The sequence below is a fragment of the Alosa sapidissima genome, chromosome 2 (assembly GCF_018492685.1).
Source record: "Alosa sapidissima isolate fAloSap1 chromosome 2, fAloSap1.pri, whole genome shotgun sequence".
Taxonomy (NCBI): Eukaryota; Metazoa; Chordata; class Actinopteri; order Clupeiformes; family Clupeidae; genus Alosa; species Alosa sapidissima.
The window spans coordinates 4,649,003-4,751,837 of NC_055958.1; the positions used below are offsets into that span (position 1 = coordinate 4,649,003).

Sequence of the window (102,835 nt, forward strand, 5' to 3'; positions counted from 1 at the left end):
ATAAAAAATGAAGGGAAAAACGTATTTGCAGTGAAACATGACCAGCACAGGCCTAAGCCTATCAACAAAATCAATGTTTTATGTTTTGGTCTTGTCATGTGTCATGGCCTCAACAAAACAGAACAGCTTCCTCTCACGATTTAAGGATCAGTGATTCTAATGCAATAGGCCAACACTGTTAAATTTCAGATGAATCTGTCCTCCATTCAGTGTGATGCAAAACAGCTGAGGTATACAACACATTACTTTATAAGCACCAAAGGGAGAAAAGGGTATAATTGAAGTTCCAACTGAAATTACCCACCTTTCACCAGTCACAGACTACTCAACTTCTCATACGTCTTCCACTAGAGGGCGTCTTCCACTCTGGGAGGAGTGACATCAGAGAATGTCTAATAAGGCGACATTCATTTTTTCAAAATCGAAACTAGTCACACCCTTCAGTGCAGGAGTGCTGTGTGTGGCCAAATAGGACAGAAGAAGAGGACGATAAGTAAGGTGGGCAATTAAATGTATTTTCAGCGTTTTACATTCTGGTTTCATTTTGTTTAATGAGTTTGTGTTATTGTATATGTGATAATAAGCTACATGAGTGATTTACATAACATTTACATTGCATTTAATTCATTTATCAGATAACATGTTGTTGGTTTATGTTTTTTAAAGCTAACTGGAATTAAAGCTAACTGATACGGTAGAACAACAGGCATGAGTTATTCAGTGTTAGGCTGATATGAAGCTATTCAATTTCAATTTGTCTGACTCATCACATCAGAGGAAACATTCTTGAAGTATTTTGAGGAAAACGGACCATCTATAAAAACCCAAATGTCTAAGAAGAATTCTACCCCACTTGAAGAAATCAACCATCTTTCCCAGCATTATGAAGAAAAAGTGCGACCCTGCATTGACTTGGTGGACTCCCTAAGGTCCTTGGGAGTTGAGCAGGACCTGGCTCTACCTGCCATCGCGGTCATAGGGGACCAGAGCTCAGGAAAGAGCTCTGTGCTTGAAGCTCTCTCAGGAGTAGCATTGCCGAGGGGCACTGGTAAGCTAACAATGCCATATACGTTACTTGCTTGAGACAATTACACGCATGCATTGTAATCTTACCAGTTTTGCCATTTGTGCAGTAGAGCATTACAAAACGTTTTGAAGTTAAGATGTGTCTATCCCAGGGGTCGGCAACCTTTTTTTTTTTTTTTTTATCTCAGAAGAGCTACATAAAGACGGTTACAAGAAAAAGTTTGGATATTTAACATACAGTTAGGCTACTTTCATTCAACAGAGGATTTTTTAATACATTTTTTACTAGTTTTAAAAGTAATGTGCAAGTAACTTGAAATGTAAAGTGGAATGACAGAAGTAGGAGTCTGGCTAGCTCATATTCAGTGAGGTGAAGTTTCATGCAAGAATTGAGGCTGTCATCATTGTGTGTGTTGGGGGGATGACAAGGGAGATGGGATAGTGTGCTGTGTAGGGAGAGGGCAGTGTGCAATGTGTGTTGGAGAAGCTTCCTCATGAGACAATGTGCTGTGTATTGGGGGGGGGGGGCATTGTGCTGTAAGTATGTTGGGGATGTGTGTTGGAGAAGCTTCCTGATGAAATAATGTGCTTTGTATGTAGGGGGGGGGGGGGGGCAGTGTACTGCAAGTATGGTGAAGGGACTTACTATTGCAAGCAGAGTACTGTACTGTATGTATAATGTATGTGAGTGATGACCGTGAAGATGTGTGTGTGTGTGGGCGGGAGGGGAGTGGAGCAGTGTGTGTGTGTGTGTTGGGGATGGGGGTGGGGGGGGGGGGGCTTCTAAGTTATGCATCTATTTTATTTATATATATATATATATATATATATATATATATATATATATATATATATATATATATATATATACACACACACACACACACACACACACTTGACTGTGAATGTAGAAGATGTATTGGAACAGTGTGCTGTATGTATATTTACAAGTAGCCTACACCTACAGTTCACATTCGTCGTTGTTCATTATTCATGATCAGGCATTGTTACACGCTGCCCCTTGGTACTGAAGCTGAAGAGAGTCAAAAATGGCACTCAGTGGTATGGAATGCTTTCATACCAGAACCATATCAAAGTGGAGCTGAAAAACCCGGCTGAAGTGGAGGACGCTGTTACCAAAGGTCTGTGTACTCATTTGTTGCAGATCATATGCAGTATTTGTGTGTGTGTGTGTGCATGCGTGCATGTGTGTGCATGTGTGTGTGCACATGTGTGACACTGGGAGTGGGAGTGGTGAGAGGGTTTGGTGGCCTGATGGGTCCAAAACTTCTGATTGCATTCTGCCATGCATGACACACTTTTTATTGAACTTTTTTTTATTGTACTTTGCCTTTCTCACTAGAAGGCAGTAAAAGTTGAAAGTTAACCCACCTTGTCCCACACACAGGAAATAAATACAGGGGCTCCCCTGGGGTGTATAAGCTCCCCCATTTTCTTTACATTGTACATAGGCTACCAACATGCAAGCTAAACAAATATCAATTATCATTACTGCTATTTATCAAACTGCTCAACAATAAGAGATGAGAGTGTTTGTGGTGGGGGGAGGGGCGTTGGACAATATTTCAGTATATGGCAGTGCGATAAGCAATCATTTATGTATTTATGTATTGTGTGTGTGTGCTGTACGATGAACTGTGTAGAGTTGGATGTTACCATGTGTGTTTCGTAGCAACCTGGTTGTGATGTTACATGTGCGAAGCCTGTACTCTCGTGTGCTCCAGACAAATTTCTCTTAAGGGAGACAATAAAGATCAACTTAACTTACAACTTTCCCAAGACTTTATCTCCTTCCATGCTCTCTGACCAATGTTGTAACTGTACATAAGATTAAAGTTTCATTTCATTATTCATTTTCTGATGAGTTTCTTCTCTTATAGCTCAGAATGCTCTTGCTGGAGAAGGAAAAGACATAAGTCATGAGATGATTAACCTGGAGATCCATTCCACCAGTGTACCTGATCTGACTCTTATTGATCTGCCCGGCATTGCTAGAGTTGCCACAGGCAACCAGTCCCAAGACATTGAAGAACAGGTGAGACTAAATAATTAAAATTACTTCATGGCTAAACGTTAGTAGTGGTCCAACAAGAAAACAACATTTACACATTTATACAACCTGAGGGGTATTTCACAAAACCCAGATAAGGGATTAAGCTGGGATTTTTAGGTTATCCTGGATGAATTTAGCCTTGACTTGGTTTCACAAAAGAGATGGCACATAAGTTACCATGGGGATTTATTCTCTGCACCTAGCCTGGTCCCGACCAGGCTAACAGCCAAGCTAAGTTAATTCTAATGGTAATTATGTCGTCTTATTGGTTCAGCTAGCTGTCATTCACATCAGACCTCAGGCCTACTACCATATGGTTATTATTTTAATTGTGATAGCCTTATAATTATTAACATAGGCCTAGGTACTCATTGTTTGCTTATTTTATTGGTAGATGTTTGATGAATAGCTTACTGTAGTTGATTGGAAGTGGAGGGACAAGTTTTCGAAGGTATTTTCAACTATAATATTAGTATTAATATAATTATAAAGTATCATATGTGCATCTTTGCAGTGGCAAGCGCTTTCTTAACGACGTTGTGTGCCGAGACAAGGAAGCACTCACACGTGGATGCATACTGTACGTAAATTTGCATTCAGTTGGTCTACCACGCCTACTCTGCTGTTTTACAGAAATAGCCATGATTCCCCATTCCAAAAAGGACAACTTTACTTCATTGTTAGTCTATATCAAAAGTGGTTGTTCACTGTGAATGACTATTTTCCGCGTCTTTTTTTTATTCCAACCCTGGGCACTTTGGAGCAGAAACGAGAACGCGCACACATCCTGAATTACTTACACCTGGCTTGACATAGTCGCTCCTACTCATCCTGGATGGGCATTAGTGAAACGAGTTGAGTTAGGATGACCAGACAACGCTATGTCAAACCTCGCTTTATCACTTATCTTGGATGTCTTAATTCTGCCTTTGTGAAATACCCCTCAGACATATAGGTAATAATGTTGTATGTATACAAATAATGACTACACTTTGTTATATACTGTAATGCACTGCACAACACAGTCATCCTGCACATACCCCTGTGTTACAGATTAAGAGACTGATAGAAACATTCATTAAAAAGCAAGAGACGATAAATTTGGTTGTGGTACCTGCAAATGTTGACATCGCCACCACAGAGGCCCTGAAGATGGCTAAAACAGTGGATCCTCATGGGCAAAGGACTCTAGGTAATGCAGTTATTCTTTTGTTTCAGTGTTTTTTGTTTATAAAAAGAGGGAATGTGTCTTGTCATGTGTTGTTCGTCGTTCCTTATGTGATTTCTGAAAATTTTGAGATTGTGAAAAATGAATCAGTGACTTCTCTCTATCTCTTGTCCACGGTCTAAGATCAAAGTGCACACTCATATTGTCACCCCTTCAGGCATCCTGACAAAACCTGACTTAGTGGACAAAGGGGCAGAGGAGATTGTTGTCAATACTCTCAACAATCTGGTCATCCCACTCAAGAAAGGCTACATGGTGGTGAAGTGTCGAGGCCAGAAAGATATCAATGATAAAATGTCTCTGACCAAAGCATTAGACAGGGAGAAGAAGTTCTTTGAAAACCACACCCACCTCCGGTAAAGTCAAGCAGCAACACCAGTAAACTTGAATGGCTATAACGGACAAATCAATATAACCACAAATCCCTTCCAATGTCTCAACTTTTTTCTTATCCATAGCGCTTGTCTGGATGAAGGGAAAGCCACTATTCCTCACTTATCAGAAAGACTAACCAATGAACTGGTGTCTCACATCAAAGTGAGTATGTCGAGGATGGGTGTATTTTGGGATGTTCAGTATTTGAGTATAAATAACATTAATCGTTCACAACATTATCTATGTGTTGTAAGTAATACAATTATTAAAACACTGAATACACACCTTGCTCTATCTAACTATTGCTCTTACCTTAATTTATACCAGGCTAATAATACACCAGCTCGGATGACGACTAGAAATTACTTATTTTGTAGGATTACAACCATACAAGTGATTTAAATCAAACCACTCTTAAAGAAAAGTTTCACGAGTCAGAAAAAGCATAGTCTCTTTGTCATGCAACTACAGTAGACTTACAGTGCAGTAGAGTTACTTTTTGCAGCCTTGCTTAATTGTATAGTATATTGGTTTGTGGTAATAACAAATATTGTGTGTTTTCTACATTGCATCAGAGATCCCTCCCGCAGTTGGAGAAACAGATTAAAGAAAAACTGGAGAAGGCTTCTACAGACCTGAGAAGGCTGGGAGATGGAGTCCCTCAAGATGAAACTGAAAGGGCCAACTTCCTCATTGAGGTAAACTGAATAATATGTGAAAGTCTACAGTTGTTTCAGTGCATTGGTTTTGAACACTCTGATTTTGTATGTTACAGAAAATTAACAGCTTCAACCAGGTTCTCACAGACATGGTCAGGGCAGAGGAGTATGTTGGAGACTCCCAGACAAGAGTTTTTACAAACATTCGGATATTATTCAGTAAATGGAAGACAGAACTCGACAATAAAGCCATCCAATGTAAGCTCCATACCTTGGTTTGCTGGTCGACTATACCAAATTTGGTTTGGTATTTTTTTTTTTTTATATGGTGGACATCTTGGAAATGTGAGTGTAACTGGGAAAACAAACATGTGACATTTTCCAAACACTTTGTCTGTCTTTAGTAGAGGAGTATTTACGTGATGAGGTAGAGGATAGCAACACTCACAGAGGCAAAGAGCTGCCTGGCTTTGTAAACTACAGGACATTTGAAACCATTGTCAGAAGACATGTGGAAGACTTAGAAGAACCGGCGATGAATCTCCTACGAGCTACCACAGGTGAAGGAAAGAAAAATGAAAAGAATTGTCCATTTCTCTGTTTCATCTTTGTCTTAGAAAGGTCAGGATTGTGTTACCTTAGAAACTAGCCTCATGACTCAAGTCTTGACTCATATTCACTCACTGCTTTTACTCTACACTCTAAAAAATGCTGGGTTATTTCTGCACCCAATTACTGGGTTGTGGCAGTTTGACCATTTATTGGGTTATTTTAGCCCATGCTGGGTTATTTTCCATAACCCAGCCACAGGGTTGGTGGTTTGGAACTCAATCTCCAACAGATACATGGTAGCCTATTCTACCCACTGTCTGGGTCACTTAAAGGCTGTGTTGCAGGGTTCATTTTCCAACGAATTTGCACAAGTTGCTTGTTGGTAATAAACATTTAAACGGTTATCCATTGTATTTGATGTTGTTGGGTATCACAAAACGGAATATAATATGAAAAAGCAGGTACTATTTCACAGCGTTTGAAGCATAGATTGTATATATAGAACTCTCTCTATATATATATATATATATATATATATATAGAACTCTCTCTATATATATATATATATATATATATATATATATATATATATATATATATATATATATATATATATATATATATATTAGTTCTATATATACAGTCTATGGTTTGAAGTGATTCTCCTTTCCCCCACAATGCATTGCATTACGTCACCTTGGGGAGGCTACAGACCAAAGCCCACCTTGAGACCCTTGAGAGTAACGAGAGAGGAGTAAAGAGATACGAGTAAGGGATTGTTCAGCAGTAGATAGCGCAGATTATAGATAAATAGATAGCCTAGATATGTATATAGACAGATAGATAGCTAGATAGATCATGTCATATGCTGGTCACGGGGGGAGCTCCTCGACCAGTGGCCAAAATGCACTCGCTTCCCTAGTTACTGCAGCTCTCCACCACAGTTTCCATCGGGACTGCACAGCCCACACAAGCACCTGCAAAACTGCGACTTGCCCATATTATCTCCCTCTTTGGTAAGCCGTACCCTGACTATGTCAATGGCAATCAATCACGAGCAGTAGTTATCGAAAATATTCATGCTGAAGACACGACCAGCCTAATCGGCGGCGGAGAAGTTTGCAACAACTGGGGTGGCTCACAGGTGACTAAAAAGTTAGCCCATAGCTAGCTATCATGATGCTTTATATTCTGATCTTCTGACTAAGTTTGCACAGTAGCCTTGAACTAACGACATTATCACTATCACTAGATATAAAGAAAATGTTGACTTTCACTCGGTGCTGTTCACTGACAGTGTTAATTTTGTCACCTATTTTTAATTTAGTCTTAGTCTTGTGACGAAATGTCCTTTTTAGTCTTTGTCATATTTAGTCATTCAAACATCATTTTTGTTAGTCAAGTTTTAGTCGACTAAAAGTCTCATCATTTTAGTCTAGTTTTAGTCAAAAGAAAACTAAAGGTATCTTAGTCTTAGTCAGTTTTAGTCAACACATTTAGTCTTTTTTTATAACAAATTATTTCTGATTACCATTTGAGTCAAATAGTGTTTCACACCTCAATTTTCCAACAATATTGTGTGTCCACAGGGCTACTCGTCTGTTATAATTACTCATTCTGATTTTTTGTCAGTCAGTATGTTTACATGCACAGGTAAGTCGAGCTACAGTTATAGCTCGGCTGGGATTTGACCATAGACAGTAAAAGATTTGACTGGACCACTGTCATATTCGTAGACCAGTGTTTCTCAAAGTGTGGTCCGGGGATCACTGGTGGTCCGCAAGCTATCGCAAGTAGTCCACGAGCAGATGTGGTAAAATATAATATATATGAGTTGTTTGCAATATTAAACCAACTTGTATGTAAAAACAGTTCTGCAACACTGTCTATGTAAGATATGCCAATTTAAATCATACAGTATGAATCCACACAATAAGCAAGGTGGTTCAGTGAGTAGGCCTATTGTGTAGACTAATTATAGGCTACTGTTGAAGTAGGTCTAATCTTTTTTTTTTTTTTAGCTAGGGTTAGTTAAGTGGTCATGAAACTGAAAAAGTTTGAGAAACACTGTATTAATGTTTTACTCCGCCTCGCTAGATGGCGATATGCACCTAACACAACACATTCCCCAAACATACTCTCCATCTTAGCCATAGCTAACTTGCTAGCGAACTTTCCATATTAGCTTACTTGCTAGCAAACTTTGCATCATCAGTCTAACTAGTTAAATAGTTGACAGTACATGATGAACATTTTCGTATGGACATTCTGGGGGATGTTAATTTGTATGAGAGAAGCTTCAACTTCTGGGTATGTAGCATTGTGGCATAAAGCTTAGGTAGTTAGCTTGCTAACTCTGGCATAAATCTCCAGTGTTCTTGTTCCATGTAGTTTCGTGTTGCAGCCACAGGGTTGCAGCAACAGCACGTAGACTAGCCTACAGGAAAGCTGTTGCGTATGAACTCATTCGGAATATTTTGAAAACGTAACAGCTAGATATTCTGTCTTCTCATTTTGTAGACGAACATGAAGGGAGATTTTATCTTAGTTTTTATTTCATGCAAAACATTTTAGTCTCGTCTTTTTTCGTCAACAATAATGCATCTTAAGATAGTCTTAGTCAGTGTTTCAGGACATTACTGCCGTCTCGTCATCGTCTCGTCTTAGTCGTGAAAAAAAAGGTCGTTGACGAACATATTTCCTCTTGTCTAGTCTGACGAAATTAACACTACTGACAGTAACAAAAAAAAAGTGTCGTAACGTTATGCATTGAACATCATAACGAGGCCTCTCAAATTCAGAAAATTGCATTAAACTAAAATCGGAAGACATTGTTATCTTTGTTAGACCATAGGGTCGTTGTCATATAAATGCTGTAACGAAATTCGAAGTGTACATATACAAAATTTATGTAGAAAGTGTAACCGCAACCGTTATACCCATATGAATGAATGTAAAATATACCCTCCAAAACGAGACCTCCCGAAATTCAGAAAAAATTACTAAATTGATATCAGGCACCGTTATTACCATTGGTAGATCATAGGGTAGCTGTGATATAAATGCTGTGACGAAATTCGAAGTGTAAATATACAAACTTTATGTTGAAAGTGTAACCGTGATGTCCATTAAAATGCATTGAAATGAATTAAGCGCAGATCATGTAGTCCCCAAAATGACGTCATCACCGAATTGCGTAAAAAAATCCCGCTAATGCTAAAAAACAGGGCCCAGTTCCCCGAAAGCATCTTAAGCCTAAGAGCGTCGTAAAGTCCCTCTTACGAACGTTTTAAGATTAGCCGACTGTTTCCCGAAACCATCGTAGCTTAAGAGCGTTGTGAAAACACTCGTAGATCTACGAGTGCTCCAGAGTACTCGTTACCGGCTAAGAGCGTCTTAACAGTACTTCTCACTGAGGTCACCAACAGGACATACAGAGGAATTACAACTTAGAATACATAATCCATTTTACGTTCCCATTCTTTATTGTGTTTACCTGTGATGAATCAGATTTTAGCGTGCAAAATAGCCTACATTTAATGGTCATAATAATGTGATGAAAAGCGGACAAAAATGCAATCAAGTTATGAAACGAGACGTTGCCAGAATAGTTTGACATTATCTTTGCTAAGTGAATATTTTATTAGGCCTATGAGTTAAAAAGCAGAGAAAGCCACATGTGGTGTAGTCTGTAGCCTACTGCATCAAAATCTAAGCCTACACATTTCCTCTCTTTCTTACTCGACTTCTTTCTTATCTTCAAACGTGTTCTTAAGTGACACCACGAAAAAAAATATTGCATGGTGCAACAATCTAATCTTAAAATAATTACAATTATTTATGTCTCTGTGTGGTATATAACCTACTTGGGATGCTTACATGCAGATGTCAAAGTGTTTCTATTTTCGTATTGATGTGAATTAATGTGTAGATCCGAAGTTTAAATGGTAGACCTATAGCTGTGACGTGCAGTCACCTGACATCACCGTCAAATCAGAGGATATTTCAGAACTATTAACATGGACAGTTCCCCTTAGAGCATCTTAAGATCAGTGCACGCGCGTTCACGCTACGAGCATGTTCGGGAAACAGTCGGAAAAACCAAACGAACGATCGTAAGATGAATGTAGAAAATCCTCGTAAAAGCGTGTCTCCGTCGTTACAGGGCCCAGTTTACGAATTCTGGCACGTTGTGACGTGGGGTTCGAAGCGGTCACGCCCATTTAGGAGTCTAGCGGGAGGTCCAGTGTCTATGTATTCCTATGGGAGAAATGAACATTTTCACAGAATATGACCAATCCCTTAGCCCTACATTCAGCGATGTAAGTTTTGAACCCATTTTCTAGAAGCCACATGTCTCCCTAACATTCCGACATTGAAATTGTATTTTCCAACGACACAAATAAAGACAAAAATAGCTTTGTTCGTGATCTGTCACTGTCTCCTCAAAGTTCTGGTGCACAGCCACCTGTTCTCAGAGGCTCTAGAGATGGTTGATAAACTAACCTAACATATTTTTGCTAGAACTAGTAGACTACCACAAAGTTGCTGAACATATGTTATTTCAGGTTTGTTTGCAACAATATACAAGTTTAACCAAAGTTCTTAGCTGCTAGCTAGCTAGCGAACATTCCCATTCACTTTCCGTTTACTGTGCTAACGTTAGCTAGCTAGCTAGCTAGCTCGGTTAACGGGGAAAATGAAATTAATCATTTCGTGTCCGAAAGAGTGTTTCATTGGCATCACACACAAACAAGGACTGTAAAATAGTATACAAAATTATATGTTATTATTGCTTATTCAGATAAAGGTTAATGTTTTGACATGCCTATTTAGGAGTCCGAAACTACTGCCATTTCGTTCCATTGGTGAATCGTCTTATGATTCATCTTAGTTAACTATATAATCTTTGCTTTAACCCTCTGACAGCAATAGAGCTGCACAGTCCCGGTTGTAAGATTCCCATTCATTTGTCCCATCGACGTTTGGAAAAATCTAAATCTAAAGAGTTTTACAGCATGTCTTAGGCTAACCAGCTACGGCATAACTCATAAGCATACAACATATCATTTCGAGTGAAGAGAAAATCCAAAAAAAGTCAAAAGGTACAAGACTGTGTACATATTTTCATTTCCGAGCGAAGGAACTACTCATCCCATAAACCACCGTGCCTCACTGAATAATATAGGCAAAATCGGCGCGAATTATTTTGCCATTTCCAACCAGCACGCGAACCCTTTCCTCCAAACAGTGATTTTTATATAGTTAATGTGCAGTTAATAGCAGTTATTTCAGGAGTAATCGTGTAAATAATAGTGTTTTGATATTGAATTTTATATTTATCATCGTGTATTTTATATCGTGTGTGTGTGTGAAAGCGGTTAACGTGGCAGTGCTTCGTAACGTTACCTGACTCATCCTATGCTGTCATCACTGCTCAGTTGGGTTGATGCATGGACTGGTGCATGGTCTGCTCTTGGACCACCGTATTCAGTTCATTAATTTGCCGTGAATTATTGTATACACAAAATGTTCATTAAATGCACAAAGTATTCCTAGGTTAATGATTGATATGAATCATACAAGGCTACAGTAGCCTAGCTAATGTTAACTAGCACTGCTAGCAGCATTAACATTACCAACCTCCCTGCTTAACTCACCACAACTTTGTAGGTCTTGTCCTTCATGCTGGCCCTTACAAAACCCACAAACTGACTCTAGGACACACAACAGTCAATAATGTGACCCGATTTAAAGTGGCTTTCACCCTTTGGACACTCACTAAAACATAATATATTTCATACCTGTGTTGCAGCATGTAGGCTAATGTTAGCTGCATTATGTAATGACATACAATGTCGGAAATGCTAAAGGTTAGCCTGTCGGCTACCTGAAGAGGTTGAGTGTTTAAACTAACATTTACAGTGGTCTATTTGATAGTGTATTGGCCCTAACTAAGTTCGTGTGATGTATAAACCCCAATCCTTGTTGATACAAGTACCAATATTCGTCAAGAAAGTTTTTAATCACATTAAGATTTTCGCCATCTTTGTCAATATTTTTCGCTGAGAAAAAAGTTTCAAACTTTGACCATAACGGCCTTTCCACCAATCAGAGGCATCACTGTGGGATTGTTCAGGATTGTGGGTAATGAAGTACTTATCCAAGAGATCGCGAATAAAAGGCATTTATCTCAAAACAAGGTTAGTGCCCCATGAACTCTTGGTGTCTATAGGAGCATATACAATCGCTTAGTACAGCCGTAGCTGGTTTTAAGTCTACCACGTGCAGTTAAGTTTTTATGGCTTATACCCTCTGCTTATACCGCAATTGTCAATGGAGAAATTGCATTGATTTTTTACATCCGGCATCGGCTGTGGGCGGGACTGTGCAGCTCTATTTGAATTGCACTTGAACCACACAGCATTGTGGGGCGATTTTTAACGTCCATCTTCTGCCCTGCCCCCCCCCCCCCCACTAACTTTCAACTCCAACCATCCATCAGTGACTTCAACCATCACTTTTCTGCTTGTGTGAGCTGTACAAACTCTGCCATCATATCCAAGGTAAGAATTACAGTACTTCTGTATGCCAATTGAAAACGTGAATTTATTATAAATATATTGGTTTCATAATGTAATGTTAACAAAAACCGTTAGTCATGTTAATACTAGCTAGCACTGAGCTAACGTTAGCGAGCTAAGAATTGCTAACCTTGACTGAGTTAATGTTAACTTTTCCAATAGCTAACTTAACCTTTATGTTGAATATCCGGAATGGTAGTTAATGTCATATCCAACAATACATCTATGTGAAATGTCATTGTGAATGTCGTTTTAGTTTGAATGAAATATCAGGTGCAAGTAAGTTAACTGTTAGGTTATTTAAAGTGGCTCCATGCAAGCTAGCATTAACTTAGCTTTTACTTCTAATGTTACAGACAAAGATGAGAGTTGTTAACATTAGAGAATTTCCATGGGACATAGGCCTAGGTAGATAACATTATTTACGTTCAATATGCCTGTAGTGTTGATATTTAAATGGAAAGAGGACCAGCAAAACAAATTAATGTAGTAACTATGTATTATTATTTCCCACCCTCATTTAAGGAACTGCAGTGTAACGTTAGTGCTAGCCATTGTCATTAACAGACTTGTCATATAATGGATGTGAATGGGGGCAATTATACATTTGGCTAATAGGGAATACAGTGTTTCCCCTATAATTTTTTCCATTAGCGGTGCTGTTGATCGTAGGAAGACCCCCCCCCAAGAAAAGAGAAAATCTTGAAAAAATGACTCCTTAAATGGTGACTTCTGGTGGATTTTGTGAAAGAAATGGACAGATTGAGTTACAAATTATGACATAACCATCAACACAAGCATTTACAAAGCATTATTATTGCAGTACTTTTAACAGGATTATTCATGTTTTTCTTTCACCTTTTTCCATTTAGATTATTAGTATTAGCCACTGTACAACTGTACACTGTAGGCCACTGTACAAACTATTGCTATTTAGAATATACAGTGCTGTGCATAAGTTAAGACATTTATATAACATTTATTTATTTATTTATTTATTTATTTACAATACATGATACATTAAAAAATAACTGATGTCCTATTTTTTTTTTTTTTTAATTAAGGCATTAAGACAAAAGGCAAAATATGTTTTTTGTTCCTCCCTTTTAGGGTTGGGCGATGTCGCCTAAATTGGCATTTGACGATGTGTACAGTAAAACATTGTGATGGACGATGATATCGTGGGGGGGGGTTAGTGTGGTAAACACTAATTAATATAGCCTAGGTATGTCTGTACAGAAATACATTTATAATGTTCTACATACAAAAATAAAAAATATATTATATAGGCTATACGGCCTGATGAAAGTGGACAGCTAAGAGAGACATACTGACCAGGCTACCGAAGTTGTGTGGAAGATCTGCTCCAAGAAAATTGTTGTGAAAGACGGATAGACAATCAATCTGAACACTTGCGTGTGCACCAACCAGCGGAACATTACACATTGCCAGCAAAAAGCCCAGCAAAAAAGCTACTTAAGACTATATCGTGGTCACTCATTTAAAATCTTAGTACTATGCAGCATCCCACGTTATCAGGCTACCGTCTATGCTGATATGAGGGCGGCGGGAAGTGAAAGTAAAGGGCTGCGATCGCGCAGTCCAGGCTATTTATAGGACGGCGAAGTAAAAACACTTTTACAAATAACGAATCCCGATTACCACTCCGCTGCTGTCTGGGATTTTTGCTAAATGCATGAAATACAAGCCTTACAGTGAAAGACGAATAGGCTACCTTCTGATCCTATAATTAACGAAAGAAATGGTTTATTTTAACACAGAGGAGAAGGACACATTTGGCGCTCGCTGTAGCCTTGCAAAAATATTTGAGCGCTAGAATGTCCTAGTCGTAGCCTAACAATAATAAATCTATATTTTCTGCTAAAACATTAGGCTACCTATTATGTCCAATGTAGGCTATAGGCCTGCGAGACATGTAGGCTACAAAAAGACAATTAGGCTACACATTCACATCACAATCAGGAATTATTTTAATAAGAGGGTAGACTAATAAGTCTTTTATTTTACAAGATGGTAGACTAATACGTGATAACTGTTTGGTTGACAGCCTTTAAAGTAGGCTCAATTTCATTTTCAGGGAAAGGTTTTTTTATGTTTTAGCCGTACAGCAGGAATTAGTGACTGGCATGTGGGGGCGTGGCATCACGATGGTTGCTTTCCATCGTGATGCCTGTCAACCATCACGATGGACGATGATATCGTCCATCGGCACAACCCTACTCCCTTTAGTCAATTTCAGCATGGGTGTCTTAACTTTTGCACAGCACTGTATAAACTATAAACTTATCTTTCATGTCATTACACTGTATTGGTGCTGTGCAAGTCGAATTCACTTTAATGCCGTGACGGCCCCGCTTGCTTGATTCTCACGGTTTTAAGCTAACTTAGTAGCGTTGTTGTGCATGGTGCATAAGAATATGTGGATGAAATGAATTATGTTTCTCATGTCATTTGGTAAAATAAATGGTCAAAAACTCGAAGAAAATCTATCTTGGATTATAGCAGATAAGTGTCTTGTGTCATATCTATAATTTTGGTGAGCTCTACAGGAATTAGAAACTCTCAGATGTAAATGGTTGCGTATCCTATTACTCAAATTCAATTAAACCTACCAATAGGCTAGCTAGACCTTAGTTTCACAGTATGTTAGCAACACGGGGCTTGAAAGCATTGCCTGTATCACAAACAAAAACGAAACAATGCATGGAATTTATCTGGGAATAGGCTACTGAAGGTACGGGCAAGCTATATCGCTGGCGTGTTTAATTTGGTTCCTTGGTTAACATACTGTAGCCTACGTTTTTTTTTTTTTGGAACAAAATTGCGTCTGCTAATAAACTTAAAAATAAACACAAACAAGCGTGATCTCCTGTGGAATCCCTGACTGCGCCTTCAAAGTTAGCCTACTATTATTTGTTGACATGAAACCTGAACGAACGGCAGCTGTTCGTGAAGTTCAGTTATATCTTTTTTTTTTTTTTTTAGGCAACTTTTTTTGCAGTGGCGCTTGAATTCCAGGAGCGGCGCTGCGTCGCTGATGAATATATTGTAGGGAATATATTGTGGGAAACACTGGAATATGATGCACTTTAGGTTGTGAAGAGTAGTGTTTGGCTACATGTTCTTAATTTAATATTTGCCCCTTGTTTGATGTACCTGACTTGCACCAAACTATGTGTTCATTTAAGATGCGTGAGTGTAGTAGTGCTTCAGTGATGGTCTTTTTATGTTCTGTGTGTTTTGCAACTTATTAATTGTAGTCTCCCTCTGTTTGCAGGCATTGTGTTGTGAGGACTGCTGCCCTGAGAACGCTGAGTGCATTGTCGAATATTCAAATGTGTGCCACTTCCATATGGAAGAAGTTCCCAGCCTGCAAAAGAGTTCACTCACCAGGTAGACACACACACACACATACAGGGCCGGTTCTGGAGGGGTAGCAACGTAAGCAACTGCACCGGGCCCAGTCTGGAGGGGGGCCCAGAACATTTTTAAAAAATTACAAATGACACCTTGTGCGTGATGTTGCTCCCCCACCCAGAATCGCGGCCCTGCACACATACAAAAAATGCACAAGTAGAATCACATATAGCTTTATGATATGTGTGCATGTATTTGTGTCTGTAACTGTTTAGTTTATCGCCTCTTTTCATGTGTCTGTTTGATTGTGTAGTGGGCTCCACCAACCGTCCATGGCAAAGTCGGTCTGTCCTGATGGCACTACCTATGATGGCTATTACCGACAGGACCCCCGTCATGGCCCCCTCAGACCTGTGGCCACCTTTGCCTCGGAGATGAAGACAGTGTCTCAGGCATTTGTGATTTTGGTCGGAAAAGCCCTGGAAGAGTAGTCTCCTCCATGCTTTTGGTATTTTATGTTAATTTCCCCCACCCATGTTCCTCTATTTGAGAGTTGCTCCAAATGTGCCATCTATGAATTGGGTACAAAAGCCCCTCATGGTATTTGTCGTGGCCACTTTGGAGGCTGAAAAAGTTTCGTTTTTGCGTGTTTGGATTCAATAAGAAAGCAACTGGGAGAGAAAGACTTGGAAGGACTGTGCTGAAACTGAACTGGGTCCCTGGGTTTATGGTTCAGTTTAAAGGGGAACTTGGCAACTATTTCAACGTAATAAACCCGTTTAGAAATCATTTAGATGGTTAAATGACCTGTTCCGGTGAAAATGGTGACTTTCCCTGCTGCGCCTAGCGTCCTCAGGCGGAAAACCAACCTTGCAACATTGAGACTACCGTTCCGGAAAGAGAAGTGAGAAACAAGAAACTAGTTTTAAATCTTACCTTGTAACATCCACATAGTTCTGCCAAACTTATGCTAACCGTTCGCTAGCCTGTAAACAAATCCGTGTGCTTTATCGCTACCTTTTCCCACAGTTTGAAATAGCACAATGCACAATTTCTCCAGCAGAGGGGAAGTTTCCCTTTAGGGACCGTTCGTTATTTATAAACAGGGTCACCGGAGGAAAATAGGGGAGGGTCATCTCTTTTTATTCTCTGTTGAGGGGAGGGTCACTAACTTTTTTTTGTCTAGGAGGGGGGTCACCCATCTTTTGTATTAATGCAGGGGTCTCAAACACCCAGCCCGCGGGCCAAATCCGGTCTGCGTCCTGCCCAATTCCGGCCCGCGACGTATGACAAAATAATAATGTAATCCGGCCCTTGAGGCTATTAATTGCGACAAACAACGATACTGATTTAAATAGAAGATAGATCCAGGTACGGTGACAAATCTCATTTGTAGGCCTACTCTGCTCCACTATGTGCAAGACATCCAGAGCTTGATTCAAACCCAAAATCGCTGCGCAAAGTTTTCAGGAAATACTTGTATTACACGCGAGAAACACAAAGACGTGCATTTGTAATGACGCGGAAGCGATGCAGGCCATAGTGTTGCAGAAATTGAAGCAGAAATTAAGCAGAAATAGCCAGGCCTACACCAAATGTTGAAAAACGTTCACGTGTGATGAAGTCTTAGGTAAGCTATGTTATTCACCTATTCTAATTCTGAAGGAGAATATCCTTTTGGAGATTATGATCGATCGTCTATGACAGTGATAGTCACGGTGCGTCTGTGAATGGAGGTGCGTGTATACAACAGTGTCCACTAAGCATACCATGCTTGTTTCGACCCTCTGCCCAACATAGCTTGGAGGTTGCAGTGGTAATCGTGATGATAGTGTCCGTAATGGATGTGGTACAGACAAGCAGGGCTAGTAGAAATAGGGCTCTAAAGAACTACAAAGTCACCCGCAATATGATGCGAACTTCTGGGTACTGCAGATTACCCGCGATAGGAACTGTTTGACCAGAATACTTTATTGTAGGCCTATATTGTAGTAATCTATTACTAAACCACAACATCTTAGGTGTTGGTATACATCTTGGGTGTTTTTCTGTTAATTTGTTATGTGGGTAATATGAAAAAAGGAAAGTAAACCTGCTTACATATGTTCATCCAGTATTTACTGAAAGGTGCATAATTTGAGGTGCTTGCCATCCAGTGACAAATTAGATGGGTAAATTTACCCCCTTCATAAACTTTTGTTTTACTCAAAGATTTTTACATTTACAGTATAACTTTATCTCTGACCACTTTCAAGCCATGGCCTTTTAAATTTTGATATAAAAATCCAATGGTGTTGCTTTCTTAACCCTGATGCCTAGTTTGCCAGGTTTAAAAAAGTTATGAGAGGAAATATTTTTATTTGGTGTGAAACACACACACACATACCTGTTTTTTATGTTTTTCATTTATTTTATAATTTGTATTAATATTTATTTTATCATTATTTTATTTATAAGGTTGCTAGCACAGGTAGCTAAGGTTGCTAGCACAGGTGTCTAAAACTAGATAAAAACACTTGCACTTTCTGTTTGCAGTTTTGTGTGGTATTTGAAAAAAAGAACATTGCATTTTCAGAAATAGCCGGCCCTCCAATCAGATGACGTTGGCAGAATTGGCCTCCAGCTCATTTGAGTTTGAGACCCCTGTATTAATGAAAACAGCAAAAAATCAAAGTGGCTTGTTTGATTGTTGATTTCTGTCGCCATATAACGTTCTCTTTCGTTCCATAGCTCTGTCAACATTGAACAATGAAAATAAGGGAGATTTCCCGGGTTTCACGCAAAATACGGAAAATGTCAACATCCGTCCCCATTAACGTTGGAAGGGTTGGAGCAACAAAGTAGCCTACTTTATTCACGCCTAACAGCCTATATCCATTTGGTCAACTTTATCCAGCCCTAAAAAAGCTAAATTTAACTTTGGTTTACTTGTAGTTTACCGTGTAGCCTAGCCTAACTTTAAACAGTGTGCATGCTTATAAAGCATACTTGTGCTTCATTCATCCACACATCCAGCTCCTAACGTTTTGACAAGCATTTCTACCAATTGACCTTGTTCCTGCCCATCTCTAGCTTTGCTGTCTCCATCCTTTCTGTTTTTGTTGTTTGCAAAAAAATATGTAGTAGGCCCTATTTATTAGTAACCAGCAACAAGTGCAATTTGTTAAATCGCTGTCATTCTCTCTCCTGCCAACAAAAATGTGTTACGTTCCAAGAAGAAGTGCGTAATTCTGCTTCATAAAGTTGAACAAATACATTGGTCATATAAATAGCCAGTTTATGGTCTACAGTGTAGAGTTGGTAAGTTATGTGTAACCCCCTTCTTAACGGGTGTGTGCATAGGCACTAGTTACAATACATAACACAATATGGCGCAAACAGGATCCTGAAGGTCTTAGCGGTGGAATGGTGAGCTGGCTGAGATTCCTGAATACCAGTAGGCTAACAATTAAGTACAATCAAAGAATTAAATAGCGCGGTGCCTCCACTGTAAAAATACTACACTTACCGTATAGCTCGTGTATAGTGTATTCCTACAGAATTTAAATAATCAATGTGAAAATAATACTAGCGGTGAATGTAGTTAAATGAATTACCAATACACCCTGTAAATAATGTAATATAATAATCAAACATTTATTTAATAACTAGAAAATGTAATTCCAGGGAAATACGAGTGCATGAAAATGCAAAAATGGCTGCTGAATGAAATATTGTTGAATATTGTCTAAAATATAATCTAAGTAAAAAGATGGAGGTCAGATAGAGAAAAAAGCTGGCGGGGAGCCATAATTGATGACAGCTTACAGTTGGAATGGCCGAACAGTTAAATAGTTTAAATATTTAAATTATTTTATAGCAAATTATTGTATTGAGGACTTATTTTGAAGTTGAAGTTGTGGGCAGAGGAAACAGTTGGCGGGAGCCATAGTTGATGACAACTGACAGTTTGAAAGGCTGAACAGTTAAATAGTTGGATAGTTAAAATGGTTAAATTATTTAAAATGGAATTATTGTAGTGATGAGTTTTACTTTGAAACAGTTGTGGACAGAGGAAACAGTTGACGGGAGTCAAAGTTGATGACAACTGACTGTTGCTAGAGTAGTTATGGTGGTTGCTATGCTGGTTGCTAAGTTAATGTTGGTTGCTAGGTTTTAACTGTGAATGTGGTTGCTAGGCTGTTGCTAGGGTACTTGAAGTCGTTTCTAGGTTGTTGCTAGGGTGTCCATGGTAGCTACTATCAGAAAGGAGTTACTACAGTGGTTTGCTAGTATAATCATGTTGGTTGCTATGGAAACTGACATAGATGCTTAATTTCAATGGTTGCTAAATTGGTTGCTAGGTAGGTGGTGGTTTAATATAGTAGGCTAGAGGCATAGTTGATGATAACTGACAGTTGGAATAGTTGAAAAGTTAAATAGTTGGATAGTTTAAATGGTCAAATTATTTAATAGGGAATTATTGTAGTGGAGACTTTTATTTTGAAACAGTTGTGGGCAGAGGAAGCAGTTAAACAGGATCTGTAGTCTTAATAGAGCCAGATTGTATCAGAGAGGGTTAAAGCGGAGCGAGAGGCGCAAACGTTCGACAACTTCCGCGTTCGATTATTGCAAGGGGGAGGGGGGAAAATCCCCCTTTATGCAGACCAGAGTAAGCCCTCGCTGCACTAATGTCAATGGAGACGTGTGGAATTTTACCAATAAATTGGTCATTATGTCTTTCTGGATTTGTTGAGGGTTATTTGGAAAATTGTGTCGTCATCTGTAAGTGTTTGTGATCATTTCAAGCCTAATAATGTATTTTTTTAGTGTTCGGATTTGTAATAAAATAACTTAATATCAGACCATGCTGCTGCCAGTTACTGTCTGGTTGTTAGCATGCTAGCTAGCCTCTTAGCTAAGATAACATTTTAAACGGAGAATGTAATTTTTTTGAAATGACAACTAGCTGAATAACATTACTGACATTAGTTGAACTTGCAACAGTATATTAAGTTTAAGCGAAGTCCTTCAACTACTAGTCACTTGTTAGCGCATAGCTGTATTGCCATAGCTACTCCCATTCACTTGTATAGCGTTTTAAGCTAGCGTTAGCTAGCTAGCTAGCTCGGTTCACAGACTAATTAAATTATTCATTCCATGTCCTAAAAAACGATTCATTGGTATCATACATGATTATAGACAATAATACTGTGAACACAATTATGTTTATCTGCTCTTATTGCTTGTTAAGAGAGAAAGTTTATTTAGTGACGTAAGGTGAGACTCCCACTTATGCAGACCGGAACTGTCCCGTTTTGCTCCCATAGTAACGAATTACGTTGCTCTATCTTGCTAGTAATCAAGGATCTTTGATTGTATGTTTAAAGCCTGAGACAGACAGTTGCTGGAGGTGGCCGGAACACTTGGCATAGGATTCTAAGTGCCCTACTGTGATGTCATAATCGCCAATGTTAACCCTTAAAGGACGGGAATGTTGAGAAATGAACGTTCTAAAGAATATCTGGGTTCATTGAATTCAAAAAACCTACTCCTTTAAAGGAGAATTCCGGTGTGATATTGACCTAAAGTGTATCGAAACATGATACCGAGTGTGAACGTATGTCTCATAGCCCATCTCGGCTTGTCCCCTGCACTCCAAAATCTGGCGCTAGTTAGCCGATGCTACCAACATCTTTTTCAATAGTGGTGCTTCGGCATCGGGATAGCCATGCAAATAAATCACTGTTTTACACCCATTTACGAGGCTCAATGTATCTCCACACTTCATTGGTAGACTTCCGAGGGCCCTGACATTTAAAACGAGACATTGAGAACTTTGAAAAAGCACTGGTAGTTTACTTACAAGACGATTTATACAGACAGTATCTTCACGAAGTTTAGCGTTTGCAGCCATCTTGAATTTAGTCACGATAAGTCGAGCAACGAGTAAGAATGAACAGCTATGATAAGGGATCAGATTCCAAAAATAATTCAGTGGAAATGCATGGATTCCAGTTGCTGCTACTGGAAGAAACTGGAATCCATGCATTTCCACTGAATTATTTTTGGAATCTGATCCCTTATCATACCTGTTCATTCTTACTCGTTGCTCGACTTATCGTGACTAAATTCAAGATGGCTGCAAACGTTAAACTTCGTGAAGATACTGTCTGTATAAATCGTCTTGTAAGTAAACTACCAGTGCTTTTTCAAAGTTCTCAATGTCTCGTTTTAAATGTCAGGGCCCTAGGAAGTCTACCAATGAAGTGTGGAGATACATTGAGCCTCGTAAATGGGTGTAAAACAGTGATTTATTTGCATGGCTATCCCGATGCCGAAGCACCACTATTGAAAAAGATGTTGGTAGCATCGGCTAACTAGCGCCAGATTTTGGAGTGCAGGGGACAAGTCGAGATGGGCTATGAGACATACGTTCACACTCGGTATCATGTTTCAATACACTTTAGGTCAATATCACACCGGAATTCTCCTTTAAGGGTTAAGTCTATGGGGAAATTTTTAGTAGTTTTTAATTAATAGTTTAAAAAGTTGAAAAATACATAGCTGAAGTCACCTAAGTAAGACCTACGCAACACAGTTTGAACGAAGTTTCTACGTCAAATGGTTGAAGCTGAATTAAACGCACAAATACGTAGAAGAAAAATAACTAGAAATGCAATTCCAAGGAATTACCAGTTCATGAAAATGCAAAAGTTGTGATAATGCTAGGATAGACATAGCTTAATAAAAGTTAATAGTTTAAAAGTAGACCGTTTAAAAATTGAATGTAGATAGTTTAAAAGTTGTTGACTGAAAGTTTAATGAATGTTGATATTCAAATAGTTTAATGGCTGTGTATAGGTAGATATTTGACGATAACTAAATGTTTGAATGGCTTTAATGTTTGCTAGCAGTTATGCTAACAATTTTAACTATGCTAACAATACTAACCATGCTACTTAGCTAACTTAACTAATGTTTTCTAACAGTTATGCTAACCATGCTATTTAGCTAATGTTTTCTAGTAGTTTTGCTAAACATGCTAACTATGTTGCTATGTATGCTGAAATGTTAACTATGCTAACCATGCTACTTTGCTAACTTAGCTAATGTTTTCTAGTAGTTTTGTTAAAAATGCTAACTATGTTAACCATGCTACTGAGTTAACTTAGCTAATGTTTTCTAGCAGTTTTGCTAAAAAAAAAAAAAATGCTAGCAATGCTAACTTTGCTAACAATGCTAACTAGCTAGCCAGATTGTATGCTTAAAGATTGTCTGGCATCATGTTTTTGTTTGTATTTATGTAATGTTCGTAATTTTATGTAATGTTCTGTTAATTTTTTGTATTTATTTTTCTAGTTAAATGTAATCACTCTTTATTTATGTTATTTTCGATTGTGGACTTATTTTATTTTTAATTAATTTTATTTATTAATTTGTTTGTTGTATGTCTTGGTGTCACGGGTACGCTGGCGACTACGAAGCTCCGTCCGGCATCTTTTGTGTTTGTTATTTCTTAAATGTATGTCTTGGTGTCACGGGTACGCTGGCGACTACGCCGCTCCGTCCGGCATCTATTGTCTTTGTTAGTCTGTGTCAATGACAATGTCTTATATGTGGAGCGCTTTGGGTTGCACTCAAATAAATTTATTTACAAATAAATCTGACTTGACTTGACTTAACCCTCTAGGCGCCACAGTCGACTATAGTCGACAAGATGCGGTACTGAATAAAACGGCCGATTTAGTCAAATAGGGTGTCATATTTCGTTCGACTTCCACTCCACTAGATGGCAGACATGTCATACGTCATCCCCGAGTCGAAAAAAGGGCACGCTTTAAACAAAACTTTCTAGCTACAGCGCATTGAATCAGTGCGTGAAATACCGGAGCTAGTGTGCGTGTGAGCCACTTTGTCAGAGCGATATTGTCAACGTCAGCGAGTATTTGCATTAGATTATCGTCTAATGGCATGAAAAAAAGTTTACCTGAAATGAAGTGTTGGGTCTTCTATTCGCGGACCCTGATTCTGAAGGGGAATATCTGCCTTCAGAAAATGACGGTGATTCGTTTAGTGAGGCTTCAGATGCGTCCCTGCCTTGCAATGATGCAGCTGGACAAAGTGAGAGTTTACTCCATAGTTTAGCTTACACCAAGCACAAACGTTGAATCGTTTGCCTAATGTCACTGGTGGGAATAATGTTTCACGGGTTCGGAGTGTTCATCGGGAAGTTAGCAGGGTGATAGTGGTGTGGCGAACGAGGCTGGAGGTAGCATAATGGAGGTAGCATAATGTCCATAGCGCTAGCTTCTGTCTTCTGAACGTGTGCCTCTCCACAATCGCGGCGACAGTAACGTGGTGGAGCCTTTGTCTAATGCCACTGGGTATGTTAGACGAGGTTGAAGTGCTCATAGGACAGTTAGGGGGGAACGTAGTGGCAGTGTGGGGAGTCGCAATGAGAATGACAGTAGGCCTAGTCCGAGCTGCGCAAATTCTCTCCACGCGCGAGGCAGATCTGGCCATGCTGCTCGCATGGTGGAGGTGGTGACACGCGCTCTCCCTCACACACACACACACACACACACACACACACACACACACACACACACACACACACACACACATTAGGTCATGCATAGTCTATCACAAGATGATGGGAATGCCGGCCCTGTATGGATAGGGATATTCATTATCATCTCTACAGCAAAAGGCCTGCTACATAAAAAAAAAAAATGTCAGCCATTTAGTAATGATTTACACTGTTGATTTGCTATCTACTTCCCTGATCATTTAGGACATACAGTACACTATGTGTTACTTTTTGTGTGTTCATGTCCTTGTGATGTGTGTGTCTTTGTCAGCTAAGAAAAAAAACAAAAAAACATCAACAAAAAGAAAAAAAATACTAACATTGTCTCTTGTCTTGTCTCGTCATCTCACTCCTGATCTGTACCTTGCCGTGGCAAATGAGCTTTTGAACTAAACAGGTCTTGTCTACTTGTGTTTGTGTGTCATCTGAATAATCTATATGTGCCCCATACATGGAATCAGAGTGCCTACTGTATGTAGTAAATGGAAAATCTCTACAGCAAAAGGCCAGTCTACCGCTACATGCATTTGGTTTGTTTCTGCCATTTATTAGTAATGATTTACACAGTTTGTTCACTACTTACTATTTACCTGAGCATTCAGTATTGTGCAATATAGCATACAGAAGGTGAGGGACATTTTGGGGGGAAAGAAGTGGTGCATTTTATCATTCAAACATGCGACTTTTCATGAAAATTCTATAATCCAAGATGGCCGCCACCATATGACGTCATAATATGCAAATTAGATATAAACATTTAATCTCTACATAAACGTTGGGTCATCCTTAATATTTCTCTAATTTACAGAAAGTCTCTATCTCTTATCACTTTTAAGATATAGCCTTTTGAAATGAAGATGTCAAAATTGATCGTTTCGGAAAAAAACCTCTGGCGCCTAAAGGGTTAAAGCCTGAGACTGCAGGTGGCCTGAACACCTGGCATAGGATTCTAATTGCTTAATGGCCGTATTATGATGTCACAATCACAATGCTAACTATGCTAACCATGTGACTTAGTTAACCTAGCTAATCATTTTTAGTAGTTATGCTAAAAATGTTAACTAACATGTTAACATGCTAACTATTTTAACCATGTTACTTAGCTAACTTAGCTAATCATTTTTAGCAGTTTTGCTAAAAATGTAACAATGCTAGCAATGCTAACATGCTAACTAGCTACAGTAGGTAGGAGTCATAGTTGATGACAAGTAACAGTTACAATGGCTGAACAGTTAAAAAGTTCCGTAGTTTAAAGGGTTAAATTGTTTAACAGTGAAATGTTGTAGTGAGGACTTTTATTTTGAAACAGTTTTTGGCAGAGGAAGCAGTTGAACAGGATGTGTAGTCTTAATAGGGCCAGTTTGTATGCTTAAAGCCTGAGACTGGCAGTTGATCCAGGTGGCCTGAACACCTGCCATAGGATTCTAATTGCTCAATGGCCGTATTATGATGTCACAATCGGCAATGTTAAGTCTATGGGGATTTTTAAAAAGTTTTTCTTTAATAGTTTAAAAAGTATAAAAGTTTCAAAGTTGAAAAGACATAGCAGCTTGGTCCGTTTGAATACCTACGTTACAAAGTTTGAATGAAGTTTCTAAGTTAAACTGTTAAAGAGAAATAGCTTACGGAAAAAGTGGTAAGCAGAATAATAATAATAAGAAAAAGTTGTTGTTGCCTAGGAAGAACAGTACAGTGCATTTTCATGCACTGTAATAAGAAGAAATCGGATAACAGTATCGGATAACACGTCGTAAATGTGACAACCCAATAAGCTGACAACTGTCAGCGAGTGAACAATTCACTCGAACGTTAACGTTGAACATTTTCTTGCAGGCAGGGGAGGGTCGTGCAACTTTTGACTGAAGCACTCAAAATCCCTCCGGTGACCCCGTTAATAAATAACGAACGCTCCCTTAAATGTTCGCTCTTATCTATTTTTATCTATTTGTTCTTGTATGATGACTGCTTTTTCCTGGTTTTTAGCTTTTGATACATTTTAAATAAATGTAAGATTGAAGATTCAAGATTCTCTTCATTACATCTCATATTAGTAGAGAGTATTATATTAGTAGAGAGTAGGCTAAATGTGTAATGTATTGGCTCCTGGAAAGAAAAACGTAAAAATTAGTAAGCCTAGTGATAGATATACTACGTGAGTACTGATGATTAAGTACTAAGTGAGTAATTTGTTTAAAATGATCAGTATTATATTCTTTGAACTTGTTTGCTTCTTTAATTGGCTTGTATGTTTATAACCCACAAGCTAAAAAAAAGAGAATAACATAATTCAACAAAATTGATGGGTCAAATGAACCCAACTAAAGAGGTTAATGTAAACCATTATTGGATCAAAAGGACATACCCATTTTCTGGGTCACTGTAACCCAACATCCCTGTTAGAATAACCCAATATCTGGGTTGATTAAGCTACCCACAAGTTGGGTTAAATTACCAACCCATCTTGCTGGGTCATTCTAACCCAACATGTTTGCTGTCCCATAGTGACTTAGCACTTGGGTTAGAAACAACCCAATTTGGGTGGTTCTATGTTCTGTGTTTATGTCCATGTGCGAGTATTACTTTAACGGCACATCGGTACAGCCATACATTTAGCTTGAAGGGAGCTAAAAAATAATAATCATAATTAATAATTAATAATTCAATGGCTGCTTGCAATATCTCCAAAGCCGGGTCATTCCATGGCAAACAGTGCCTCCAACTTGACCCCCTCACATTTTTGCAAAGTTATACCTCCAAATTTGGAGTATTTCTATGAGAAATTCTCCTATATGTTTACGCAAAACTCATGTATTCATATGCAGAGGCGGCATACATACGCTGTCATGTTTTAAGGTGCATATAGCAAAGAAATACCTCTGCACCGGCCAGTACCTAAAGCCTGTGGTTTTGGTTTTGGTATTAAAACGTCAGATCGGTGCATTCCTGGAGAGGTGTGTGGTTAATATTTGTCTGTTCAAATTGAATTTGAACACTTTGGATGAGCTTGTTGTTGAGCTAGATTACTTTTATGACATGTCAGTTTCAAATTTCAACTTTCCTCTTCCTCTCCTGTTATCTTAATAAAAGAGACCATCACCACTGCTGTGAACCAAACCACCAGCACCTTTTTTGAAGCTTATCCCAGTCTGATGAGGGCTGCTAAGGATCCACTGGAGGACCTTAGAGAACAGGAGTTCGAAAGGGCCGAGGAGAGACTGAAGTCACAGTTTAAGATGGAGAGAATAGTTTATTCCCAAGATGGTCTCTACAGCCGCCAGTTAGAAGCTGTCAAAGCGAGACCTGAATCTACTAAGCCCTTTGTCTTTGTTAAGCCTATCAGTGCAGACATTCGCGAGATGGCTCAACATCTAAGCGCCTACTACATGGTACGTCACTGGCTTCCTCGTCTTCTTTTTGTACAGAACATTTACATACTTGTAGCGTACATTTACATACTTTCCCTGTGTCTGTTCATGCTTGCTTTTACATCTGGTTTCGTTCCCTCAGATCACCTCCGATAGACTGGCCAATCAAGTGCCCCTGATTGTGATGTACCACATGTTGGAGCAGTACATTGTTAATGTGAAGGCAGCCATGTCAGGCATGATAAGACACAAAGATGCAGACAGTTTTGTCCAGGAGAAAGGAGACATCGCCCGGAAGAGGAAGTATCTTTCAGAGCGAATTGAGAGATTGAAGAAGGCCCGTCAAGTTCTGGCCAAGTCTGTGCCAGATATATAGGCCAGATGTCAAAGGTGTTTGGAATGTCTTTTCCTGAGTTCTAGTTCAGAATACCTGCTGTTACATTCAGCATTCATTGCAATTGTTAACCTTATGTTTTCTTTGTAGTGACCCAAGAGTCTGTTGTGAAAAGCAGCTACTGAATATTCAGCCTTCATATACAGCAATATACAGCATTCAATATTGAGTCAAATTAGAGGAAAATAAGACAGATCTGTAGTGACCTAGCTTCTCTGTGTTGAAATATGATAGATGAAAAAAATATTTAAAAAAAAATGTTTTTGGGAACGTAAAAAGGTTTGTAGAACTATCCTGCTAACTTTAGAATTATTTTGTCATAGTTTTATTGGGCTTTAACCACGTCTCTCTCTTTCTCACTAACACACACACACACACACACATTAAGCTGGGAACAAATATTTATGATGTATGATTAACTTTTCATGCACTGTACTTCTGCCATGTCATCCCAGGTGAAAAATAAATCTATTAAAAATATACTTTTTAAAAGCGTACTAAGTACAGTTCGTACTTTTTTCGCCAAATCCAAGTGTATTTAAGTGTATTCAATTATGTATTAAATTCAACTTAAAATCAATTTGACCACACTTCAAGTGTAAATTGTATGCTAAAATGGAACAACTTTTTTCAAACTTTAAGTGTTCTTAAGTACATTATACAAAAAGAGATGAGCATTCGGAACACAGTCTCAGTACAATTTTGTAACATCCCAAGTGTATTGGAAATGTACTTAAAAGGCATTACAGTATAACTAATAATAGTGTAGTAGTGTATTTTGAATACACTCTTATCCTCATTTCTATTCATTTGGCATGCTTCTGTAATATTTTACATTAACTTCAAATGTACTTCCTGACTACAATAGGTGCCTTGAAAGTTTGCAGTTATGTTAATAAAAGTAGTCTTAAAGGAACCATATGTAAGATTGTGGCCAAAACTGGTACTGCAATCACTTTCAAAATACTGAAGAGCGGTGTATCCCCTCCCCCTCCCCCCTCACTCGAGGTTGCCAACCCGGATGGCGAAACACTACTGACTTTGTGATTAGTAGATAGGTGGAGGGTGGCGCATCAGGCCAAAACACAACATGACATGACAAAACACATCAACATCAGTTGAGGGCTGCAACTTCACTTTTTAAATGATAATATCCTGGCCGAACTACTGTTGTCAGTGATATAAGTATTTGAAATAAACACGATTTCTTAATGTCTAGTGACAGGGCCATTTTATGATTAATTGAAATATTTTTCTTACATACGGTTCCTTTAAGATACTTTAAGCATTATAAAGGAATGCAATTTAAGTATAATATTAGTGTGATTTAAAATTGTACCATTAGTACTCTCCTACCTATTCTGTTACATGACAAATTACACTTTGATTATGAGAAAAACATTTTATTGACATGAATGAAAACAAAACATAATTCATCCATAACAAAAGTAAAACTGAAAGTTATGAATCTCTTGAGCATATCTTTTCAAGTTGGATATGGTAACTTTGTCATTGTAGGCCTTCTATGGCGACACAATAGAGCCACAAAGCAGTCACGCGATAAAACATGCATTTGGGCGTATTATATTATTTCACACACATGGATATTAAATGCGAGCGCGCAAATTCTCTGTGTGCGCGCAGACTCAGAGGAAACTGCTCCCTGAGCAAGGAAAAAAATGCTGCGAGCGAGGAGGAATCTGACCAGTGAACCTGGTTCCCGCCCCCAAGTAGAGACCCACGAGAGCAGAAATTCACTTCCCGTGAGCAGAAATCAACTTTGAGAGAGCTGAGTGATTTTTCGAGTGGCTGTTTGGCAGAGGTGGAAAAAGTACGAAAATATTGAAATATTACTCAAGTACAAGTTAAAATACCGATCTGAAAATGTACTCAAGTAAAAGTAAAAAGTAGTTCATTTAAAATGTACTTTAAGTAAAAGTTACTTAGTTACTTTTTTTTTTGGAGGGGGGGGGGGGGAAACCAGAACAACCAGTTTTACCAGAGACTTTATAATGAGGAGATACAGCACTCAAAAAATCCTCCATAGTAATGCATGGGGTTAGTTTGTAACGCAGTTGTCTACACAGATCACAACCCTTCCGCGGCAAAACGTCAACATGTGAATACATTGAGCCAATCATGTGGTGTGCTGTGAAGACATCGTGCCAATCATCTGTTGTGATCTTGCCACTGGAGCAAGATTGGTGTCGTGAAGCCTTACGCACACACATTTCTGCCGAAATAGATGCCCGATTAGTGCCCAAAAAGCGTTGCAATATAGCTGCCGAGTGCAGGTACTTGCCTAAAAGGACTTTGGTCCTAGCACGAGTTGCTGCAGCCAGCAGCTAAGGCAGCCATGTTCATGCTCCCAGTGTGTAGCGCTGTAGCTGCAGCAACTCGAGCTAGGTAAAACCGATTGTTTCAGTTTTGTTCATACCGACAGTACTCGGTGACGTTGAGAAATGTCAAAAATGTGAAAAAAATGAGTTCTCCTTTAAGTTTGAGCAGTAGTTGATTTTCAAAGTTACTTGCACTCATCCTTGGTCAATTTGCAGTGAACAGTAATCCAGCACAACTGAAAAGCCCCTCACAGGCAGCTGAGGCAGGCAGGCTAATGTTGAGTTGCAGAGAGTTTTTTTTATATTTGGAAACGAGCAGAAGGTTCAGCAGATTAAAGGGCGTCGAACTGGGGGGGGGGGTGGGAAGTATAGGGCCCCAATGGAGGAGAGGGCCCTTGAAAAGTGGAATACGGGGGGCACAACATTTTCACCAGGCATTAGTAATAACTCAGGTAATCCACTCATAAAAAAATCCAAACAACTCCATAAGTAGAGTCATGTGTAATGAAGTGGAATAACACAGGGGAAAAGTATTGAACATGCTAAGAAAAAGCACTAGGGCAAGGAAAGGGAAAGAACGAACTGGAATCTGTAAGTAGTTAGAGAGTTGTTATCCTTTCTATGTGCAAATTAATATAAGCTTGGTTAGTAGCCTACATATTGATGGGCTATAAAAAAGGTTTTTCATTACCAAGGTGTCACACAAGAAACATTTCATGATGGATAAAAGCAAAAAGCTCTCCCAAGACCTTTGCAACCTTATTGTTGCAAAACATATCAATGAAACTGGTTACAGATGCATTTCAAAACTTCAGAATCTTCAGTAAGCAGCATGGGAGCCATTTTCTGCAAGTGGAAGGAACATCACTGCATCATCAACCGGCCATGCTCAGGATCTCCTCGCAATATTTCTGATCAGGGAGTCAGAAAGATAGTCAATTCCAAGAGCCAAGGACCACTCGGAGAAAGCTTCAGAAAGACTTGCTATAAAATTCAATTAGACAGTTCTGGAAGTAATTAAAGATCAGGATTCACAAGAGGGACCCCTGGAATCTGTTTAGAATAGGCCAAAATCTCACCTGATACTGCAACTAATAAGTTTTGTTATACAGGAAATGTCTTGAAGCTGTCATTACAAACAAAGGCTTTTCCACAAAGTATTGAAGAAATTTCAGTAGGCACGTTCAATACTTTTTTCCTGTGTCATTCCACTTTATTACACATAACTCTTATGTTTGGATTTTTTATATGTGTGTTAATATAATGTGTGGTGAAAATTTCGAATAGACCTCACTGGAAGTTTAGGCTAATTACTGAAAAAACATTTAAGCGTTCAATACTTATTTCCACCATATTTATTTTACCTGAATATTTTAACTTCCAAATTAAATGTCAAAATGTATGTCAGACGAAATGTAAAGTTTGACTGACTGGATTTTGTATACAACACTTTTTAAAAGTGTACTAAGTACAGTTCGTACTTTTTTCGCCAAATCCAAGTGTATTTAAGTGTATTCAATTATGTATTAAATTCAACTTAAAATCAATTTGACCACACTTCAAGTGTAAATTGTATTAGTACTCTCCTACCTATTCTGTTACATGACAAATTACACTTTGATTATGAGAAAAACATTTTGAACTGTCTAAGGTCACTCTCACTCTCCCTTGCTAAAGAGCTAAATGGTTTAGTCCGCCTGCATGATAGTCTATCTTCTGTTTATTTAGTTGAGCATCGCTAGTAGTGAACCGCTAATTGTTGTGCTGCTGGTGCAATGTCTTTCTCCCAGAAAGCCAAGTCAGGTTACCAAAAACAAAGGCCAAAACAGGAAAAAAAGAGAGACGTTAAAATGAGGGGAAACAACTGCTAATAAACTTCTTTCCAAAGAAAGGTGAGCACAAACGTCAAAACACAAAATCCCATGGTATTTGCTTGAATATCTCCGCATAGAGCTTAAACGAACTGAGACAACCCATTGAAATAGCGGAAAATACATACACATGTAATCTGATGCATCTTGTGATCCAGCTCCATCACTTTCAGAAAGACTGCATGGCGGCAGCTTAATTCATGTCCTGTTGTAGGCTACATGCTGATCATCATCACTAGGCTAGTGGTTTAGATTTTTTTTCCTCTCCCTTTCTGTTTTCGTTAGTCTTAACTTTTTTTTTTACTCAAGTAACGGATGGGATTTTTGATGTAGCGAAGTACAATACTTCACTCAAAATGTAATCAAGTAAAATTTAAAATACCGATTTTATAAACTACTTAATAAAATACAAAATTCACAGAAAAACTACTCAATACAATAACGTGAGTAAATGTATTTCGTTACTTTCCACCTCTGCTGTTTGGAGCGCTGGTCAGATTCCTCCTTGCTCGCAGCATTTTCTTCCATGCTCGGGGAGCAGTTTCCTCTGAGTGTGCACGCACAGAGAGAATTTGCACGCACGCATTTAATATCTACGTGTGTGAAATAATATATAATATAATACACCCGAAAGCATGTTTTATCGCGCCCTAATTTGCCCTCTAAGCTTGAAATGGTTTACTGGACACCCAGCCTACAAGCCAACAACTTAACAGTCTAACATGGCTAAATTTGTAATGCATGATCATTTATTGCTTATTTGTTTGCAAAGTCTTCTGGTCCTGAAAGAAAACCATGGTGGTTACGGATCATGGCTGAGGAGGAAAGGTACAGCTGGTAGAGTTGTGCAGTGAGTGAACTTCCCTCCCAACACTGAGATGTGGTGGCAAAAGCTGTGGTAGCTATCCTTACTAGCACACCATCTTCCAGTCCAAGATGCATAAAGTTTTGGACGGCAGTCAAATGCATTGACCTTGGTATTAGAGAATTTGTGTCTGTTGTCTGTGAACAGAAAGAAGATGGACAACATTTTACAAGATAAACAATATTTTACACAGAAATCCATTGGCAATGATGAGATTAATACAGATTATCTGTAGGCTACCTATTTGACATTTACTTTTTATGGGTCAAATTGGTACTTGACACCATCTGTTTGCCATCCTGGTATGGGTATTGTCCGATGAAAAGCGGACAAAAATGCAATCAAGTTATGAAACGAGACGTTGCCAGAATAGTTTGACATTATCTTTGGTAAGTGAATATGTTATTAGGCCTATGAGGTAAAAAGCAGAGAAAGCAACATGTGGTTTAGTCTGTAGCCTACTGCATCAAAATCTAAGCCTACACATTTCCTCTCTTTCTTACTCGACTTCTTTCTTATCTTCAAACGTGTTCTTAAGTGGCACCGTGAAAAATTATTGCATGGTGCAACAATCTAATCTTAAAATAATTACAATTATTTATGTCTCTGTGTGGTATATAACCTACTTGGGATGCTTACATGCAGATGTCAAAGTGTTTCTATTTTCGTATTGATGTGAATTAATGTGTAGATCCGAAGTTTAAATGGTAGGCCTATAGCTGTGACGTGCAGTCACCTGAAATCACCGTCAAATCAGAGGATACTTTCAGAACTATTAACATGGACAGCTCCCCTTAAGAGCATCTTAAGAGCAGTGCATGCGCGTTCACGCTACGAGCATGTTCGGGAAACAGTCGGAAAAACCAAACGAACGATCGTAAGATTAATCGTAGAAAACCCTCTTAAGAGCGTGTCTCCGTCGTTATCGGGGAAGTGGGCCCAGACCCACATTAAAATGTAGGGTCTGGGCATTCATCGTTCGCAGTGCTCAGTCCGAGGGGCGGGATAATCAGTTATCTTTCAAATTCCCTCTGCACGCAATAGGACAGCGGCAGCGCGGAGTCCATGCGTTTCCAACCAGCGGAGCTAGTTGGCTAGTTCAAACGTTTGCCAACTTAATAAAAGCTTAGCTCGTGTCACACTGTTCACCAACAGCAAAATCCATCTTATTTGTTTTCAAGTAGCAGGGAATTCAAGCCAACCCGTTGCAACTCTGCCATCAATCATTATGTTAAGCCCACCTAACGACCAGTAGCGGCTCCTGGGTTGACAAATAGGCGGGGCAGAGTCTGTTGATCAAGTTTAGAAAAAAAAAATTGGCATAGTTCCAGGTCACCGGCAGCTGGACGCACAAGGGCGGTCCACGGAGATTTTGTTCATTTTTACGACTCTTTCTTTCTATGGCTAGGCTATGAGCGAAATCTGGGGAATGGAATTCCATAATGTTACCACTTGCGGTAAAAATACCGTTTTGTTCATGCATTATTAACCTATGTTAGCCTAGCCTACTTAATGTTATTTTATTCATAAGAAGTGAAGTTTAAAATGTTGAGATTCCAGACAAATAAAAGCTACAATGTAGGTACCGGTAATCAGCTCATTAGCTCAGATCAGTGGAGAACTACTTTGGGGGAAAAACTCAAGAGGGAAACAAATAACCGAGAATTCGTTGCGAAATCAAAATTCCACTAGAGCTCCAAGTGTAGGCTTCACGCCGCCTTACACCACTCAGCTCTCATAGACAAGTTTAAGTTGTTTATTGTCATGTAGGCCTAGCCTACTCATAAAAGAAATTATAAGTAACGAAATTATTGTGTTCAAGAGCCAGCTCAACTTTAAAGAGTAAATTAAAAGTAGGCTATTCATTAAAAATGTAAATATTCTGTGTGTATGAATGAGTGCTTGCGTGTCCACCGTGGTTTGTATAGAAATTAATATTAAGTGACACATACACGTAAAAGGGCAGTTTTTTTCAAGAGCTCCTTGGGGAATGATTTGGAAAATTTGAGGAAGCTTGAACTATCAAATAGGATGGCGGCAGACAAATGGCCAGTGAATGAAAATCTGTCGGTGGCGGTAACTATTGTCACACACTTCATAGGCAATTTGCGCAAAGTTACAAGCGGTCCTGCGCTTATCCTGGACACCGGTATGTTTTGCACAAAGGCACGGGACATCACGTAGGCCTATCGTTCTCATGTTGGCCACAAACTTGTCTGTAACCCTGTGTGCCTCCACTGCATCGATTGCTCTTTTCTGCAGCTGTAAATAAAGCACATCTACACGGGGCATGATCTTAGAACAGGTCTAAGGAATAAAAACTCGGGATCTAAGAGCATTCGAGAAAACCCTTTAGCCTCTCTAACTGAGATTGTATTAAAATCTCCAGATGTTTCAATTATTTCGAAACACTCCAAAATAAGCTTTTAAATCTTTTCGGAGATCTTGAAAAAAGCGGAGAAGCTATAAAAATCCGAGAAGAAGACACGCACTGAGGAAGCTGCTGACGCAGCCTTTTCCATCACCAGGTTCAATTGATGTGCATAGCAGTTAGGGTAGGCTACACGTCTTGCACTTTCTTACGCACTCCACCAGATGCTCCTCCCATGACACTAGCCCCATCAAATGTCAGTGCAATCAGCCTTACTTTATCTGTGTCACTTTCCCAGATAGCAAATCATTTTGGCTTTGTTTTGGTATACATTTGGCCTCTTTGGGCTTGTTTTGGCACAGGAAAAGCTCCCTCTAAGTCTTTTGGGCGACCTGTGGCTTAATTATGATTTGCCATAATACATAAAGGGCGCCATGCAATTTTGGCTTAGTTATGGCCTATGTCTGGTTAACCAGCTGAAAAATTGATGAGCGTGACCGCATCACATGACTTACGGGCGCACTTTGGCATCTCTCTGGCTTGCCAAAAGGCTGTGCAAACGCCGGGAATTTTGAACATTCCATGCGTGCCCCCAGTCTCACATCAGTTTGCCGGCAGACAACGTAAGGTAAGTCGCGTTTATTCTCATTTTAAAAAGACATTGTCATTGCTAACATCAAGTTACTCAGAATATTCGTTTAATATGTTATAAACGCCAGTCATGCCCTCCACACCGTTACATGTAAATAGCCTGTATGCCATATAATTCAGTGAGCGATCATTGGCTACCTTTGTAGACTATAAAAACTGCATTTAACGTGCATTAAGGCATTTTAGATGTGAAGTATGGCAGGCTAAATGTATGTACGTTACCTTCGAAAACATCGAGAAATGCAAACGGGATCTGCTAGCAAGTTGTAGGAAATGAACATAGACAATAGGCTAGTAGACATAAACAGTAGGCTATAAGATATTTAGGGGCAGGCCTATCATAGGCTACCTGATAAACCGTTGGCCCAACTTGCTGCTAACTCCTGGTTGATTGAAGGATCTTGCTTTCTAAGCAGTCCACCAGTGTCTGTAAAGCCACCATACATTGCAGCGAACTACTTCACGAACTCACATTTTGATGACAGCCCTACGCTCCGTTGTAGGCGTGTTTTCAACCTTTGCTATTTTGTGGTTGAATCATAGATAGATAGATAGATAGATAGATAGACAGACAGACAGAGACAGATAGATAGATAGATAGATAATTGATTCCCAAGGGGAAATTCCATTCTGATATTCTTGTACTGTTTGGAATATCAGTAGGCTATGATTTATTCATTATTATTGCACTCGCCCTTAGAGGAGTGAATCACTCAATGTTTTATAAATAAGTACATGTAGAACTATTGCACTTGCCCATATAACCTAATGTCATTAAGTTTATTCACAAATATTACACAAGCCCATTTTTTAAATATGTAGAACTATTGCACTTGCCCATATAATTTAGTAACCTGATGTCATTATTCTTAAACACAGTCCTACTTCCTACAGGCTACAGATAGATATGTACATACATGCATTTAGGATTATTTAAAACTGCCTTTTAATGCTTAATGTTTTGTTTTTGTTTTTCAGCTCTTCTGCGTGATCTGTTGGTAAACCAACACATTCTGCTGGACCAGCAGAAGACCATGATCCGCATTCTTCAGGACCTCCACAAATCCATCCAGGGAGGTCAGATGTGCACCACCACCAGGCATACTGCTTATTTTCCCCTGGGGGATGAGGGGGCACTGGAGGTCTTGGAGCGCGACCTCGCAAGCACGGACCTTCACCAGGAATTGGTGAGCTTCTTTTTGATTTCTCTTAGAATGGTATGCTGAGTGATTTATCAAACAATACTTTTATTTTGAGTAAATAATACCACTGGTTCTTTTACAGGTCATCACTCTTGGATTGGCAGGGGGAGTGGATGTGAAGGACAGTGTCTGGCGCATACTGAAGCAGGCCATTAGGAACAATCTGGCCAAGAAAATGTCATGGCGGGGATTGAATGGGAAAATCCCATTTGAGAAATTACATCTCAAATCAGTTGTTATGGGTAAGCATTTAAACTGTTCATCACTGTTCACAAATATCCTGTTCTCGGCTCTGACATTTTTTCCCAAAGGCTCCTGTAGCTACAGTATAGGGATATCAGGCTGAAACCATCATTCAACTGTCAGCCAATTCTTAGTAGAATTTAACTGAACTCAAAGCATTTTTGCAATGTGGAAGACAACAGAACTTTCACACCTATCTTCCAGATGATTAGTTTGTTTGACAATGCTTACAGTTCGCATAGTGAAGAAGATTGTAGCATACATTATTGCTGTTTAGAATCTGTTAAATCACTGACACTGAAAACTTGTTTTGTGTATGTTCTCATTTACAGATGCAGTGAGGAGAAATCCATCCTGCTTAGGGACCGTTCGTTATTTATAAACGGGGTCACCGGAGGAAAATAGGGGAGGGTCATGTCTTTTTATTCTTTGTTAAGGGGAGGGTCACCTAACTTTTTTTTGTCTAGGAGGGAGGGTCACCCATCTTTTGTATTAATGAAAACAGCAAAAAATCAAAGTGGCTTGTTTGATTGTTGATTTCTGTCGCCATATAACGTTCTCTTTCGTTCCATAGCTCTGTCAACATTGAACAATGAAAATAAGGGAGATTTCCCGGGTTTTTCACGCAAAATGTCAACATTCGTCCCCATTAACGTTGGAAGGGTTGGAGCCACAAAGTAGCCTAGGCCTACTTTATTCACGCCTAACAGCCTATATCCATTTGGTCAACTTTATCCAGCCCTAAAAAGCTAAATTTAACTTTGGTTTAGGCTACTTGTAGTTTACCGTGTAGCCTAACTTTAAACAGTGTGCATGCTTAACATACTTGTGCTTCATTCATCCACACATCCAGCTCCTAACGTTTTGACAAGCATTTCTAATACCAATTGACCTCGTTCCTGCCCATCTCTAGCTTTGCTGTCTCCATCCTTTCTGTTTTTGTTGTTTGCAAAAAAATATATAGTAGGCCTATTTATTGGTAACCAGCAACAAGTGCAATTTGTTAATCGCTGTCATTCTCTCTCCTGCAAACACAACTGTGTCAGCCTACGTTTCAAGTAGCAGTGCGTAATTCTGCTTCATAAAGTTGAACAAATACATTTGGTCATATAAATAGCCAGTTTATGGTCTACAGTGTAGTTGGTAAGTTATGGTAGGCCAACTTGGAGTGAATATACGATTCTTTGTCTAGCTGAGTAGCCTGGCCATAGACTGTATATATAGAACTGGACAGTGTGGTTGCATTCAGCAGTGTTCTATGGAATTGAAGCCGCCGAGGCGACGCCATCTTGGAAAATTTGCAACCAATTTGAAGTGCGGCTGCGCAGCAGAAGTTGAAGCATGCGCAGTGAAGAGGAGTCGCGGTCAGGCACGCCCACTCAGTTGCCACTCAGCGAGTTAAACACGCCCCTTGTCAAGTGAAACCCGCCCCCTTCTCCTTTCCACAACGCAGGTCGACTCAGCGCCGAAGGCTAGCTGGCTGGATGAATTTTGCGGCTGTGAGTTAAACAGTACAAACAACAATCGGTTTGTTCTTGTCTGGTAAGTGTTGAGTATCAACTGAAAAGTTTTTTTTTGTCTATTGTTGTTCTTAAATACGTCTAAGAGAGCTTATTATGTTGATTATAGACTGTGACAATTTAGTATGGTGAATACTAATGAGCTAACAACAGAAATACAGACAGCGAATTACATGCTAACGTTAGCAGCTACATTACCGTCAACGGGAGGCTAAGTTAGTCGTTGAAGTGAAGATTAGCACACAGCTCCCGTAACAGTCGATGCATGATATACTTGGTTTTATTAGTTGTTGCTGTTTTCAAATATCTCAATCTTAATGTATGCCATCTCAACATGGAGTAACCATTGACTGTACATGGGGATTAATAACACTAGACAGTCAGTACAGTATATGATGTGATAAAGCAACGGTATGATGTGATAAAGCAACGCAAGTTAACGTTAACGTAATGTGAAGCATGGACCTCATCAACCCGTCATGTTAATGTAACTACTAGCCAGTTTGCCAGCGTTTCATTTTTTCTAACGTTAACGACAGACACCTCTGTTAGAGCTACTTCTGTGATGGTAGGTCGGTAGCATAGACTGTAAAAAATAGGTCGGTAGTTGTAGACCGCATAAGTGAATGATTGATAAATGAAACGCCTGCATTAAACACTACGCCAAGAACCAGTCACTTCCCAGGGATATCGGTGAACATTTGAGAAAGACCTTAGTTTGTCATCTAACGTCCATGATCAGTCATACTGATAACGTTATTTTTCAAGCTGACGCAAGTTAATAACATTCCCACCGCATATTTAAATGTGTAGTTAACATTAGGTAGGCTGTGAAGTTTATTGCACACATATATTTAATTAATTGGTATTACTAGTGGTGTTGAGTGCCTGATTAGATGCTTTGTAATGTTGTAAAATTGTCTGACTAACTTTATTGTAACTTTCCTTTTTGCAGGTAAGATGGCTGAATGTACTGGAGGTGGCGGCAAGGTGGTCTCCATGGTCTACATTAGTCTGCAAGCAAGGGGATGCCTACGTGAAGTGGTTTGGCTGGGGTGGTCTGAGGTGGCATGTCCTCCTTTCTCCAAGTCCCCTGACATCCATCTCCCTGACATCACCCACCGTCACTGGATCAACCTGAAGCCCCTTCTACATGGGACATGGCACAGCACCACTACGTTCTGAAAAACACATGACTTTCAATAACTTGCGTGGCACCAAGAAAGGTCTGCCGCTGCTCTGAACCTTCTGTTAATGTGACATCATTCATACTTGAGGCTGTACACATCCCTTTGTTTCTATTTTCTTTATTGATGTCACCCAAACTTCAACTTTCTGTATGCCCCTGAACTCACACAAATTGTAAATTGCAATGCGCCGTTTAACCAGTGGTGTAGTCTAGTTAGTTAGTTGCAGTGGTGGGTATACTGTGAGCAACCCCAAATGTTATTGAATACGTATCCTTGCCTTTTTTAAATGGGTATACTGAGATTATGCTTTTTAAATGGGTTTACTGTGTAGTCCTGTGTATCACGTAGACTGTACCATATTAAGGTATTTAAGTATTTATACTTAAATACCATATTGGTATTTAAGTCAGAGGCCATTGCTTAGTATTTAACTGTAGTCTACACAAAGATGTAGACGTTACAAGAATATTAATATCAGAATAATTATTGGTTGATACTAAATCAATATTGAATGTTTTTTTTTTATTTTATTTCTTTTGTGGGATATATCATTCAGAATGTTGCAACATGACTCGTCTTCAATCAGCCAAAGAGGACACATCGTAACTCCTCTCCTAGTTACTCTCCATTGGCTCCCTACAGTAGCCAGAATTAAATTTAAATCTCTCACTTTGGCCTATAGGACACTGACTGGATCTGCTCCTTGTTATTTTAATTCAATGATCAAGATATACATCCCCAACCGCCCACTGCGGTTTTCTGATGAGCGTCTGTTGTGTCGACCAGTCTTAAACGCTAGGTCAAATTCAAGACTCTCTTCCTCAGTGGTTCCATGTTGGTGGAATGAGTTGCCCAGTGCTCTTCATTCTTGTGATAGTTTTTGGTCTTTTAAGCACTTCTTATACATTATGGTTTGTATGCAGTAGTACCGTTTTATTTTCATTATAGGCTGTTGATTAATTTGACATTTGTTTATTATTGATATTCTCCTTAATGTAGTCTTACCATGTTATTGTTATTATATTATTGATTGAATGGGCATTATTTTTTATTATTGCTTTCCCCCCTCATTTTCATTGTTTATTTCATTAGGCTATTGATTGATCCCTGTTTTAAGTATTATATTGTTTTGTATTTGTTAAGGGTAACCATAACCATCATCATAATGTGGTATTTTCCTATGCACTTGAAACAAAGAATAAAAATGTTTCTTTAAACGTAGTACCACTTTAAACACATCACACACTGAACAGCAAAGTAGCTTCCTGATTATGTGTAAAATGTTTACAGAGTATCCTGATGTAGTAGGTCCATGTTCTCATATTTTTACAGCTGACATGAAGGCTGCAATATTACATTTTTGATTTATAATGGAGCACTCTCTCTGGTAATGGAGCACCCTCTCTGACTAGCAAGCCTGTGGTAGAGGCATACGATTACAGACATATTGAGAGAGCCTATCAATGAGTTGTCACAGTTTTCGATTTAGACGTATTATTTTCAAATGATGTACGTCTACGGGAGGATTACACATCATTAGCAAGACCTGATCAAATCATACCAATGCAAAATGCTTCTCCAGCAGTGCAATCGCAGGTAACAACGATACCTTAACGCATTTTCAGATACCGCTGTTCTGAGCATACTAAGCATGTGTAACTTTGAATCCCTCCTCACGTTAAGCTATGGTCCAATAATGTGTTCACTAAAACACAAGTAACGTTATTTATCGGGCTGATTCATAAATGGGCATACCGAGGTTGTCGACCTAGCAGGCTAGGTGGCGTTTATTGCCATTCGCAAAACTAAGCAAGAGTCAACGTTAATGAAACTTAACATCGCCTTCTCCAGTGACTTAAGTGTATTCAAATGAAGTTGCAACGATGATGGCGGCAATCACTGGTTACGTTAAACCATTTGAAACAAGTAGGACTGTAAATTATGGTGACTATGGCTAACGTATAAAGAGGAAAAAACGCACGCACATCCCGATCTAATCCTGGGTGCTGGACAAAACACTTACGATGAGAGAGAGGGGAAAAAAAGTCCGCAACACCAGTATATGCTCCAAAGTTATAGTTTAATTACCGTGACGTTTCGGGCCCACTCAAGCCCTTCATCAGACGTGAGTCAACAATCCAAAGACACCCATATATGTACAATTAAGTGATCACATGATCACACAGTGGTGTTACACAGGCAAGTAATTATCCAATCACAGCAATAGCCAATACATGTTCAGTAATGCAGTGCATACATACATCCATACACATATCTACATTTTCCAAAAACACCTACATACACTATATACAAAAATTACAGGAATCCAACAACTACAAACATGACCTCATTCTCTGTCCACAGGATACACAACGGTCAGATGTCAAAACAGACTGTGCAAAATTGTGCAAAATAGTGCAAAATGTGCAAATTGGCATCCATTGTCAAAATGTGCAAATTGGCATGTCGGCATTAAACTCATGTTCACTTATAGTAGCTGTCCATAGAATAAGCAAGTATACACAAACCCCATATCACCAGCTCGATGTCATACAAATAGTCTGTGCATAATTGTGCAAAATTGGCATCTCACCACATTGTGCAAATTATCATCTCTCATCAGGACTCATCTCATGTTCACTTACAGTACATATCCATAAAAATGTGCAAAATGGCGAGTCTTTATCACATTGTGCAAGTTCACGTCTGTATCAGAACTCATGTCATGTTCACTGATAGTACATATCCATAGACCAAGCATGTCTCCACATCTCATATGTCGAACAACAGCCAGCGGTAAGTATACATAAGCTAGATATCAAAAAACAGTCTGTGCAAAGTTGTGCAGCATGGCATATATTATCACATTGTGCAAATTCGCGTCTCTTGTCAGGACTGTGCAACATGGGGCCCATGCTACAGGAAAGGCCTAAGATCGAAGTCCTCATTGAGGCCGCGTGGTGACCGTGTGTCTAATGTATATATCCAATATGCCTCCCTCTTAAGAAGTAATGCATTAACATCCCCTCCCCGACTGGGTGGTTTGATCAGTTCAATTCCTGTATATCTTAAGGACGAGACATTGTGCGAGGCCTGTGTGAAATGAAGTGCTACTGGACTTCTAATGTCATGGAGACGGATATTGGATCTATGTTCAGAGATCCTCGTTTTCAGAGGTCTAGTGGTTTTTCCTATATAAGCCAATCCGCATGGGCATCGTAGCATATAGACAACATTGATGGATGTACACATTATAGTGCCTTTTATGTGGTAGATCTTTCCAGTGTGAGGATGGTTGAAGGTTTTGGTCTTGTGAGTGAAATTACATTGACTGCAGTTACCACACCTGTAGTTACCAGTGGGTATTTTGCGTAAGAAATGTTCTTGTTGTGGTGGGAGATGTGCTCTGACCAGCATGTTCCTCAAGTTGGGTGGTTTTTTAAAAACTCCCCTAGGAGGTGAGGTGAAGGTAACCAGTGTGGAATCAGACTCAACAATGTGCCAGTGTTTTTGTATGACTGCTTGGAACGCACGTCCTAGTGGCGAGTACTGTATGACAGTTTATTCTAGGTTCTGGTTGGTTTCTATTCTTTGTCTGTAAGACTTCTGTTTGTGTAGTCCCCTTGAAACGCTGACCGGCTCGAATTACCCACTCACGCTTGTATTGTCTTTGATGAAACCTCTGCTCTAAATCTCTGGCCTGCAACTCATAATCAGTGTCTTTGCTACAGATGCGGCGAATCCGATTGAACTGTGATATGGGAAGACTCTTTTTGAGTGGGACTGGATGGTACAAATGTCCATGGAGTATAGAGTTTCTGTCTGTCTTCTTACGGTAGAGAGTTGTACCCAATTTGTTGCCCTCCCTGAAAATAAGAATGTCCAAAAAGTTCATTTTGTGTGCATCCTTTTCCATGGTGAATTTCAGGTTGTAGCTATTGTCATTCATAAAGCAGTGAAACTCCATTAGTTTAGACTCTGGTCCCTTCCATATGAAAAAAATATCGTCGATATACCTTTTCCAGTTTGTTATGTAGGATAAATAAGGATTTTTGTTGCAGTCCCAGATGATTTCATTCTCAAATTGTCCACAGAATAGACAAGCAAAGCTAGGAGCCATCTTGGACCCCATGCTGGTTCCTGATACCTGCAGGTAGAAGTCAGAGGCAGAGAGGAAATAATTACACTTGAGCACCGTTTCAATCAGCCCCACAATGCACTGGGTGCTAGGGGTACACTCAGAACGCTAATTGAGGAAAAATTCTGATGCTTTTAATCCTCCTTCAAAGGGCACATTCGTATAAAGCGACTCAATGTCCATAGTCACTAGGAAAACATCCTCCTCAAGATTATTGATCAATTGGATCATTTTTATGAATTCAGTAGAGTCTCTGACGTAAGATGGTAAAGAGGCGACCAGTGGTTGGAGAAAGTAGTCCACAAAGGCTGATATTTTTTCTGTAACCGAGCCAATGGCAGCCACTATTGGCCGGCCTGGTGGTATGTCTGTATAGTCTTTGTGTATTTTTGGAAGAGTATATAGGACAGGTATAGTCGGGTACTCTACTAACATGAAGTCATATTCACGCTTAGTGATGTCTTTGCTGTGTAAATATGTATTCAGTTGATCCTTGATCCGTTGTTTAAACTCAGGTGTAGGGTTATGTTTCAGTTTTCTGTAGAATGTTGTATTGCTTAATTGTTTTTCGATCTCTGCTACATACGATGTTCTATCCATCACAACAATAGCCCCCCCCTTGTCTGCACTTTGGATGACTAAAGTTTTGTCCTTCACCAACAATTCAAGTTCATTTCTCTGAGCTTTTGAAAGGTTATCCGCTAATTTATAGTCACTTTTATTGGACAATAGTTTCGAGACATCGTTCTCCACAAGCCGACAGTACGTGTCTAATGAGGCATTCCTCTTTTTTGGAGGGATAAATGTACTTTTACCTCTAAAAGATGTTGTCCTCCGTGTTGCCGAAGTCACAGCACTCGCCCCAGGTGCATCAATCTGTTCCTTCTCTCCTGCCGTATAATCCGCATTCGTGCCTTGGACAGGAGTGGTGGAATGATTAAGAGAGGACGGATTGTTACTGAAAAACTCTTTCAGTCTAAGGGAACGAAAAAATTTGTGGAAGTCTACGACAGTCTCAAAATCCTTACAATGTGTTGTTGGCACAAACGATAATCCTTTGCTTAATGCGGTTATGCAATCATTCGATAAAGTCTGACTAGATAGGTTAATGACGTTATGTACCTGTTGTATTTCACCACAGTCCTGAGTTCGTCTTGGGGATTTTAGCGACCGCCTGCATTTGGTCCTTTTCTTTTTGGTCGTGGTGGTCGTCGTTGGAGTGTAGTCCTTTTGGTTTCGCCTAAAAAAGACCCGCTTGTTTGAGAGAAGTTGCTGGATTCCGACTCATATTCGCCATCTGTCGGCAGGAGATGTGATTGTTGGTTGATGGTCGGCGTATGTTGCATGCCATTTTTGGCCAAGTAGGGTGGCCGTCTTGTTGGAGTTGGGTTACGCCACTGATACACTCGTCCCCGCTCATAGTCAGCTGTGTCTCTTTCAAATGTATTTCTTTTAGACATCTTAATTTCTTTTCCTGCTTCTTTTTTTTTGTTTCTCAACTTCGTCTAAGCGTTGTTTAAGGACACCTGGCTCGTTGATTTCCGCGCCCAGCCGAATCTTGAGCTCAGAGATCTCGTTCCGCACGGTCGCGAGATTGGCTGTGGCCTCCTGAATTGTAAGTGCCATTAGATCAAACGAACACTTGTTAAGGATTGCCGTCCATTGATCACAAAATGTTGCATTGTCCTTGCCAATGATTGGTCCCTTGTTGACCCGCAATCCCCTTGGGATTCTTTTGGCCCGTATGTAATCACTTAAAGTGACAGCATGTAAAAACAAGCGTGTTTCCTTCTCTTCCAATCTTTGTAACATTTTAAAAGAGCCATTAGACCTGTCCCGTATGGTATTGCTGTCAAACAAAGAGTCCTGAAGGATAATCCGTGTGTAGTCTTGTTCGGAGAATTCAAAAGTCGCTGAAGCAGTCGTTGGATCCATAGTCAAAATGCTGTGATAGTTTTAAAGGGAAGGAGTCATATATTTTCTATATATACAGTCTATGGTTAAAACATAATGGACAAAGCGTCGTGTCTGCAGCCAGCCAGCTGTCAATCATAGGTGTAAACACGCCCTTTTTAAATTTGTTAATATAACATTAAAAAAAATAATTTCAGCGAGAAAAGAAAAATTGTGTGTATTGAAGCATCTTGAAAACTATTTTTTCGAATAAAAAGTTGTAGATACAAAAATAGTTTTAGGTGAGAAAAGTGACACGGAAAGTTGGCTACTTGGCCATTGAAATACATGGGGATGGGCGGAGTTACACATTGTACTGCAACCAGCCACCAGGGGGCTCTGGACTAGCGCTCGCATCACTCTTAACAGACGGCACACTGTCCAGTTCTATATATACAGTCTATGAGCCTGGCAGATGCGCACGTAGGCATAGCCTACGGCCGAACACTGCAAGCGCTAATGAATCGTGTTCTCACGACAACCACGTCGTTAACTTAAATAGGCCTAGGTTAACATCACACTGAGTTCGCATTCAAGCAAGCAAAACGATGATTTGAATACATCTGTTTCACTGGAGTTTTACTGGGCTGGGGAGGGTGTGAAGAGGTGGTTTTACTGGGCTGGGGATAGGGAGGCTGGGAGGAAAAACCGCCAGCTGCCTCCCAGGAGCAACAAGCAGAACAGCTAATAAAACATATATCATTTTAAAATATTTTGCTTCATTTAATTTTTTTTTGCATAACACACAGAACCTAGTTTAACCATATAACTTAATATGAGCCTAGAATACTAGGACATATAGGTTTAAATAAATAAATAGAAACACTTTGGGTCAGTTATGGCATCACTTTGGGTCATTTAAGGCCTCTTTTCGGCAAGGTTTTGGGGTTTTGGCAACTCTTTGGGATATGTCTGGCTACATTTTGGTATTCCAAAATTGGTTTTGGCCGCCTTTTGTTTTTCTTTTGGCACGCCTAATTTGGCCCAAATTTGGGCCGTACATCATCCCAAAGCTTTGCCAAAATGGCATGCCAGTTTTGGGCCAAAATGATTTTGCTATCTGGGTTCAGGTGAACAAACTCCTACACGATTTCGCACTTGTGTAGCCCTCATCGAGTTGTGCTGCAATATTAGCTTTCCCCAGCATGGCTAATTTGCACAACTCAGATGCTAGCCTCATGTTTTTTGCCTACTCCAAAAAATTTCATGTCACACACACCTACACTAGCCTACTCCAAACATCCCCTTGTCCCCAGAAGATCGGAAAAGCAGGCATGGAAAACAGAACATTTTATTGCGTTCAGGACAACCAGAGCTTCTTATCAGACATATGGCCTACCACGAACGTGAAAATGTCCGATTAAATGACCGACTCTTGTCCTTTGTTTGTTGGTATACGATGTTAATGTCGGGCTGATCAGGTCCTAGGTCTTTGATAGCTAAGTTAACTACAAACTCAAGTCTTTCGAATAAGTTCTTTAAAGGCATTATCCGGAGTAAAATGCACTTTAGATCGATTTACGTATGATTGGGAGTACATACGTTGAGTTAACATCCAAATCATGTAATTCGGATGTGTTTTGAGAAAGTTCGATGTTACCGTTTTTAGTCAAAGCTCGTTAGCGTGGAAGTGAGAAGGGCATTATTTCGCCGCTGCAAAACGCTATTTTTATACCTCTTCTACAGTTCCAAACAACATTGCACTTACGTGGTAGTGAGTAGAGGGTCCCTAAAGCCAAACCGAAGTATCCCGAGGTATTTATGTGGTCGGATAGAGAGTCCAGAATGAATTTCATCAAGCCAGTACCTTTCCGGAAATGTTGGCATCTTTGCTGCCATCTTAAGGGGAAAGTCCGTAGGAGTCGATTGCCAAGTGTGCTCTGGAAATTCACAATTTCGTCGCCGTTTAAAAAAAAAAAAAAAACATAGTCCAGTCCATACAACTTCATTTCAATTTCAAAAGAAATACTGGACTATGTTTTTTTTTTTTTAACGGCGAATCTAATCTACTGCAAGTAATCTGAGGTCTAAGTGCGATCAAAATTCCATAACCAACGATCTCATGTCTTTCTTTGCCATATGCATGATCAATATCAGAAGATTTTTGAGCCCACTTAAGAAAGTGAAAAAACGTATAGCTTACTTATTTCATAATATCTAAAAAAAAACACCAAGACCTACGATAGAACGATTGAAACATTCGTACAGGTGATCTAGTATATTTATTGTTCTCACCAATCTAATATTGACCATAAAAAGTCCAATTGCCCTCGTTTAGGAGAGGAAAAGTACATTTGTGCCAGAGATGTAGTGGTTAAATAAGAGGTGGGTGAACTATGAATTCTGCAATCTCGGTGAGGTGGACTGGTTGGGGACCGCTGCACTAGCCTAAAGGTTTGTTCATAGTGACCAACAAAATGATTACACCCACACTCTGACTAAATACATTAGGCTACATTAAAAAGGAAAAATATGTGTACTTTTGAATAGGCTACCTGGCCCATTACATGTGAAAATAAGTAGCCAAGGACGACCATGAAGATCAGTCTTGACAGTTAAGCAAGTGTCCCCATCTTGTGGCCTGAAAAATAACGATCGGCTTGGCTCGGTGACACTCACACGGATTGGAAGGGGAGACGGCACTAGTAAATGCTAGTGTAGGCCTATGTGTCCTACATTTTCACTCTAACGGTAAGTGCTGGGCGAAAACATTTATCAGATGAACGGTCACCCTTTAAGTTGGTTACACCATAGCATGTATGCAGATTTTATACGCGGGCCTAAGCAAAAGTTGAACAACTTTGACCTTGCGCGTGCAAAACCTGTGTTATTCTGTGTAGAGGTTAGCTTACGTTAACGTTAGCTTACAAAAATACGGTCACGTTAATTGTGTTAAGAGAGCCAGACTGCTGTAATTCTGTCTTATCGTTTCTCTGATAGAGAACTTGCTTGCTTGTAAATGAGAGTTAAGAATATATTTCAGGCCTTCTTTTACTTTTTTGATCGTGTACCTGTTATTTAAAATAACATGTTTTGTTTTTTTTGACGTCATCGAGTAAATCACATAGTCACGGTGGCCGAGAGGTTAAGGCGTTGGACTCGAAATCCAATGGGGTTTCCCCGCACAGGTTCGAATCCTGTTCGTGACGTGTTTTTTGGTCATCTGTGTTGCTACAGTCCGGCACTGAATCAAGACACTCGGGAGAAATGAGACACGTGGTTCGTAATGAATAGACTCACTCTACTAGTACAGAGTTGAAACGTAATGCTCAAACATTGCAGCAATGCCCTGCAAGTGTCTCTTCTGTAAGTCCGTACTACAGTGGACGTTGCTGGGGAAGTCTGCCAGTTGGTCATAGTGGTAATGCGATTTGCAGAATGCAGCATTCAATTTAAGCTTTGTACAGTCTATTTTAATAATGGCTCAATAAACTGTAACGACATCAAAAGAGTTGGTGTAGGCTAGCCTACTACTGGTCTATGGTTACCCTTCTGAATGATGCCCTGCATTTCATTCCACATATATTAGCATTAGTTTCAACAGTAAAAGACTTCCACTTAGTGTCGTGAAAATATGATCATATGTGCTCTAATAGATGTCGGCAATGGTTTTGTGGAAAAGATCATATATCGCCTTTTCCATGTAGACACATTCTTCTTCCTATCCAAAGGAGTGCTGATCTTATTGTAATTTGATCACCGTGAATACCATAAGGTGCATTCTCAGAATCGACCCTGCATGTTTTGCAACGTCGTCTTATCAAGGGATAGATAATTAACGTACGAAATATATCAAATGTAAAACACTGTTGTTTTTGTGTGGTATGTGAAATTACATGCGTGAATACTCTTTTCGATTCAAATGTATTCCTAAGTAACCCCCTCATGTAAGAGGAAATGGACTAGTCTGTTCCGTTTAAAAAAGGAAGCACACTCCGCGTTGGCGTTGTTCGGAGCATTGGGACAGGGGCAGGAGAGAGTTTGTAACAGTTTAAGATTTTCGAAATAATATAAATATGCAAAACATCTTGTAGAGACGCCTCACATGTCGAGGGACTTCTGAAAAAATAACGACTTTATACGAAAGGAGTAACAATTGGCAAACCACAAACGCCCTATACATTTGAGGCGTACAATGACAAAACTTATATCCGTCACAAAGACGCATTTGGATTTCTAACCGTCTTCGTCGTTTTATTCAATATAGCAGCTTTTATGTGTGACATTTCCTCTTATCATTTTAGCAGCGAAAAACGTAAATACGATTGTTGTGGAGTAACGTTAGCGTTAGTCTTTTTGATAGCCCACACAAGCTTTATACTGTTTGCATAGGGGCTCCCCAACCTAAATCAGAGCTAGTTAGCTAACTGCTAAGAAGCAACGTAGGATACAAAAGTGTCGGCCGGAAAATACTGGCTAACTCAAGATAGCAAGTTCGTCAGATTAGCAATACCAGAGAGGTTACCCGTATAGTTTCAAACCATTAACTACCAGAGCAAAATCATTCCAACATTGTACTTGGATTATTTCTAACCTTAAGTGCGACATGCCTCCGAGCATAGAGAAGGGGCTTGCGATGGCAAGCAAGGTTAAAGTAGTTAGTTAGCGTTAATAACCGTACAAGGTAGCGAAAGTACAGTCGATGTACTATTAGTGCTAGCAAACGTTGCCGGTGTAGTCGATTTCCCCTTGACTTGCAGTAGACAGGGTAGTATAGAAAGACTTCTAAGTTGGCTCACTTCAGCCACGACGACACGGGGAACATCCTGCACAACAGCAAATCAATTTATTTCTGTCTGGCAAACAATCATAGTTTATTCAATTGCTTCCAATACTTTGGTCGCCGACTCGTGCTAGCCAGTTTGCGATAGCTATTGAATGCTGCTTTGTGTTTCACAAAGTCGGCCATACAGACCGCTAGCAACGCTAGCTTTTCCCTAATTAATTTAAAAATGTCGACTGTACCTAACGAAGCTGTGTTACTGATAAAAGATGTTAAGCCTGGATCGAAAAATTTAAACATCGTCTTTATTGTTTTGGAGATAGGTAAGTTAATCACGACTCGAGCGTGTCCCTCATGACAAATTTACACGTTTCTTTTTTCTTAAAGGGGCAGTATCACCCGTCAATGGTCTCCTTTTTTATAGCTTCTAACTAGCATTATCTCGGGTTCCACCCTGTGGGCTTTTAAAATGTTCTGGATGTATTCAGTGTGTTTCATCTGTAAGGTTGTTGTTTTTTTTATGTCAAGTTTGCTGTTAACCTGTGGAGAGGTTGAACTGATGTTTGCTACTTTGATTCATTAGGACGGGTCACCAAGACAAAAGATGGACACGAAGTGCGCTCTTGCAAGGTGGCAGACAAGAGTGGCAGCATTGCCATTTCTGTGTGGGATGAACTAGGCAGCCTTATTCAACCCGGAGACATAATTCGCCTTACACGAGGGTTAGTGTCTTGACCCTTTTTTTTTTAAACCACTTCAGTGTAATTTATATTTCTTTGCCTTAGAGCCATAGGTCATTGCTATTTGATTCTTGTTACTGCGTATTGCCTGCTCACATGCCTTGAATTGAATAAGCTATACCTTTGGGCATCCATGTACGGTTATTAGTGAGGACGTTAAGGCTGCTAACTGAACAGAACTAACTTGATTATATTGTTTGTTCAGCTATGCCTCGATTTGGAAGGGATGCTTAACCCTATACACTGGAAGAGGTGGAGACCTACAGAAGATTGGAGAGTAAGTGGCTTCTATCATGCACAAGCTTTTTGATCACCATTAGAAGAATCCGTTAGACTTGTATGGCTTTTTTTTATTATTGTAAAATACTGTAGTTTGGACGGATTGATCTGTCATTAATTCAGGTCCAGTGAGTCTCGTGCATCAGACAAGTTTGCTCAGTCACATCCAGGACGACTCGTTAATAGGGATATTGAGGATTTGTGTTGAATGCCATTACTAGTTATGACTTTCCAAGGTTGTGTTGAGACTGATGTCTGCAGTGAGGTCACTGCAACTGCCCAAAGACTAATGGTCTACGTTCTGCTCTTTTCCTCCATAAACCTGATTCCTATTAATCCTTGATGTGCAGGTTTTGCATGGTATATTCAGAGGTGCCTAACTTCAGTGAGCCAAATCCAGAGCTGCTAGCCCAAACAAATATGCAAAATAAGACGGTATGTAGCACTTTTGAGAACAATCAGCAATCTGTGTTTAGTTCATGTCTGGATCTGTGTTTCACATTCATACAATGATAAAATGCTATATATATATATATATATATATATATATATATATATAATCACACACACACACACACACACACACACACACACACACACACACACACACTGCATGTCAGGAGGCAAAGGCAAAACTACCTTTCCTCTTCTGTATGCCCTGTCAGTAACAATGAGGTTACTATTTCTTAACAGGGTAAAGGGGAGCAGAGGGGGAACTCTCCGCCTAATCAGAATTCAGGTACACACGCACAAACAGGTGAGTATGGTCAAGAAGCAGTGTTCACTTCTAAGCAATTTGTAAATGGCATTTTGGGTCATTGATTCAATTGGAAGTAGTTTGAGTATGCCGAGATGTGAGCCGTTATGGAAATATCCAACCATGTACGTTTTTGTTGTATTCATTTTGCGCCGTCATGCCCCTTGTTCCCCAGGAAACGGTTCGATGCAGACCTACTCCAGTAACAATGCTGCTGTGTCTGGACCTCGTGATCCCGCTTTTGGTGGCCCGGGCCGTGCCAACGGCCGACCACCTGGCAACGGGCCTCCACCAGTGACCATAGGTGGTCCCCCTGCTCCTCCCAAGCCCTCTGTGACCATTAGCAATGGCAGGGACCCTCGACGAGCTTCGAAAAGATGAGGAGGAACCGCAGAAAATCTCTTGCGCACACATCCCCCCCCCCCTTCCACCACTCTCTTCTCCTCCCTGCCCCACTTGTCTTGCTGTCAGGCTCAATCCAGATCTGAGCCCCTCAGAAAACATCACATTACTGCCATTTTGAAAAGATGAGTCCATCTTGTCCTCAGTTGTCTTGTGCCATATAGTTTTCACTAGATTTGCCACATTCCTATTTTCCTCTGATGAAGCACTGCACTGAGAAGGCCAAATCATGGTATTGACTTGTTCATATAAGTTGCCTGTTCCTGACATTTTAACAGCTAACTAACCACACACCCCTCACAAAGTGTTTTGACCAATTCAGTGCCAGTTTTATGCCCGCCAATGTTTGCCCTCTCCCTTAAAGTGTTGAATGAGACTTTACACCCTACTTGAACACTTGATGCACTTTCTAAGTTATAGAGGAGGCATTACTGACTTGTGATAAAACAATGTTTTGCCAATGTTGAGACAAGGTCATCAAAAGTGTCCCTCTTTGGCCAAAGGACACATTTTAAAAGTAGGAGTGACTGTGTGAAAGAGGTGATAGTTTGGTTTTTAACATGTAGGCCTATTTAAGTAGAATAAAGACTTGTTCAGAAAGAATGAAGTGTTGTGGAGAAGAATAACTCCATGGTGGTTGTGTGTACATTTTCTTCCGTAAGAAAACCTTAAACTGAAATTCTTACATCACTCAATAGCATACGTATCGATACAATTCAGTCATGATCCTAGCATGAAGTGCCACAGTTGCAGTTAGTCCTTTTGGCGCTTCCCTCAGTCCATAAACTTATTTCTGTGGTCTCACCTGTAGCCATGACAACCCAGCAGTAGGTATAGTAAGGGCAATGGCCTTCTGAGTAATGCAAACGTTGAAAGTCTTATAATGACCATAATTTCCTCAGTTAAAAATGTTAATTTGCAAATATGCTCTGATCATTCCATGCCCTTGACATCAAGTTGCAAAGACTTCACTCTTTCCATCCCAGTAAGCAGCCAATGCAAATACAGAGGACAAACGAGCCTAGAGCGATTGTGCAATACCATGTCACAAGCACTGCCTCACACAACACGTCAGCATTCCCTCTCAACTTTAGGCTGACAAACTTTAAAACAGGATTTTGAAAAAAGTTTCAAATTTATTGAATTAACAGAGTTTATTGCTACAAAATCAAAAATGACAATAACATATCTTTTTAAGAACACAATGTTCAAGAACAAGTAGGAATTGCACAATCAGGGCCTTAGCCCAGACAAACAATATCTAAGATAACACTGATGCTTGGACCCAATCCAGCACTGTTCAAGTGGCAGGACTAGTGTCTCTGCACTGTCACTCCTCAACAGTCATAGCAAATGGAACACCCTGTTACGTTACAACATCAGTGCCTGGAAACACATGCCCTTAGTTACGTGTTGCCATGTTATTGCCATGCTTTCCTGGCTTTAAATAAGCCAATGTTTAAGAGCAAAATTATCCAGATAATGGAATTTAATTCACAGTTCTGACTGAACAACCACACCCTACTTATTTCAATACTTGGAAGTAAGATAAAATAATACTCAGAACAGAATCGTGATCATTTCATGTCCATTAAACCCCTTACGATACTGTCCTGTGTTTGAGCCTTATCCAAGCCTAAACAATACAGTTTGGCCTTGCAGAGATGGAGAGCCCTATTACTCATCACATGTGCAGTTTTCTCTGTTCCTTCCAGAATTCACCAATGCCGAGAGACAACGCCCGTTCTGCCAGGCTACGGCACTCACGTGGGGTAAAGCCCACCAGGGCCGTCCCCTTTGTGGCCACGCCATCACACCCTGCCAACTCTGCCACCCGCGTCGTGATGAGCGAGGCGGGCGCGTGACAGTACAGCTGCCCGTCAATGCTGAAAGAGGGCCAGGGATCTCCTCCAGCTGTCCCAAAGGAGGAGGGAGGTGCACCCTCAACACTCTCCACATTACAAGCGATCTCCACGTCCCCATCGTGGGGCAGGGCCAGGACCTGCACGCCTGGGATCCCGCTGGGGCTGGACTCGCGGAGAGCGGCTGCCACACGGCGGCCCACTGCCAGGTCCTGAGTGCCAATGGTCACGTTGCAGTTCATCACATAGGGGCTCACCCCAACACCTGCAACAGGGAACCCCAAAGGTTTTAATAGTTTTGAGAATTGGGCTTTTGTTTGTGTTTCACAGTCTTATTATGTGGCTCTTTGGTTTGGCATCCAGGCTACAGGCAGCCCATGTTGGCTACTGTGAAGGGCCTTACTGATCACCCCAAGTATAACGTATGATGCGTTTGCTAGTGCCACCAGCAAATTTTGTATTATTGTTATATTGTGTGATGTTAAATAGGCTTGGTTGTTGATCGGCGATTGTTGGCCACTCTTTACGGAACTACAACATGGAGCAAGATACATTTTTACTGCAAATAACCCTTTTTGAATACAGCAAGACCATTACTCTAACTCTCTAATTCACTGAAGGATTAAAGGAAACCCATGATGAGCTAACCTGTGAGGCCATATCGTTTTTGAGGTGATGGTCCTATGTCTGGATGGATGATTAACATGTCTGGATCCTTCTTAAACCAGCCCATCTCTTTCCTCCGTTGGGCCAGACTCCGCCTACGAGGCATGTCAGCATAGCCAAAGAAAAATGCGCTAGTCCCAACCACTCGCTGGGTCAATTCAGAGGCCAGGACTTCACACAGGGATTAAGGTATAAAAAAAGTAATACATGATTAACAATAATACGATTAAGATCACTGGTTTAATCTTAATTGTTTTTTACTGGCTGTGCAGTGAAGCCATTTGTGGTCAATGAGGTCAATTATGTGATGCATCCCATGCCATCCTAATGTCATCCAAGTCAGCGGTCATTTTTATGGTACACAAATTAGCAAATACATGATATAGTATAGTCTAATGTACACTCACTCTTGGCCTCTTTGACACAGTCTTCTAAGCCCACCTCCTCTCCAAGGGGATACAGTGGTACTAGATCAACCACACCCATGCATGGATGAGCTCCAGAGTGGGCACGCATATCGATAAGGCTACACGCCTGCTCACATGCAGACAGCACAGCCTCCCCTTAGGATGCAAACTTTTCATTAGTCTACTGAAGAAATGCCTCTAATAATATTAATAATTGGGAGTTGCCCAGAACATGGTAAATAGGTTATCATTATCTGGCATTCTTACAAAAGAAAAATATGTTATGTTACACTACTTGAATACATTTATTTCAGGTACAGGTATTATAATTTTTTTCCCCACTGGCTTGTGACTATTGATAGTTCAACACTCACTGATGTGGTCAACGCTCGCAACAATTGTAATGACTGAACGGTTGTAGTCAAAGTCATTGAAGATGTTAAGTACAGTGGTCCCCACTCGCCAACCTCCTATTTGGAAACAAAAGATTAATAAACACAGAAAACAGTGCTGTACATAAACAGTTGAGCTCTTCCGTACATATATATATAAATAATCACCACTGTTGTTTGTGATAGCCGCCTGGGCTACTTTAAAAACCAGGTCTTTTCTGCGGGCCTCCGACACATTCAGCAGACAAGCAACCAGACGCTTTCCCAACGTGGAAGCCATCCTGTGGTAAGAAGGTCACCATTAAGTTACCAAACACTGCATCAACATGAATGTAATGCTTTAAGTTAGAAATTATGCTCCAAATGAGGTGGTATCTTTCAATGTTTTGTATTGCCATGCTTTTCTTGAGAAGACAAATATTACTGCTGTGAAAAGCAAATATCATCAACTGAGTCCAAAGACTGGGGCGAAGATCAACAGGGATATTAATCGCCCTTCGAGGAAAAGTAACAACTTCTAAGTTGACCATTAGCAAAAACATGCCACATGACAACGGTGTTAGTGACGGACAGATACATACTTGCTTTTTTGATTATCCACTGATCTTAAGTGAAGCCACAGTTGCTGCAGTTTGCAGCTTATAAAAAAGATTCAGTCAACATGGTCGGTTGACGGGTCTAGTGAGCTGTAGTCAGCTACAGGGGGGAAATCAGCTTTTGAAACTATTTGCTCCGCCGATATGTAGAACATAGTCAATGTGAAGTTCTACTATATGGCCATTTCCTTGTACTACAGATCAGCGCATTGGATTTGACAAGTCGCTGTATTCTGAGTTTGCGCATTTGCACCAGAAGGTAGACAGCGCCACTTTGTGGTAGGATTTAGAAAATGAAGAGATGACAATTCTACCTGCTAAATATATGCGTCGTGTGTGCAGTAATTGTCCGTGGAACTACCGGATATCAGAGATACAACTTTTCACCAAAATTACAGTATTTGAGATTATATATTGCTGTAAGGAATAATACACGTATTGCATTACGTAGATTGTGCATGTCGTGAAACGTCAAACAGCTTGACCAAAGTGTACGTAGCGTTAATCCTGTTGTCGCCAAGTGCTCATGTTTAGCATCCGTGCAGTTAAAAGTGGGCTAACATTAATTGCAGTAGCAAAGGCTATGAGCGCTGCGGCAGGATCGTCGGAGCCTCCAGGACTCTGCCTATCAGGGAACACCGTCGGCGTACGCCCGGACAGTCCGTCTCGGCTGCTGAGACTGGCCGCCGTCCCGGGATATGAGCAGGACCGGGTGAATGATCTGTTACTGCATAGCCCCGTTGGATCTGTGCGTCGGCACGGCAGCTCCGAGATACCCGAGAGTGGCAATGCCCATGTTGTCTTTTTCCCGGGGGATATTCAGGTCAACAGCTGCATCTCTACCCATTCTAGCAAACAGTCAGGGGGACATCACAACAATGCGTGCTGTCGCGGACCGTGCATTTAACGTTAACACTATAACAGCATCTAATGTTTATTCGCACATTATCATTTAGCCATCTGCTAAACTGCTAACTTGTATCTAAAAGACGCATTTAATTTAATGTCTTTTGTTTTGAGATGAAAATTACTAGCGGACTTCTGATTGTGTGCGAACGAAGTTCCTGTTCTAGACAATCCACTCTTGGTACTTAGAATATTGTCTTGCTGGTACCAATGGACCTGTTGGTCGACATCTTGCATGGGTAACGCGTGCTAACGCTAGGCTACAGTTTTCTGAGCTCTACAACGTAGTGACGGTACTACATACAATTAGGAAAACTGTATTAAATAATCTGTTTGCAGTTCATAGCTACGTCACACGAATGAAGTTGATACGTTAGCTTGCTAACTGAATATAAATATGAAATGCTGTCGCCTTGGTGTCGCAAGTTACTATGACCTATTATCTTTTTGTAATGTTACGTAACATGTTAGCCTAGTTATTTTGTTTCCTAGTTGTGTAGTGTAGTGCCTTATGTGTCGTAAGGCGTACGCTATGTCAGCTAGCTGTCTTAACAAGTGTTAGGCCTAAGTGACCTGCGGCAAAAAATACTCTGCCCGGCTGCTGCATTCCATGACCTATCTAATTGCATGTTATATTTTGCCTTATTTCCTCCTGTAGTGATAACATCCCCACCTTTTCTGCCTTTCCACAGAATTTTCAGCAGGAAATGGCCCTGCACCCAGACGCTGCCCCATGGCAGCACTGGAGCCTTGAGAGGGTGGCCCTGATCTTGGGGCGCCGCTTTCTGAGCCACCATATCTGGATAATTCGAGCATCACGACTGTATCTCCACAAGTTCAGCAGCTACCAGAATTTTGTGGAAAGCAACTTATTTGGGGCGCCTGAGCATTCCTCTGACTATGGTGCTCTGCGCCATCTGAGAGCCTTACTTGCCCATGGAATGGAACGTGCCAACCTTCCAGACCCTCTGCCCATTCTGGGTAGTTCCTTGTCTCTTCCGCCCGGCTTCTCTCTCACCATCATGGGCTTCAGCAAGGGCTGTGTAGTGCTCAACCAGATGGTCTATGAACTGCCAGCAGCAAAGACAGACCCAGAGCTTGCACCCTTTTTGGAATGTGTGACTGATATGTACTGGTTGGATGGGGGTCACCCAGGTGGCAGTGAAACTTGGGTCACAGACAAAAGGGCACTGGCAGAGCTGGCAAGGAGCGGAGTGGCCCTTCATGCCCACGTCACACCCTATGAGGTGCACGATCCGATGCGGGCCTGGGTAGGCCATGAGCACAAGCGTTTTATACACACGCTTGAGGAGCTTGGCGCACAGCTTTCTCAGAAGTTGCACTTTGAGGATGAGCCAGCATCTATTGACAACCACTTCCGGGTCATCCAGGAATTCTGAGGCCTGGCCAGCCACTGACTGAAACTGTAGACCCTGGGTAAGATGTCGGAGTCATTGCCCTTCCTGATGCACAGTCAGATTGAAGTTTGACAGTCAGATTTGTAATCCGTTCGTGAAGCTAGGTGCAGCCTCTAGGCTCATTGGTCAGAGTATTTGGTTGTTCAGGAGTGTTGGCCTCAATTAACTGCTCCTCGCTGATCGCAAACAGCCCAAGCTACTCATTGGGAGGACTAGTAACAAGTTTGTGTTAGCAGCAAATGGAAGAAATGACCTCATTCCGTCAAATACAGTATAAGGGCTTCATAATTTGCACAAAGATATGGAAAGTAAGAGTAATGATGATTCTGACTTATGCACCCTTCTTATCCCTTGGAAAGTTCTTGTATATTCAGTTAGAATTATGCTTAAGAGCGAAGTGTATATTATTTTCCCTGCAGTCTGATATTCCTGTAATCTTTCCAAGTTGATGACATTCGTGAATGTAAATGGTCATTTCTCATGTCCGTATAGCAACATAATGCTTAAAAAATGTATCTGGAAGACTAAAGTCTTAATGTAAATGTACGATAAGTACATTAATAAGGTTATGTGATGAGAATTATTCTCATTGTTATAAAAGTGGCACTTACTGAGGGTTATCTAACCCTTAAACTGATAATACACAAAGCAACATTTTTAAGAATGCTGCATTTTGGCAACCACAGAGCAGGTTCCATCTGTTCTGATTGGCTGATGACAATTAAAGGCCTACTAGTGATTGAAGAACTCCAGAAAGAAAAATTGATGCCCAACATCAATAGAAATGTCCCCAAACAACAATAGTCAGGATCACTGCCCAGCAACATTGCTTAAAAATGACCTTGTGTTTCACCAGCTTTAGATATAATTGCATTGTAATGACTAATCTTCAATTCCAATGTAAAAGTTCTGATGAGGAAAAGTGATGTATTGCTCCCTCCTGATGTCTACATGTTAAGCGATTACTAATGAAACATTCATGAAAGTTATTTAGTGTCATCTGGCATGTCATTTATTACCAGTTACCCTCTGCTTTCTGCATGGTTCTAGTTCATCGTGTTTGTTTTGAAGTAGAATCTCTTGATTATTAAAGTTACCAGCTTAAAAGCTAACTGCACTAGATATTTAACACATATTGTGTGAATGACTCCAATACCTCTGAAAACCTATAAAATAGCCTGCATTGAATGTACCAAGCACTTCAGGTCCATTCCATGTTTTTCCTTTATGCTTTCTTATTCAATAAAGAATGTAAATCAGAATGCTACTATGCCACAAGTGTGAGATGTTCTATTTTAAATGAAATGTAAGTAAAATGTTCTGTGAACTTTACATATATAGGTAGGACCATGCACTGAACCATGCACTAAAACAGTAAAAACAGTATATTAACTATTGAACACGGTCTCCCTCTATAGATAACCACAGATAGTGGGAATGTGTCCAATTGACATAAATAACTGAAGACCCCAGTATTAGAAAGGATACTGACTGGGTTTATTTGTAAAGACATCAGTTTTGTTTTACATTGGAGTACATGTTAAACCATGGCACTTTATCTGTAAATCCACATCCATACATTTTGATTATAATCTACATTAGACTCATTCATTTGAGTAGGTCTGTGTAATCAATATTTTACAAATCAATTAAATATGTAAATCTCTTTGTATAATGTGTACAAGAATGACAAAAGCTATAACATTCAGGAAAGACAAAAACAAACAAACAAAAGAACACTGCACTGTGCAGTTTGCCAACTAACATCCAAGGGAAAGTTACACTGGCCACAAATCACTAAAACAGAAAACCAACCCTAAGCTTACACGTAAAATTACCAGATCTCCAGCGATGCACCAAGCTACAACAAAACACCACAGCAGTGCATCTCAGTGGGCTCAATGAATCCATACCGACGTTCTCCCTGGGTTTAAAATTTCACCCTCACACTCCACAGTCTGAGAGCCTTTCGCTGACGCCATCTCCCAGAGCATGGACACGGACTCTGGTTCCCTTAAAATGACAGCATACAGTGAGAGCATGGCCGTAACAGGAGACACCCGTCTTTGGGACAAAGGCTCCACTTGTGTGTAGCAGTCGGTGCCATCGCTAGGAGACCCTGGGAGCGACTACACAGAGCAAACAGTAAGCTCTTCACACCTCCCCTGAAGATAGAGAAACATTTGGCATATAGGCTTGCGCTTACAGTCTCATTTCCAATTCTGAAATGCAGTGCATCAGTGTGCAGTAACACATGCTGTGTTGTTTAAATGGAAACTCTACCTTACCTAACACTTTATTGGTCACCTGTTTTGACCAGTTTGTCCTCACTTCTAATGTGAAACTGAAACTGGTTAACTCCCTTTAATATTGGATAATTCCATTCCCATTTGGAATGTTACCTGATAAGTACTTTAGACCATTAACATCTTATTTTCCTCAACCTACCACCAACTTCATAACTTCATCACAACGTATCTCATCTCATCCCAGCAGCATTCTTTTCTTTTAATTTTCTTACAGAGTAACTTAACCATTTCTCATTTCGTACGCTCAATACACTCTTGCAGCAGTCCCTACAAATCTCAACCCGTCCTCACTGTCCATACTACCTAGATCCTCAGTTTCAAAAACTTTCTTGAGCCACATTGCCTTGGCAAATAACTTTACTTGCAAATGTATCCAAACGTACCTTCACAGACTACCTCTCTATGCAACTTGATTTTTTTCAACTCATAACATTCAATCTTATCAATCTTAACACAGTCCATCTAGTGCAAAGAGTGACCAGTTATACACCGTTCTTATTAAAGTAAATTATTGCATGATATACACACTTCTATCATGATAGAATGATACTATAATTCCCATATAGATATAAATATAAATTGCATAACTTATTGCGAGAAATCCCTAAGACTCAGAGCAAGCATAAAGAGGCACACAGCGGATTGGCAGGCAATAGATATCCATCCAGTCATTGGCTTACCCTGAGATGAGAAGGCTTGGAATGTATAAAGATAAAATAATATTACATTTTAAAACATTGATATATTCTATGCTATTAAATGTTTAAGAAAGTTCACTGATGCCCAAAATGCAGTATTGGGAGTAAATCCTGTTTTTGTACAGCATAAGGCAGTCATCACCTCATATTGTGTTACTTAACTGGGAGCCTTGGGGAATATTAATAGGCTAACTGGTAAGAGTTTCACTGTACAATGCTTCCCTTCCTGAGGTTTAAGCTTAATGGAAAATTTCAATACACCTTGCACTGTACTACTACCAATTCTTACGATGCACACAAAGAAACTGCAGTTTGCACACTGCAAGATACATTAGGTTCAGGACACCAATGGATTTTCCCTTTTGAAAACAAGGGACACTGAAGAGTTAAGTGCTTTCCGAGATTCTAAGTCACTGACTTAAAGGAAGTGGCATGCTGATCGCAAGAACATAATTGAGTAATCCTGGGAGTGGCGTTGAGTCATTCTTTTGTGAGGGGCCATCCAGTGTTTTAATTGCCCTGGGATGGGCTGGACATTTTTTGACATGAAACGTGCCTCGAATTGCAGGCTTTCACTTCTGCCAGGAGAACGTGTTCAGTTGAGTCAGAACTACAGACTCCTCCCAAGCTGAATGTTTCAAAGCCTCCTCGGCAGTGGAGACTGACTGATTTAAAACAAACAAACAAACAAACAAACAAACAAAAACAAAACGTCAGCAAGACCACCAAGCTGACTGTCACCTGCGACTGACTTTACATCTAGTCATAGTGCAGAAACAAAGGGAGGCTATTTGAAAGGACTGGCATGAGGCCCGAGAAAAAATGATCCTTTTACTCTTAGGCATTTATTGAGGACATACTTTTTGAGGACACACTTATGTGTTCTTGTCCTAATAAATCTTAAAACACAAAAAAATGAAATACTTCCATACAATATTTGTTTGGTTCATTTAAAGGGTAGTTTTAGGGTCCTTTTTAGTATAATTTAAGGAAACAAGGAAAACATGTCTTTAAAACGTGGTATATGCCTGGAAGAAACTGGTCTTAAAATACAATGAAAAATACAATTAACATCCCAAATTATTGGTAAAGATGTTATTACGTAGACAGTACTGCAAGGATACCCACGAAGACACATTTGGCCACTGATCTTTACCTAACAAATTCAATTTGAGATTTGAATTTAAAATGTACAGTTCCATTGTGACTTGAACGCAACAAAGCTTATTCAATCTTGAGACGAACAATGACTTCAGTGACATACAACACTGAATCACACAGCTGCAACTCATTGGACGCTATGCATAACCATTTTATGTCGCAACTCTAGATGGCTTTGCCGACAGCGCGGTGACTTAAAGCGCTGATGTTGGGTGAAAGTGGGGCCCAAACCTTGAGGTGGGAAATGAATAAAAGAGAAAGAGGGAAAGGCATTGACAAGGCCTCCTCACGCTGATCCCCTCAGTGGTCAGGTTCTCCAAAGGATGGCATGTCCTCCCCGAAGCGGAACCGTTTGGCATGGGGCGAGTTCTCCTTGTCCTCTGGGTCTTCGAGTGGTGCGGCCCACTTGCTGCCCCCACTCCTTTCCCGGGGAGTGCAGGGTGTGGGGGACAGGAGTTCTGTGCCGGGATAATGCTGCCACAGCCAGGGGTGGGTCATACAGTCGGCAGCACTGGGCCTGTCTCTGGAGAAGAAAGAGGAGGCAACAGAAGAGGTGAGAGCACACTCAGGCTTACCCATCATGGGCTCATCTACAGTTCCACAGATCTCTCTAAAAAAAGTCTTCAAAATGGAATGGTCTTCAATACAAGGATTAAGTAAAGTCCTGGGGTGAATTCCGCATTAAAGGAAATTTGTCCAGGACTGCACTTAATCCTTAGTGGAAAAACTAGCCCTATCAGTGGTGTCTAAATTTGATTCAAAATGACAGACTCTTCCTACTGTTCTTCACATTCCTTCCTTGCTTCATGTCAGGTTAATGTTGTAAACATTGGCATACAATTAATGATTGGGATTACAAGGCAAGTTATTTATGAAACCAAATGAGTATAATGATCAACAGTCAAGCTGTGGTCCCAGCGGTAATAGCATATTAGTGTACCTGTGAGTGCAGTGTGAATCAGATTAGCCAAGAAAACAAGTTTCAAAGTTTTAAAGAAGCCCTATGCAACAATTTTAGCAAAAATGACCTTAAATATGCAGGTTGAGAGTCGTTCTGATGGTTGTTTGGTGGGTGCTTCGTCTCCCTCTATCGCTTCTCCACGGAAAAACCGAATATGCAACTTTCTGAACCCGGACCGGGTAAATCCGGATGAAACTCAGCGGAAGTATCAAATCGCGCCTCGAAAATGTAGTCAGATTGTAGTTTCTAAGAAGACTGCAAAACGGACGCCGACTTGGCTTTGTTGCTGTTGAAATTGTAAGTACTAGCCTACCCTTGGGTGAACTTTGTCTTTGTAATGTGGCTTGATAGTCTCTTGAACAATGTGTTTGCTCGACCGTTTTATTGTGAGCCCTGTATGTGTTTAGCTTGGTTTCTTGATGGCTAGCTTGCTAGCTAGTGGGGGTTTAGCGTAGCAGTCACTTGCTACCGAAGCTGCAGGGGGAGCTATGTCGTGAAAATGTGAGCCCAAATCCGGCGAAAACCCAGAAACAGCGAAGGAATAACCACACCTGCATAGGGCTTCTTTAACACAGGCCAGGTGGCCTAATGTGAAAAACTCCATGTCTTGAGTGGGTGAGGTCATCCACTCCTCAAACATGGCTTTGAAGGCCTCCACCCATGCTGCAGTGAAAGAGCTGTGAAGGGGGAGTCTACAATGCTCTCTGCCAGAGTGGAAAGGCTCCAACTGTGGCCTTTGAGAGAGATAAACTCACTCGGGGGCTTTGACCAGCAGTTTGCGGATGAAGTCCACGGCCAGTTCGGACACCCTAGAGAAGGACTCCCGGCTGAAGTCCACGTTCACCTGCGACACATTCAGGAATGTCTCCTGCTTATTGTCCCCGGCGAAAGGAGACTCGCCCGTTACCAGCATGTAAGCGATGACTCCAACACTCCTAAGGTTGAGACACACACACACACACACACGCACACACACGCACACACACACACGCACATGCCGGTGTAAATGTAAACAGATAGAACAAAAGGGTCATGACTAGTCAGAAGTAATATAAACAGTTTGTGTTGAAATATAAACATGTGGCAGAGTTACAAAAATGTATATGCGATGAGCACAATGAGAGCTGATATTTACTTTCACTTGTGACACGAGCAACTCCTATGGGCAGGGACATTTGCCTGGCTGTAAACTTGTTACTGTCTGTGACTGTGAAACAAATGAAAACACTTACCAGAGGTCTGTGGCTGTTGTGATGGGCTCATAGTTCAGGATCTCTGGTGCTGTCAAAAGAGATAACCTGTTATCAGTGACTGTTTATAGTAATATAAATTCAACAGCCATCCTTGCCAAAGAATGGCTTAACCCTTTCATGTTTTGACACGACCAAATGCTAAATAAAAGAGGTTGGAAGAAAAATAGTATATTTGTTCATCCATTCGAACAGGTCTTACCAACATACTCGGGAGTGCCCAGTATCTCCCTCAGTTCGCCAGCTGTGCCAAGCCTGCGTGCCAGGCCAAAGTCCACAATCTTGACGTCACCTAGTGGGCTCAGGCTGGTCAGGAGAATGTTCTGGGGCTGCGAGAGAGAAAGCAAAACAAGATAAGCACTTTCAGATTTATACTCCAGGAAACAAGTAAAGATGAGCGTGCTCTGGGGTGTGGCCCTCATGTTACAATACATAAGTCGAATGTTCATGTGGAAAAGAAGACATTATCTATGGAAGAGCATCACATAAGTATGCTTGCCTCAAAAGAGTAGCTAGCTACTCAGCTAGAGTACTATACAGTGATTTCCTGTGTATTAGCCGCATTGTGTATAAACCGCAGGACAGTGTTTTATGCAAGTTGAAAGAAACAAAACCATATTACAGTGATACAGTATTAACTGCCCCTGTGTATTCCTCATAGCTGAAGACATTTTGCAAAATCAATGTATAAGCTGCGGCTAATAGTTAGGAATAGTAATAGTTAGGAAATTACAGTACGTGTCAGTTTTACACAGCAGAAGGCAAGATGAGGTTTGTATTTGGGTAAGAGGTAAGATGAGGTTTGTATTTGGGTAAGAGATAAGATGAGGTTTGTATTTGGGTAAGAGGCTTCTATTTCTGTTAGTGTGCTGTTTGAGTTTTGAGCTAACCTTGAGATCTAAGTGCACAACGCCGTTCTGGTGCAGGAAATGAAGCCCTTCCAGTGTCTGTCTGATGAGGCGAGTGATCTGACTCTCTGGTAGCAGCTCGTCAGACACGCAGTAGTCAAAGATCTCCCCACCCGCCGCACTTGGGTTAGAAGAGAAGACAGACATTGAGCACACACGGTCTCTAATTCTCCGATAGATTCGGCTTCACTAACATGCGTAGGCATGTCTCACACACAGCTTGAGAAAAAAAAAAACGCATCAACACTTGCGAGTAAACGAGAATTGAGTAGAACCAGTTCCAAAATTTCTATCCATCGGAATCATATTTTTCAGACCACTATCAACGGCTTTTACAGAGAGTGAACAGATATAGAATTTGAAACACACAATATAGTTCTACATAGTTCACCTTATTCTAAGCAGCTGTGATGACCACCACAGACTCCATTATTTATTATAAGCGTTTTTTCTGAAGCAGAATATGCCCAAACCTAAAGGTGTTGCAGTTAGGCTATATATTTGCTGAACCTTGGTTGATAACATCTGTGTTGCTGTTGAAAAGGGTTACTTTTTCCACACAGAAAATGTATAAGGAATTGATAAGAGAACTGATAAAGAATCAGACAATAAGCAGAATTGACAATCAATATTGATCAAATCCTATTAATTCTCACAAGGCTTTATAATGCACAGCAGGAACAATAGTGTTTAGGGTTACTGAGTTGACAGCAGCCTGATTGGGGAGTTTATTACAGAGCAAGACATTTAAACATCAGTTTCCTGAAGTTCTCCAGAGAGTGCTTCTGGGCTTCCTTCCTTCGTTGTCTGCGCCTGTTGTACTTACTACTCAAGCAGCAGGATGATGTCATGGTCCGTCTCGTGGGCAGCCTGCAGGTTGACCACGCGCGGGTTGTTGCGCGCCGCTTCGAGCACGGCCATCTCGTGCACCACCTCTGCCCTGCAGTCGCGCCCGCGCCGACGCTTCTTCAGGAACTTGGCGGCAAACACTTTGCCCGTGGACTTCTCCACACAATGCTTCACCACAGCAAACTTGCCCCTGATGCGCAGGGCAGAATAGGAGAAAAAGAAAAGGTACCAAAGAGGGGAAAAAAAAGACAGAAGAGAGAAAGAAAAAAAAAGAGGGATTTAAAGGTAGGGTTAGTGATGCTGGATGAAGTTGTGTTTGTTTCTTAGCAGACACCTTTGTCCAAAGCAACTTACATTATATTATAGAATAGAATAGCTTACTTTTTTTTTGTGTCGTATTATCGTATCACTCACCCTACCTTTAAAATGGGTGAACGTGCTAGAATCCCATTACCTTACTCACTGGACATGTGATTGGCCAATTGACTGTTTGCGCAGTGTGATTTTTGTTGCCCAGAGAAATGTTCTTATTATGTCCTCATAACATGCATTCTCTTGCAAGTGCTCTATGCTGTTTATCCTGTTTTAAATACTGATATCCTGGACACCTAATCTGCTTGTCCCCAGCACCTGCACTAGTGATTTGTCCTTCCTTGGAGGGATGCTTTTGCTTTGTTCCCATTTGAGCTACATCCAAACCACTCCGCCTTCTCCTGTTGCTGAGGCTTTGAACAGTGCTCTTTGAAGTAGACGATACATATTAATCAAGTAGTGTTTATGCAGATAGATGAGACCTGATACCTTTAAATTACACAGCCTCGAATTTTACTGAAGGGAGACTTCTCCCCAATGGAGGGAGGGGGAGGGGGAGGGGGAGAGAGAGAGAGAGAGAGAGAGAGAGGAATACAGACAAAGACAGTAGCCAATTCATTCAAGGACTGTCTCGGATACACAACTAAAGCAATAGGGCAAGGCTATAGCCTGAGTCACATTACCTCACAAATACTCCGCTACCTATGTGATTTTATCGTCAGTTGATGACTCATTCCAAGTGATTCGTACTCATGGCAGATAGTCTACATGCCCATGATAGATAGACGATAGACGCTCAAGTGCAATCCCTCAGCAGGGCTCTCCCTTCCACACCATTTTAAAGGAGAATTCCGGTGTGATATTGACCTAAAGTGTATTGAAACATGATACCGAGTGTGAACGTATGTCTCATAGCCCATCTCGACTTGTCCCCTGCACTCCAAAATCTGGCGCTAGTTAGCCGATGCTACCAACAACTTTTTCAGTAGTGGTGCTTCGGCATCGGGCTAGCCATGCAAATAAATCACTGTTTTACACCCATTTACGAGGCTCAATGTATCTCCACACTTCATTGGTAGACTTCCTAGGGCCCTGACATTTAAAACGAGACATTGAGAACTTTGAAAAAGCACTGGTAGTTTACTTACAAGACGATTTATACAGACAGTATCTTCACGAAGTTTAACGTTTGCAGCCATCTTGAATTTAGTCACGATAAGTCGAGCAACGAGTAAGAATGAACAGGTATGATAAGGGATCAGATTCCAAAAATAATTCAGTGGAAATGCATGGATTCCAGTTTCTTCCAGTAGCAGCAACTGGAATCCATGCATTTCCACTGAATTATTTTTGGAATCTGATCCCTTATCATACCTGTTCATTCTTACTCGTTGCTCGACTTATCGTGACTAAATTCAAGATGGCTGCAAACGCTAAACTTCGTGAAGATACTGTCTGTATAAATAGTCTTGTAAGTAAACTACCAGTGCTTTTTCAAAGTTCTCAATGTCTCGTTTTAAATGTCAGGGCCCTCGGAAGTCTACCAATGAAGTGTGGAGATACATTGAGCCTCGTAAATGGGTGTAAAACAGTGATTTATTTGCATGGCTAGCCCGATGCCGAAGCACCACTATTGAAAAAGATGTTGGTAGCATCGGCTAACTAGCGCCAGATTTTGGAGTGCAGGGGACAAGCCGAGATGGGCTATGAGACATACGTTCACACTCGGTATCATGTTTCGATACACTTTAGGTCAATATCACACCGGAATTCTCCTTTAATCTAGAGACAAATAGCTGGGGGAGAAAACAACCAATCTAGAATACAGATGATCTCATTCACCCCCTGGACACATTTCAAATCATAAAATCAATCAGACCAATCAATTATTTATGGGTCATTCCACGTCAGTTCAACCAGGGCCCACGCACTTAGGTCTCAAAAAATTCTGAAAAAATTACCAGGTGTACCTATGTTACCCAGGAGACACACTGTAAAATTACTCTTATGTAAGATCAATACTTTCCAAGATACAGCCAGTTTTACAGGGGGAGGGGGGTGTCGATTTTTTCCAGCCTCTTTTTTTTGTCAAAGTTCACAAGCCCTGTATGTTGTACTCAACATAGGCTCTTGATTTATTTTCCTTACTGAGATAAGTACAAACACTCTCACAAAAAGCAACAAACAGAAAATAAATCCCTTCAGGGTCTGAACAGCAGACCTCACAAGTCTGAAAAATCATTTTGGTTATCATTTTCAGAGCACCCAAACACCTTGTGGGAATATACAAAGATTTTTAAAATATGTTTTTCCTTATTCTCCATGATCCCTTCTTTTTGAAAACACCAATTTGACTTGTCTTATGCAAATCTTTCTTTTTTATTTTCCACCCTGAACATGGGCAAAATGCCCCATTGACATCAATATGTTTTGTATAGAGCTACCACAGGTTACTCTATACAACCACAGGTGGCAGTGTGGTGACTCTATATAAATTGACTCTATACAAGTCAAATTGGTGTTTTTAAAAAGAAAAGATCATGGAGAATAAAGAAAAAAATATTTAAAAAATCTTTGTATATTCCCACAAGGTGTTTAGGTGCTCTGAAAATGAGAACCAAAATGATTTTTAGACTTCTAAGGTCTGCTGTTCAGACCCTGAAGGAATTTATTTTCTGTTCATTGTTTTTCGTGAGAGTGTTTCTACTTATCTCAGTAAGGAAAATAAATCAAGAGCGTATGTTAATATGTCTTCTGAAGGCTTAAACAGAGCCCAGCCAAAAACTCCAATACAATTTGTATCAACTTTGAGGGACAGCTATGACCATGCAGGATTATCCAGACCAAACGTGACTATTTTGCTACATACTATTCCTATTTATGTACCAGCATGCAAAATTTGAGCCTCCTACATGGTTTAGTTCTTGCGCTGTGGGCTTGTGAACTTTGACAAAAAAAAGAGCCCGAACAAAATCGACATCCCCCTCCCCCTGTAAAACTGGCTGTATCTTGGAAAGTATTGATCTAATTTTACAGTGTGTCTCCTGGGTAACATAGGTACACCTGGTAATTTTTTCAGAATTTTTTGAGACCTAAGTGCGTGGGCTCTGGTTTAATTGACGTGGAATGACCCTTATCTTCTGACACGTCCATAGCCTATATGTTCAGGGAAATGCAAAAAAATAAATAAATAAATAAAAAAAATCCCCTTAACTCATTGAGTGCCAAAAACGTAATATTACGTTTTTAGCTTTTTTTAAAAAAAAATTACGAAACTAGACACTCTAACACACCTTATATGTGATTTTGGGAACTCTGTGATGAATGGAAATGAAATATATGACGATCGAAAACTCATGAAAATGCACAATCTGGACATTTTATCTGGACATTTTACATGGGCGGATTATGAACTTTCAGGCCCCTGGGCCTAGATGTATTAAGGGTCCCCCACTAATTGTCATATTTGTGGGAGGGGGGTTTCGGGGGTCCTCCCCCAGAAAATTTGGAATTTGTTTGATGTGATTTCCTGTATTCTGGTGCATTTTGGAGATGGCCAATACTAAATTCAATCAGATTCATAGCCTACATCCTGACTTGATTGATAGATAGATAGATAGATAGATACTTTATTGATCCCCAAGGGGAAATTTGTGATATTAAGGCAATGATTCCATGCAAAGGCTTGGGCTTCAAGGCCCCCTGACCTCTTGGGCCCCTGGGCCTGGGCCCGGTAGGCCCGTGCAGTAATCCATCCCTGACATTTTATCATAACTTGGTTGCCGCTTTGGGTCGAATCAGTGACGCATGCACGTCAGGTCAAAACCAGGCCATTTTCGTGGGTCATCACTAGGTGGCAGTCTCGCTGATAACTTCCCGGAAAGTTTACACAAGTAAGTAACAGGCAACACTTCATATTTCATGAAAGACGTTATATCTCCATTTCTAGAAAAAAACAGCGATTTTGATGAAAACTAGCCACTGTTTAGCTTGGGATTTCTCAGGAACAGAGGCGTGTAGAAATACACGGTTTGCACCCACCGAGAGCTTAAAGTCTCACCTTTTAATCGAGCCATTGTATGTGTTCATAGCTATAACACAGAAAAAGCTGTGGCTGTACAAAAATCATCAACAATGGTCTAGATTGCTGGCACTCTAGGACAAAGCTCCCGAAAACAGCTCGGCATTCAATGAGTTAATAACCTTTGTGTCTCTTTGTTTTGAAATGCAGGAAAGCAAACACAGGAAAATTGCATCTACCAAGTGTAGTTGCCACACAGCCCATGCTGTTGGTAGACCCCTTTTGTTTCATGAGGTTGTGTTTGCACTGTAAAAGGACTGTGAAATGAGCTTCCTTTATGGAAAGGCCAGTGCAGTTTAAAAAAGGGGGGAAAGTTAATTAGATGAGCTTATGGCACAGCTAATTTATGCATGAAAACACACACACGCACGCTACTTCTTTTAACCCCTTGTCACACACAACACACTGTATTGACATTAGAGCTAATCGAGAAGTCTCTCAGCACAGACCTAAAATGGTCAAATTTGTGTTTGCCTTCAATCAAATGGAACCAGGTTAAACTCAAAGAATGAGGAAGTGGACAGGGTCACTTCCTCTTTCTTAGTGCAAGCACCGTGGTTCCCACATGTCTGGATTTCCTTCCTCTTACCCCTAGGGGGGACAGAGGAGTTTAAAATAAACACAAACACCAGTACCTCCTTATCTACTTATTGATACAGTGTCTCCATGAGATCAAGCAAGCACTCTCATTCTAGTCCTTTGGCAAAAGCATTGACAGTGCCAATGGTCCTCCAGATATAACTTTAGAACTACTATTGTAACGCAGTGCTTTGGCCACTGGCTGTCCTGTTATTTTAGGGGTGATAAAGGCATGTTCACTCCCAGTGGCAACGGCCATCTCCACAAATTGAGTGCGACGTGGTTAATCATTAGTTTGAGACCGCATAAAACTGCTTGCTTAACGTTACTTGTCCAAAGCCTGCGGTATAAAAATGTCACTTGATCGAAACTTGTATGTGATGTGATTTTACATGTAACTTTAGCCTATAATGAATGATGTCTTACCTGCCCAGCTCCCCTGTGATATCATACAGGCTGTCCAGAGGATCCGTCTGTATGTGTGTCTGTATGTCACCCAACAGTCCAGCAGCAGAGCTGCGGCTGTCCAGCCGTCTTCTAGACATTTTGCCAGTCCACGCAGTGAGCTGTCCGCTTCGATTTGTTGTATTTTGTTTTGTTTTTTTAATCAAAATCCACCTTTTGGTAAAAATGAATGCTGTCTTCAAAGAAGTCAACACAAGCTTGTAATTGTAAACACGAACTCCCCACACACTGCCCGCTACAATGTTCTAGCTTATCCAATAAAGTTTAAATTACTTATAAGCCATTCAATCGAGTAGCAGCTACTCTAACGTTATAAATTATCACTTGACACCTGTAACATTAGCTCGTGAGATAGCTCAGGCAGTCTAAGTTAAGGTTTCTCATTCAGTTGATGACCTACCTATACCAGCCTCTGTACGAACGGATTCTTCAGAGAGTGATGTTACAGTAAAATAAAAGTTGATGAAAGTATTATCTTGGAGTAGCCTATACATGCTAGCTAGGGTACAATCCCAGCTAACAGTCTTGAAGAAGACCGACTGTTTACAAAACAAGGTGCGCTAACTAGGACAACAAGCTGATTAGCTGTGTTAGCTAACGCAACTTTACACAGCCACTTCGCGAATAGTTAACTTGACGTTAACGTTACACATCCAGACAGTCGATTGATAGAGAGGAAACCATTCGACGAGTCATTGTTTTCAACGCAAGCAGCGACATCCTTCTTCCTTGGTGCGGTGCGCCACTCCTCTTGAAAGAAAAAAACACCTAGTAGACACAAGTTAACGTTAGTGTAATGTTACTACTAGCTCTTTAGTCGATTGGTTACTTAGCTAGCGTCGCGATAGCAAGCTAACGTGAACAGCTTTTGAAAGACGATAAAAGGCATGAAAAGGACACTTAAAATCGTACGGGTCTGAACAACAACCGGTACAGCGAAAAGTTATGACTTTGTCTTTTTGAGTTGAATACTTTTATCTAATTCACGTTGACTACTGATAGGCATAGCGCTCCACTCCCGCCGGTATCATTCCTGGGCAGTTTTGAATAGCGAAGCCGGTGGCCAACATTACAGATACACCATATACGTCACACAGTTTCGATTAAAAGTAGCCATTCATCCTCGCCCTGAGCACTTGTAGCCAAAGTAGCGTAGCACGCCCTCTAGCTGCTACTGTATCCCAATGACCAAATAAAAGACCTGTGAAGTATAAGGTATGAGCTATACCAGGCGCGTAACTGAAGCGCTCCGTTCGCGACGCGTAAAATCCATTTTAAATGAATGGTCTATTTTTTTCAAACGTACGCACCGCTATCACGTCTGGTGTAGCTACTTCCATTGATTATAGTGGCAGCTAATTGTTGCAGCAGACGCTACGCGAACGGAACGCTTCAGTTACAGACCAAGGCTACTTTCATCAAACAGCAGTTCTACTACAGACAGGGCTCCCAAGGGTCATGGAATTTCTGGAATGTCATGGAATTTTGATAGTCTATTCCAGACATGGACAGTCAGGGAATTATTATTTTTTATACAACAATTGGGTTCTATGGAACTATTTATTTGTTTCTGATTGGCCGAGAGACGTTCCATGAGTTGGAATATCCCTGGACATTTCAACTCAGACTTTGCACAGCTAATAATAAATCACTCCGCGATACAATGCGAAGATTTGATACAATGTTCTCATCCCAGCCCTCCACTATTTTAAGCAATGGGTTACTCCTTAGCAAACCATAACGAAACAGTGCTTCACCATCGTCACTGAAGGCTGTGCACAGTAGTGTAACATTTATTCACCATAAATTAATAAATGTAGACCATGTCCCTTACATGACATGGACCAGTGTCCTTGTAACATGCATGCAGCAAACCTAGATATGAATGTGATTTCAGCCCGACTTTCAACATTTCTTTCAAGAAGACACGTAAGCCACAAAGACCCGTAACGAGGGATCTGGAATGTTGGTTACCTAGCAACCAAGACGCTGTCTATTGAAAAGGGAACTATTTTTTGATGCGTAAGAACGATGTCGAAATTATCATTTTTAAACAATAACGGGATGTTTTCAGATTATTTAGTTTGTGGTAGAATTGTTGTATAAAAGCAATATAGCACTCGTGATCGTGGGATTGGTCATGGATATTCCCACAGCTGTTGTTGCCTATGGCCGAACAACACCCGTGGGAATAGGCTATCCATAACCAACCCCACTCTCACTCGTGATATTGCTTAATTATTCTTATGTTAAGTAAGCAAGCAAAGATTAACCGCAGTCAAATTCCTTGATTGTAACCTGGCCAATAAAGATGATTCTGATTCTGATTATGTCATATTTGTGGCAAAGTCATGGAATATCAGGGAATTTTGTTGTAGCAGTTTAGAATATAGGCCTACTTCCCTTACTTACATTAACAGATTTATTTCCACACAGAATTGGTGTAAATCTGGTTATTAGCTCTACTGCTTGTTTGAGTGGTGACTTTGTTTATTCAATGGCCATTCATATTCCGCTCTAAAAAAGTCAAAGATTCTTGAACATTAGGCTACGCGGCTGCTCTGAAATCTTCTCATTCCTTGAATTTCCCCTTGGGGATCAATAAAGTATCTATCTATCTATCTATCTCATTATAGGTCATGGAAATGCAGGGTTTTTGTCAGGGTACAGACTTGACCTAGACTTGAGTGGAAACCCTGTACAGAGCACAAATATCAAATACACATCAAGGGCATCTTTCCGTCATTATTGTCTGATAGGCCTATAGGCTTTACGGCGTTGGGCTGCCCAACATTAGTGAACCTTTCATAGGCCTATAATGTGTTTTTTCATATGTTGTCTTATCTTATTTAGGCCTAGAAAGCCTTATTTTAACATGGTTGGTTGAATGATGTTCAACTTTAAAACAGAGGCTTGAATTCAGTTCTTTTCACCGATGCCATATTCTCACTGAAATATATATTTTTAGCATCATCCTTCAAGTCCCATCCTGGCTGAAAGAAAGATGTGTGGTAAAATTCTGAAGGGAAAACCATACATGTGGTTTTAAAAAATGTTCTCATTGGCTTATGGAGCAGTGCAGTTAAACATTCACAACAGAGTATGTATAATCATGTCCAATTATCATAATAAAAGAGAGGATGGACTACTTTCTGACTTAAGATAGCATTAAGAAGAGTTGAAAAATGGACTGAGACAGACAAACAACAGACTCTTTGCCCCAAAAAGTTTGCTACATTCAGTGCAAAATATAATTTCGACACAGGACGGGACAGACATATGTATCATACAACTATATACAGATATGGACACACATGGAAAATACAGAAAGTCTCTCACATTCTCCCTTGCTTTTCAAGTGCTTGCCCTAACACGCTTTCGAGATGAGCCATGACCTGTGAACTCCAACCTACACAAATCAACCAGTAGATGAAAGAAAAAAAACAAAAAAACATGTGGACATGTGAAAGTGAAACTGACACATTTTCATCCCCATTACAGCCACCCTTACAGCGAAATCCTCATGCAAAAAGCTAATCTGGTCTGGTGTTGTGACACTATTCCAGCATGCAATATCAAGCTATAACACGACACCATCTAAGGGTCAAACTTGGCACAGAGTTACTGTGCGGACCCTGCATGCAGTATTATTGAGCCAGGTTTGGATACACAGAGAAGTGGGGCTTTTTCCTCTTTTTCTTTACTTTGTTACAGATTTGATCTGTATGCAAGAAGAGTTCAGATCTAGCTGAATTTGTTATTGTAGCCAAACTTAGTTGTTAGTATCTCTTAAGAATATGTTATATTGAATGTTCGTGTGTGTGTGTGTTTGTGAGTGTGAAAGAGATAGAGTATGTGTGTGAGTATTGAGCAGTGTGACATACAAACAAACAATAACATACTGTTGCACCTAAATGGACTCAGTTATACTGAAGAGCTGCTTTGGCACTATTTTTTTTAAAACTAGGGCCACAACTACTGGGGGTGACAAACCAAACACAATACAACCAAATGCATGTAGGCCTGCATGCTGTCAATGTGCCCGAGGCCCACAGATTTACAGGGAGAGGAACATGCAACAAAGATGCACTCTTGCACTCGGTCATTCCATTACTACAGTAGATATGCAGTGGTAATGGCACATCATATGCACCCACTGCTTACTAACATGCTTCAGTGCACCTGCACCAGAGGCCAATGTGACTGAGGAGACTATGTCTGACTTTCACGGGGGCAGCAGGTTTATCGCTCCTCAGTCCAGGCCATTGAATGTTTCATAGCTTCCTGCATTGTGGTTACAGCAGGTTAATCTCTTAGGGCCCTCCAGTGCCGACTAGGCTGAGTCACATGGTCATGATCCTCAATAGGTGGGGATACAACTATGTATTGTGGTAGGTTTTCATCTTATTCCCACAGTAGCAGATTCAAAGATAGCTTTATAAGTTAGCCTGTTCATATTCAGATATGAACTGAAGTGTGAAACATTATATCTTAAGCCAGTTAAAACTGTTATCCATTACAGATGCACCCCTCTCTGTTTTCCCCTTGTTTTTTTCTAATGAATTACATGATGCTGTATGATAGCTCTCTTTTTGGTACAATTCCTACTCTCACCCTGTCTCTGTCGAGCGAACGGTTTCAAGTGTTTAAACTTGAGCCCATTCCAAACAACCAAATTTACCACTACAACCTTCATCCCACAATTAAGCATAAGAAGTTCATACATTAATCATGTTTTCTACATTCTTGTAAGGATTCCTTGTGCAAGTGTGCATAGGTGCATGTGTGTGTGTGTGTGTGTGTGTGTGTGTGTGTGTGTGTGTGTGTGTGTGTGTGTGTGTGTGTGTGCGCATCAAGCATACATTTGCTACACAATAAAGAGTCCAGATGTGACATTAGTGAAGTCCACAGATGAGATCATTCCAGTGTGTGGTGGGTTTGTTTTTCAGGGCATGAATCTGATAAAGAGAGAGAGTTTTTTTCCCTTTTGCAACAGTGAAGTAACCAAGGCCATAGGCTAAAGGCAGGGAGAGGACTAGGGCACTAGGGGTAAAGATAAGAGCTGGGGGCTTGGAGGTATCGCATAGTGCCTCAAGAAGAGTAGAGAAAAAAGCTTGTTGTGGAGGGAGGCAATGGGTTGTGGTGTTACTCCAGGCCAAAGGTGCTGGTCTCCTCCACGGCTGTGAGCATCTTCTCGTAAAGCATGGAGAAGCAGGGGTATGGTGGGAGATCCAGGCGGTTAAAGCAGGTGTGAGCCCTATTTCAAACGCAAACAAATATGCAACACACACACACACACACACACACACACACACACACACACACACACACGAGTATATCTGAGGAGTGTAATTTCATGTAGTTTCACCAGATATTTAAAGGTAGACATAATCAATGACATTGTGGAGCACAGACAGAGGGCTCTTCATTTACACTGCGGCAAAGTGCAGAATCTAAAGTGTAACTAATGCTAATTTAGTAACGTGGCAAAATCTATTTGCTAATTTACAACCATGATGCTAAACACAAACATTGGTGGGTCAGGTCAATGTTCCCACACATCACAAAATAGCATGCATGAGACACTTTGCACATTGAGTGACTTCACACTTTGCCGGTCATCCAAACAAACTCACAAGAGCTACGGTTTCAGATTTTTCCACCCTGGGACCAGGTTTCAAAAAAAGTGCGGTTTCGGGCAGTGCGTTTACAGGATTCGTTTGGACGATCGGCCAAGATGAAGCAAAACCCGTGCGTTTAACCCAAAAAGTGTCTCTGTGTGGACGGGGCCTAAATCAGGGCCCAGAAAGTAGCATCCAGGGAGGCAGAAGATTAAACAATGCTGATGAGAAGTGTCAACAAGAGGGAGAGTACCTTGGGAGAGACGTGACTTTGCCCCACTTCTCCACACAGAAACGGCGAGGACCGTTACTCCCCCTCAGAGAGGCAAACCCTTCATAGGGAATACTCGATGTGCCTGTAACAAACTACACACACAGAAAAGCTTTTCATGTAACCTTGTGCTGTAAGAGAGTCGGTTACTATACACATACTGTACTTATGAAGCTGGATCAGTTGCTATGCCACCGATTACAACAGACACCTTAAGCTACATGATTTGTTGCTATGCCACCGATTACAACACCTATGCCACCGATTACAACATTGTAACAAGCTACATGATTTGTTACAGTTGGTGCACAGTTGGCTTATTCAAATGTTACATTGAATCGGCTAATCAAAACAAGTAAAACCCAGATATCACTCATGCATTCAAGAAAAATGATATGTCTGTGTATTTGTGTGTTTTTTTTGTATGTATGTGCATTAGTAAATTTGTATGTGTGTGTATGTGTGCAATACCTGCAGCAGTCGCAGTCTCTGCTCATTATTGAACCTCTCCACTGCAGCCCAGAACCAGCGGATCACAATGTGGTTGTCATGGTAACCTGAAGGGAGAAAGAGTGAGAAGGGACAGAAGGATTGGCCAAGCGAGCGAGAAAGCATGACAGAGAAAGAGAGATGCTTCAGCATGGCTAAATGATGCAATACTTTCTGAGAATAGCACTTTCTTTTCTCTCCCCTGCATCAGCTGCTTTGCTCAGCTTCTGCAATCTTGACAAGCATTAAACCAGGCACTGCCTCCTCCTTCAGTACCTCCTCTGTACTCAGTGTTGCTCCTCCAGTCTGCAAGGTCAATCTCTGCAGTACCAGCTATAACCAGCTCCAGCTCCCGCGCATCAAACACAGATACCAGTCGCACGTCCACCACCTGGTACACAGAAATGATTAGCACTTGGTTAGGCACCTCTTGTTTCCTCTGCGCTTCAACAGTCCAGTCACGTCTCTAGTTCATCCATGATTATAATTTCTAGCACAACGATATTGTTGTTTTTGATACACCTGTTGTTTTTTTTTTTAACGGTACCTCGTAAAAGCCTCGCACTAGGCTCTCGGTCTGCTGAGCCACGCCTCTCTCGATGCGCCACTTCACCATGCGCTCAATATATTCCTTCTTGTTCTTCTCAGACACAGTGATGCTGGACCCACCAGGCTTCAGCTCACGCTCTGTAATCTACAGCGGGAAACAAAGGAGCAGTTGGTGCACAAATAGGATATAACACATACCATGCACAAAAGCCAAACATGGGAGTTCCTGAATGCATATATTTGCTGAAGCATTGTGTACTTAGAAGTTTGCCTGCCTGATATGTAGTATTTTATATGGTGAAAGTACAAGCACAGAAACAAAGTAACACATCGCACACCAAAACGCTTGACACAGCAAAAGAACCATCATAACATCAAAATAGCATACAAAAAGTGCAAACATTTCAGTCTGTGATCGTCCTCATTGCACTGTTCAAGGTCACAGATCAAAACATTTGCAGTCAAGGGTGCAACAGGTAGCCTAAGCCTACTAATAACAACTTTCCATCTTGCTTATCTAAAAGTTTTTGATAGAGGTATGCATGGCATTCTCACTGCTGCGGAGTTATTTCCTTGGGGTTGTGTGCTCATTAACCAATCTCAAGGACATACTGAATGTATTATTTAGGTTAATGAAAACCATGGAGTAGACAGTTACAGTATGTCATGTTGCTCATCTGACCTGTCCAAACACTTCCTCATTGACTGTGAAAGTGAGGTCCAGTGTGTCCTCAATGTCGTTGTCCTTCATCCACTGCAGGCTCTGGTGGAACTCCTCGTCTAGGAATTCCAGATCACTGAGATCACAGGGGCTAAAGAGAGGTCAGATTTGAAAGTGTCATTACTTCCTGTTTGCTGACTGGATGCACAATGCACCAGTAGGGAAGCACCACTGTCCCCAGTATCTCCAGTTATCTGATCCTTCTTAATGTTTGTTTTCTAGTATTTCTGTTTAATATTCATCCATAATTTTCTTTTCCCATTCTAACCTAATATATTAGTTTACATGGTAGGGTTCATGTTAAATACAAAACTGAACATTCAGAAGGAAATCAAGAAGTTGGAATTGAATTAGCAAAGGGAAACCCGCACAGATACAAAAGAAAAATCAAAACAAAAAACAAAAGAAAAACAAAGAAGGGGGGGTCTATCTCATCTCAAAACATTACTAACAAAGCGGGGGTCCGACTCTTTAAGAGTTTCTCCCTCAGAAGATTAAAGTTGTTTATGTCTTCCACTCTATGTAGTTGCCATAGGCACTCTTATCCATGACTGAAATTGGCTTCAGCCAATTGACAGTGATTCCTTTAGTGGCTGCTACCAGGAGGATTTGCACAAATTATCTCTGTGCTCAAAACCAGCATTGTATTTTCTGTAAGTCATCTATTCAATTTGAAAAAAAACATAACAAGCCCTTGAACAGTGTATTCTAATAACAACCAACGTTTAGTGGGTGTACGTGTATACTCACATGCGCAGCAATCCCTTGTAGAAAGGTCGGGTGAAGAAAGCGTCCAAAAGGTACTGATGGATGAGAGCCAAGCCCAGGATGCGGCCACTAAAGCGGAACCTGTATTTTAAAGGAACCGTATGTAAGACATATATTTCAATGAATCATAAAATGGCCCTGATAGGTCACTAGACATTACAAAATCATGTTCATTTCAAATACTTATATCACTGACAACAGTAGTCCGGCCATGATATTGTCATTTAAAAAGTTAAGTTGCAGCCCTCAACTGATGTTGATGATGTTTTTGGCCTGATGCACCCTCCACCTATCTACTAATCACGAAGTCAGTAGTGTTTCGGCATCCGAGTTACCAGCTCTGCCAGTCAGGGGGGAGGGGGAGGGGATACACCGCTCTACAGTAATTTGAAAGTGATTGTAGTACCAGTTTTGGCCACAATCTGATCACAAGTGTATCAGTGTCTGAGTTATCCTTTCCAGTATTCATTCATTCATTCATCAAGTCATCAAACCAACCATCTATCCATCTATTCACCCATCTATTATCCATCCATCCATCTATTCACCCATCTATCCATCCATCCATCAGTCTATCTGCCATCATCAATCTATCCATACAGCTGCCAGCCCAACAGTTCATCCATCACACTGTCCATTCGTCCTACACCTGTCCATTCGTCCTACACCTATCTCACCTGTTCAGAACCCCCCCCCCCCCCCCCCTGACTCACCAGTCATGGTGGTTGTCCACAAAGGCAGACATCGGGCTGATTTGCACAGTGTAAGTGTCATTAGCCGAGTACTCAAAGAGTCCATAGTAAGGGTTGAAGAGCTCTCGAGAGACCAAAAAGAAGAACTCCCTCGATGGGCCACTGTAGTCCAATCTATAACAAGCACATATAAAGACTCAGACTCACACCACTGATGACAAACAAAATGACTATCGCTGTGGAGGCTACAAACAAATGCACATGGCGGAGGATATCTGAACATTGTAAAACACACATTTTTCATGAAACTACCTGATATATTGTGTAGTGATCGTTGTTCACGTGCTTACTGGAGAGCTCATTCAAAAGAAGAACCAAGAACACTCACCCTTCTTCCCCTACAAAGCTAACATATAATTTGCTCCTCTGCAGGTCTTTGCGGGAGTAACACATGATCTGGTTGAAGGCGTCCTCCAGAAGGTGATCTCTACGAATGATGAGTCTGGAAATAACAGACTCAATTATAGATAGGTGTCTCAGAAATGTAAAAAACTGGGCATGCACTTGCACCGTATGGACATATTATGGAAATACATGTACGTTTTTATTGATGAAATTGTCGACATATAGTAGAGGTTGCCTAACCTTCAAGTAAGGAACTTACTTTCCAATTACATTAATTAGTTGCTAAAAGGGACTATGTTGATGCCAGGTCACACTTTTCCCCCTAGGAACATTTTTTCCTCTGGTGCTTAAAGTGCTTAAAAAGACCATTCAGCAAATCCTAAACTGCAAATGGCCGTCACTTGGCTCCAGACATAAAATGGATTTGAACTGAAGTCTTCGTTTGAAGAGGTGCCGAGTCATACAGCTAAATGAGGAAGATTAGGAGGATCTTCGAGAGTCTAGTGCTTCTTAGAAGGAAGAGCATCAAGATGTGACTATCGTCAACATTTCTTGGCTTCCCTTTTTGAACGCCACAGGCCTAATTATTTCACTTCAGACATTAGTATACACCATCATGTCTAACACACTGTACTCTTGTATAGCAAACAAAACAGGACTTTACAGTCTTCAACTGCCAGCTATTTAAAGATACCACATAAGGAAGTCGCAGAGTCAATGTAGATAGATGATAGAATTTTGTATTTATAGTTACTGGAACGTTCCATTGTTCTATTGTACTAGTTTAAAGCCTTAATCTGATTACAAAATGTGTTGCTGGATGGCAATAGGTAACTGAAGCCCTGGGGGAAGCTTCAAGGCCGTGGGCAGGGTAGGAACAGAGGACAAAAGGCCCCTGGAGGAACGCTAAAGGTATGTTGGGGATGATTTAGAAGAGGAGGGCTCATTGAAATTAAAGGACGGTATCATTTAAAAGAGAAGTATACTGTTCTCACTCCTCTTTTGGGAAACCTGAGAGTGAAACACAGTAGCACTGCAACACAGCTCTTGCATGCTACGGCACACAGTGTTGGGCTTCAACTGTTCTGACAGCACAATTACTGAGAACAATGTGCATTGTGGTGCCCTTGTTTTTCTTATGACATCATTCAGTGGCAGTCAGACTCACTTCACTTTCCCAGGGCCCTGGCCGTAGCCTTTCGTCTCCAGCTTGCGGTAGAAGTTTCTCAGCTTGGCTTCAAAGTCACGTTTGTAGGGAGCAGGAGCCCGTGCATTCGCTCGTGGCGTACCTGAGAGAGAGTGAGAGAGAGAGAGATAGATAGAGAGACAGAAAGAGAGAGAGAGAGAGAGAGAGAGAGAGAGAGAGAGGGAGTGAGTGAGAGAGATTATAACACACAATACACAATCTACCAGAATGATTCACTTTAGTTTTGAAAATATGGAGTCTGTGTTTTTTTGTTGACACAATTTTACAGATGTGGTTACAAATCCAGGTGTAAGACTTAGGTCATGAGTCATTTTCTCTCACCAGGAGAACTTTGGGGAGAGGCATGACAGTAGCCTGCCTGCAATAAGGCATGTGGTGGCACATACGACATCACTTCCTCTTCAAACAGACTGCAGGCAGAGAGATCACAAGATTGTGAGGTTATCATCAACACACTGACTTACATAAACCTATATATCAGACATAAACCAGACTATAAGATACCATTACAGAAAGAGAACTAGGCATGCATTAATGCATAACCACTCATACTGTATATGTGGTTTGTAAATTTACATTCAGATGTGTTGACATGCAAGCACTTCAACACTTACAAGATTTCAATCATGGTTCCTCTTTTATGTTTCTTCCTTACCAAACACTCAAGCGCAACTGATAAAAAGAAGCCTACCCCACACATAATATAGGGACCACTGTTTGCAATCGTGGTGTCTCACCTCAACAGCATTACCAGGTCAGCATCACTGGATAGGCGAGCTAACCCAGAGGAACCCTCACTGCGAATAAACTGCACCTTCTCTCTACATAGGAGATCAGGGGCCGGACATTTACAGTTATGTTATTAGGCTGTGTGTAAATTGTGGCAGGATAATGCAGATTGTGAATTGCTTTGTAATTTTCAGTGTGGGCATATACAGCATCATTCAAAGGCTGAAAAGAGAGGCCCCTACTTGAGAGAGTGATTTCGCACAAGCTCCGGCTGTCTCTCCTGCAAGATCTCAAAGATGTTGGGTTGGCGAAGAAAAGCAACAATCTTCTCATTGTAGGCTGAAAAACAGCATAACATGTTATATGTAATATTCAATTGCATCTCACAAAACACAACACTCCCCCATCACAGGCTAAATGGTAGTCCACTGCGGAGTCATCATCACACAGCGAGTGCACTCACTCACCCACGGGAACGAGGTCGTGGTACTGGTTGCGACTGGATCCACTGAAGGTGCTGGAGGGCCTGGGCATGGGGGGGCTCGGGGATCGAGAGTCGTCAGCCACCTGTGACTCAACAAAGCTCTAAATGTCAGCTCCTATATGTGTCCATAAACTCACTTAAAGGTAGTGCAGCAAAGGTAGTTGCAGAGTATTTGAATTTTACACAACTGTCATAACTGGACACAGTGCTTGTGGATTTTTTTACAAATCGACAAAGATCATCTCTGAAGAGTCATGTCAAGGTAATATTACATGATTTTATACAAATAGTAGGCAACTGTACAATTGCCATAAAGCAATTTGTGATTCTCCAGGTCATGGAAGAGCAAGTTGCAAGGCTGGTTCTCCGTAGACGAGAAGGCTAGGGATGCGAGGGAAAGCATGCGATTCTCCCTATTAGAAGTTAATTTGCCCTAAAAATGACTTCAAAGCTGTTACATTAAGGTAAAAAACTTACATAAGATACCTTTAATATTGATATACTCATTGGCAGAGGATAGCAAGGAAAAAAGACAGCAGTGGTTTAAAAGTAAAATGTAAGCCTACTCCAGTATATGTTTGGTAGTGCTTGCAAGCAACCCCAAAATGTGAAGTGTCTTCAGGGCTGTGAAACTTGCACTCTTCAAAGCAATCTTTTGTTGTATTGTGGAACTAAGCCTGTTGTTGACATTAACTTTAGCGCGCTAACTCATGTGCTAGCTGATGTGCCTGCCTCACCTCCCCAGCACTGTGGCTGCGCTGGCGGCTCAGGTGCTGCCGGTGGGCCAGGAGGCCGCTGGAGCGGGAGCTCTGCAGGGGCAGCCGTGGGTCGATGAAGGTGGTGGTGCGACAGTTATGATCTACAAAGAAGGGCTGTGGAGAGCGGGCAGGCATTAAGATCATATGCAGATATGTACAACTAATGCTAGTGCTAACCAAATATTTTTAGTTTGTTGAGCATAGGATAGGCTATAGGGGGACATCCTAAAAAGTCATGGATAGTTGTAATGTTATGCAGTATGATACAGTGTGATACAGTAACGTTATGTCCATGAAAGCTGTGTCTGTTCCTCATTGGCTTGCAGCTGCAATCTCAGACATGTGAGTTGGTTACTCTGGCAAAAATGCTGAGAGCTACAGCTGCAAGCTGCATCACTAGTACGCCTCAAAAGAGCTTTATGGAGTGAGGCTTATGCCAGGGGTTGTCTAACTAGCTTGACTCTATTACATGAACATATTTCATGTGTTTAGCATTTTGAGAGAGAGAGAGAGAGAGAGAGAGAGAGAGAGAGAGAGAGAGAGAGAGAGAGAGAGAGAGAGAGAGAGAGAGAGAGAGAGAGAGAGAGAGAGAGAGAGAGAGAGAGAGAGAGAGAGAGAGAGAGAGAGAGAGAGATGACCCAGGAAGCCTGACAGAGGCAGACCTTGCCGGTGTGGTCGTGTTTCATCTCCCAGCCCCTGGGCAACTCCAGCTGCTTGTTGGCAAACAGGTTGAGGAAGGTGACCAGGTCGCGGTTGTGCTGGTAGCGCTCGAAGTGGTGCGCGTCTCGCCGCACCTTGCTGATCATGTGCTTTAGGCAGGTGTTGCTCGTAAACATGCGGTAGGCACTCTGACAGGGGAACACAACAGCGACAGACAATCAATGAACCAACACCTGCTCATTCACTACACAGCACACTTACTATATAGTATATAACCACTAAATATGCACTGCAATATGTAGTGAGTGAATCAGTGGATGTTCCAAATGCAGGCAGAGTATCCTTAAGAAGCTAGAATCAGACACAAGTGGCCCTGTGGCTAGACTGGGTGAAACAATCTCAGTAACATAACCCTTCTCACATAGCCACCAGAGACGAGCTACTGTAAACACACGCCATGAATCACTTTCACGGCACGAGCATGATTCGAGCCTGAGATAAGTCGCCAGGCAGCTAACTGATGTTGTCCTGCGATGCGGCCTGGGCGCAGGCCATCCGTGGCACTCACAGGGTTGGAATGCAGCACAGTGAAGAAGTCAGGACTGGAGAGGAACTTGGCACCCGGGGATTGGAGCAACAGAGCCAGGCGCGAGCGGGAGCTGGAGTGACTGTCCCTCCGGTACTCTGAAATCACAAACACAAAGAGTGGAAAAATAGCAGACAAAAAACAAAACCAACAAATACAATACAATACAATACAATACAGTACAATACAATACAGTACAATACAGTACAATACAATACAGTACAATACAGTACAATACAATACAGTACAATACAATACAGTACAATACAGTACAATACAATACAGTACAATGCAATACAATGCAATGCAATGCAATGCAATACAATACAATGCAATACAATGCAATACAATGCAATACAATGCAATACAATACAGTACAATACAATGCAATACAATACAATACAATGCAATGCAATGCAATGCAATGCAATATACTATACTATACTACATATAAAAAATAAAACATCAACAAGATTGGATATAGAGTTCAATGCACTGCAATACAAACACACTATAGGGCAATGCAAATGCCGTTTGTATAGTAGCCTAAAAAAGCATATTGATATTGACTGTAATTAGAGATGGATGGAATTACAACATAGAAGTTGAGTACACCAAGTTCACCTTCTAGATAAGCTGATTGGCATTTCTGTAATGAGGTGGCAAAGCTAATGGGTGCAGAGGGCTCAGTGCAGGGGCAAGTAACACACATGCGTTGCAAACATGGCCACTGAAGAACCCCATATTCAGAACTTAGAACTTAACAACACAGCATACCAGAGATATTGTGGGGAATCAGGTCTGCATCCTCAGGAGGTTCAACAGGCTGCTCCTCTGACCTCTCATTGGTCATAGTCCTGCGGATACTCTGGTACCTAATCTCCCGTGTGACAGAGAGAGAGAGGGGGAGAGAAATAGTGACAGAGAGAGAGGGGAGGAGAGAAAGAGAATAGCATAACAGTAAATTACAAATAGCTTATTGTTTTTTGTGTGTGATTGCTTCTGTTTGTGTTGGCATCTATAATATATGCGGACATGGAGAAAAGAGTCTTTATGGCTGTGTAGTCTTAACAACACTTTAAATTGTTCACTGTAAATTGTAAACTGTTAAATCTGTGTAACTATTGTATTGCTTTTTTTCTTTTGTATGTCGCTTTGGACAAAAGCGTCTGCCAAATTCCATAACCATCCCCAAAACCATAACCATAGTAATGTAGGTGTGTAGCATGCGGCATGTAGCCATCCTGTAACTCCCCCCACTCCTGCCCCTGCGCCTGTGACGGGTGATTGAGTGTGGGGGTCTGACCTGCGGTTGAGCTGCTCCATCTGCTGGATGGAACTGGAGCGGGTCAGGCCCTGAGGGGCAGGCGGGCCGGTGGGTCGCTGCCAGGTGGTGGTGCGGTTCACATGGTCCACAAAGAAAATACGGCCATGACTGTCAATGCGAGCCTCCCAGTCTGAGATACAAACACAAGCCTCCTGTTAGTGAGCGCTCTTCACAGTAGTCATTTTCATGTCAATCACCGACAAATATTGTACATCTTACTGACTATCTAATTATAATTCTTACACATTAAATATTTAATTGTTTAAGCATAAGAGGTAAGTATACACATGCATGCATGCACCACATACAAATGCATGACCTATTGTGTTACATTCCATAAATCACATTTTCACAAATAAACATTAAAAGGTAGAGTCTGCAATTCTAGCATTGATATCAGAGGTTAACAGCAATTAAATTACACCAAACTGCTTCAGGATCCTGAAGCAACATATTGATTGGACGGAATTGTTTGTGGCCAAGTTGGTCTCGGCCTACTATGTTTGTTTCCCATGTTCAGAGCCTGGACTCTGTATGGAGACTGACATTTTTAGCACACACACTGAACAAATGACCATGAAAACTATTTGCTGGAAACTGGACTACAATCGCAAACTCTACCTTTTAACACAAACCCAGACCCACCAAAATGCACAAACACAATTAACACACACACTCACTAGGAGGCAGAGGCTCGTCCACCCTCTGGTAGCGATGGATGTCCTGTCTGACCGAGGGGAGGGAGCCAACATGCTGGTGGCCATTCACCTGCGCTCTGGGAGCTGTGGATCATGGGAAGATCACCATTCAGTCTAATTAGATATCCAAGAAAGGTTCTCACAGTACATTTTCTAGTCATTTTTTAGTCATGAAAAACATTTTTTAGCCCATTTAAATAAATGACCAGCTATTTTTTTTCCCGAAAAGCATGGAATATATTAAATGTCAAAATGACTTAGAACACGGTATGGATGATGAGATTGTCATTAGCAGGCCACAGCCCTCCTCACTCATGTCAGTGATGGACTCTCACTTACATCCTTCCGTTTCTGTGTCGGTGACAAACGTCTCTGAGTCCACGGAGCCGCCCTCGGCCGAGGGCATGAGGTCTTCCTCTTCCTCCTCTCCCTGCGACACGCCCGCAGTGGCCTCTAGGCTCCACCTCCTCGACATGGTGGACATGGGCTCCTCTTCCTCCTCCTCCTCCGCCTCATTGGCTGGAGGCTCCACCGTCGGTGGAGGTGGCGGCGGCGGCGACCTAGCAATCTCCGTGGGTGGAGGCTCTTCTGCTGGATCGCTGGCGCTGTCCAATGTCGGTGGGGCCTGTTCCGACTCCCCTCCCCCAGGGTCGATTGCGGTCTCAGCTCCCTCCTCACTCTCTTGCATATCCTGCGGCCAGAACCAATAATCGTGATAAAGAAACTGTTTTGTGTATCAAAGTGTATCAAAAGTTCAATGCACGCATTACCGATATTACAAAAAGGACCTTGCAGTTACATATAGCATTTGTCTTAAGTATTAAAAACACATAATCCTGCTCCTGAGGCCTTGAATATCTCCTATCTAACCCTTTCCGAAGCAATCAGGGTAATTATGATGCACTTGATTAGTTCAATCCGGCATATTCAGCTAATGAAGTGAGCTGATGGAGAGTAGAGTAGTGGGTACCCAGGAGCAGCACTTCTCTTCTGAAGTGACGATTCAAGACCAACCTCGTTCCCAGACGCGCCGGCGGGACAGCTGTCTGTGGCCATGGACGAGACGTCCACCTCGGTGCTCTGGTCCTCGCTGGGTGCCTGTCCGTCCTCCTCCGGCTCCTCCTGCCTGGGCGTGCCCACCTCGGGGGCCAGGGAGCTGGGCCCCTCGTCTCCCAGTGCAGGGGGCCCCCCTTTCAGCGGCGGCATCACCACTCCCACCATCTCGTCCGCCTCCCTGCAGGAGTCCACCTCCTCCTCCTCCTCCTCCTCGGTCTCCTCTGGGGGCGCTGAGGGCACGGGCGGCAGCAGCCTGGGGCTCCCGCGGTGGACGGTGGGCGGCGTGGTGTCATTGGCCGTGGAACGCTCCTCGTCTTCGTCCGAGTCGATGTGGAGCATGGCGCTGAGGCGTGTGTGCGTGGGGAAGCTGGAGCAGAGCCTGGGCGATGAGGCGGCACCCAGCGGCCTCTCGCCGGGGCCCTTGGGGGCCTCGATGGCATCCAGCTGCTCGCTGAAGGAGCCCTGGAGCAGGTCGGGCGACGAGGGCGAGTCGTCCTCCAGATGGGTGACGCTGGGAAGGTAGTCCCGCTCGGGAGGAGTGACGAGGCCCCCGTCGCTGGTCCGCGGTGAACCCAGGGAGCCGGTGGGCGAGTGCATCCCCGAGGTCAGGGGGAGGTGGTGCGGGAGGTCCTCATCGTCCGAGGGAGTGCCGGGGGCTCCATTCATGGCCGAAGCCACAAGGAGGGACTCTGCAACTGAGATAAGGAGAGGGAGAGAATGGACTTCTCAGTGGGATGATACTCTGGGACCCTCCAGAGACCCCTGCATGACCCTCAGACTCACCCTCGTGCCCGGCAGACGTCACCTCCACTCTGAGCTGCATCTGGCCGCTCACATGATCCGTGGGCAAGCGACGGCACAGAGAAAAACTCAGGGGCTGCGAGCTGTGGACAGGGACACAAACACAACCAGACGCGCACACATACAAACACAGACAAACATCCAAACACACACAAACACACACTCACATAGACACACAGACACACGCACACACACACACACACACAGATCACAGACTTTCTACATGGGTCTTTGTGGAGCCTGAGCTCGAGAGCCTCAGCATGATGACACTCTGTGTAAGCAGGACAGAGTGAGATGAGGCGTTGCCATGGCACCCACCCAGACTGTCTCTCCAGCAGGATCTGCACGGGGATGTGCAGCTGACCCAGGAAGCGCTTGATGATCGGCCGGCTCTTCGCAAACTTGTCCTTGACTTCGATCACCAGGACATCTGTCAACAGCGCTACAAAAGTGTGTTTCTGCGGAGGAGCGACAAGCAGACTGTGTGAGTGCATGACTGTGAATGACAAAATTAAATGTCACTAAGAGTGAGCATGAATGTACGAATATGTGTGTCTGTCTGTGTCTGAGAGAGGTGGGGTGGGGGTGCATACATATGTGGTGTGCAAGTGTGCGTGTGTGTGTGTGTGTGTGTGTGTGTGTGTGTGTGTTACCTCTCCACGCCACACTGGGTTGGTGGTGTTGGAGATGATGGAGCTCCGTCTCTCCTGGCCATGGTGGGAGAGGCTGGGGAAGCAGCTCCTCTTGCCTGGCCGGATGGACATCTTCAGGTACGGGTCAGGGTTAAAGAACATGCCCTTCTTAAGACCCACCGCGCAAATGTCTACAGGGGCACCAGTCAGTACACTTCATATGTTATTGCCAAAAAAAACCACAACCACCCTAAACACAAACACACATACAAGCATATATAGATAACATACAAATACAAGGACACACTAGAATCTCACCTGACAGAGTAAAGCTGACCAGTCTTCGAGTAGTGTCTTGTCCCTCACCTTGAGTTTCAGCCTAAGACAAACAGACACTTCTCAATAAGTGTATTAACTCAATAACACACACACGCACACACACAGACGTGCCACCGACCTGCACTCCAGGGTTTCGGACGGTGATGCAGGGTGTGGTGGCTCGCAGGGCTCCGCTGACTCCGTGGTAGTACTTAAAGCAGATCCTGGTCTCCGCTGGGGATGACAAATAAAATAAAAACATGTCCCACAAGCCCACTTTACACAGACAATCATCAGCACATCGGCAGCATGACTCAACAGACAAACTAAAGACCATCTTCATCATCACCATCACCTACATCACGATTAGCCTGGAGCCACTTTGACCTTGTGTCTTGTGACCATACCTCAGCGCATAAAGACACGGGACACAGGCTAGAAACACTGTGTGTGTGACCACTGTAGCAGAAGTCCATTACAGCAGCGCTGAGCGCAGGTTTCTCACTCTGCTCCGCTCGTGTGATATAATACTCCATTAGTTCTGTGGCCCTACAAGCCAGTGATATATGCCTTATCTTCCCCTAGACTCTCTACTCCTTGATCTACCCCCCCGCCCACCCCCTCCTACCTCCTCTCCCTTTCCCCTCTTCCCCTCGGTCGTCACTCACGCTCCATGAAGTAGGGTCCTGCCTCCAGTTTCCACACAATTTGTCCTTGCTGCGTTCCGTTCACACCACGGTTCTTGCAGTCCCACACGTTTGATGGACAAGTTTCATCTAAGGACAGGACACAGACATGGGATTAGACCTAAGGAGAAGCATAATGCAAAGTATAAACATCAGTGTGTGTGTGTGTGTGTGTGTGTGTGTGTGTGTGTGTGTGTGAGTGTGTCTATGCCTCTGTATTATTGTCTGTCTGTGTGTGTGTGTGTGTGTGTGTGTGTGTGTGTGTGTGTGATTGTGTGTGATTGTGTGTGTGTGTGTGTGTGTGTGTGTGTGTGTGTGTGTGTGTGTGTGTGATTGTGTGTGGGTGGCCATACGTTATGATTCAAGGGAGACTGGACAACCAAGGACATTATTACCTTATTTGAGTTACACCAAACGACTGCATATTTTAAGAGCAAGCTAATGCTGAAGCAGCAGCCGTGCTCAAGAAGCTGTCACCATGCCCGGCAGCAGTTGCCCTCGAAATGTAATGTGTTCTGACACAGGCTAATAAAGAATTAACGCAGGACTCTTTAGGAACTCCAGAAAACCGCTAAATCCCGCTAAATAAAAAAAAGTTTATTTATGTTTTTTATTCCACACAGAGTAAGACCCTGCATGTTGTCTTTTCTCTGCCCATGGCATGGGTAACCCCCACGGCTGAGCCCCATCCTTAAATATCTGCTTACTGGCTGAAACCGAGGGGCCCTGGGGGAACAGACCCCATTGCAGGTAATGAAGTAGGCGATAGAACCTCTTGATCGATTTGGCATGGCCTGGTGCCCAGATTGATTGCTTCCCCTTGTCTCAAATTTTTGCATGACAGAGAAGTTGGGACCAGCGGTCTTTAAGTAGGTGGACCGGAGGTCATGGAAGGTTATGGAAGGTCACCCGGCTCCTCTGATGAAGATGAGGTAATTAGTTAGCTGTTATATTGTATGGAATATAGATTGGCTGGGTCGCACACACTCCCCCTATATCTTTCGCTATTTTCAAGGGTCATTTAGGATTGAGGAGTGGGACACGTCCTAAGAACAGCAGGAGCCTGCCGATGATTACGAGCGGGCAGTAGTAGTCCTGTCGACTCAGAGACATCTAGGCTTCCCTTGAGTCAGGTATGCAGGCTTATGTTTCTGCATTGATTCCAGACTCTCTACTACCAGAAAGCTTTCCTATTCCATGACAGGAAATAGAAAAGGTCAGCACACATTCTCCAGCAGAGTTTGCATAAATCAAAACCAAAGTAAGAAAGTGCCACAAACTTGTCTCCCGCGTTTTAAGTAGTGGTACTTGTGCGTGTATTGAGATAAATAAAAAGTTGCACAACTGTTAAAAAACAGTCAGCCTAAAAAAAAAAATTCTGACATCTGGACTGAAAAACTAATGAGAGATTACTGGTGTAATCACAGGAGACTTCTCTGGTGTAATCACAGGAGACTTCTCTGAGAAGGGCATGACTTATCGACACCCCTCAAAAGAAGCAAGACTTGCAGCCTTTGCTGGGAAAAAGGAGCTGTTTATCATTCAGAGGTGCAACGTACAACTGGCTCCAAACAAACTTCCATGACTAAATTTACAACCTTCATCTATTCATCCTTAGTCTGGCTGCTGGAATACTTCTTGGCTGTTATACTATATCTCTGAACGATTTTTTGTCATCTTATAGTCTGGAAATTATCAAAAAAAGAAGAACTTGTTTTAATGTTGCCAACCAGTAGACTCTCTCAGGGGAGTGGTTCTGGTTAAGGCAATGAAAGAGCACTTTCATTAAAACATATGACTCCATTTGGATTCATTCCGGGAGAAAGAAGTCATTGGACTCTAAACCTTTTTTTGCCTGCAGCTTTTCTCAAGGGAAACGATGGCTCATATCGTATTGGGTGTAGTTTGCCATTCCAATTGTCTGTGCTTGGTGTGACAGTGCTGAAACCATTGTTTGTGATCTGTGTGAGCTATGAACTGATCTGGTAACCTACAGTGAATGTAGCCACAGGACAATTCATCACAGATGAGGAGGTGGGGAAAGAACTGGCAAATAGATAGAAATGCTGGGAAATGATATCATTCAGGTCATTCTGTGGACACTTGAAGAGAGACTGATTCAGATTCTCATTCTATGCTGATGAATCTTAAAATCAGCTGGCTTACTCAACATTATATAACTTATCATTAATTCTTTAAATGATTCTTCTTTCAAAGACTGAAATAAAACATCTGCCTGAGAATTGCAATAGAAAAGTGCACGTGTAATCATTGTATATGTGTAGTACATGTATAATAAGCAAATGGACTCCTCACCTATATGGTAGAGACCGATCCAGTCAGTGGCGTCCACCTCTTCCTTGATGTCCCAGGAGATGACCAGGTTCTGTCCCCTGCCCAGGGTGAAGTCCACCGTGCTGGTGGTGAGCGAGGAGCGGCCCTGTGAGCTCACCAGGTCGGTGTCGCTGTTGGCACGCGGCAGCCCCACCAGGCCGGCGACGCTGGATCCCGGCGGCCCCGCGTCGCTGCTGCTGCGCTCCGACAGGCTGCGCAGGTTCTCTGGGCTGAGAGTGTGGCGCAGGTGGGGGCTGCGCCGGCGCTGGCCTGCGGTCGGGTGGTCCCGGGCCGGGGGCGCCAAGTGCTCACGCCCCTGAGGAGCCATGGTGGTGCTCCTGCTGCCACCGTCGCCGCCGCTGCTGCCGCCGGGCTGTGCCCGGGGCCGCGACGGGAGGACGGCTGTGGCTAGAGAGGGCCGAATGGTGGCTGGTGGTGGTGGGGGGCAAGCTTAAAGAGTGGGAGGGTGATGGGATGCAGTGTGAACACACAGAAAGAGTGAGTTCACAACAGGCCCAACCGTAAAGCTGGCTCTGGCCCAAACCTAAAGAGGCTCCGCAACAAACCCAAAGAGGCTCAGACTGAATAAGGGGGCCTTCGCCAGCTCTTTCTGCCCACTAAGTAATTTGGACTTGTCAGATTTTCTGATCCTGTCTTGGTGGATGGGCCCTTAGTGTCTCTTTCCACAAGAGCGACGAGTGAAATACCTCTCTGTCAGAAGCTGAGCGGCTCTGCTCACGGTTAAGCCTGCCCTTTAAACAGGGTAGCGCATGGAAGACAGCTCATGAATTCAATGAGAATACTGAATATCAGAGTTTTCAACCGCCAGATTAACCAAGGACCTGAGAAAGGGAGACAGAGGGAGAGAAAGAAATGGGTGGTGGTGGGGGGGTAGAGGGTACAGGAAATGAACACGTCAGTGCATTTCTTTTCCCCCGAAACATGTACTCCAAGGGTAGAGCACAGATTAAGCCAAAAAAGGAATCAAGAAATCCCTGAACCAGCACTCATCACTGGACCTTTGCGCCGTCCCCCAAAAACAGCATGGCACAAACACAAGCACATCCATAGAGGACCTAGGACCCCCACAGCCTCCCAAAATCAGTATGGTACAAACACAAGCACATCCATAGAGGACCTAGGACCCCTACAGCCTCCCAAAATCAGTATGGTACAAACACAAGCACATTCATAGAGGACCTACAGTAGGACCCCCACAGCCTCCCAAAATCAGTATGGTACAAACACAAGCACATCCATAGAGGACCTAGGACCCCCACAGCCTCCCAAAATCAGTATGGTACAAACACAAGCACATCCATAGAGGACCTAGGACCCCCACAGCCTCCCAAAATCAGTATGGTACAAACACAGACTGAAGCACACACAGCCACAGAGGACCTCCACAGCCTCATTTCCATATACAGTGCAGTGTTTGAGAGCAAAATGCAGCAGCCTGTCTCCTTGATGCAGAAATGTATGCAAACACAAGCCAATTTAATATCTAGCATGGGCAAGGCACTGACATGACAGGCATCCATTGTATACTGCTATATTCACATATAACCAACACTATAAGGCCTCAGACAAATTTTACAAATCAAACATTTTTGTGACCTTTCAAATTTTACGTGAACTGTCAGAAATACTCTCTGCACCACACGCCCCCCCTCTCTCTTCCACCCCCAGCACAGTCTCCATCAGTCAGGGGACAGGGGAACTTAATTACTTAATCACATGTGCTGCATGTGATCGGATGGTGGGGGCAATGTGTGTGTGTGTGTGTGTGTGTGTGTGTGTGTGTGTGTGTGTGTGTGTGTGTGTGTGTGTATGGGGGGGGGCGAGACCCCTTAAATCAGCAGTGTCAGTTGGCTCCGTCAGAACAGCATCTCACTAGGCCTGTCAGAACAGCATCTCACTAGGCCTGTCTTAACCACCTCCGCTCAGCACATGGATGAGACAGGATGATGCATGTTGCCTAGTCTTTCCTTCTCCAGCTCATCTCGTTCATGGGCAGCTGTGGCAGCATCCTCAGGGTGGGTTGGTGTGCGCCTTCGCGCTTCTGTCTCAACACATCCCTCAAAGCAGCTCTGAGTCATGCTTATCTGCATTACTACAGATTCACTATTTTATAGAACTATATTACAATTTTAAGAGTAATTTTGGGAATTCCAATAAATAAGGAAATTAAATAAGAAAAGGGGGAATGAAACTTGGTAACTGTACTTCGATATTGTACTGGTTCAATCATTTTAATCATCATTTCTTTGTCTGTACCAACTCACTTGACCAAATCTGAGGGTATTCTTTAAAGTAAACAGGCTGTCAAAAGCTAGGTCTAGAGCCTGTTGCTCTTGGGTGCTCCTTGTGGGTGCCCCTTGTGGGTGCCCCCCCCATAAATGCACAAATAGGCAGACATAATTTCACTGCATTTCTTACATCCAGTAACTATATGCATGTGACAATAAACTTCCTTGTATCCTTAAAATGTGACTGCAACGCTGACTGCAAAGTAATCTGACTTTCCTCTCACATAATTGATGTTGGAAGTGGGGGTGTAGCTGCACAGTTTAGGTTCTGGGATATCTGGGATGGATTGCTTCCACCACGCACATTACACACTGTGCGTAAGGCAGCAGGTGCTGGAGGGGGCACAATTTCCCTTACTCGAAAACATTTTATGATTTAAAAAGGTAGTCACACTTTGTTACATTAGACTACATATACTACCTATAGGTGCGTGCCGTGTACACGCGCACACAAAGCTGGCAGCTGTGCGCGTGTGCTACTGCTTTAGTTACATACAATAGCCTGTTTTAAACAAAAATAAATGGCGCAATTTTCACAAAACTTGGTGAAGAAGCATAGGCCAAGGAAAAACCAACCAGATTTGACAGGGGTACCTCAAAGATAGCTAAAGTGGAGGCTCGCGATCTCCCAGTGTCCTAGTTAATGAAGAATGTGTGCTTAAAGTCTGACATTCATTTCTTTCATATTTCCTTACAGCATACCTTGCATTCAAAACCTGGTGATGTTGAATGTGATATAGGCTATAGTAAACACTTGATGCGCACAACTCGCGCATTCAATGAAGGCAAAATGTACAGCAGCATGTATGGCGATGTCCATGTTCGGTATGTTTATTCAAGCAGTGAAATGTGGTATGGTGTATGTTGATGTGAGTCAGACGGCCCAGCCATGAAATATTTCTGTCCCTTTCAAACTACTTTAAAATGGTTTGTTTAGCAGCCATTTAAAAACATTTCTCGGAAGAGAAACCCTCGAATCCCCGCACCCCCGCACTCTCAAAACGACTGTGTTGTCACTATATCTGGACACAGAGATGTGATACAAAAAAAAAAAAAAATAATAATAATAATAATAAATAAATAAATAAATCGCAAGTTGTGTTATTTTCAACACATTCGTTTTAAGAGTGCGTTTTCAACAACGCCCGACCTGAAGGTAGCCCTAAGTGCGCTTATGTGTGCTATAAGCGTCAGTCAGCGTCACCCAATTCGTTTCAATGCATCCTCTGACAGAAAATAGTTCCAACGTCCCAGTCTCACATTCAGCTCTTTGAAGAGAGCAGAATGAATCCTCACCCTGCTGCTGTTCTGTCTCAGGTAATGAAATAATATGTCTGCTGCCCTAGTCTCCGTTCTCACTCGAGCCTTTGGAGACTTGCTCTAATGTCTCCAGGAGACCTGGACCGGCTCAGCCTTAAAAACGAGCCTACTTCAACAAGGTATTTATCTCTTAGACTGGGTTTTGCAAAAGATTAGGTTTATAGGCCTACTCATGATACTGCATTACATTTGATCACTATTTCAGAGTTTGAACATATTAGTGATTAGTTTGGGAACTACCCAAAGAGATGGGGGAGAGAGAGAGAGAGAGAGAGAGAGAGAGAGAGAGAGAGAGAGAGAGAGAGAGAGAGAGAGAGAGAGAGAGAGAGAGAGAGAGAGAGAGAGAGAGAGAGGTATTGTCAGCATAGGACCCCTCTGTGCACCAGCGGAGGTGACTGCAGTACTTTACTGCTTGACAGAACGGGCACCTTGGGGAGCTGGCAGAGAGAATTGTACAGGTTTTATTTTGACACAGAAACAGCCCCCCCCCCCCCTCCCCCTTCCTCACATACACAGACAAACATACACAGACAAACTCATGCATGCACACCAACAGACCCATCCCACCCTCTTCACACATAACACCACACACACTCCCTCTCTCTCTCTCTCTCTCTCTCTCTCTGTCACACACACACACACACACACACACATTATTACAACCCATTTAATTCCTATAGCAGTGGCACTAGGAGGCTCTTAAATACTTGCAGAGTATTTGTTCCTACATATGCCCATCAGATATCACTGCGGATGCCTTCTGGGCCCTTTCCCAAGTTGCTTACTCATGGGAATTATCCCAGCGTGACCTACTGTATGAGACACACAGCACCCCCACAGCTCATTACCCCTCCTCTATAGGAAAACATATCCCGAGAGCAGCTCTCTTGTCTCCGACTCCTCCTTAGACAGTTCAGTTGATATAGGTGATTCTAACAATGTTATGAAAGGCATCCTGTATAAACTGGTGTATGGATCCTCTGAAGTATGTTTTTGAAACAGATAGCACAATAAGATGCCTTCATGTTTAAGCACATGCTTGCCCTTTTTTGGTTGTGGGTCAATAAACCCATGTTGCAAAACACTTTCTCTACCTAGTTGATTGAAGACCACTCTTATAGATAGATTTGTGCAAATGTACTGCACCATACAAGGCTGCAGCATATGAAAAAGGCAGTATATAAGCAATTTTAATTAAAATTCATTTGAAGTGGTTCATCATGGTGGATGTTGACTAGTCACATCAGTTCTAAGTGGTAAGTTCTGTCTCTCACCTCTGTCCTCTGCTGTGGATAGACATCCCCCCTGACAGGGTCCTGGGCACAGTTACATGCATACCCATGCCAAAACAACCAAGTTTGTGCCAAAACACTTGTGTTCATGCCAAAATGATTTTCCTCCCTTTTCAAATGAGGTAGCCTAATTTCGACATGAAGAAATAGCATTTTGAGATTGAGGCATAGTGCAAGGCTATATTTGCAGTTAAATCCTCCATTCAAGGTTTTTTTTTTAAGTGAACAACATTTTCTAAACATTCTTCTTCTTAGCCTATACATCATTATTATTATTACAAGCATTACATCATAGACTTCAGTGCATTTTGCATTTACAATGCGCTGTTCAGGTGTCTTGCACATGTTCTATCCAACTACATACGTGTATCGGTAGCCAATTGCTTGACTGACTGACCAGCAGGCACGTTCTGACACGCAAGCATGCGGCTCAGTCATCGGCCGCTATTGAGTTACACTGGGAATTCCCTACGTCATGTATTTATGTTCATCATATCCGTAACACTATGCAGCATAACGCAGTATCAGCATTCTGATCAAAGCGTTCCATCTGACGAGCCATTTCTTTTAGGCTACATTGCAAATGAATCGTCACATTACGACACGTCATATGATATCGCTTACTGCAGCACAGGTCTCTTGGAAGTAATCGAGAGCGCAAAGCCAGACCATAGAATGTTACCTAACATAAATGATAGGCTACATATTTTAAATCAAAGCTATATTATGTAACACCCCGTCTTACGCAGGGACCCTTCAGAGGGTAGCCTATAGCAAAACCGCAAATTCACAGGTGACAGATGTACATCATAATTACCTTTCATCTGTAATTGTCTTTCATTTTGAAAACGGCAATCCTTGAGAGTTCATCACTCCTGCTGCGGATCAGCGGAGCATCATCAGGGCCTCCTGGAGTGAGGGACTGTCACCATTCGTGCTGAATATCACGACTAGGCTACAGCACTGACCAGCATAACCTACCGTTACCTCTCTAGCCTAGTGACTGAGACCTTATTTCGAAAGCGTCGCATGCAAAACACCAGACGCACGAGAGCACTCACGAACTAGTCTGAAGAAATGTTTCAGTAGGACGTGCCCCAAGTCACCCGCATTACAATGTGATAAATATGCGCTGAGGGTTTATTCCCCTGTTGACGTGACCAAATCCCGCTGCGTCTTTCCCCCATACTAGGCTACTCACACATCTTCAGGACCGCAATTCAACTAAAATAAAATAGACTACCTCATCAGTCGTCTTAAGTTGCCATTTCGCAATTGGCTCGTTATAATGGCCAATACTTCTCCGTTCGTGCTCCTGATGTGGACGATGTGCCTGCTGAGAGTGGGCGGCGACGTGAGGATAGCCTAGACCAGGATAGACCTCGAGGCGTCATATGATGGAAGGTGGGAGGCACCCTATAGACACATATAGGCTAGACTATACATACACATGTGTAATTCATGAATTCACCCTCAATATAGCTCATGCCTTCATTTTTTGCCGCATGTTCTGTTCATCTTCTACCCCCTCCACGAAACCCACCTTTCACTTCTCTGGCTTTCTCCCCATCGCTCGTAGCCTACGCTCATCTCCTTTCTTCACATTTCTTCTCTCGTGCCCCTCTCCGCATTTTATGCTTACTGCTCGAGCTTTCCAGAGGCGGAAAAAATTGCAATTTCTCACCACGAGAGGCAAATAGGTTTCTGAATTTCATTCTTATTGGAGTTTCACTTCTTCTGCCTTGGAACGAAAACTCCATAGAATTTGCCATGATGTTTACAGTTTTGCACTCTGTATACATTCATTGGAAACTAATAAGAATGTGTAGCCTACATTTTATTCTGAACATGAAAGGTGAAGGTGTGAGGTGAAAGAACATCTAGGAGAGTTAGGGTATACCAGATAGGCCTAGCATTATCACCATATTCAAAATCATATTACAAGACACAAAGCCAAATATTGAATAGCCTAAATATAATATTTCAGAAGAAGGCTGATACAGCTATGGCAAATGTTTAAATATTGTTTTTAATAAAATGAGAGAAGTAAAATCATGTAGGCTATACATGTAGCCTAAGCCTGCATCAGGGAATGTAGGCCTACCTGTAGCATGGAGTTATAGGCTACTTTGCAAATTATATTAGGCAACAAGTTTATCTACAACTTGTTGCTTAATGTAAACATCATTACATAAAGCATTATGTTGTGGATAATCGACCATTTCCTTTTCAAATGTTCAGGCACATAAGGCTACCCTTAGCCCCCCCGCCCCGCCCCTAAGAGGACTCATGTACACACAAACTTTTTTTTCCTCTTTTATTTGAACAGTAACAGTGCTCACAAATAGCACAACGTTCTGATAAATATAATATCCGTTTAAATTTGAACATCATATAAAACACCAAGCAATCTCTTCCTTATGACAGTTTTTAAACCTGAGAATTGAGAATGTCCATTCGGGCAACTCAGTTATTATATAAAATCAGACAATAGCAATAGGCAGTAATGCTGGACCTGACCATTTCAACCACTAAGCATCAGTCTTAAAACATTGTAGTAAATATGCATTTGACATGTAAATCATAAGACTAAGTATACAGTGAAAACAGGTAACTAGCCATAAATAGCTTGATAATACACACAGCAGGATAAAAATGTCAAGATGGTTCAAAGACATTAACAGCTGTAGTGTCAGTCACAAATGCTGAGCTATCAATATTGTAAATGTTGCTGTAAGTGCGATATAAAAACTAACCAGAAAGACTCCATTTGACATAGCCATTACTATGCAGCACACATTTTAATTGGATACAGCTAGCTATACTATGAAGTATGGAAAGTGTGTCTCAA

At 41.6% G+C, this 102,835-nt stretch overlaps 6 protein-coding genes, 2 long non-coding RNA genes and 1 other non-coding gene across 16 annotated transcripts in view; 5 read left to right on the top strand and 4 right to left on the bottom strand.

The window, feature by feature from the left end:
* LOC121694640 overlaps nt 1–3,409 on the bottom strand; it is a 23,458-nt gene extending 20,049 nt beyond the window's left edge. Inside the window, exon 1 of the long non-coding RNA XR_006025857.1 lies at nt 3,397–3,409. This is a non-coding gene — a long non-coding RNA (uncharacterized LOC121694640). The remainder of the gene's footprint in view (nt 1–3,396) is intronic.
* LOC121693909 (interferon-induced GTP-binding protein Mx-like) overlaps nt 1–28,700 on the top strand; it is a 29,319-nt gene extending 619 nt beyond the window's left edge. The window contains exons 1-13 of one of the 6 annotated variants that reach the window (XR_006025613.1): nt 1–498; nt 776–1,048; nt 2,028–2,168; nt 2,928–3,082; nt 4,154–4,292; nt 4,486–4,684; nt 4,787–4,865; nt 5,279–5,401; nt 5,479–5,620; nt 5,767–5,922; nt 27,536–27,834; nt 27,956–28,248; nt 28,309–28,700. The exon at nt 1–498 is cut by the window's left edge and continues 111 nt beyond it. Coding sequence is in view for 4 of the 6 variants with exons in the window: in XM_042073709.1 (XP_041929643.1) it covers nt 829–1,048; nt 2,028–2,168; nt 2,928–3,082; nt 4,154–4,292; nt 4,486–4,684; nt 4,787–4,865; nt 5,279–5,401; nt 5,479–5,620; nt 5,767–5,922; nt 27,536–27,834; nt 27,956–28,189 (1,887 nt within the window). In the remaining 2 variants the exon portion in view is untranslated. Of the gene's footprint in view, nt 499–775; nt 1,049–2,027; nt 2,169–2,927; nt 3,083–4,153; nt 4,293–4,485; nt 4,685–4,786; nt 4,866–5,278; nt 5,402–5,478; nt 5,621–5,766; nt 5,923–15,796; nt 15,913–16,189; nt 16,385–27,535; nt 27,835–27,955 lie in introns of those variants that run through there. The other 5 variants (XM_042073709.1, XR_006025616.1, XM_042073699.1 and 2 more) reach the window with 5 other exon arrangements.
* A 6,484-nt stretch (nt 28,701–35,184) lies between these two features.
* On the top strand, nt 35,185–38,206 carry LOC121694521. Its single transcript, XR_006025796.1, has 3 exons — nt 35,185–37,491; nt 37,589–37,748; nt 38,082–38,206. It is a non-coding gene; the product is annotated as an uncharacterized LOC121694521 (long non-coding RNA).
* An 11,411-nt stretch (nt 38,207–49,617) lies between these two features.
* Nucleotides 49,618–49,699, top strand: trnas-cga. The gene has a single exon. It is a non-coding gene; the product is annotated as a tRNA-Ser (tRNA).
* A 781-nt stretch (nt 49,700–50,480) lies between these two features.
* Nucleotides 50,481–54,054, top strand: nabp1a (nucleic acid binding protein 1a). The gene is made up of 6 exons (XM_042074437.1): nt 50,481–51,596; nt 51,857–51,995; nt 52,219–52,290; nt 52,643–52,727; nt 52,986–53,049; nt 53,225–54,054. The coding sequence occupies exons 1-6, from the start codon at nt 51,503–51,505 to the stop codon at nt 53,428–53,430; spliced, it is 660 nt and encodes a 219-aa protein (XP_041930371.1). The 5' UTR covers nt 50,481–51,502; the 3' UTR covers nt 53,431–54,054.
* A 534-nt stretch (nt 54,055–54,588) lies between these two features.
* Nucleotides 54,589–57,683, bottom strand: ftcdnl1 (formiminotransferase cyclodeaminase N-terminal like 1). 2 transcript variants are annotated; one of them, XM_042074204.1, is made up of 6 exons: nt 57,360–57,683; nt 56,947–57,059; nt 56,761–56,856; nt 56,387–56,542; nt 55,962–56,150; nt 54,589–55,578 (listed from the first exon to the last, which is right to left on the bottom strand). In XM_042074204.1, exons 2-6 carry the CDS (start codon nt 57,056–57,058, stop codon nt 55,136–55,138), a joined length of 996 nt encoding a protein of 331 aa, XP_041930138.1. In that variant the 5' UTR covers nt 57,059; nt 57,360–57,683; the 3' UTR covers nt 54,589–55,135. The 2 variants fall into 2 exon arrangements, with proteins under 2 accessions (XP_041930138.1, XP_041930142.1); XM_042074208.1 differs by lacking the exon at nt 54,589–55,578 and having other exon boundaries at nt 55,990–56,150; nt 56,421–56,542.
* Nucleotides 57,684–57,699: 16 nt separating this feature from the next.
* On the top strand, nt 57,700–60,965 carry c2h2orf69 (chromosome 2 C2orf69 homolog). Its single transcript, XM_042074196.1, has 2 exons — nt 57,700–58,197; nt 58,973–60,965. Exons 1-2 carry the CDS (start codon nt 57,901–57,903, stop codon nt 59,678–59,680), a joined length of 1,005 nt encoding a protein of 334 aa, XP_041930130.1. The 5' UTR covers nt 57,700–57,900; the 3' UTR covers nt 59,681–60,965.
* A 208-nt stretch (nt 60,966–61,173) lies between these two features.
* stk17b (serine/threonine kinase 17b (apoptosis-inducing)) lies at nt 61,174–74,510 on the bottom strand. The gene is made up of 8 exons (XM_042074183.1): nt 73,672–74,510; nt 73,233–73,424; nt 67,812–68,024; nt 66,968–67,106; nt 66,280–66,406; nt 66,060–66,108; nt 65,583–65,762; nt 61,174–64,389 (listed from the first exon to the last, which is right to left on the bottom strand). The coding sequence occupies exons 2-8, from the start codon at nt 73,349–73,351 to the stop codon at nt 64,167–64,169; spliced, it is 1,050 nt and encodes a 349-aa protein (XP_041930117.1). The 5' UTR covers nt 73,352–73,424; nt 73,672–74,510; the 3' UTR covers nt 61,174–64,166.
* A 1,989-nt stretch (nt 74,511–76,499) lies between these two features.
* On the bottom strand, nt 76,500–101,913 carry hecw2a (HECT, C2 and WW domain containing E3 ubiquitin protein ligase 2a). Of its 2 annotated transcripts, none has more exons than XM_042073284.1 (30): nt 100,802–101,913; nt 95,046–95,905; nt 92,712–92,819; nt 92,183–92,277; nt 92,044–92,104; nt 91,747–91,916; nt 91,412–91,551; nt 91,076–91,176; nt 90,251–90,987; nt 89,576–89,927; nt 89,219–89,320; nt 88,518–88,668; nt 87,989–88,086; nt 87,194–87,309; nt 86,628–86,813; nt 85,945–86,079; nt 85,191–85,290; nt 84,966–85,062; nt 84,732–84,815; nt 84,316–84,404; nt 83,956–84,076; nt 82,771–82,884; nt 82,404–82,556; nt 81,673–81,771; nt 80,884–81,013; nt 80,200–80,346; nt 79,929–80,043; nt 79,635–79,720; nt 79,146–79,258; nt 76,500–78,528 (listed from the first exon to the last, which is right to left on the bottom strand). In XM_042073284.1, the coding sequence occupies exons 2-30, from the start codon at nt 95,389–95,391 to the stop codon at nt 78,417–78,419; spliced, it is 4,458 nt and encodes a 1,485-aa protein (XP_041929218.1). In that variant the 5' UTR covers nt 95,392–95,905; nt 100,802–101,913; the 3' UTR covers nt 76,500–78,416. The 2 variants fall into 2 exon arrangements, with proteins under 2 accessions (XP_041929218.1, XP_041929210.1); XM_042073276.1 differs by having other exon boundaries at nt 89,213–89,320.
* Nucleotides 101,914–102,835: the final 922 nt, after the last annotated feature.

Bases quoted from the DNA above. Each gene is read 5' to 3' on its own strand.
- nabp1a (XM_042074437.1), top strand. From the start codon at position 51,503: ATGTCGACTGTACCTAACGAAGCTGTGTTACTGATAAAAGATGTTAAG. The intron at 51,597-51,856 runs GTAAGTTAATCA...TTGATTCATTAG, and splicing joins CTTTATTGTTTTGGAGATAG to GACGGGTCACCAAGACAAAA. The intron at 53,050-53,224 runs GTGAGTATGGTC...CTTGTTCCCCAG, and splicing joins AGGTACACACGCACAAACAG to GAAACGGTTCGATGCAGACC.
- ftcdnl1 (XM_042074204.1), bottom strand. From the start codon at position 57,058: ATGGCTTCCACGTTGGGAAAGCGTCTGGTTGCTTGTCTGCTGAATGTG. The intron at 56,857-56,946 runs GTGATTATTTAT...GTTTCCAAATAG, and splicing joins GGCTATCACAAACAACAGTG to GAGGTTGGCGAGTGGGGACC. The intron at 56,543-56,760 runs GTGAGTGTTGAA...TTGCATCCTAAG, and splicing joins TGCGAGCGTTGACCACATCA to GGGAGGCTGTGCTGTCTGCA.
- c2h2orf69 (XM_042074196.1), top strand. From the start codon at position 57,901: ATGTTTAGCATCCGTGCAGTTAAAAGTGGGCTAACATTAATTGCAGTA. The intron at 58,198-58,972 runs GTCAACAGCTGC...GCCTTTCCACAG, and splicing joins TTTTCCCGGGGGATATTCAG to AATTTTCAGCAGGAAATGGC.
- stk17b (XM_042074183.1), bottom strand. From the start codon at position 73,351: ATGTCTAGAAGACGGCTGGACAGCCGCAGCTCTGCTGCTGGACTGTTG. The intron at 65,763-66,059 runs GTAAGTGTTTTC...TCTCAACCTTAG, and splicing joins ACAACAGCCACAGACCTCTG to GAGTGTTGGAGTCATCGCTT. The intron at 64,390-65,582 runs GTGAGTTTATCT...TTTCTTCTCCAG, and splicing joins CTGCTGGTCAAAGCCCCCGA to AGACAGGCCCAGTGCTGCCG.
- hecw2a (XM_042073276.1), bottom strand. From the start codon at position 95,391: ATGGCTCCTCAGGGGCGTGAGCACTTGGCGCCCCCGGCCCGGGACCAC. The intron at 88,087-88,517 runs GTCAGACCCCCA...ACGGGAGATTAG, and splicing joins ATGGAGCAGCTCAACCGCAG to GTACCAGAGTATCCGCAGGA. The intron at 80,347-80,883 runs GTCAGATGAGCA...TTCCCGCTGTAG, and splicing joins ATGAGGAAGTGTTTGGACAG to ATTACAGAGCGTGAGCTGAA.